Source organism: Rhinolophus sinicus, chromosome 1, assembly GCF_057876585.1.
Source record: "Rhinolophus sinicus isolate RSI-liver-muscle chromosome 1, RSI-T2T, whole genome shotgun sequence".
Lineage (NCBI taxonomy): Eukaryota > Metazoa > Chordata > Mammalia > Chiroptera > Rhinolophidae > Rhinolophus > Rhinolophus sinicus.
Window position 1 is genome coordinate 139897613 of NC_142501.1, and position 121896 is coordinate 140019508.

A 121896-nucleotide genomic window follows, 5' to 3' on the forward strand; every position below is an offset into this window, starting at 1 on the left:
AGGCACTCACCCTGGGCTCCCGTGGAGGGACATGCGGGGCATCAGAGATGTAGGGGAAAGACTGAATTGTGTGGCTTCAGGGCAAGGACTGGAGGGACAGTTGCCTTTTGCCCTGTTTGGAGTCTTCCTCCCATGCAGCCAGCAGGCAGACTCCATCTTTCTGTGTTGAGCCCTCCCCCACACCCATGGGCAAATCTGAATCTGAACTGATCTAGTGAGCTCTGTTCACTAGACCTGGTGACTCACTGAGACCCCACCTCACCGAATTGCCATACCACAGGAGGCTTTTTCAGCTTCTGGGCTATATGAGAGCTGGCAGCAGGCCTTGGAGTGTCCTGGCTTTTTGCAAAGCTGGTACTGATGGCAGCCATCCTCAGTTCACAGTGTGCCTATTGATGGTTGCCAGATGAGAGGGGGGTTGAAGAGGTGGGTGAAAAAGGGGAAGAGATTAAGAAGTACAAATTGGTGTTACAAAGTAATCATGGAGATGTAAAGTAAAGCATAGGAAATATAGTCAATGATATGGTAATAATGATGTATAGTGTTAGATGGATACTAGATTAGTCAGGGGGATCACTACTTTAATTATACAAATGTCTAACCACTATGCTGTACACCTGAAATTAACATAAAATAATATTAAATGTCAACTGTAATTGAAAAATTAAAAAGGGGGGAAAGTGAAGGGCAGTGAGACGTCAAAATTTCCAGGTATAAAACAAGTAAGTCATGAGAATGTAATGTACAACATGGGGAATATAGTCAATAATATTGTGATGGCATAGTATGGTGTTAGATGGTTGCTGGACTTACCATGGTGTTCACTTCTTTAGGTATATAAATGTTGAACTATCTCCTTTTTTCAACATATAAATATTGAAACTGATATAATGTTGTATGTTAGCTATATTTTTTAATAAAAATCTTTTAAAAACTGGAAGTCATCTGATCTTTTTGCTTCCTCCCATTTCTAACCTGTTCCTATTTCTAGGGTTCTTTCTCCACTCAACTAATAAAGCCAGACACTGAGTTTAACAGGGAGTAGATATGCTCATCTATTTTTCATGGGTTTTTTTGTGGTTTTTTTTTTTTTAGAGAGAAGTAGTCATCCACTCTACGTTCCAGGAGGGAGCAATACTGGAGAACTCTTCGACTCAGTCTCTTCACCACCCCCTAGTAGGTATATGGGCAGAAAGAGTTACTTACCTTATTCGTGGGCTTCATTGAACCACCTTTACGGTCCCTTATTTTACATGTCCTGACACTGTACTTTAATCCTCATCTAGTTCTGAGCTCAGTTGACTCATAGAACTGAGAGGGAAGGAAGTAAGAGATTGATAAATCCCCAAACCTAAACTGTCATGTTTCCACTGTATCTTCAGCACATGGAATATGGAAGACATAAATATTTGTTGATTCATTGACCAACTCCACTTATTTGTTATTTGCTAAGATACTGGAATTTCCATGATAGCGCAACTATTTACAGAGAAAATAGTACAGAACTATCATAAAATCTGGGTCATACAGGCTCCTTGCTTTCCTTACCACCAATACTTCTCCATGCCTGACACATACTTAATTTTTCAGGCAAACATGTAAAACATGAGTAAAACATGGCTCACAATATTCTTTCCTCTTCCCCATCTCCTTTTTTCTCTATTCTTGGCTGGTTTTATATGCTTGGGGTGGTTAAGGACACAGTCTGCTCATGTCTTTGTCTCATGTCAGTTTAAATGTTGGTATTTCCATGTTTGTGAAGTTTTCTCAATCTTATTACATCGTGCATTACTCTATTCTAGAATCCCTCTGTTCTTATCCTTTAAGAATTTAAATTAAACTAAAAGCTGACCTTCTGGCATTTTCTTCCTTATTTTAAATTCCCTTCATTCTGGTTCTGTAGGGTCTTGTAGAGCAATAGTTGCATAATTATTTAGTTCAATTATTTATTAAAAAATATGTCATGAGGGTCCACCGGTACCAGGCATTAGGTTAGGTATAAGAAACAAAATGGTGAACAAAACAAATGCAGTGGCTGCTCTGAAAGAATTTACAGCCTAGTTGGGGCAGTAGGCAGGTGAATAAATTTATCACATTAATGAAAGCAAAATTACAAACAGAGATTCGAGCTTTGGAAAAAGAATATGATTCTATGACATCATTTTTAACAAAGTCATCTGACAGTCTGGAAGCCACCAGAGAAGGCTTTCCTTGGAAGACCAAAAGGAGGGAGGACGTACAAATAGAGATGTTGGAGGAAAGGGCAGATGTCCAAAGACTCAGCAGGACAGCCCAAGGCACTGAACACAGGTTAGTTAGTGGCTGAAGCACAGAGAGGTAGGAATGTGGTACAGGGAAGGCTCAGGAGCGATGGAGAGAGGACATGATCAGGTACGTATTTTGAAAAGATTTCTTGGACTTCAACATGAAGAATAGATGGCAAAGTTCTGTGGCTAGTGAATACGAAGAGGCCAAGTTAGCAGGCTAATCCATCTTCCTGGCAAAGATGATGACAAATCGGTCTAAGGCATACGAGTGGAGGAGAGAAGTGATTGATTTGAAAAATACTTGGAAGGCACAATAATCGCCAACCCTTGTATAACACATACCACGTGCCTGGCACTGCTCTAAGCACTCTCCAGTTGCACTGTCCAGTATGGTGGCCACCAGCCACATATGGCTACTAAGCACATGGAATGAGGCTAGTCCAAACTGGAGTGTGCTGTCAGTGTAACATACACTCCAGATACCAAAGACTCAGAACAAAAAATAAAGAATTTAAAATATCTCATTAATAATTTTGTATTAATTACATGTGGGAATGGTATTTTGGATATATCAGATTAAGTAAAATGTATTATTACAATTAACTTCACCTGTTCCCCTCTCTCTCTCTCTCTCTCTCTCTCTCTCTCTCTCTCTCTCTCTCGTTTTTTAATGTGGCTACTAGAAAATTTAAAATTACATATATGGCTTACATACTATTTCAATTTGACAGTGCTGCTGTAGACATACCAACTGTCTCAATTCTGCCAGCAACCCTAAAGGCTAAATACCACTTACTGGAAACTGGCACAGGGGCCCCCAGATAGTAAACGGAATGCTAAGATCTGAACTCACACAATCTGGTTCTAGAATCTATGCGCTTAATCACTATACTTCCACTGCCTCTTGGGAGTATATGATGCTAAACACCTAAAATGTCTAGATTTTGCTACAGTGGCCTAAAAAAACTATTTCTGTAATTGGAACACATTGAATACTAATTATAAAAATTAGCTCAATATCTTTTTAATATGTTATAATGACAAGTGCCTGTGAGGCACTCTTTTGTGTACAAGTACAGATTATCTCTGCACCTATATTTTCTCATTTATAAAATGCTAGTAATAAAAGAACTTATCTCATAGCATTGTTGCAAGGACTAAATAAGATGATACATATCAATTTAGAACAGTGCTTGACATATAGTAAAACTATTATTGTTGGTGGTATTATTATTATAATTATAATTATTATTATTATTAAAGGGAGTTTATGGTATTTGCACTAAATAGTTTGCTTTGTACTTTGTATTTGTTTGATTTTATTCTTTACCTTTTGACTCTTATTTTAGTTCTTATCTTGTGCTCCTTGTTTAATTCAAAGGTAAAGGTAGTTTAGCTATGAATAGTTGGAATGCTTTTCTGAAGTCTATATAAAAATGTCCTAGAATTGCAGTCAAGGCCCAATACACCCCATTGTAAGTATGCCATTATTTAAGGATGGGTTCCTTCCTCCAGGGCACACAAGAATTGCTAAGATGTATCTTTGGACTGGTCCTGCAACTGACCGCCTCCCTTTACATCACCTCAGTCAACAAAAAGGGGAAATTGGGAGTGAGACAGTAGCATTAGGGGAAGTGAAGTGTTTGAGACTGTTCTCTCTGCTCATCCTAACAGGGTCTCAAGAGACTCACTGGTCAAGACAGGGGTGTCTGAAGGAAGAAGAGGCCAGCCTTTCATTCCCCAGTTAGATGACTGCTTTGCTAGGAAAGTTGGTGTCTGTCCCCAGTGCTGGTGGCCTTGTAAAAGAGCGTTATGGAAAGGTGACATGGCAGGGCAGGAGAGGCGGGCCTGAGACAGTCATGGAAGAAGAAGCCAGACCACCACCTTAAGTCCCTGGGGGAGGCACTATGGAAGGTACATCTTACATTGCTGAAGAACTCACTCTGGGTAGCAGAGACTGGGGACCAGCACAGCATGAAGGACAAGGTACAACCATCAGAGAAATGCAGTGGGATGTCCGCAGCCGGGGCTCTGCTAGGAGGAGCAGCTGAATCCCGAAAGGACCTGCTAAAGCTTAGGGAACCACCTGAGAGTGAGCGCCTGCTCAGTGGACAGTGACAAGTGAGCACATCCACGTCACTCCTACATGAACACTGAGCAAGAAGGATGCCCACAGCTAAGGAAGGAGAGGATGCAAACTTGCCCACATGGCAGAGATGTTTGCCTTTCCCTCCCCTTCCCCACAGCACCTTGGAGAAGTGAGTTATTAGAAGGAGGAGATGTGCAAGAGCAAGACCACCTACCCTCCATAAATACACACACACACACCCCTGCACACAATCATGGCTATCACACATACACTCACATGTACACGTATACACATCTACACACTAGCGCACATACTTACACACAGACACACACACACTTACACTCCAAGTCACTACAGCCACAGTGCGAGGCTATGCTGGTGATAGGAGAACACGAGAACTGAATCACATGCAAGTGGAATTTTTTAAATGAAGAGGCCTGGGTCTTGAATAATAGGAATTATTCTAGAATTGAAAGTGGCTGAGAAGTTATGGAATCTGGTGACGTCCTTATAGGAGACACTGCAAGCAGGAAAAGGAGGGTTTCATATATTAATATATAGTTAAGAGCATGCAATAAGTCAAGTCTGGAAAGAACTGAAAGGGACCAAACAATTGAATCCATGGGCACCACAGCTGTGTGGAAACAGACAGGCTCATCCTTTGGTGACATCAGGAGCTATCAATCATCCAACAGATATTTAAGAAGCACCCACTGTTGTAGTGTACAATTCACTGTAGACGCAAAAAGGATCAGGAACTGGTCCTTGTCTTCAAGGAGCCTGAAGGAGACATACAGCTCTTGGCAAGGACTTACGTCACTCCCCAGACCTTACCTGAAATGCGCGGTCCAGCTGTAGCCACTCACTCTCTTAACCACCTTGAATCTTTCCAGAACTCTAAGATCATTTCCTGCTCTAAATTATTTGATGCTACACAGATTCTAGTAACAATAGTTAAGTCAAACAGCTAACTCTATTCTCTGCATTATGAATTGCAGCTTCTTTGCAGCCTGGTAAGGTTTCTAAGAACAATCTGGTTCCTTTTCTTCTCCTCTGCCTTTGTCTTCTTGCTCTGTCTGGTGGAGACAAATGGGGCAGGCATAGAGGATGAGAGAAAAGGAAATAAGAATTGATCTAGAAATACATTTTAAGTTCCACCTTAAAAAAAAGAAAACTGGATTAAGATCTCCACATTACCTGCTAGCAATTTGCAAATAGTCATGCAAATGTGCTAGTGATTCTCTAGAAGAACTGGCCCAAGGGAACCTGCCAATTTTCAGTAAACCAATGACTTTACACTATCAAATTTCAACCATTTTAACCTCACCCAGCCAAAAGACATCCATAATCCTAATTCGAAATTATTAATGGTAGTTTCATGATCCTCACCAGAATCTTGAAAAATTAGCAACTCTAGTGTCAGATTTTGGCTCCTCACTGACCAGTTGATTTATAATGGTATGTCCCATACTCAGTGCATATCACTATATACATAATAGCTTTGCCTTGAAAAGAATGTATAGTAAAGCTATAAAAGGGCTCAATCTTTTTCTAGGTATAAAACCCCCAAACACTGAGTCTGCCCACTGAAGCAACAAAGTAAAGTTGATTCATAAGAATCTAAGATGCTAATAAGAGAGGCTATTGAACTATATGGTAGTTTAAATGAGAATACATCACCTAAAGAAGGAAGAGAATTAACATATATGTTGCTTCTACTGTGTGTCCCCAAAAATAAGACCTAGCCGGACAATCAACTCTAATGCGTCTTTTGGAGCAAAATTTAATGTAAGACCCAGTCTTATTTTACTATAAGACCAAGTCTAATATAATATAATATAATATAATATAATATAATATAATATAATACCGGGTCTTATATTAATTTTTGCTCCAAAAGATGCATTAGAGTTGATTATCCAGTTAGGTCTTATTTTAGGGGAAATGGGGTATATATTAACTCAAATAAAAGCGACACAGCATCAAGTAACTGATTGATATTAGATGTTACCAATTTCTTCTTTAGTCTTGTTATGATTTTTTCTAAACCAAATATTGAAAAAACAAAGGGAAATGTTATCATTATTTTAAACCAAAGTCCTTTAGGATGAGCTGTAAATGTGACATCTGCAGCAGTCGTAATAGCTGAAGGTTACACGCAAGATTGAATTTTTTAAATGAAGACAACAAACCAAAATATTTTATTTTAGTTCTCTATGGAGACTGTTTAACAAACCACGAGGAGGGGTCAAAAGGAGTTGGCCTTATCTGCTACAACAAGTATTCAGGTCAGCACACAGGGAGGAGTGCACTGCAGTGAGTAAAAGTTCAACTGACTTGGGTTCGAATCCAACCTTAACTTTCTATGTGTGCGGCCTTGAGAAAGTCGAAGCTTCAGTGCCCTTGTTCATAAAATGGACTATTATCTAGTCACTGAGGGGATTAAATGAGGTCATGAAAGTGAATACTTAGAGTAATGCTTCTTGCATAGTAGGTGCTCAATAAATGCTAGCTATCACTATAATACAGGTTATTGAGCAAATGATCCCCAAAAGCTGCCTGCCCCACCGACTCCGTTCTCTACTGATAAAGCAATGTTGAGGCAATCCCATTTTTCCAAACCAAATGGAAATCAGACAATTCTAAACTTCTAGAAGCAAAACTGTTTGAAATACAAAACCCCTTCACGATAAACAATAAGCCTTCAAGAAGCAGCTTGTCATCCAAAGGAGGCTCTCTGATCCCCCAGACACTGCTCTGAGAACTGCTCTGTGACACACACATGCTGGGGTGCACTGTAGTAGCCATGGTCAGGGCTGCCCACAGGTAGTGGACAAAAGTGGAAAATTCCCAGACCCTGTGGCAGACACCCTGGAACCCAGACATTCAGCCCGGGAGACGAGGCTTGCGTGTGGCAGAATTACAGCCTTAGTAGGTAGTAGAAGTTATGTCTTGGCATAAAAGACACCAATCCCACAGTTGTTTTTCCTCTGAGTGACCGGGAGTCATCTTCCTCCACACAGGCTGCCAAGGCCCCCAAACTGAAGTGGTCCTCTATGAGAAAAACAAGGGAAGCAGAGAGAGACGGCATTTCTTCCCACTATGCCCTGACCAAGAGTAAATCCTGCAGGCTGCTTTTCAATAGCCTTGGTTAGAAGTCAGTGTAAAAGCAGCCTTGAACTCAGTCCTAGCCATCCTTTTCAGCCCTCCTCACACCTGGTCGGGCTGAGCTCACATATGTGCCATTCTTCCCCCTCCCTCTCCTGGGGCAGAGATTGCTGATGGAGCATAGCACTCAATCCTGCTGAGTCCAAATGTGCCCGTCAGTGCTGTACTTTAGGCGGGTGCTGTCATCCAACCAAAGTCAGCAACTTGCCAGCCCTGACCAAGACTGGATTTTATGCAAAAGACATACTAAACAACTCCAGGTTAAAGGAATTAGGAGACCAAAATCAGTTTGGGGGGGCCACTATTTTTCAAACCAGACAGTAAAGAATATTGCTATGTATTAGCCACCTCACTTTAGATTTTGATTGTTTTCATAGCTTTCCAATCTTTTTAAAGTTTCCTCTCCGTTTCCAAGGTGTTTCTGATGCATCCACTTAAACACAGTGGCCATTCAGTGGCTAGACCTGGCCTCTCCATCTGAGAGCACTTCTCCTCCATTTTAGAGCTTTCAACATTTAAAACCCCCTCAGCAGCCTATCAACAGAGCTGTGAGTGAGCTCAACCTTTCCCTGGAAGTGGTGATTTAATGTGTGAATTATATGGTTATTAGAATGGGTGTCAGGGAAACAGTGTAATATATGTAATGTAGAAGCTGATGGGGCTGGAGGAACTGAAACCGTCTGAATGATTTCTGATGCTTCTTTTAATACTGTCAATTATTCTTATGACCGATCATTCAAAGCTGTCTATTACCTTCTAATAATAATAATAATAATATTTTTCACTTAATGTTGCACCTTTCACCAGGGGATTTCAAAGAGCTTTGCAAACATTCATTAGCACTTTATGAAGTGGGCAGGTGATATATAAATACCGAGTCACATGTCTCTGAATAGCAGCCATTAATAGTTCCCTTGACACCACATTCAGGTTAGGGCAGAAATGAAAAAAAAAAAGACCATATAAATGAAAAGTCAGGCCTCATTATTATGGGCATTTACTGGGCACCCAGAGAATCCTAGCTGAGATGAGCCTCATTTTCTTGTCTCTCAGTTGGCAGGAAAGGCGGTCTGTTTCTGTCCTCTGGCTACCTCTCCTCACTCATACAAACACCTCATCCTGAGACATAGTACAGACCGATGTACAGACAACCCAGAATACTGGATTCTTCCAGCCCCCAAACTCTTAGAATTCCTGTTTAGAGGAGGCATCTTGATGGGGAAAATTCTGGCTGTCCTAAAGAGGATCCTCACACAGAATCCTAAGTACCTTCAGCCCAATCCTCAGAACAAAATGGAATGACTGAAATGCACAGCAGAGGCTAGGAAGGAGAACCGTGCAGACCCTGGGCAAGGGGAGTTAGAACAGAGAGGTGGGGTGTGGTCAATGACTATCTGAAGAGCAAGTACACGAGGTGGCCCTGAGAGCCAAGGTCACAGGTACCCCAGTTGAGTAACTGGTGGCAAAAGGCAAAAGAGAAGAGTCACCCCTGAATCCTTATCCTCTATAGTTGGTATGAATTAGAAGATATAGCTAGAATGAGAACCGATGACCTATTTTGGACTATTAATATTTTCACTTCTCTCTGTGTATCCACCATTGGTATATTAGTCAGGATAGGCTAGGTTAGGCTGTGGTAATAAACATCACCAAATATCTCAGGACACTAACACAACAACAAAAAACACGTGCTTCTTGTTTGCATGAAATCCACTGCAGGTCTAGGCGGCTCTTCAGGACATTTGTCCTCATGCAGTGGCTTGATCTTATCCACCTCCATCTCAACATGCTTCCCGCTTCACCATGGTAGGACGAAGAAGATGGAAAAATAACACACCAGCGTTTAAATGCTTTTCCCAAAAGGAGCAGGTGTCATTTTTATTCCTAGCCTATTGGCTAGAACTAGTCGCATCATTCCACCCAACTAATGGAGGGGCAGGCAGTTTTCCATGTCTGAGGGGAGGAAAATTGGAAATACCTGTGGGTATTAATAATGTCTACCACAACTAGCAAACACATAGTGTTGGTTTAGTTTGGTACCAGGACAGTGGAATCTTCTCTACACCTCAAAGAAAATGTGATCGAGCACAGGACAAGAGTATTATGACGCACGGCTTGGCTTGCTTTGCCTCATGCTTTGTGGACATGGTCAGTCTGAAGGTAAATACATCCTCAACATGATATAGCCCACATATTGCTAGGGGTGGCTTTGTGTTTCTTCCTGCACAAATCCTTCTCACAACAATTATTCCTCTCATGCTCTCTGTCTTATTTTTACCCAATAATGAAAAAAGGTCTTGCGTTAGTATATTCCTGTCTTTCCCCAACCCCAAATTTCCTTTACACAAAGGGTGTTCTCTGAGTGTGAAAACATGGGGAGAATCCTTTGAGCTAATATTTCCATGTTGTCTAAAAAGGTTCTATCTGCTCTCCTTGAAATGTAAGAAGTGACCCTCACACTGACTCCTGCAATATTTACCCTTGCTTACCCACCAGTGCATTATCCAATTTGCTTCCAAATTGTTGATGACATCATCAGGTTAGGAAAATACTTTTTCACTCTAACTCACTATCTCTTCTTTAAAAGGAACAACTTTTCTTGAGGAAGATTTTTCTGAAACCAAAACTGATTTTGTGTTCTCTGTATTAGAAAGAGTGGGAAACACAAATGTACCAACTCCCTTTCTCCCATCCCTTTTGGCTCCATCAGTCCTTCATTCTCACCTGGAAGTTGGGTTGGAGCAGAGTCTACTGCGGCAGAAAAACACCAAGACAGAGAGGAAGCAAAGGGGAACCCTGTGTCATGATTAAGTTCCTAGCAACCTTTCATTCTAATTCTCTCTAGCAGTGGAAAGAATAGATTTGAGAAGTACAAGACCAAAAGACAAAAATTACTTCCTCTATGAGACCTTGGACAACTTAACTCTCTTGGCTAACCTGTTTACTTATCTGTAGGAAGAAAACCATAATTCTGCTGACATTATAAGACTGTCATAGGAATAAATGAAATTATACATGTGAAATGGCTCAAAGAAGGTATTTAAAATTTACCCCACTTCTTGAAAAGGTAGTGCCGTTTACCTCTCTCTCTCTCTCTCTCTCTCTCTCTCTCTCTCTCTCTTTCTCTCTCTCTGCCCCCTCTCCCCCTCTCCCCTCCCCTCTCTCCTCTAACCTTTCACTAGGCAAAGAATGTGAAAGGCACAATGGATCTTTCTTTCCCCAAGGTCTAATCCCACTAGGCCTCTGACCATGACAAAGCTCCATTAGACATTGGCCAGGTAAATTCCTTAAACAAAAGGACAAGTCTTTCATTAAATTTATTACCGTTTCCCTGAAAATAAGACCTAACCAGAAAACAAGCCCTAGCTTGATTTTTCAGGATGACATCCCCTGAACATAAGCCCTAATGCGTCTTTTGCAGCAAAACTTAATATAAGACCCGGTCTTATTTTACTATAAGACTGGGTCTTTTGTAATATAATATAAAGCCGGGTCTTATATTAATTTTTGCTCCAAAAGACTCATTAGAGCTGATGATCCAGCTGAGTTGTTATTTTCGGGGAAACAGGGTAATAACTAGTCTGCATATATTATTTATTGTTCCCTAATACAAGATCCTTAGCATGTGTCCTCTCTTCTGACTTGAAGGGAAAAGATTACGTAACAGAGAGCTAAGGGGTTTCAGGTGCCATACCCGGAGGGTAACATGATAAGTTAAATTCCTCCCAGGGAACCCCTACCTTCAGGTTTGTACATTCCTATTAAAGTTGGTACTTCCTCCTCATGAATCTCAACCCATCTTTTGGGAAACCCCAGTCTCTCCTCTTGGAGATTGGCTCAATCCCCTCCCACACCCCAATCCCAGGTCTATTTCTCCATGTCTGAGCAGGGCTTCAACAGGAGGGTGAAAGAGGTGGGCTGCCAGCTGCCCACCCCTGCACAACACAGGGAGGACACACATCTGCCCAAACCAGTCCATTCATCACCTCCCACTTCCATCAGTAAAACTGAAGGCACATCTATTCTCCTAATATTACAGCTAATAATTGTTGGGCTAAATAGACACATTCTCCAAAGACAAAGAGAGCTTATTCATTCATTCACTCTACAAATATTTATTAGACACCTATGTGTGTCAGGAACTCTCCTTGAGTTTGGGGACAGTTGCTCCTCTCATGAAACTCGCATTCTAGTAGTGTTCTGGATATCTACTGTTTTCCCCACCAGTACCTCTCTCCACGCTTTTCAAGCCACCTCTGTGTCTTGGGAGACTGACCTTTATGGATTGCATCAATTAGCCTTGCCCTCTGGCTTCTGCGTGGGTCAGGCCAACGTGGAGCACTATCAGAAAGAACATAGGGTGGAAGAGGAGAGTGAGGTAAGAGTGTTTGTTCCCCCAACACCCTCTGAGTTGGACCCCAGTCCTTGCCAGACGGCCTCTCCTGTAAACTATAGCTAATCTCTCCAGGTCCGAGTAGCCGTTCCGCCCCTGCCTCAGTCAGGCCTAGGGGAGATAACAGTTCCCTGCCTTTGCTACAAGGAGCATCACCATCCCTGCTGGGTTCCTTCTACTTGCCTAAATCTTTGTAAGTGGTGCTTTATTAACCTCTCTTCAACTATCCCATTTGAGCAGGATGTTTTGTGCTGGGAGCTCACTGATGCAGGGAAATAATTAAAATGATTCCTGGCACTGCTTATAAAACCCAGATTGTAAAAGGTGGCAGACTTGGAATGGGAAGAAAGGGCTCTTTGAGTAGGTAACCTGACTGATGAGCAGAGTTCAGCAATGATGGGGCACAGCATTCCAGACCAAGGGAGGGCCAGTGCAAAAGAGCCGAGGTAGGAATGAGCTCTGTAGATTCAAAGATGGAAAGTGAGGCCAAGGTAGTGAGGAGGTGGTGTGATCCGTGCTGAGAAGCAGGAAGAGCCACAGCAGATGGAGCCCGAGCCACGGTGAGGAGTTCAGAATTCACTGTAAAGGCAATGGAAAGACACTGAAGGGTTTTTACGCAGGACGGTGACGTGATCGGATTCATATCTTTGAAAGAATTCCCTCAGAATAGATTATTGGGCAACGGGAGGAAGCAGGAAGATCAGTTGGAGTCTGTGGCAGCCGTCCAGAGAGGAGACGATGGATCCTGGGAATTAGGGTGATGGTGGTGCAGGTGGACAGTACATTGCCAGGATATATTTTGAAGGAAGAACCCACAAGAGGAGGAGATGTGAGGAGCGAGGGGAAAAGATGTGTCAAGGACCCCTGGGAAGTTTGGGGCTTTCGCCACTATGTATGTGCAGGTGTCACTGACATAGATGGTGAGAACTGGACGTGCAGGTGGAGCTCAGACAAGACATGCAAGCAGAGATGTCAGGCTAAGAAACATAAATGTGGCATCATCAGCACATAGAGAGGGGCTGCATGCAGGGGTCTGGGCGAGCTGGCCGAGGGAGGGAGTGCACTTCCCTCAGCGCCATCTCAAGTGGACGATGAAGAGAAATCATTTCTCACTGCGCAGAAATTGCAAAGTGCTGTTGTCTCAACCGTCAGTGTGTCACATTTCCTTCTTTTCCTACTTCCAAATTGTGTCCCTTAAGGCCAGAAAATAAGAAAGAGGCCCAGCTCTGAGCCATATGCTTTTCGTAGCTGTTCTTCTGGTAATGCAAAGAGAAGGCTTGAACTCATAGGGGTGGTCTGATTATATTGTTTCTAATGGACCCTGTCTGTCCTCAATTTCTGTCTGGAGGAAAGGAATGGATGGCTTTATTCATTCAAGTATTCAATAAACATTGACTCAGTAGCTACTACGGGCCAGTGCCTAGGTGCTGAGGTTACCAGTATATCAGGGAAGAAAACAAAGAAACTCTCTGCCCTTACAGAACTTACTGTCTAGTGAGGGGAGGCAGAAAATAAACAACAAACATAAATTTGAAAACTAAATGATACAATTCTTAGAAACTGGTAAGATCTATGGAAAAACCAGAACAGAATAAGGGGCATTCAGAACATGGAGAGGGAGTCTGAATTTAAGTAGGGTAGTCAGCGTAGGTCTCTCCGGCAGGTGACAGTAAAGCAGTGACTTGGAGGTGAGGCGTTAGCTAAGCAGATTACGGGATAGAGTTCCAGGCAGAGGGAACAGTAAGATCCTAGGTCAGGAACAAACCTGGTATGTTGGAGGAACAGTCACGAGGCCTGTGTGACTTAAAAAGTTGTGCCTAGAATGCACTCCCTTCCCAGCACTCACAGAGCATCACTTGTCCTTCAAAGGCCAGCTCGAATCCTAGCTCCTCTGTGAATCTCTCCCCACATCCCACAGGTCACTCTAGTCTTTTACTTCTCCGGACAACCTCAGTACCCACAATTAAGGTCACACAGCTCAGCAGTTATTTGCAAATGGTTTCACTGATTTTTGCCTCCCCAACTAAACTCTGAAGATTTCTGAATTCAGAGGACCATTCTTTGTACACTTTGTGCCATCCATGGCACACAAGTAAATAATAAATATAAGTAAATAATAATGTGACTGATTTATTAATGAAATGAGCAATTCTTAAATCGTTTATATTTGACTTTGAAACACAGGCAAATAAAGATGTGTAGACGTATGCCTAGAATCTTCCCCCTACCTACTACTGACCCCTCTCCAGGACCTGGCTTTCATATCAAAAGACTGAGATCAAGAATGACAGGAGGGATGGACGGGTGAGGAAGCTTAGGTGATTATGGCCTGTCTGATAGAGCAATGGTTCTGCTCTGGAGAGGGAGGTAGAAGACCTTGCCATATCCTCCAGCTTTACTACTAATAAAATTGATCAGCATTTCGCTCCTTGTGTTCTCAATTGGTTAAGAACCTGTAGAAGTGCAAGGGTGATTAATTAGCACCCTCAGACTTCCAATACAATTTAATTCTGATAACAAGGTATCTTAGAGAAGTCTCTAAGATATGTAAACATTCAAGCACATTAGCACAACAGTGATCAAGACCAGAAAGATGAATTTACAATGTTTCCAAGAAACGGTGGCAAGTCTTGTGGCTTTAATGTTTTGTATAGTAAGACTATCAAGGAGATTCTTCCAAGTAAGACTTCAGAGTCTTCATTTTAACAAATGAGAAGGAAAACGATTAAACATATATATTTTAATGATGCCAATGGAAAATTTCAAACTGGCATTGCATATCCCCTGTGATAAGGCACTGAGAAGCCCACAGCACTTCCATGTTATGCCTGACAAAAATGCGCAACTTAAAACAGCTCAGAAGGAAACAATCAGACAAACTGGGGGGAAGTTTACAAAATAAGGGACCGGTACTCTTCAAAAATGTCAATGTTGAGAATTACAAAGAAAGACCAAGGAACATTGCAGATTGAAAGAGGTTAAAAACAACAACACATAATACTTAAATGCAATATGTGACCCTGGTGTGGGAAAAACAGTTGCTAGAAAGGACACTTTCAGGACAATTGGCAAAATCTGAATATGGACTATTAGGTAATAGCTTTGCATCAATGTGAAACTCCCTCATTTGGATGCCTTCATGATGTCGATGGACCTACATTCTTAGGAAATAGTCATTGCCACCATCATGATCGCTGCAATTTATTCTCAAAGGGTTCAGCAAAATAAATAAATAAATAAATAACACGTCATATATCGCGCACAGATAGAACAAATGTGGGGAAATAGTGACAATAGGTTGACCTAGGTGAAGACACAATTCATTGTATTACACTTGGAACTTTTCAGTAGATATGAAACTTTTCAAATTAAAAGGTAAAGTTTAAAATAAAAAAAAAGATACACCCAACAAGATACCATTATTCTTACGTATTCTTCAAACTTTGAGAGAAGATGAAATAAGTCTTGAGGATGCCATTAGAGCTAGAAAATTATTTTGTAACAAATCCCCCACGTCTAGGTGTGCTGAGTCTGTAATTTAGGTTGCTTCACCCGAGGCTCTCACTGCCTGAGTGACTGCTTTCCATTCTGCATGTCAGAAGCAGACCTACCCATGGTGCCAAGTACAAAGCAGTGGCTCACAGGCTGAGGTTGCTCTGACTGGTTTCATTCTGGGGCCATCGGTCAGCCCTTCTCACTTTCTGTCCCTCCCTGGCCTTGCTCCCTCCATCACCTCCATCCCCATTTCAGTCCATCAGTATGTGAAACACCCAAGTGTGCCTTTATCATGGCATTTTAAAAAATCAAAAACGTATCTAACACTCAGCTACATCACAGATTTTGTTTTTAAAATGTATTCATACTGCCCTCAGGCCTCGGCCATGGAAACAAATATGCATACATCCACTTTACAACAGACCTTTTTATTACAGTTTTTCAAAAATTTCCTTGAAAAGGATTCAAGACAGACACGCCGTATGCCAAACAGTGTTAAGGTAAGGTTTCAGTGTGTAATTATGACCATTTCATATAATTCATTGCTGTCATAAATTTCAGGTAATTTGCAAATTCTGTTTTGGTTGCACGACCACGATGCCTTCATTGCCTCTTCATCAGCACATTCGCAAGGCCAGGCAACATCTGCGGCGCTTCAGTATGTATCGGTCATTATGCTCCATAAAGATTATCTTGTTGCATGTTCACTACATTATTAGGGATATGGTATTATCTCTATTCCAGAGACAAGAAAATTGAGGCTCAATGGTGAAGTCACTTGCCCAAAAACACAGGACTATAGAGTCCAGATCTTAACACTACAGACCCATCGCCCATTGTCTGCAAAGCACCGTCTTGGATTCCATCAGACCGACATGGGGCCAGGGAGAGACTCCAGAATCTTGAGAAAACTCAAGGACACAGTAACGAGAAAAGAACATTTTCTGCCACAGGAAGAATGAAAGACTTCTGTTAAACCTTTACTTTTTTGTCTGAATTCCTTGAACTTCACTCTCATGGACGAAAAAAAGCCAATATATTTTGCCATTTGTTCTCTTCTTGAGATCTTCCTGAACAATGTAGAATGGTCTTTTGAAACGGAATCAAGTTCTTCTGCCACCCATCCAAAGCTTCAAAATGCCAGTTCTGTACAGATTGCACCAAAAGCTTGGACATAACTCACATGTAAAAAGTACAATACTGAATATGAAAATCTGAAATATGTACTGCATACGTAATGGCAGTAAAAAGCCAATGATATTTTAAAGGTATTTTAAAGATTTAGTATTTATCATTGTAACATAGCTTTTATGTTTGATGTTATACAAAGCTATAAGCTCACTTCTGAATCAATGCTATTTTATGGCTTGCTGTTATATTTATGGAATGTTACTGTGAACAAAGCAGAGCAGGCCAAGTCTATTCCCAACATAACCTATAAATAATGTAAATAAATAAACTAAGCAAATCTTCATGAACCAATGCATTATTTACTATTCCTTGTTGCTGAAATACAAGTTTAAGTCTTGGTTACGTATTAATGTACAATCTTAGCCATTGCTAGGTCTCCCTGGGAGTCAAATGCTAAAACTTAACTCAGAATTAATCTTGCATGCCTTCCCAACTCTAACTAAAAGCCATCCTGCTCTTCAGAGGCAGAAACCAGACACTAGACTCTAGAAGCAACATCTCCATCATAGGCCAATGATCTACAATTATCCCAAGAAAGTCTGTTCAGCGCCAGAGTGTAACTAACCCGAGTGAGTGATCTATAGCTTTTGGCCAGTTGGATTTTGCATGACAAAACTACTAGGATTTTATCTCACTGGTTCAGGCTATTTTAACTTTCATATATTATACTCTGAGTGGTAGTCACTCAAGCTTTCTTCATGGTTTAGAGTGTGTTTAATGATCCATTCTTTCATTCAAACAATATTAGTTGAGTCCTACCATGGTGCCAAGTACTGTCCACCTCAGGGTATCATAGTGAACTTGATAGATACGGATGTTTTTACAGAGATCACAGTTGTGGGGAAGTAGTGAATCGGACAGCAAACAAGTAAACAAACGAACAAGATAATTTCAGTAGTAATGAGAAAAACGAAAGAGAGTAATATGACAGAAAATGACGGGGTCACTTGAAAAAGGGAGGTTAGAGAATGTTTCTATAAGGAAGTAACCCTTGAACTGAAGCACCCTAAAGACAAACTAGGATCTTTTACCAGTTTCTCCTCCTTTTTCCTTCTCCTCTTCCTTTTCCCATCCTCCTCCTCCTTCTTTTTGTCTATTGAGTGCCAGCTAAGGGCCACTGACATATGAGGAAGGGGCAGTACAATCCCTGGTAAGAAAACATCCCAAGCTGAGCTGGGGTGGAATCCTCTTGGAGAAAGGAATGAGTATGTTAGATGAGTGCCAACGGGTGGGCAGCTGACCCTTACAGAGAACAGAGACTCAAAATTATGCCTGGGAACATAGTTCAGTTGCAAGAGATGGGTCATTGCAGGGGGTGGGTACCAGGAGATCACAACAGAAGCAGGGATGAAATAACCAAGTTGCAAACAAAACAAAGGTGAGTGCAGCCATGTGTAGCTTGGGTGAACTCAGGAGGAAGGGGCTGGTGCAGGACCTAAAGAGATACTACTGAGCTGAAGGGAAGGCATCCTCACCTGCAGGCCAACCAGATTGCATCACCAGCTTCATCCCCGTGTGATCCCTGCTTGGGAATCACTCAGAGCCCCAAGACGCAGGAGGTCTTACTCTCATGAGAGGATTGTCCTCATCTAACCATGCTTGAAAGATTCTACTGCTTTGCCCTTCATGTGTAGTGGCCCTGATAGACTTCATTCTCTGAAAAAGGCTAGAAAAGATCAACCGAGGTTTCCCAATCAATGTCCCTCCTCTAGACAACATAAATGAACAAACTACGCGGGACAGAGATTAAAGGCTTTGGCAGATGACCAGGCCCTAAGCAAATTTGTGAACAGGGTGTAAGTTGCTTTTCTACTTGCAATTAGAGCATCCTTCACTGTGTGAGGTGACTGGGCCCTATTTTCCTTGTGCCTACAATTTATTTCAACTTGTCTCTACCGTGTTTCCCCGAAAATAAGAACTAGCCAGACAATCAGGTCTAATGCGTCTTTTGGAGCAAAAATTAATATAAGACCCGGTCTTATAGTAAAATCATATAATATAATATAATATAATATAATATAATATAATATAATATAATATAATATAATACTGGGTAATATAATATAATATAACATAAACCGGGTCTTATATTAATTTTGCTCCAAAAGATGCATTGGAGCTGATTGTCCAGCTAGTTCTTATTTTCGGGGGAACATGGTACCTGTTCTTTCTATTAGGTTGCCCACGCAGTAAAATATCAAGTGTAAAAGACTATAATAAATGAACTTATTCTAAGTAGTCAAGGACTCAAAAATGGCTTAATGTTAATAAATTGTAACCCTTATTAAAGATTTACCTGTACAATGGGAGTGGAATGGAGGAAAAAGAACAATTGCCATCTACCAAGGACACTAAACAGGCCAATTAAAGAAAGGGCAGGTAGGAATGGCACAGATTGATTTCTTCTGCTACTTTTTATTGACATATACATAAGAAAAGTATGCTTACCGCAAATATACAGGTCAATGAAATTTTCAAAAAGCTGAACACACTCGTGTACTCAGCACCTAGATCAAGAAATTCAGTACGACCAGCACCCCCTTCAAGCTCCTTCCTGTCATTCCTGCCCAGGGGCTACCACTGTCCTCACTTCTAATACCTCTGTTGAGTTTTGCCTGTTTTGGGACTTTATATGAATGAATCAGCGTACACTCTTTTGTGTCTGACTTCTTGTACTTAATTAACATTATGTTTGTGAGACATTTGTTGATAATGTTGAGGATACTTACAGTATTTGTCCTCATTGCTGTACAGTGTAAGAAGTCATCTTGTAAATGTCAATATTTGACCCTCCAGGACTGACTTCCAAGCATGCTTAAAGAGGAAAAACATAAACGCATCCCCAGAGTAAAAGGAACTCCCTTGGCTGAAACCATTTTTATTTTGTTCATTGAGCACTGAGCTCTTAGACTTTCTTATTTAATTTGAAATTTACATCTGAGCTACTCTGAACGTCAGGATTCAGACAGATGAGTCGAAGTCACAACCCTTTCCCACTACCAAAGGAATGAAGCCAAGCTGTTCTCTTGCTCCAATTTTATTTCTTCTCTCACAAGTAACTACCCTTGAAGATATACCAAGAACAGCTGCCAACGACCTATCCTTTAGAATACTCAACCAGCTCAGTCAGTCAGTCAGTTGTTGGCACGTGTTCACAGGTTGCAAACATTAGAAAGTGCCTGTGATCATCATCGAGGCAATTTAAGCCTCGCAAACACATACACACAAAGGCCTGGGCTACTATGCTTTCTAGTTCCTGAGCAGCTGCTTTGTCTATTTTGCCAGCTTGCGGCTCCCCGCCCCGGCAGACACCTGGGGAACAGCAGCATTGGATCAAGCGGCTCGCATTTCTCACTGGACTGCAAACCATCTCTAGTTTTTGCTGGGATGGAAGTAAAATGTAAAACGAGACAGACAGGTAGAAGTTGGCATCGGTTTGACTGAGGTGTCACTCCAGGTCTAGTAGGGAATGGTTACGGCTGGCCTATGAAAGTTTCTGTTTCCTCAGTACCTTGAAAACTGAAGCGTTCAACACAGACCGCTCACAGGGCTGTACGATACTTCTGATTCGTTACCATCACAAATGAAACCCTCAAGTCTTCAAATTGGTGGGAGAAAAAAAAAACATTTCCGTTTGGAAGAGGTTTGGTGCCCTTTGCCCATATTGAGAGGCAGTGTGGGGCAGTGGAAAGAACCATATTCTAAGGCAGATGTGACAGCACGAGCCTAGCACTGCCGGCTATGAGACCAGAGTCCTTGAAGAACTTCACTGGCCCAAGCCTCTTCCTTCTGGAGGCTAACCTACATCATTTCCCAACCAAAGAAAGGACTTTTAAATCTAACTTTCATAAAGTGTTCTTATTGTCCAATGGAATTGGGGGGCGGGAGAACATTGGTAATTTAAATCTGAAGGGATGTGCTTGGGATTTGAAGATCTGGGCTTTTAGGATTCTGGGAAATTTTACCTCCTGGAGTATATTTGGAAAAATATTATCTAATTAGAGGAGAATTGGTCATTCTCAATAAGCTGATTTTCTATTCTTGGGTAAAAAAATACAAATTAGACAGAGGCAAGAAATAATGTCAGACAAGGTACCTCATGTCCACTATCTCATTTGGTCATTTTAATATTTTTAATGATGTTTTTGAAAGGATAATGTGTTCATTGTTAGAAGTGATGCAAGGTAGCAATGCATAAAGAAAACACTGTGCATCGCACCCTTCAATTCCCTCCATTCTCACCCTCTTCCCAGAGAAAATGAATGTTAACAGCCAGACGTATACTTTCAAACCTTTTTCTATATATATAAAATATATATATACATATATACATATGTGAAAAGTATGATTCTGTATATATATTGTGGGGACAGAGCCAGGAGTGCAGTTTCCAGGCTCTCAGCCTCACGTGGAAAGATGCTCACTCAGGTAGTAAATGGCCATCAACTGTGATTGGATGGCCATCAGCTGTGACTAGTTGGCCGTCAGCTGTAACCAGTGAGCCATTGGCCACTAATATAACTGCTGTGGCTACACTAGCAGAAAAAGTGGGGGCTAGCAAGAAGATGGTGGCTGAGCTAGCAAGTGGGGGAGTGTGGATTGTGGATTGCAGAGAGGCAATTGCAGCTAGCAAGAGTTGTGTCGAGTGGAGTTGGTCGGTTGGCAGAAAATCGGTTGTCGTGTGAATCCAGCCTCTAGTGAGACTATAGTGCTATGACTCCCCTACCTATGGCTCCGTGGGTGTTCCTTTTTGGCCTCACCACATCCTGCGTTCTTATGTGGGGAGCAGGAGCTGAGACCCCGCAGGCTGTACCGCACAACACATATAATATATATAAACATATATATATTATATATATACATACACAGACACACACACAGAATCATACTCTTCACATGCTTTTTTTTTTTTTTTTTAAGATTTTATTGGGGAAGGGGAACAGGACTTTATTGGGGAACAGTGTGTACTTTCAGGCCTTTTTATTCCAAGTTAAGTGGTTGTCCTTTCAATCTTATTTGTGGAGGGTGCTGTTCAGCTTCAAGTTGTTGTCTTAGTTGTGGAGGGCGCAGCTCAGCTCCAGGTCCAGTTGCCGTTTTTCTAGTTGCAGGCGGCACAGCCCACCATTCCTTGCGGGAGTCGAACCGGCAACCTTGTGGTTGAGAGGACGCATTCCAACCAACTGAGCCATCTGGGAGCTCAGCAGCAGCTCGGCAGCAGCTCGGCAGCAGCTCGGCAGCAGCTCGGCAGCAGCTCGGCAGCAGCTCGGCAGCAGCTCGGCAGCAGCTCAGCTCAAGGTGCCGTGTTCAATTTTAGTTGCAGGGCACGCTGCCCACCATCCCTTGAGGGACTCGAGGAGTTCAACTGGCAACCTTGTGGTTGAGAGCCCATTGGCCCATGTGGGAATCGAACCAGCAGCCTTCAGACTTAGGAGCATGGAGCTCTAACCACCTGAACCACCGAGCCAGCCCCCTCCTCACATGCTTTTGAAGCTTGCTCTTCTCCCTTTAATTACATTATGGGTATTCCTCCAACTCAACAAATAGATGTGGAATTCATTCTTTTAAAGGACCAGTGTATGGATCATCTGATTCAATAGTTCTGTTGATGGAAAGTAAGGTTGTTTCCAGTTTTCTTGTTTGTTTGCCAATAAAAGCAATACTGCAATAAATATTGGTATATATGTCCTTATATATTAGTGCTTTATTTCTATTGGCTAGATTCCCAGTCACTTTACAAGGTCAGAGCTTAAGTACATTATTCATCTTAGTAGATACCGACATATTACTGTCTTTAATCTGTCTGGACTTGTTTTTTGTATGACAATTTTGGTTTTTTTCCACATATGTAGCTAATTTTACCCACATCATTTATTAAATAAGCCACCCTTTTAATAGGTTGCAATGCTACTTTTGATATATGGTAAAATCTCATATAAATACCTGGGTCTTTTTCTGGAGTTTCTATTCTGTTTCGCTGATCTATTTATTTGATTTGATGCCAATACCTAATAAATTTAATTAAAGTGGCTCTAAAGTTCATTTTAATACCTACTAAGTATGTCTTATTATTCTTCTTTTGAATAATTTTCTTCACTATTTTAAGATATGTTTTCTTCCATCTGAACTTTATTTTATTCACACACAAAAAATTCCACTACGATTCTAAATGAAATTGCAAATATGTTTATTGATTTTTAAAGAACTAAAAATTTTACAATTTTGTCTTCTGTATAGATGATTTTACATCTCTCCATTTATTCAATAAGATTAAAAATAATTTTTAGTGGGTATAAATCTTATAAAATTATTCCTATGTATTTTAAATTTTTGTTGCTATTATAAAGAAGATGCTTTCTTAAAGTCTATTTCTACCTGACACTAGTAAAACGAAAAGTTACAGATTTTGTGTATTTATCAAATATCCAAACACCTTATCAAAAGCTCTTATCAAATCTAGTACTTTTTTTTAGTCTCCTGAGTTTGCTAAGTATCCAGTCATATCATGTCCAAATACAGCAATTTTATCTCTTTTAATATTTATACCTATTGTTTACTTTTCTCATCTTGTTGTATTAGCTACTACCTCCAAATAAATATAAGTAACTGTGGTCATAGAGGAGAGCCTTAATTTGTTCCTGATTTTAAACAAAATAATTTCATGATTAAACTGCTTACTATATTTGCTAAAAGAATTTTATAGTCTTTTCATGGGCAGGTAAATTTCCCTATATTCCTATTTTGCTTATAGTCCTGTGAAGAATGCTACTTAATTTTATAATATTATATTATAATGTCTAATGATTTAATCCCATGATTTTCTCTACTTTTAGTTTGTTGATGTGAAGAACTGTCACGTAGACTTTCTGATATTAAAACACCTTTACATTACAGAAATAAACCCTATGTAGTCATGGTGTATTATTCATTTTGTACAGGGCTAGATTTGGCCGACTAATGTTTTAGTTGGACATTTTACATCCATAAATAAATTAATATATAATTATCAGATTACATTCTCTTTGTAAAATGAAGTAAAGAACTGTTCATTTCTTTCCTATGGCCTAAAATTATTTAAATAACAGAAATTTCCATTTTACTTTATAATAGAAAGGTATTATATTACTAGATCTTATTAGAGAGGGTATTGTTGTTACACACCTTTTAAGCATGACAAGGAGTAAATGTTAATAAAAGTATATAAGTTGACAAAATTGAAGCAACCAATAAGGGACAAAGCTGGGACTGAAACACCAGGCTTCTGATTCCGGGCCTGGATCTTGGTCTACCATATATCACCTCATCTCTCCAGGCATGAGCCTGAAACACAGACCTAAACAAATGTAAGCAGAAACCCATAGCAGGACCAACAAAAGAAAGCCACCTTTTGGAGAAAACTCAATAGAGCTGTTACAAGGCTTGTAAAGAAGTTATGAACTGCTGGGAGCCACAACCATAGAATGATCTTCTTGGTATTTGTTCCTTTGAAATGGGATTGCCCATAAGGAGTAAATGGACCACTAACAGTAATTCAAGATGGTGGATTCACAAGGGGAAACTGTGTAGGGTTGTATATAGTTGTGTAAAGTAATGATAATTCACATACACATACTCCTTTATAATCTGCAAAGAGTAAGTTTACAGAGGTAATAAATTTGTCAAAATTATATTCTAGTGAAGCTGAAGATGGTAAAAGGGGTCAAATATATGGTGATGGAAGGAGACTAAACCGTGGGTGATGAGCACACAATGCAATATACAGATAATGTATTATAGAAACGTACACTTAAAACTTATACAATCTTATTAACGAATGTCACCTGAATAAATTTAATTACCAAAAAGATTATACTGACCCCCATCAGAGTCCAGTCAAGATGGTGGAGTAGGTAAACACTGTGCTTACCTCCTCCCATTACCACATTAAAATTACAACTAAATTATAAAACAGTCACCCTGCAGAATGATCTGAGCACTAGCTGAACACAAGTCCTATAACTAAGAATATAAAGAAGCAGCAAGGTAGAGACTGGTATGAGAGGCAGAGACGTGAAACAGCCTGGCCCCACACCCATGTGTGGTGATTGAGAATGGGGCAGGACATCTCAGCTGCAGAGATGCCCCCTGAGGAGCGAGGGGTCCCAGCCTTACATTGGGCTCCCCAGCCCGGAGCACCCGTGTTGGGAAGAGAAGCCCCTACAACATCTGGCTGTGAAAATCAGCGGAGATTCTGTCTGTCTGAATGAGATAAAAGGCTCCTGGAAACCCAGGTGTCCTTTCAAAGGGATCACGCACAACATGATTTGCTCCCAAGCTCTTTTCCTTGGCTCCAGCAGAGGAAAAGTGGCTCAATAGGGGCCAGAAACATACAGGGAGACACTGAGTTGTGTAGGGGCAGTGCAAGTGCTGTAGAAATAGTTGCTATTGTACTTCTGTTGAGCCCTCTTCTTGTGCAGCCTATGGAAGGGCACCATATTTCCTGTGTCGAGCCCTCCCCCACAGGGCCAAATCTGAATTTGTATTGACCTAGTGGAATCTTCTTTCTCCACACAGTGAGTTCCTCGGACTCTGTCCCACCCAACTCGAGCACCAAAGGCACTTTCGTTGGCAGACAGCCAGCCCCTGCCCACCCTGCAATCTTTCTTGGAAAACTCTCAGGAAACACAGGCCCCAGGCGGGTGGCAGCTGGGCCTTGGTGTGCTCTGAGACTTTGGCTGAGTGACCCCAGGCTTAGGAATGGTGCCAAACATGAATTTGCATTAACCTGGTGAATATCATTTGCCCCACCCTGGTGACTCCCCAAGAGCCCACGTCACCAAACTCCAATTCCACCCAAGGGTCTTTCAGCAGCTGAGCCTTATGGGCACCTGGAAGGAGGCAGCAGGCCTCGAAGTGCTATGGACAATTTCCTGAGCTGCGTAGGCTGGGTACTGGGGGCAGCTGGACTTGGTACACAGCATGGCTCCTCCATGTGCCTCCAGGTCCAGCACAAGTTGACCAACATCAGATCACTTTGTAGCTCCTACCAGGTAGTCCCAGGCTAGTCACAGGCAGTGGCTGACCATGGCCTGCACAAGAGCACCTCCCAAGAAGAAGAACCAAAAACAACACACCTGCAGGCTGGCTTCAGACCACAACAGGGCATCACACGATTAGCCCCACAAGTAGCACTGTTGGGCATGAAGAGCCCACTGGGGCAAATCCGCTCCCTGGGGTCAACCCCTATACAACAGTTCATATGCTGTGGGTGTAGCAAATCCTCACAGCCAGTCAGCCCGATGGTCAATCTCACCCACTGGTGAGCCAACAGAAATCAATGCTTAATGCAACAAGAGGGCACACATAACCAACATACAGGACATACCTGGAGCACCTGGCTCAAGTGACAGGGAAGACCGCACCACTTGACCCACAGGACACCTGCTACATTGGCCACTCTACTAAGACTGGGAGACAGAGCAGCACAACCTAATGCATAGAAACAAACACAGGGAGGCAGCCAAAATGGGGAGACAAAGAAACATGTCCCAAATGAAAGAACAAAACAAAACTCCAGAAAAAGAACTAAACAAAATGGAGACAAGCAATCTACCAGATGCAGAGTTCAAAACTCTAGTTATAAGGATGCTCAATGATCTCAGGGAGAACTTCAATAAAGAGATTAGAAACATAAAAATGGAGATAGAAAGCATTAAAAAGAAACAGTCGGAAATGAAGAATATAATAACTAAAATGAAGAATACATGAGAGGAAATCTCATGTAGGTTAGATGAAGCAGAGTGCTGAATCAGCAATTTGAAAGATAAGGTAGCAGATAACACCCAATCAGAACATCAATAAAAGAAAAAAGAATAAAAAAAAAAAAATGAGGATACCTTCAAGGGCCTCTGAGATAACATCAAGTGTACCAATATTCACATGATAGGGGTACCAGAAGTTGAAAAGAGTGAGCAAGGGACTGAGAACTTATTTGAAGAAATAAGGATAAAAAACTTCCCTAACTTGGCAAAGGAAATAGACATATAAGCACAGAGAGTCCCAAACAAGATGAACCCAAAGAGGCCCACACCAAGATACATCATAATTAAAATGCCAAAGGTTAAAGACAAAGAGAGAATCTTAAAAGCAGCAAGAGAAAAGCTGTTAATTATCTACAAGAGAGCTTCCACAAGACTGTAGGCTGATTCTCAACAGGAACTTTGCAGGCTAGATTGGCATGAAATATTCAGAGATTAAAAGCAAGGACGTACAATCAAGATTACTTTACCCAGCAAAGCTATCATTTAGAATCAAAGGACACATAAAGAGCTTCCCACACAAGAAAAAGTTAAAGGAGTTCATCACCACCAAACCAGTATTACAAGGAATGTTAAAGGGACTTCTTTAAGAAGAAGGAGGAGGAGGAGGAGGAGGAGGAGGAATAAAAAATATGAATAATAAGACAGAAATAACTATGTATTTATCAATAATTACTTTAAATTTAAATAGATTAAATCAGAGGTGTCCAAACTACGGCCCGCGGGCCAACTGCGGCCCATGATCCATTGTTAATTGGCCCATAGCAAATTCCAAAAATATATTTAGTTTACTTAAATAAACCAGGTGAGGCAATACGTACTTCACCTCGAGTGAGTGGCCTGGCTGTTTGTGTATTTTACTGCATATGGCCCTTGGTGAAAAACGTTGAAAAAAGTTTGGACACCCCTGGATTAAATGTTCTAATCAAAAAACATATGGTGGTTGAATGGATAAAGAGACAAGACCCAAAAAAAAAGAGACAAGACCCTTCCATATACTGCCTACAAGAGACTCACTTCAGATCAAGACATACACAGACTGAAAGTAAAGGGAAGGAAAAGACATTTCAGGAAAACGGAAACAAACAAACAAAAGCTGGGGTAGCAATACTTAACATCAGACAAAATAGATGTTTTTAAAAAAGGCCATAACAAGAGACAAAGAAGGACCCAGTAATCCCACTTCTGCGTATTTATTTGAAGAAACCCCAAACACTAATTCAATAAGACACATGCACCCACGTGTTCATTGCAGCATTATTAACAATAGCCAATAGATATGGAAGCAATCTAACTGTCCATCAATAGATGAATAGATGGAGAAGAAGTGGTACATATACAGAGGGTGCAAAAAAAATGTATGCACATTTTAAGAAAGGAAAAAACAGTATTAAAATTGTTATACTCAATATAAACCAATAACAAAAGATAAATACAAGTCATGTTTGACTTCTCAATTACAAGAGGTGCTTAAAGTGGTTACCATCAGCATAATTTTAACACAGTTTTTTCCTTTCTTAAAATGTGTATACATCTTTTTGGCACCCTCTATATACGGTGGAATGTTACTCAGCCATAGAATGGAATGAAATCTTGCCATCTCCAAAAACATAGATGGACATAGAGGCTATTGTGCTAGGTGAAGTGAGTCAGAGAGAGAAAGACAAATATCACATGATTTCACTTATATGTGGAATCTAAAGACTAAGTGAATAAGCAAAACAGAAATAAACTCAGAGATACAGAGAACATTTTGATGGTTACCAGATAGAAGAGGGGTCAGGGGGGATGGGTGAGAAGCGGGAAAGGATTAAGAAGTACAAATTACAATTTGGTAGTTACAAAATAGTCATGGAGATATAAAGTATAGCATAAGAATATAGTCAATAATATTGTAATAACTATGTATGGTGTTAGATGAGTACTAGATTTATCGGGTGATCACTTCATAAGTTATATAAATGTCTAATCACTATGTTGTACTCCTGAAACTAATATAATATTATGTACAACCTTAGTTGAAAAATAAAAAATTATTTTAAAAAAGATATTGAAAAAAGAAATTAAAGAAGATACAAATAAATGGAAGCATATACTGTGCTCATGGATAGGAAGAATTAGCATTATTAAAATGTCCATACTACCCAAAGGAATCTATAGATTCAATGCACTCCCTATAAAAATACCAATGGCATTTTTCAGAACTAGAACAAATAATCCTAAAATTTATATGGAACCACAAAAGACCCCGAATAGCCACGGCAATCTTGAGAAAGAATAAACTTGGAGGTATGACAATACCTGATGTCAAACTAATTACTGTAAGACTATAGTAATCAAAACGGCATGGTACTGGCATAAAAATGAACACATAGATCAATGAAACAGAATAGAGAGCCCAGAAATGAACCCACACTTACACTGTCAATTAATCTATGACAAAGGAAGCAAGAATATACAAGTAAAGACAGTCTATTCAATATATGGTGTTGGGAAAACTGGACAGATATATGCAAAAGAAAAATGAAACTGGACCACCTTTTTCACACCATACACAAGAATACATTCAAAATGGATTAAAGACTTAAATGTCCCAAAACCATAAAATTTCTAGAAGAAAACATAGGCAGTAAACTCTCTGACACTGCTCTTAGTAATATTTTTTCTGATATATCTCCTCAGGCAAGAGAAACAAAAGAAAAAATAAACAAATGGGACTACATTAAACTAAAAAGATTTTGCACAGCAAAGGAAACTATCAACATAATGGAAAGACATCCTACTGAATGGGAGAAAATATTTGCCAATGATATGTTTGATAAGGGGTTAATATCCAAAATTTATAAAGAACTCATACAACTCAACACTAAAAGAACAAACAATCCAATTAAAAAATGGACAGAGAACCTTATAGATATTTCTCCAAAGAGGACATACACATGGCCAATAGACATGTGAAAAGATGCTCAATGTCACTAATCATCAGAGAAATACAAATTAAAACCACAGTAATGGGATTGCAAATTGGTGCAGCCACTATGAAAAACACTATGGAGGTTCCTCAAAAAATTAAAAATAGAACTACCTCATGACCAGCAATTCCACTCCTGGGTGTTTATTCAAAAACATCTAAAACACTAATTTGAAAAAATAATATGCACCTCTATATTTATTGCAGTACTAGTCACAATAGCCAAGATATAGAAACAACCGAAATGCCCATCAATAGACAACTGGACAAAAAAATTGTGGTACATTTATACAATGAAGTATTACTCTGCCATAAAAAAGAATGAAACCTTACAATTGCAAAAATATAGATTGGCTTAGAGGATATTATGTTAAGTGAAATAAGTCAGACTGAGAAAGACAAATACCATATGATCTCACTTATATGTGGAATATAAAGAACATAATAAGTGAACAAACAAAACAGAAATAGACTCGTAGATACAGAGAACGAACTGATGGTTGCTAGATGGGAGGGGGGTTGCAGGATGACTGAGAAAGGTAAAGGGATTAGGAAGTACAAATTGGTAGTCAGAGAATAGTCATGGGGATGTGAAATACAGTATGGGGAATACAGTCAACAATGTAAAAACTATGTATGGTGTCAGATGGATACTAGACTTATCAGGGGATCACTTCATAAATGATACAAATGCCTAACCACTGCGATGTACACCTGAAACTAATATAAAATAATATTGAATGTCAATTATAACTTAAAAATATAGTCATGGGATGTAAAGTGTAGCATAGGGAATATAATCATTGGTATTGTAATAGCTATGTAGTGTGTCAGATGGATAGCAGGCTTGCTGGGGTTACCACATTGTAAGGTATGTAAATGTCGAATCATTATGTTGTTTTGTACATCTGAAACTAATAATAATTTTTAAAAACCCACAATGAGTTATCACCTCACAGCTGTCAGAATAGCTATCACCAATAAATCAACAAACAAGTGCTAGCAATGATATGGAGAAAAGAGAACACTCATGCACTGTTGGTGGGATTGCAAATTGGTGTAGCCACTATGGAAAACAGTATGGAGGTTTCTCAAAAAATTAAAAATAGAACGTATGACCCAGCAATTCAACTTCTGAGTCTTTATCTGAAGTAAGCCTACACAGTAATTTGAAAGACATATGCACCCCTGTGTTCACTGCGGTGCTATTTACAATAGCCAAGGAATGGAAGCAACCTAAGGGCCCATGAACAGACGATTGGCTAAAGAAGAGGTGGTACATATATACAATGGAATATTACTCGGCCATAAAAATGAATGAAATCTTACCATTTGCCACACCATGGGTGGATTTAGAGGGTATTATGCTAGGTGAAATACATCAGATAGAGAAAGACAAATACCATATGATCTCACTTATATGTAGAATCTAAAGAACAAAATAAACCAACCAACAAAATAGGTACAGACTCATAGATACAGAAAACAAACTGATGGGGCATTGGGCAGCTGGGAGAAAGAGGTGAAGGAAGTAAGAAGTACAAGTTGGTGGTTGCAGAATAGTCAAGGGGATGTAAAGTACAGCATAAGGAATGTAGTCAATAATACTGTAATGATTATGTATGGTGCCAGGTGGGTGCTAAACTAATGAGAGGGATCATTTCATAAATTATATAAATGTTTAACCACTATGCTGTACACCTGAAACTAATATAAATAATATTGAATGTCAACTGTAATTGAAAAATAAAAATAAAATAACACCCCCAGTAAAAAAAGAGATTATACTCTATATCTGAAAGGTGATAGACCACCCCATAACTCCATAAATCATAGTCCCTGTGTGTTGCCTTCATAGCATTTAGCACTCTTATTGCAATTATTTTATTTATTTGTGTTACTTGTTCTTTGCATATCTATTCCGCTCTCCAACTACAATGGAAGTAACATAAGAGCAGAGGCCACACTGTGTTACTGTTTTATCCACAGGCCTGAACACAGTGAAAAGACATTCAAAACATATTCATTATGTGATTAAAAAAATAAATACCATCCACCGCTTACACCTAAAGTGATCCCTGCTTGAATCCTATACAGAAAAGACACCAGCTTTCCCTCCAGATATGGTGGTCCCACTACATACAAGTTTAGGAAACACTCTTTGCTGCTGCCTCTCTACATACAAATGTGCTATACATCCAAGCCAGAGCTTTCCATATCAATCTTATATAATTACCTTATTTGACAGTGACATTCTTTTTAAAGGCAAATCACTGTGAACTCTCAATATCCCAAATTAGATCAAGCACACAAGTTCAAATGAATTGGCCATTAATTACTCATCACCACTGGCCTAAGTTTGAAACCACTAGATTTAATTCCTCACTGGGCTGACATACTGAAAGGCACTATTTGTCAGGAAACCGCCCTTGTATTTTTTTCTTATTCCTCCATTGTTTCACTGACTTAACCAAAGCAATATTAAATAGGTTGCTAAATACAGATATTAGCTCATTTGCAGCTAATTATTATAGGTAAATGGTGCAGTAAATGAAGCACCCTACACCCTCCCCTGGTCTTTCTTCCTTTTTTTCTTTCTTTTTTTTTTTTTTTTTTTGAAGCTTTTGTGATGTTCTCCAGGTAAATCCCATGCATAATGTAAGAGTGGCAATGTTGTTTGCATAATAAGCTATTTTCTACCACAGAAGCAGAAACATTTTATCGCTATAGAGAAAGCTCAAATTATGAATACATTTTCATATAAGTTGATTTATGTGAAAATTACAAATAAATGCAGAGCCAAGCTGCAAGTGAATTGTTTGTTCCCAGTTCAAGGAGTGGTGTTATTTGAAATTAAAAAAGAAAACAACCCCACCACATCCTGTTAGAGAAATATTTTTAATGTTATTCAGACTGAGGCACATACCATATGATCCAAGAAGAAAAGCATTACCTGGTCTGGCAGTGGGACCTAACGTTGCAAAAGCTAAGATAAATTTGTCCACTGATTTCTGAAGCCAACATATCATGGATAATATATATAATATTATAAGATATTATTATATATTACCCATGATATATGGATTTTTACTTGCACTTGGGCTGCAAACATTCTCAGCAAACTCGAACTACTTCTTTCAATAGTCAAAGGAATGTGAAAGAATAAATGGAGGCTTATGATCTCTGCACAGGTAGAAGCTAAATGTGTACTGAAGACATAAAAATGATTTTGTGTAAGACCCAAAGCTTCTCAGATGCCTGTAGGGCTCTCAAAGTGGGATGCACATTTCCAATTCCAGGCAGAATCATTGGGGGTAGAGAATTTATCTTGCCAGCAGCCCCTCCTAATGATTATACCAGTACATTGTTTGGCACCCGGGTGATTGATCTGTAACAGGAATATGAAGCTGGCAACAAAGTTTTGCCTAATGTCTAAGATGTGGAAAAAGCAGGATTTAGGGAAAGGAGATAGCAACACGGACAAGTCTATACAGTAAAAAAAAAAAAAAGAAATGACCTGTTTAGCAATTTGGGTAATATATCTCTGTACTTTTTCTAGCCCTTTAAACTTGCCTAGATTGTCCTCATTATGGGCCATGGTCACAGGAAGCACCCCACAGTGGCTGTTGCCCCAGACCTGGGCCCACTTATGCTTTAACTGCTGTTTGATACTCCCTTACCATTCAAGTTCTTAGTTCCGATAATCCAACATTTTGCTCCCTTGCAGACCTCCTAGATTCCTTATTGGACTTTGGTGACTTATTCAGCTCTTAGCTCTGTGCGCTCCCCAGAATGCGATGACGCTCAAAGCCTCCAGGGAGAATCCTATTTCCAGCCCCAGCTTAGGGAACTGAGCCACCACCAAGCATCTCTCCCGCTTCGGGAGGCCAATTTGAGTCATGTAGGCAGCTAATCTAAACATGGGTCTCATCTTTACTGGCTATTTGTTGTCAATTCATTGCCCTGTTAAGAGATGTTGTATATGTAGATATGTTTTTTGCAAGCCCTCTAAAACATCAAGATTTTTTTTATTATTATTCTTTTTTTTTTTTTTGGTAAATATCTTCAAGTCAAAGCATAAACAGGAATCACGTAATTTAGCCAGCCTTGTTAGACCAAAGAGACCAGAGCCAGTCCCTTTACAGTGCCCCAGATTCGGCATTAAATGGCCACCCAAGAATCTCTTCCATATTCATTTTGTTTTTGTTTCTTATTTGCATTTCTTCATTTGATTCTGTGCTTTCCCTCCAATATTATGCTGTAAGTCTGTGTAAAATGTGAAAATAAGGAAGGTTGGGGAAACACTATCTTAATTACATTGCCTTGGATTTTCACATTCAATACGTTGACAGACTGGGAGAAAATACTTGGTCCACCCTTCTCACACCACTTGAACTTTTAGTCTAGCAACAAACTGTACTCGAGGCTTAAAAGTCAGGAACCTGAAGCAGACGATCTCTCTCTCTCTCTCTCTCTCTCTCTCTCTCTCTCTCTCTCTCTCTCTCCCCTTATTATTCTCTGATTCTATCAATATAAATAGTCCAAAAATAAGCATATTTCTCTTTAAATTAGGTGGAAAAGGCTCATTCTAACAAACACTATCACAAAGTTTGTGTTTCTTGCTAATTCAAAAGGATAAAAGCAAAAGCGTCTTCAAAGGACAAACAGTGCATAAGCCCACTTATATGAGGTACCTGGAGTAGTCAAATCCATAAATACAGAAAGTACAGTGATGGATACCAGAAACTGGGAGGAGGAAACAAATGGGAAGTTACTGTTTAATGGGTATAGAGTTTCCGTTTGGGAAGATGAAAAGAGTTCTGTGGATAAACGATGTTGATGACAGCAGAACAATGTAAATGTACTTAGTGCCACTGAACTGTACACCGAAAATGATTGAGATGATAAATTTTATGTTATGTATATGTTACCACAAAAACATGATAATAACAATGACATTAATGGGGCCACATTTTTTTTAAAATCACAGATTTTCAAATTTTAATAGAACAACTATTGAGTCATACTCTACTAGGTCCTGAGGATATTTATTACAAGAGACATATGCTCTACCTCCATGGAGGCGAGAGCAAGTGGGGAGAGCTAGAAATAAAAAAAATTACAATTTGATGAGGACTTTGAAAAAAAGCGAAAGCTATAAAGGACCATTTAGTAGACATCATCCTCCTACCCTGGCCTGCAGGATCAGAAAAGGCTTCCCTGAGAAAGAGGTATTTCAGCTGAAACTTGAGAAATGGAGAGTTCACTAGGAAAAAAGCTGAGCAATGCTTACTCCCACATTACTCAATGGACCATCTCCCAACTAAGGACTCTTGGATTCTCTGTATGACTGTAATGCTTGTCACCCAGTAGTTTTCTGGAGGCCATATTCACGTCAAAAACAAATTATCTTTGTCTTAGTTCAGCCTCAAATACCAAAATAGAGTGTGACCTAGACACTAGGCGGAGGTCAGTGATAAAGGAGATGGCATTTTAATCTCCTCCATCGCTTTTTTTCCCCAAAACTCTCACCAGCATACACTGAATAATAGAATTCTTTAAGGACCAATAAGGTTCTTTCAAAGGTTGGAAGAAATTCTAAAAAGGCAAAATGGTTGGCTAAAGGTTGTCATTAATAGCTGGATGAAGGTTTCCGGTCAAGATAGAGGAACAGGTAAATGCTGGGCTTGCCTCATCTCGAGACCACACCAAAATTACAACTAAACTACAGAACAGCCACCACTGAGAATCACCTGAAGTCTAGCTGAACTGAAGCCCTACAACTAAGCACAAACAGGCTCCCAGATGCTCCCCAGGCTCCTTCTGTCTGCAGACCACACTTTGAGTAGCAAGGGTTTAAAGCGCTGTGCAAAATATTGGGTATTCTCACTCCGAGGGCCATACCATTATGACAATAATGTGCTCCATGCAACGATTTCCACCAAGTACTGTGATTTTTCTCTCAATGTCTTTTAAATGCCATAAAATCATACTTTGACCTGATAATGATCATGATAAACACATCTGAATAAAGACCCCCAAGCTCCTGCTAGGCAGTATTTCTAAGCTTAGTGCCATATTGTTTGTAGTTGCCTTAGCTTTTCTCCTGTTTAATCTGCCGTCAAGTCAGCGAACCAGAGTCACATCAAAGTCAATTTGAATTCATTTTGTACAATTTCAACAGATACTATTTCAAAGGGCTCTGCTAACTTCAAAAAATAATATTCATTACCTGGTCGTTGAAGGAAACTGCTCTCAGGATATTGTACACTGCCATCTCCTAATTTGGTAATTCTATCAGGAAAAGCAATTAAGTTTGTCTGACATGACTTGTTTTTATAAATCCATGATGCTTACTGCTCTTAATTTAATTCTCCTCTTACCACTTATAATTTCATTCTCATCTGACAGTTCATATTTTCTCTCTGAATGATTTTCCCCCCTTTATATTGCTAATCACAGGAAACCCAGTGAATAACATCAGCGTTTGGGTAGGAAGGATGCGGGGAAATGACAGGCAGTGCACAGACATCCGTCGGGGAGGGCAGGACTTTTGCTCCTTATGATTCCCGAAGCCCTTAGAGAAGCGCTTGGCACACAGATGGTGCTCAGTAAATACTTACTATCAGGCACCATGCCACACACTGAGAAGGCGAAGAAGACTCTGACCCAGGAGTTCCACGTGACTCAAGAGGCAGACATTCAAAAAAAAAATTACAAAACAATCTGGGACAAAAAAATGGTACTGTGACAGGATTTCCAGTGAAGACTGGATCTTACAAGTTTACTTTATTTCCAATGCTAGGAAAACATCCAGCTAAAATACGGTTGCAGTTTCTGTCTTATTGATTGGAGACCTAAGTTGCATGTAATAATGTACAAGTGACAGTAGCACAAATGAGAGGATGGTCAACCATCCTGAAAAACCTGAGGGCAGGGAAGATAACAGGTAGGAGAAGTCATTTGATGAGTCCAAGGATGAGCTGTGGTTGGAGGACAAAGAGGTAAGAACACGTTTTTGCACACACGTAGGGAGGAGTGTGTGCAAAGCCATAAACCTGTGCAACTGTATGTTGCACAGTGGAGAAGCAGCCAAAGGTGGATTCGACTTTAGCCAGAAACCAGATCCCAGAGGACCTTGTGTAGCAAGCCTAGAGACTTAACCAATGGGCAATAGGGAGCCACTAAAGGGTTTTTGAGCAAGGGAGTAAGATGATACGATATGTGCTATGAGAAAAACTAATAATGATTGAAAGAATTTAAGGGATGCATTTCATGGGAACAAGACTGGATGCAGGAGAATAGGAGACAATTGTAACAGTCTAGGTGAATAGTAGCAAGAGTTTGAAGCAACTACTACTAATAGAATCAGCTATCGTGCATGCCAGGCACGGAGCCAACACTTTGCAAGCATTATCTTACTGAATTCAGAGATGAAGGGCAGGAGAAGAGGGTGGAATTGAAAGGCATGTAGGCGGCAGAATCAAGAGTGACCTTTAGTGTGTGGAGAATGAAGGTAGAGAGAGGAACATAGGATGAGACCCCTGTTTTGTGACTTGTAGAGGTCAGTGTCTTTCATCAAAACAGGGAAGATTTAAGGAAGAGTATTATTTGGGGAAAATATCATGAGTTCAATTTCAGACATGTTGAGGTCGAGGTGCTCAGGGAACCTCCAGGTAGAATGGACAGCTGGATAATTGAATCTGGAGTTCAGAGATTTTAGAGAGGAGAAAGATTTGGGAATTCCTCATATTGAATGAAGATAAAAATGGTGGGTGTGGGAGAAAGACGGTGCAGATGAAAAGAGCACTAAATCAGAAATGCAAAACACCAATATTTAACAGTTGGGCAAAGAACAAGGAAAGGGGAAAGAGACTTAGAAGGAATGTTAAAGACGTAAGATGAGAACCAAAGAGCCTGGTGTCAAGACAGACAAAGGAGAAGAAAGGTTCAAAAACAATGGGGTGGTAAACATTGTCAAGGGTTGCTCAAAATACATCCATTAAATTTATTTTGAGAAGAAAAGCATCATTTGTTCATTCAACACGTAGGGCTACCATTCACACTGCTGTAATCCCTACCGAAAGCTTTCTTGCCCATCAGTATATGGCAATTAGATATAAAAGCACCCTCTGAAACTGAAGGTAAAAAAATAAACATCTGTCACCTGAGACTAGTCATAGCTCACAAGTAACTCATGGTAAGATGGTCCAGCAAAGCACTGACTAGGAGGATATTAAAGTACCATGAAAATATAAAGGACACCACCACCTGCTATATTGTATTGTGACTTGCCGAGCATGAATACGTGGGGTGTTAGAGTTGTGTGGGAGCACTGTGCTTTTCATAAATAATAAAAAATGGATATTGGAGAACAAATGGCCAATAAGCATATGAAAAGATGTTCAACATCACTAACCATTAGGGAAATTCAAGTCAAAACCACATGAGATACCACTTCACACCCATTAAGATGGCTGTTATTAGAAAACAAAACAGAAACTGAAAAATGCTGGCAGGGATGTGAAGAAATTAGTAACTCTTGTACATTGCTGGTGGGAATGCAAAATGGTGTAGCCACTGTTGAAAACAGTATGGTAGTTCCCCCAAAAAGTAAACATAGAATTAATATGATTCAGCAATTCCACTTCTGGGTATATAACAAAATAATTGAAATCAGGCAATCAAATAGATATTTGTATTCACATGTTCTTAGCAGCATTATTCACCACAACCAAAAAGGTGGAAGCAACTGATTGACAGATGAATGGATAAAGAACTGCAGGATATAATACAATGGAATATTATTCAGCCTTAAAAGAAAAGGAAATTCTGGCACAGGCTACAACATAGATAGATGAACCTTGAAAACATTATGCTAAGTGAAATAAGCCAATCACAAAAGGACAAATATTGTATGATTCCACTTAGATGAGGCTCCTAGAGTAGTCAAATTCATAGGAAGAAAGCAGAATGGTGGTTGCCAGGGGCTGCGTGCAAGGGGAAATGGGGCCTTATGGGCAAATGGGCACAGAATTTCTGATTGAGAAGGTGAAAAGGTTCTGGAGATGGATGGTGATAGTTGCATAACTAAGTGAATGTATTGCATGCCAAAGAACTATAGACTTAAAAATGGTTAAAGTGGTAAATTGTATGTTATGCAGAGAAAAAGGAGTCTGTTTTCTCTTAAGGTTGCCCAGGAGACAAAAGGTTCTGATTGTAGAGGGCTGGAGATGAACAGTTCTTCAAAAAAGAAATATCCCTAGAAAGAGTAGACTCTTCACGGTGCCATAGCTAATAATACCAATACCAGTACTACTACTATTACTATCATTTATTGAGTATTTATTATTTTTCAAGTATGCTAAGTATTTTATATACATATTTTCATTTTCAAAAATTTTATAAAAGTGAAAATGACTATCCCTAATTTACACATAAGGAAACTGGGTCTCAGAGAAGTTATGCAAATTGCCAGAATCCCAAAGAATAAGAGGCAGGGCAAGAATTCAAATCCATGGTGTCTGTCTCCAGAGCCCATATTCTCGCCATTCCACCATGGGTTAGGATTCTGCACACAATTATCATGTAAGGCTTCCACGTGGAATATGTTTGGACTTATCCAGAGAACTATTAACATAGGAAATTGTCCTGTCCCTGAAGGTGGGAATAATCCCCAGTGAAAACTAATCAACATTTCTGTCCTATGCATCTCTTGGTCAGAACAGCATAGAGCAATAGTTATAATATGGACTATGCAGCCAGACTGCCTGGGTTCCCATCCTGGTTTTGCCCTTCAAGTAGGGAAACTTTAAATAAGTTACTTAACCTGATGGAGTTTTAATTTAAAAATCTGAGAATTGGGATGATAATACCTTATAAGATTGTGCTTCTTATCCTGAGAAAAAAGAACGAGGCTGGAGATAACACACTTTCTGACTTCAAATTATACTACAAGGTGACAATAATAAAAACAGCATGGTATTTGCAGAAAAACAGACACACAGACCAATGGAACAGAATTAGAAACCCAGAAATAAACCTACATATACATGGGCAGGTAATTTTCGACAAAGGAGCCAAAAACATACAATGGAGAAAAGAAAGCCTCTTCAATAAATGGTACTGGGAAAATTGGAAAGCCACATGCAAAAGAATGAAACTAGACTGCTATCTGTCACCTTATATCAAAATTAACTCAAAATGGATCAAAGATCTTAACATAAGACCTGAAACAATAAACTGCATAAGAAAACATAGGTACTAAAATTATGGACCTTGGGTTCAGAGAGGATTTTATGAATTTGACCTTAAAGGCAAGGGAAGTAAAAGCAAAAATAAATGAATGAGACTATATCAAACTAAAAAGCTTCCACACAGCAAAAGAAACCATGAACAAAACAGAGGCAACCAACCGAATGGGAGAAGATATTTGCAAACAACACCTCCAATAAAAGGCTAATATCCAAAATATATAAAGAACTCTCGTATAAGTCAACAACAACAACAAAAAAATGCAATTAAAAATGGGCAGAGGACCTGAACGACACTTCTCCTAAGAAGACATACAAACAGCCAACAGATATATGAAAAAATGTTCAACTCCACTAGCTATTAGGGAAATGCAAATCAAAACCACAATGAGATATTACCTCACATCTGTTAGAATGGCTATCATCAACAAGACAAATAACAAGTGTTGGAGAGGCTGTGGAGAAAAAGGAACCCTCATACACTGTTAGTGGGAATGTAAATTGGTACAGTCACTATGGAAAACAGTATGAAGATTCCTCAAAAAAATTAAGAATAAAATTACCATATGACCCAGCAAGCCCCCTTCTGGATATCTACCAAAAAAAATCTGAAAACATTTATTCATAAAGATATATGTACCCCTGTGTTTATAGCAGCATTATTCATGGTGGTCAAGTGTGGAAACAATCGAAGTGTCCTTCGATAGATGATTAGATAAAGAAGATGTAGTATATACACAATGGAATACTACTCTGTCATAAGAAAAGATGAAATACTGCCATTTGTGACAACATAGATGGCTCTTGAGATTATTATGCTAAACGAAATAAGTCAGACAGAAAAAGTCGAGAACCACACGATTTCACTGATATGTGGTATATAAAACTGAAAGCAACAAAGGAACAAGACAAACAAGCAAAAACTCATGGACATGGACAACAGTATAGTGGTTACCAGAGAGTAAGGGCGGAGGGAGGATGGTAAAAGAGGGTAACGGGGGTCAAATATATGGTGATGGAAGGAGAACTGACTCTGCGTGGTGAGCACACAATGTGATATATAGATGATGTAATACAGAAATGTACACTTAAAACTTATGTAATTTTGTTAACCACTGTCACCCCAATAAATTTAATTTTTAAAAAAAAGAAAAGAAAAAAGAAACTGCTTCACAATTCAGACTCAATTTTGAGTCTTTGGTTTTGTTTTGTTTTTCTCTTGAATGGATATGGTTTCACATTTGGAATTAATAGTAAGGAAAGCACCTTTAAAAATAGAAATTCGAAGACATTATTTCACATAGGACAACTTCAGGATATGAATCGTGCCAGAATATCTCTGCCAGTGGATTAAGAAGGAAGCTCAACTACTTGCCTTTGTGCCCAGAAAGAAAATGCCCAGGCTCTCCTCCAGGGTAGATCAGTTCCAAATGGCAACAAAGCATAATAATCCCTTAAAATCATAAATATGGGCCACTGACATGTACACAAATGCACTTAGCAGCATTATTCATGAGAGCCAAATACTGGAAGCAACCCAAATATCCATATAACAATAGAATGATAACTGAAATATGGGACAGTCATACAAAGAAATACTAAAGAGTGATAAAAAAGAACAAACTGTGGCCACACTGAACAACATAAGTGAAGCTCACAGCTATATTGTTGAACAATAGAGCCAGACACAGAAGAATATATATCCCATGAGTCCACTTAGAAAGTTCAAAACAGGCCAAATTAATCTGTGTATTAGAAGTTAGCCCAGTGGTTAGCCTGGACAGGAGGAGCAGGGAGTGGTTTGGAAGGGGAAGTAAGGTCTTCTGGGTTCCCAGTAATGTTCCATTTCTTGACTTGTGTGTTTATTTTGTAATAATTCATTTAGGTATACATTTATGATTGCTGCACTTTTCTTTATACATATTCTAATATAAACGGTTTATTTAAAAAGAGGAACAGAAATTGCAAGAAAAAAACTAACCCAAGGCAAAATAAAAGTGCACAATTGGATTAGGCTGCTTGCCTTCTCAAACACTTATAACAGCCCCCATCGCCTATAGAAAAACATTCAGTCTCCTTAGCACAGAGTATCAGAGGTTAAGTTCACAAAGAGTAACATGCCTTCTCTTCATTTAATTAGCATTTGTTCTCACCCTCCTTCACCAAGGCAAGGAGACAGATGTCACTGTCCATGTGGCAGAGTTTTGTCACCTCAGAGGCAGCTGGTCTCCCTGTATTCGACCAAGGTTTTGCCTTTGATTCACACAAAAATCAACGGTCTGAATGTTTGTGGCCAGGGGAGGAGTCTCCTTTTGCAGGTAAGTTTAGTCACTTAAAGGCTAAAATATTCAAGAAGTTTAATACAAGCCAACTATATGACGGAGACACCAAAAATATCATCTTGGAAGTACATTTTCTATGTGTAGAGAAGTGAAGGTCCCTACGTGTCTCCTTTGCTGATTAGATTGGACCTGGGGTTCAGGTGTGGGCATCACGCTGCGAAAAGGATAGAAATGAATCAGACATGACCACCAGAGAGAGACTGATGATGAAAGAACTTGAATCCACATCACGGAAGCTATGGCCAAAAGCAGATCTTCCCAATCTGTGTGCCTTGGCATTCTAGTATGCTCCGACTAGTGTAGACCCGTGCTGCAGCTGGAGCATAGGACCTGGGACAGCTGAAGAACCGGTGCCAACCAGCTCTGGCCCAGGGAGCACTGGTAGGAGCTCTGCAGAACACTGTCCAAGCACGGTGGGGTCTGAGTCTGAGGATGCTTTTCATGGTCCCCCAGGGGGAAAGCACCAAAAGTGGACTTGACACTCACTGCTCAGCCTGGTGTAATGAGCAGAGACAAGAAGATGCTTGCTCTGCATCTATCTACCTTCACAGCCAGAGGCAGAGCGCCCTGCTGGCCATCCTGGAAAGTGGAGCAGAGGAGCTGCTGCTGAATTAGGTAGTATTCCAGGTGCCCAAAGAGCAAGGCGTTACCCTCCGTGCTGCTGTGGAGGTGGGGATGGGGGAAGGGTCCTGGCAGATGCTTCAGTGGATGTGACACTGCTGTCCTTGACCCTTTTTCTTCACATATAACAACTACCTCCCTCTGCAGGTAGCTGATGTACCCTTCCAGGAGGCATCTGTCCTTGTGGGTGCTACTCTAACAACGCACTTGCATCCTACAAAATAGAATTTCAGCATATTTTGAAATACTTAATATGAAAAAGTTCAATTGGATTAGAAATCTTTTCTCACCAACATTAGAAATTTCAACATTGTATTATTTGTCCATGAAAGAGAGAGCTATCAAATTCTTTAACTATAATTTCACCTAGTATACATTTTTGAAAGGTTGTCAAAAATGGTACTAAATTTTTAATCACAGCTTCTGTGATTAAATCACAGCTTCACGACTATCAAGAATTTAAAGAACTCATCATTAACTAGTCTTGGTCAGGAATTACATGTTGCCACTTCAAACATAAAACCTGATATTAAAGGTTATGTTCATGGAATCAAGCTAAGTTTGACTTTCAAACCTTGGAAAAGATTTCATTTGGAAGCTTCATACAAATTTGATACGTTCCCTACTATTTTGTATGTTATTTTCTTATCATAATTATATACTCTAAAGAAAAACATGTAACAAATTTTTCACCAATCCCCAGCGAGACATCCCCAATTTTCCTCGGGTTCACCTCATGGTGCCATGCAAATATTATCACTTTCAAATCTGCCTTGGAGTTCAAAAGGCTGGGGAAACACTGGTGTAAAAGAAATCAATTGTTAAAGGAGAAACATCGTGGAAAACCAAATCGGAAGAACTACCATGGGGGCTAGAAATTCAGTTGTTCTGAGTGTCCCCACAGGGGTGCCCTTGGACCGCAAGTGAAGGCTTCAGGAGACGGATTTCAGTCAAATCTTCAGTGTAAGCTCTGGCTGGGCACAGGGAGAGGCCAGGAATGTTCCGACAGTATGGCTGACCACTTGTCAGAATGATGTAGATGGAGATTCAAATTTCAGAGCATGACTGGCCCAGGGAACCCGTAAAACCACTTCTGAGTTAGCCAGTTTAGAGAGCCTTCCAGCCTCTCCCTCCCTGATATTTCTTAAATTCTTGGTAGGGAAAGCAAGAAGTCATCAAGAAATGGAAATAAAAAGTGAATGCCAGGCCATGCCTGGCGGGAAAATGTTGGAAAATGATTTATGTGATGCAGATCGGAGCATCTCTATGTCTACTGTCTATACTCTTGAGAAGGACGTGGGGAGACAGACATTGACCGTGGTTCAGAATTCTAGTCTTTACTAAACCACCCACTAACTACTAAATACTGGGAAGGTCGATTCCCTTCTAATTTAATTGTCTTATCAATAAAAACAGTGGAGATGAAGTGAGGAGGCTTAGTTGATTTCTAAGGGTCTTCTCAGCCTTAAATTTTTAACTAAGATTGTAGATATAACTTCTCTTGGTTTAATTGTTCCTCATAGGTATATACTATGAATATACAAGGGTCTCTCTCACCCAGGGCAGTTCCATTCATTTTGACATAAACTAAATAAACATATACTATGTCAGGCTCTGTGCTGGACACAAATACATCAAACTTTAATAGAAAGGATAGACTACAAAAAGGTAGGCTGAAGGTCAGCGTACCCAAAAAGGACCTGAAAGACCTAAGGGCACTGAAATAACTCTCAGGTTATGTGAAAAAGGAGGATATATAAAAAAAGAAAACCAAGACAGTGACCACTGGGAAATGAAATAAATTCTCCCACCCAATCCCGTCCCCACTGTGTGTGCCCAGAACAACAATCAGGCTGGACAGGCAATAGTTACTTCATAACCCCTAGGAGGACAGGAGATAAAAGACCAGAAGGAGATTGAACACAACTAAGCATGAGTGGCACTAACAGGAGATGTACTACCTTGTTCGCCTGAAACAAACTGAGAGGAATTCCTGCAAACTTACTGATGGAGTTCCAGGACGCCAGCAGGTTCACTAAAGATGCACACATGCTCACCAAGACCTCGTTAGTCTACTTGGGAGAGAGAACGTAGTGACAGTGGCTGTGGGTGAGTTCTGCAGCCTGAAGTTGTCCAAGAATTCCGTGTGCAAATGCAACCCACCTGTGTTAATGCACACGGCATCGGCGGTGCATTTATCAACTTAATGTCGTGATATAATTTTGCTATAATAACATTTGTTCTACATGCCAGATAATCTCAGAAATGCTGGGAAAGGGGGATTTTTCCCCACCTGGCAGTGTCCTTTGAAACAAATTACCTAGGAGAATTCATGAACAATTAAATGGAAAAGGAGCAGGAGCCTCAGAAAATAAGTACGACCAGTTCCTGCAGTCACGCAGTTCAAAAGCTAACTGGGTGCAGACATGTACTCGACTACCAGTGTGCAACTTTGTGAGGACAGAACAGGGTAACAAATGTTAAGGGTTTATAAACGCTGTGTCACAATACATATCACATATAAGGTATATTAGTATTAGCAGCAGCAGTCGTGGCCTTGGCACAGAGCAGTTCCTGACTTAGACTAACTTCTGTTCAATGAAAGGGCATAATCTTTCTGAACATTAGAGTGATCTAAACAGTGTCTGTTTCGAAAAATCATTATTCTAGGCAAGGGTGTGCTTGTCACTCAGCTGTGCTGTGTCATTTTAACCAAGCGTCCTAACAACACTTCAGTCCATTATATAAGCCCCCGTTTTCCCCCATTTTGAATGTCTCTTTGTTGTTTATTGCTCTGCTCTCACACAGAACTTGCCTGAAAGGTCTGGGTGCTTTCAATCAGGCCTTATCAGAGATCATGGTTATTGGAACTCTCTGTATTTTACAGCTTCCATCTCATTAATGCCAGCACTAATTTGTGGTCCAATCCAATACCACCCCCATAAGATCTGCATGAATACACACTGGATTTCAATCTGCCATTCAACAAGCATGAAGTCCTTTATGTTCATTATTAGCCAATCAAACAGCCCTAGTGCCTTTTCTCTGCATTTTTTTTTCCCCATAGTGAAATCATTTTGTTATTATCCCAGAGCAGTTACTTGGTAGGATATGTCAGAAAACACAATGACAACAATAACACTCCTTCCTCCTCCTCCTTTTCTCCAGCAAATGCAACTGTTTGACCTGGAAACTCCAGTTCAAACTGAGTCACCAATTTGTTTGGTAAAATCTCCCTTTCCTAACATAGCTCTTTCCCTGAGATATCTTCTGGTAAACTATAAAATGGGCCTATGTTTTACCCTCAAAGAAGCACAAGGACTGTTGAAAGGAAAACTAAGTCACGTTCTGGCAGACAATTGAACCAGGTTCCAAACCCAAGTGGACTGATGGATCTAATGTTACATGTGCCAGGGTGACCTCATTCCAACGCCCACCATTTTCTCTTCCTGAAAACTGAGACCTGAGGTCATTGCCGTGGAATTCTCCTTTGCTCATTTACGTGGTTAAATGACTTCTCATTCACATCATTGCAACCCCATGCATCATTACCAAAAGGACTCCAGTCTGTAATAACGTTCTGCCTTTCCTGTTCCAAAAAAGACCTTATCCCTCACGTTCCTCATGTAATTTTCTGTTCTGTAACTAATTTCAATTGCCAAATGGGTTCAAGTAGGCTTGGCTATTCATATTTTGAGACAGATGAAAACTAGGATGAAAGTTAGTAAATAAATGGAAACAATAAATGGCTGAGTGTCTAGTTCAGCGAAAAGACCTGGCAAATTTCAAAAGGGTTTTTTTTTTTCTTTCCTTTTTAATAATCAACAACAGAAAATCTCTAAAGTGAGTATTTTCTCCCACAGCAAGGACCTCACACAGTAAGGACCTGAGCACTATTGTTTTTCCACCTCCCACTGAGACCTGCTTTCACAGGTGTACTCCCCAGGAAGCAGACCTGAAGATGATTTAGGTGCAGAGGTGTATTGGGGCAGTTGGGGAGGGTGGGAGGGTGAGGGGGATTGTTCAATATCTGTGGAAGAAAGGGAAGAAAGTGGGATTGGGCAAAGAGACAAAATGGGCGGAGGGGCCGGCACAAGGTCTCAGCCAACCCCACAGGATAGTCTGGAGTAAGACTGGCCCTCAAAGTTGTCCCCAATCAGGAGAAGGGGATGGGGATTTTATGTTTCAGCATCGTGGGATGCAGGCTGCACCCAAAGGGGGTGTGACCTTGAAGAAGGCTCTCATTCCACCTGATGGCCATTCCCAGAGAGACACCAGCCAACAACCTTCCCAGTAGATAAGGGACTAAGTCCTTCAGTCCTGAAGGGGACGTCTGGACAATGAAGCACATCACCCAAAGCACAAGGTGACCCCCTGTAATAAGGAATATCTGACTAACCACTTGAAGCTGAAACAGGTTCCATGAGAATACATTTTGCCAAAGCTATTTAATTCTGTTTTGGTGGTTGGCACCAACCACTGCTAAACAGTTTAACCTTCAAAACTGTATATTCACCCCATGAAATGTGAAGCACTTTTACTCGCGGTGCATAAGAAAGTGAAGTAGTGGGTTTATATCTCAGGCCAGGTACATCTGTGCCTTAAAGTGACGCGAAAGCTTTCTAAAACTCTGCTTCTTCAGTGTAAAACAAGGATGACAGTATTTACCACATCTTCCTCATAGGGTTACTGTAAGAGGTAATGAATGTGAAAACACTTGATAAATAAAATGCTACACAGTTAGAGTTCGTAATATTTGGCACAGAGTAAGTGCTCAACAGATGTATGTTGAATGGATAAGGGAATATGATTCGAATTCCCCCACATTCCTCCAAGAGCCTGTGGCCCTGGTTTCCTCCAGCAGCGTGCCAGGCTAGCAGCTTGGTTAAGGAATGAGTAGGACTCAGTGTGAAGTGGAGGCACATCCTCTGCCGTGATAAACAGCATGGCAAAAAGAAGGCACCTGTGAGTGAGTCACCCAACCTGTGAGTCACCCAACTTCCTACCCCGAGGTCATGGCTTTAGGCTGGGGAACCAGGAGAGTCTCCAGCAGGAACTGAAAGCAATGCTTGGTTGAGTCTAAAAAATAGATGTTTATCAATTAATGCCTAAACAAAAACTGTTTTATGATAGACATGCTCCAATGTTCAAGTGGAAAATATTAAGCAAGCTCAGCCAGCTAGCCAACTTGTTTTCCGGTATCTTGAAAACATTATCAAATGTTTTTGCAGGTCTGCAGTCCCTTATCCACAATTCCAAATCCAAAAAGCTCTGCAAAACCAAGTATTTTTCCCTAACCCACTGCCATGGGTGGCAAAACCTGATCTGCACCAATATGAGGTTGTTTATGGCCTTTACTGACGCCTCTCAGCGCCATTCCCTGAAGAACTCTGACTGCAGTTGCTCACTGGGTGCTGCCCAGGCCCTGCTAGTGGTGTCACAGCGTCTGCTCTGTAGGCCTCAAGTATGGGACTACAGTGGGCCTGTAATAACTGCCTAAACTTACCGAGGAGTTGCTATGTAGCAGAAACTATTCTAAATGCATCTATTATCTCAGTTAATCCCCACATAACCTTATGAGGTACAAGCAAACATCTGTCTCCTTTTACAAAGGAGGAAATTGAGGCACACAGAAAGTATGTAAATTGCCCACGTCACACAGCAAGTAAGGGGTACAGTTAGGGGCTGGAACTGGGCAGTCTGACTCCAGAGTCTATCTCCTTCCTTTGCAGCAAATTCATCTTGGTGAATCTTTACAGGAGTTGGCAACAAACAAAATTAGTTGCCCCTTAGGAGACATAGTAAAAATCAGTAGTCACTGAGGTATGTTCAGGAATTTTTCCTTGTATTAATTAGGGTTCTCTCGAGAAACAGAACCAATAGGATGTTTGTGTGTATACGTGTGTGTGTAGATAGATAGATAGATAGATAGATAGATAGATAGATAGATAGATAGATAGATAGATAGATAGATAGATGATAGATAGATAGATAATTTTTTTTAAGGAATTGGTTCATGCAATTGTGGGAGCTGGGAAATCCAAAATCCCCACATCTGCAAGGCAGACCAGCAGGCTGGAGACCTAAGGAAGATGTGATGTCACAGCTTGAATCCAAAGGTGGTCTGAAGGTGGAATTCCCTCTTCCTGTATGTAGCCTTTTTCTCTGAAGGCCTTCAACTGATTGCACAAGGCCCACCCACATTAAGGAGGGCAATCTGCTTTACTCAAAGTCTACTGATTTAAATGTTAATCACATCTGAAAAATACCTTCACAGCAACATCTAAACTGGTATTTGACCAAGTGTTTGGGTCCTGTGGCCTAGCCAAGTTGACACATAAAATTAACCATCAGAATTATCCCGTCTAAACTGGGTCTGTTTATGCTTCACATCATAGTTTTATGGGATCACAAACTGAGAAAAAGGTGCTCCTGGTCATAGGGCCCCTATGGCCCACCTGTGTGCCAAAAGGGTCGAGGAGTTAAGATGCAAGTCAGGCCCCTCATTTTCACTGGAGAAGGCTGCCTCCTGCATCTGTGGCGTTGCATTTGTGAGGACTGTCTGGCTCACACGTGACAGACATACAACTTGAACCAGATTAATCAAATAGGGGGGTTATTACTAGGATACTGGGACCAATGAAGATAGACAGACTCTCCCCCTTCAATGTTTAAAGTCAAGTAATTTGCAGAAATTTCACCAATAGCAACCAAACAAGGGGAGAGACAGCTAAGGAATGAAGCCAAAGTTTCCAGCCTAGCATAGCTCCTGAGTATGATCTTTGGCCCCCATCCCATCCAGCCATATACTACAAACCAGCCCTAGGCCACCAGATGCAGTAGCAGGGAATAAAAAAAAAAAAATCCTAAACGGCAACCACTTCATTTCCAGTCCGGAGAGAAGTAAATTGAAGGTATGCATTACTATTTCCCGTCTTCTGGGAGAGAATAGAAATTAATGGCTCCTAAGAAGGGATGAATAAAACAGGAGACACCCATGGCCCCATTTTCTCTGCCAAAATGAAGGCTTCCTGGCCCTTCAGTGAATGTAGGGCCTTGGGGTGGGAATGGGGTGGAGGCAGCATAATTGGGAGCCCAGGGACCCCAGCACATAGGAGTATGAGCTACCCCAACTAGCTGGGGTGAATTCTCATTGAGAACATTTGACAAAATCCGAATACAGAACAGAGCATGACTGGATCTTCTGGTGAAGAGTTCTCACAGCTTCAGCCACATTTTGCCCATTCCCAAGGGGGTGGGGGGGAAGGAAAGAAAAAATATCCAGTCTTCAAACAACTTATAGGGAGAAATGATTAAGATTTCAGATACAGTGGAAGGATCCAGGGGATTCATCCACACCACACGAGAGCAGACACAGACTGGAGAAGATTCTTACAGTAAGCGTAAGCAACATACAATCAGATGACAAAAAATCCATCCAAACACACTACAGCAAAGGAGATGGAAGAGGTGCAAGAGAAGAAGGGAGAAAGGGAGGAAGGAAGAAGGAAGGAAAGAAGGATTCACTGGGGGGTCCTGGGATGTATCATAACCAGACACTCACATGGCAGGACCTTGGCTATGTTTTCCCATTGTTCACTCTCCCTTGCTTCCTGCCCAAGTTTTGAGCAGGATTCCCTAGCCTCCCCACCTGTGAGTCACTTAACGTCCTTCTGATCAATTCCTATCAGCTTCAATTAACCAAAGTTGATTTTTTTTTTAAAGATTTTATTGGGGAAGGGGAACAGAACTTTATTGGGGAACAGTGTGTACTTCCAGGCCTTTTTTTCCAAGTCAAGTTGCTGTCCTTTCAATCTTAGTTGTGGAGGGTGCTGTTCAGCTTCAAGTTGTTGTCTTTTCAGTCTTAGGTTGTGGAGGGTGCAGCTCAGCTCCAGGTCCAGTTGCCGTTTCTAGTTGCACGGGGCACAGCCTACCATCCCTTATGGGAGTCGAACCGGCAACCTTGTGGTTGAGAGGACGCACTTCAACCAACTGAGCCATCTGGGAGCTCAGCGGCAGCTCAGCTCAAGATGCCGTGTTCAATCTTAGTTGCAGGGGGCAGAGCCCACCATCCCTTGCAGGACTCGAGGAGTTGAACCGGCAACCTTGTGGTTGAGAGCCCACTGGCCCATGTGGGAATCGAACCGGCAGCCTTCGGAGTTAGGAGCACGGAGCTCTAACCACCTGAGTCACCGGGCCGGCCCCCAAAGTTGATTTTTGTTGTTTGAAATCACCAACCTAAATTGATACGGATGGTAAGCAATTAATTCATTTAAATGGAAAACTAAGATTAAGTAACTGAGGGAATTAGAGATAGAAAACAGGAGTAAATGTTATAAACTTTGCCAATACATAATAAAATAACTGGCAAAACCAGGAAGTGGGGGAAGAAAGTGAAAGGAAGTGGGCATGTTAATTTCCTCATCTTTCCTAGCAGGGAATTAATAGATACCAATTAAAATGAAAACATGTGGTTTTAAAAATATAACAACTCATAATGTTTCTCATAATCATTTTATAAATCTAAAAACTTTAGGGAACACAGGTGAGGACTCTTAAATTCAGTAATGATAACAGACTTAACAAAAATCTAACAGTTGGTTCATTCAATCAAAAATTCAACAAATGTGCCTACTAGGTGCCAAGCATTATGCTAAGTGTTGGGCTTACAATGGAGGACAACTCACCATGGCTCCTGCTTTCATGGGGCTGACAATCTAGTGGGAGAGTCAGACACAAAAACAAGTCAACAAAGAAATAAATATAAAACTCCAGTTGTGACTTCAAAGTTGGGAAGGAAACAGCCTTACAAAGACTGAAGGGAAGATAATACCAGACAGAGGCAACAGCAAAACTACAAGGAAGGCGCCTCAGTCAGTTGGAGATACCTATAACAAAACAGCATTGAATGGGTGGCTTATAAGTAACAGAAATTTATTTCTCACAGTTCTGGAGGCTGGGCAGTCCAAGATCAAGGTGCAGGCATCTTCAGTGTCAGGTAAGAGCCTGATTCCCGGTTCAGGAGGAAAGGAGCTGGCAGGCTGGAGAAAACTAAGAGATAATGTGAATAAGTGAATGTGGTGAAATGAGGTTGATCAAGATGGCGGGAGCTAAATCACACAGGGAAGGCTTGTGTGGACATGGAATAGAGGTCAGCTTTTTCTAAGAGCAATGGAAAGTCTCTGAATAGCCTTCATCAGGGGGATGGCATGATGAAATCCACATTGTGTAACCACCACCATGGCTGCTGGGTGGAAAGTGCAAGAATAGCAATGGGAACACAGGTTAGGAGCAGTGTTCAAGGAGAAAAATGGTGTTGGTTGAACCTGACTGATGGCTGTAGAAACGAAGAGAAGTGGATTAACTGGACAGGTGTTTTGGAAGTAAAGTCCAAAATCTTGGTAATGGGTTAGATGTGGGGTTAAGGGAGAGAAAAAAATCAGGAATGACTCCCAGATTTCTGGCTTGGACTATAGGGTGATACCATTTATTAAATAGTAAAGGCTTTGAGATAAACATTTTGAGGAGTGGCTATAAAGAATTTTAGACATTTCATGACTAAGATATTTGTAAAACATCCAAGTGGAGCTGTCAAGGAAGCCGTTAGATGTGTAGCTCAGGAGAGAAGTTGAGGCTGGAATCATCATCACACAGGTGGTATTTTAAACATGGGAACAGAGAGGATGACCAGAAAGAGCGCATAGCAAATAAAGAGGGTCTATGGCCAATTCCTGAGGAAATCAGATATTCGGAGGTAGAACAGATCTAGGAGAGGAGATCCAGGGAAGTAGACATTAAACTAGGAGAGGGCGCTGCCCCAGAAGCCAAAAGAAGGACGTGTTAAAGAGGAGAGGGTTTCAACTTTCTTCACTGCTGCTACTGCCAAATAAAATGAGGACTGAAGAGGGTCCATGTCATGCAGGGAGTCATGCGGGGTGGCATGCGGGGCCTCTGGTCCCGCTCCCTGCATAAGGACACAGGATATGGTGAGGCCAAAAAGGAACACCCACGGAGCCATAAGTAGGGGAGTCACACCACTATAGTCTCACTGGAGGCTGGATTCACACGACGTGCAACCTGCTGTCTGCTTTTCTGCCAACCGACCGACTCTCCTCGACTCCCCTCGACTCCACTCCCCAATGTAGCTGCGGCAGTTATGTTAGTGGCCAATGGCTCAATGGTTACAGCTGACGGCCATCTATTACTCGAGCCAGCACCTTTCCACGTGAGGCCGAGAGCCTGGAAACTGCTCTCTGGGGCTCTGTCCCCATAGTCCATCATATTGGGCAATGAAAATGACAAAGTATTTCTTGTGGAAATGTAGGAAACAGAAGACAAACAGCTCTTTTGAGAAGTGTGACAATGATGAGAAGCAGAGAAATGGAGCAATTACTAAAAACGACTGGGTCAAGGGAGGCATTTGAGGACGCTCTCATGATCCAGTAAGAGAGAGGAAACAGCAAGATAAGGAGAGAGAAGGCATAAAGACGACATGTGCAGCGAGGGTGAGATAGAAGAGCACGGGGATGGATGCAGACACAGGAAGGTCTGCAGCTATGGTGATGGAGAGAGAAAGGTGCTCCAGTCTAATGGCTTTTCTCAAAGAAGGTAATTTCATCAGCTGAAAACTAGTTGAGAAAAATTAAGGAAAGGGTGGAGGTCTGAGGCGTCAAGTAAGTCATAAAATGGTCGCTGAGAGAGTGGAAAAGCAAGCATATCTCACGTTTGACGTGGGACTGCCACACAGCACAGCATGGCATGACCAGGACCTCAGGCGCAGGTTCAGAGAAGTCACATGCATGGGTTCATCCAAGGTCAGAATTTTGCCAGGTAAATGTGACAAAAGATGAAAGGATTAGGGGAATTCTGGATACCTATACAACACTGATTACAAGGATCTGTCATGGAATCTAAGTTGGATAATGAGGGAAGGAAAGGGAAGGAGGGAGCTGTAAGATACAATAAAAAAGAGTTTGATCCGTGGACCAGAGATCTCAATGACACAAAAGAATTCTTACAGCAAGAAATTGAGCAAGACAACTGAAAGGACAGGAGGTTTCAACTGAAGAGTGGGATGAATGGAGCAATAATTTTGGAAATGGTGCGATACTTGATGATGACAACTGTTTAAAAGGAATGGAATGGAGACGAAAGTCATTGGGTCAGGTGCTGGATGGCTTAACTCTTAGAAGTCATCGATGATGACAGGCATTTGGTGTGAGTAGAAAGACTGCAGGCCAAGTCTTTCTCCTCTTGATTTCCTCAAGTTTCCTGCTCCAAATTGACTTGAAGAGATGAGGAAGTAGTGGGAGAAAGAGAAACATTGGGTGGACATGTCAGCCCTGACTCTAGGTCTGTGTGGGGCTGGAATAATCAAGTTACTGATGGGGCACAGTGCTGACAACCTTTGCTCCCCGTGGAGACTCCTCATCATGGATTGTGGCAACTCCATTCAGGATGAAGACCTGCAAGCTGGCGAGATCTACTAATACGAGTGCCCTGCTTGGGAGCAAGAATGGAAGACAGAGACCGGAGGAAATATACATTAAATTAGCACCTGTGATGTGCCAGACCTGTGTAAGACTCTGTAAGCTGCACACAGCACAAAGACACCACATTCAAAGTGCAGATGCCACAGATTTGCCTATTTATTCTGACAATTTTCTGGCAGATGGAGTGTTGTGGAGGGAATTGTGTCCTCCCCACCAAATACATATGTCGAAGCCCTAACCCCCAATGTGACTGGATTTGGAGACAGGGCCTTTAAGGAGGTAATTAAAGTTAAATGAGATCATAAGGGTGGAGCCCTAAGCCAATAGGACTGTGGCCTTATAAGAAGAGGGCGAGAGAGACCAATAACATGAACACACAGAGAAAAGGCCGTATGTGAGGACACCGTGAGACGGCAGCCATCCACAAGCCAAGGAGAGAGGCCTAAGGAGAAACCAACCCTGCCAGCACCTTGCTCTTGACCTTCCAGGATCCAGAACTGTGAAAAATAAATTTTTGTTGCTTAAGCCACTCAGTCTGTAGTATGTTCTTATGTCAGCTCTAGCAAACTAATATAAGCATTAAAGTATTTTTTGTTCAGTATATTAGGAAATTTTTCTAAAGGTAGAAGTAAAATCATTTGAGGAAGGGGTTGATTTCTTTTTTTTTCTTTCTTGTAATTTACATAAAGATGCCAGCAGTGACCCTGATAGTTACAATGCCAAATGCTTTATTTTACGTTACCCCATTTAATCACATACAACTTCACAAAATAAGAGTTTTAAGATGGGAAAAAAAAAAAAAAAAAAAGTGAGGCTCAGAGAAGTTCAGTAACTTGGTCAGACTCCACCACACGCTGGTAAGAAGCTGAGCTGAAATTTGTATCCCGATCAGCCTATCCCCAAATTTATAGGTTTCCACTCTACCTCGCCACCTCCCAGTACAAATCCTAGTATAAAAGAGACGCCACTAACATCAATTTTTCTTACTCAGCCTCAGACACGTTGCTTGATGCTTTTACATACAATGGCAAAGTCGGTCTTATTAACTCTCGTTAGAGATGACAAAACTGAACCCAGAGAGGTTGTGACTTGCCCAAGGCCACACAGCTTAGCAAGTTGTAACCTGTCTGATTAATGCCTCTTTCTCCCCCTCCTCACCTATTAATTGAATGTTCCCTCTTCTCACATGCAGCTGTTTCTAGGCAATCTGCAAACACAAAATAGTCTTTCTCCTGTTTAACATATTATTTATATCCCTTTTATCATAATCAACATTATCAAGTCATTTACAAAATAAATCAGGTAGCAATTGTCTGATAATGTATTTGCTCCCAAAAAATAAATAAATGAAGATCAAGTTTCAGATAAGCAACAGTTGTATTTCATCGAATAAATTTCTAGCTCTTCTCGATACATATAGTTTTTATTTGGTTGACTTATGAATTTCACCCTAAAGATTAATTTGCCCCTCTATAAAGACCATAAGAATTAATATTCAGCCAAGATATGAATCTTTTTTCATTTTCATTTTAATGGAAATCAATTTAAAATATTGTTAAGTGCAATTTGTTACTTATTCACTCCCACTTTTCTACTCAAGTTGAGGCATTTGAAAATATCTATATAAACACTTTTTGTCAATACTAGCAAGATTTATATTGCCAAGTTACTGTAACTGTTATCTCTGAGAGCACTATGAATTACGCCATGTGATGTTAGATTTTATTGAACTTATGTAATAGAGAAGTGGTCAATTTAAAAAAATTCAGTGATTTTTGTCTGCAGCAGGCAGTATGTAGAATTCAGTTCTAGATTGAAGAAATACAACCAAAACACTGGATGTAGCCATCTTCATGTTACCTAGCCTGGTTTGGAGGCTTTTACATGTATTCTTCAATCCATTTTCTATGGAATGCTGTATTAACAATACCACTTAGTCAGATTCTTAGAAACTCTTTCTTTCTCTCTCTCTTTCTCTCTCTCTCTCTTCCTCCCCGCACCCAGAATTCCATAACAAAGTACCACAAACTGAGTAGCTTAAACAACAGAAATGTATTATCTCACAGTTCTGGAAGCTAGAAGTTAGAATTTAAGTTGTTGCCAGGACCACGCCTCCTCTGAAAGTGCTAGGGAAGAATCCATTCCAGGCCCCTCTCCTAGCTTTGGTGTTTTACTGGCAATCTTTGGCGTTCCTTGGCTTGTAGACACATCACACCAAGTTCTGCCTTTATGTGCATATGGCATTCTCCCTGTTTGCGTATGAGTGTCTGTGTCCAAATTTTCCTTTTTTTATAAGGACACCAGTCATACTGGATTAGGGGCCCACCCTACAATCCAGTATGACCTCGTCTGATTAATTACAGCTGCAAAGACCCTATTTCCAAATACATCTCATTCTGAGGTACTAGGGGTTAGGACGTCAGTATATGAATTTTGAGTGACACAATTCAACCTGTAACATTGTCTCAATATATAAACATGCTTTATTATCTCCCTTCTAATAAATAAAACTAAAAATAACATTTATTATTGTTTTAATTTTCTCTTCCTTTTCACAGCCGCTTCTCAAAAACAGTAATCTCTTTCTTTATTTCTCCATCCACTGATTCCAAATGCACTTTCATCGGGCCCGGCACCATATGTCCTCAGCACGGTCACCAACCACCACCTAATTTTCTAATCGTCTTACTTTTTCATCCTGACCCTGCTAAACCTCTCTGGCTTTTGAAACCATGAATCCCGTCCCCCTTCAGGGACTGCATTCTTTCTTGACATGTTCCTCTTTCCTACTCTCAGGTGCCCTCTGCCTCATCCTCTGCAAGTATTCTGCGAATTCTGTTCTCCCACCACCTCTGTTTTCACCGCTCTTCTTGCCACTCACCTTCGCTTCCATCACCATCCACCTCCTGTCCCGATGTCTCAAGCCCACGAATCTAGCACATCTCCCCTCTGAGTTCTAGGACATAACCAATGACTATACTTGCCACCTCTTTCTGTGTGCCCCAAGTCACCTAAAATTCAACATAATAGAAATCTTCCTCCTCCTGTGACCTCTACAGTAAAGAATGGCACCACTGCTGAACCAGGTGTCCCGGTCAGAAATCTAGGAGTCGTCCTGCCTCTTGTTAACCAGTCTTACTCCCCAAGGAAATTCACATAGAATCTAGCACTGCCTTCCCGTCAGGGGCCTTGGTTGTGAAATGCACAATTCAGAGCAGGGCTGACAGAGGACCCCCTGGCAGCCTGAAATTTAGATTGTGCTCAAAAAGACAAACAAAACATGTTGAGCTGCCATAGGCCACTCAGTGCAGTGGACAGCACTGCCCCACCCTACCTCTTAGGATCCCACTCCTCCATGGGGCACCCACCCCAATGCCGGGCTCCTGCACCCCTGAGCCTCCCACCTGGGCCCAGGCCGCACTCCTCCACTGGGCAGTTAGCACAACGCCTAGTGCCATGGTCCTTTTAGGAGCCTACAAATGTGTTTCAATTTCTTTTAAAGTCAGAAAACAAGAAACCACGCCCACGCTGGATTCTATTTATGTATATACTAATGCAATCACAAAATACGATTTTGTGTACTTTTTAAGGAAGAAGGGATCCACAAAAGCAAAAGTGCTGAGGGCATAAAGCGTCGTCCTGCCTTGGTCTGCCTTCCTTCTCCGGCCGCCTCGCCAAGGGTTCTTCTCTTAGCCACAAAGGAAAAGATACAGAAATGAATTGACACTGCAGCACCAAAGATTGGTAATTTAACTACACAGCCATCCAAGGAAGATTGGCTTCAAATTCGTCTGAAGCCAAAGAGAAGGAACTTTTAAAAAATATTTAATCCTCCTTTTAAGTATAAAGGAAATACATGAGCATTATAGAAATTTCAGAGAACTCACAAATGTTTAAAGACAGAAATAAAAACTACTTATAATGCCAGAGATAATCACTATTAATAATTTGATATATTTTCTTCCAGTATCCATGTGTGTGTATGCATAATATATATGTTTTTTACTTGTAATTTTGCCATGAGCAATTTCCTATAGCATTAAGTATTTGTGATTTTTAATGCCACAATTATTTTTCTACAAAAATTGTTATCCACATTTTTAATTATTTCCTTAGCATAAATACTTTAAGTGAAATCACTGGGTTAAAAGCTATAGACATCTTTAAAATTTCTGATGCACACTGACCAATTTTACCAGAAATGTTATATAACCCTCTCATTCATGGTGCCAATTTCCCTCTACCCCAGGCAGGACAAGACGTTATGCTTTGTAATCTATGAGAGTGAGAAATTTTAAAAAATGAATTTCTTTGTTTCACTATACACATATTTGTTTACTCATGACATTAAAAGTATTTTTTTAAACACTTACTAAACAGTTGTTTCTTCAGTGAAATTTCTGTTCACGAACTTAAATTATGATATTGGGGTGGTGATCTTTTCCATTTATGGGACTCTACATATAATAAACACATTAACTTTTATATGATTGCACATTTTGGCCCAAGTTTATATGCCTTTCAATTGGGTATTATATTTTTAATCATATAGAAGTTCTTAAATATTTAATAAAATCGATTAACTTCTTTTTTTCTGCTTTAAAGTTATGCTTTAGAAACCCTTTACCATCCTAAGATATTCATTTTCTTTCTAATATTTTATGGCCTTTTGCTTTTACATTAAAATCTTTTCCAAATGGAATTTATTCTGATGTAAGCCATGAGAAAATACTTTGTTATTCTTTTTTCTAAGGAATTAGAAAATTATACAAAAATTATTATTTGAATAATCCATTCAGTCACTCAGTGATTCTGTTTTCCTTTACTAAACTGAAAATGAGTCTGTTTCTTGACTTTCTAGTCTGATTCATTACCTGCTGCCTAATTCCTGGCCAAGCACTATTTCAATATTTGTAAACTTACAGTGTGTTTTAAAATCTACTGGACTAGGACCCCTTTTTTCGTCCTACCTTTTTGAAATTTTGTTGGTCAGTGTAGTCCTTTTTTTTTATTTCAGATGAAGGGAAGGCAGCAGAGAGATAGAGACAGAGAGAGAAAGAGAAGGTAGAGAAAAGACACTGAAGATGAAATGATTCTAAGAACTATTTTAGCTCCTCCTAAGCCTGATTTACTCTAGCTGTAGAAATCCAGATCCCATCAACATGTAATGAATACATTGCGACCAAAGCACATTCATATAAATTATGGCAGTTCCTTCCACGTTAGTGTCAATATCTAACTTTTCATCAATTCCATTTTTCTTTTACATTTTAAGGCCGAGAGAATATAAACAAGGCAGAAGCCTATGTTTTCAGGACTATGGAATAAACATATTAGAGCAATGAACATTCTAAGTACCGATACTCCTATATTTCTCAATTTCTTGAGGAGAAAGACTTGGACCAACCTATCTAAGTATCAGTGATTCATATCCAGGGACACCATTTGCTAACAAGCATTATTAATATTATTTTAGGGATATCAAAGTTCTGAGACTTTATTATGTAATGTTTAAAAAACCGTTTTCAAACAGTAAATATCCATCCCCAAAAGAATACAAAAATGCTGGTAAGTTAAAATTCCATTAACTTAGAGAATTAGGAAGAGTTCTTATGTGGTCACGGGAAGATGGGCCTTCTGTGAAGGCACAGAGGATGTGACATTTCTCTTCTGCAACCTAGATCTAGGCCCCATCTAGAGCATTCCAGATAAACCACCTTTCCCACCCTGGGAGATGGCCGCAGCACAAGGGCCACCTCACATTCCATCTTATGACGCAGGGTCAATCCCTTTACTTTCTGTGATTCGGTTTCCTTATCTATGACATGGATAAAAGAGTTTTTAGGGGGAGGGTTGTGAGGATTAAAAGGGTTAATGCATACAGAGCCTAGCAGGAAGCAGGCTTCCTATAAATAACATACTTCCACCAGGGTTTTGCGTTTTAAAGGATTTATGTCTTTTTAAATCAATCACATTAAAAACGCAGGCCCTAGCACATTGTTGTCACTCAATAAATGTCAGGTAACAATTTAATAAGGCAATACCTCTCCAGGATAATGAATTTAAAAATTCATGAAAACCTCACAACATCAATTTTTAAAAATTCAAACATTACATATTTTTTTTCCATTCACCAAGGTAATGAAGAGGGAAAGAAGCATAAATAACAAGTTTTACTAAAAGTGATGTTAATTTACAGCATACGTTTTTAAACCTCAGTGTTGGGTTGTACAGACATCCCTGACTTGACTACACGTGTTTCCCGTTTTGAACCTACTTCCTTCTATTCTCCCAACTAAAAAGTATTATAAATTCCCTATATCATCCTCACCGTTAATTTTGACCCTTTCCTTTGTACTTAACACAAAGGAACAGGCCTAAAATTGGATGATCAGGCTGAGGTGAAGACTGACGACCCCCTCGCCTTCATAGTGGTTTCTATCTTTGTCTTAATGGAATAAAATTTATGAGATATTCATTTCCTATCAATTTAATTTACCACTTGCCACTCGTTTTTTTAAATACCATAGGCGATACAAAACAATAATTTTCAGAAGTTTTTAAAACAATAAGAACCTTTCTTTAAACAACAACAAAGAAAAATCTATCCAGAAGCTAAATATGGAGACAGATCAAGGTGAGGCTGCCCTGGCTGAAAGGAGGGGGACGGTGTGAAGCCCTTCTAGGAACAGCCACTCCCAGCCCAGCACCCAAGGTCTCTGCCACCCCCGAGATCTCCTGAATGAAACATAAGTGAGGTCATGTCATAGATGATGCTGAAGGCCCTCGAACAACTGCCCCTCACATAGAGATTAAACCCTGAGGTCCACAGCTGGCCCGACTTGTTCTGGTCTCTGACACCTCAGTCCTTTATGTCCTAGTGCAGTTCCGTCCCACCCACCACCATCCCACTCCTACCACCAGCTGGATGCCCACTCTACTGCTGCTACTGTCCTCACTATTCCTTGAACAAGCTAAACATACTTGGCCCTCAGCTCCTTCACATTTACTGCTCCCTCTGTTCGAAATGCTCTTCCCCCACAAAATCACATGGTTTCTTCCCTTATTTCTTCCAGGTCTATGCTAAAATGTTACCTCCTCAGAGAAGTCTTCTTGGCTGCCCAAACGAAGCAGTTTTCTCCAGCTCATCACTCTCTAACCTGTCATTTTTCTTAACACTTACATATTACTGACATATTTTTCCATTGATGTATATACTTATTTATTGCCTGCATCTCTCAATTAAATGTGAGTTCATTAGGATAGAAAATTTGTTTTATTCACTACCAGTTCATAAAATAGCACCTGACACATAGTAGGTGCTCAGTAAATATGTGCTGATTGAATGAATGAGATACCTATGCATGGTTCACTAAGTAGATTTAAACTTCTGTGATATGTAAGTCAGTATTATTCTATACGCTAATATGGGAACTGTCAAAAATGGCATAAAAAGAGACATGTAAGGTGCCACAAACATAACACCCAAAAGTACAAGTGGTTTAGACATCCAAATTTTGTGTCTTAAGCTTAGATTTAGGAGAAACAGAGGTCGGTGATGGTGGAAATGAATCTCATGAACGCAGAATATTTTTAATCGCAAGCTTCATGGAATATCAAAAAGGATTTGAGAATGACAGTGACAAAGGCCCTTGCTGTTTGTGTCTTCCTGGCGTCCCCCAGGGTTGTGGTCCACCAGCTCCAAAGGTCTCCACATAAAGGGGGGTTCCTAACTTCTTGCTTCTCACCACCCACTTCCAGAAAAATCATGTCAGTTCCCAGAAACAGTTTATATCCATGTACAGGATATTAGCAGTGCTTATCATCAAGCCACATCACCCAGGCCTGATGTCCAAAGTCTCATACTGAAATTCTTGCTGCACCTTTGTACTCCAATGTCTCTTTTTACTTCATCTGCACCTCAGGATCCAGGGATTTCCCTTATATGTACACTCAGGGGCTTTCCATCTGCGGACCCAGCCTATCAAAGCACAAAGCCGACGACCACTTTGAAGACAGACCTAGAGAACACAAAATCCCATGGCAAAAGCAAAACACTGGATTCTGGAACTGATTTAAATAAACAAAACTGCACCCTTAAAAAGTGCTCGACCAAAGAGTCCTGGCATTCTCATTAATATTCATTTAACACAGGTTTTATCCGAGCAGGAAGCAGGTGCAGAGTGATATGGCCCAGGTCACTGGGAATAAGGTGGGTTATTTTGGACATTACTACAATCTATGTTTAAATTGAAGTTAACATGCTGCAGTCAGCCATTTTGTTATTGATAAATTAATGCTTTACATATTTCATAGAACCCGGAAACACTGATCTTCAGAAACTTTGTTGCTTCTTTTTGTCTGCCTAGAACATTCTTCTCTTTACTCCTAGATAACTCCTACCCAGGTGTCAGCTTCCCTTTCTATCAGTCCCACAGAGAGGCCGTCTCTGACTCCTTTTCTCCACACCAGGAGGCTGTCCCACTGCCCTTCCCACGCAGTCTCAGAAAATCTAGACTTTTCCTTTAATGCTCTTAACTTATCTGTAACCAGTGTGCAGCACTTCCATTTACTATTTGTCTCCTTCACTAGACACAGGAGAGCTCCAGGTGGGCAGGAGGGAGCCATGTTTGTATTGCTCACTGCTGTAACCCCAACATCTAGCACAGAGTAAGTGCTCAGTCGATCTGGTGAATAAACGAATGGATGGGACACAGCCTGAACTATGCGCTGACATTACCATGGATACTTGAAACAGCCTCACTTTACTAGGGTAATAGGTTCCCCTACACAAGAAAAAGCAGTGATCCTCGGAGGAGGATGTGGGTTATTTTCTCATGACTCCCATTCCCAAACCTCCCTAATGGGATAATTCAAATCCTTGCAGGTGAACCTACAGGGTCAGGAAGCTCATGGAATCTTGGGCTTGAATTCTGATCAAAACTTAACCTTAAAATTTTTGAAACATTAGTAGGAATGGTAGAAGTCAGGTCAACCATCATTCCAAAGCTTCAGACAGACAATAAACAAACAGCAGCCAAAAAGAAAAACCCAACAAGTACTCTTCAATGCCAAATGAGGCAATACCCCTGGTATTGGGTCCTTCCTCCAGTTCAGAGGCAAGAACTCCCCGCGCAGCCGGAGAGCTAGCAGGCTTGGGAACATCAGGGAGCAGCAGCTCCCAGTGGATGCACCACTGATGTTGGTGAGAGTCCCCGAGGGGTGTCTTTGGCACTGGGTGTCAACTCCAAGAGCCAAAGCAAGAGAAAAAGAACATGGCGGACACCACATGGTGTCCATATCTGACATCCAAGTTGTGGGGCTCCGCTTTGAGGATGCCAAGAAGTATCTGTTAGGTGAAATGTTTTCAGGGCAAGAGACTGCAGTGCAAGTGAGGGTAAGAACAGGAAATCTAAAGTGATGCTGTTGGGACTTCACTTGTATCTGTAAGGTTGTGTGCTTGGCAACCTTTGGATAATACCATGACACATTAGGTATACAGAGAAGGAAAAGAGAAAAAAGTTCAGAATATTATGACTAGAGAGTGAGGGGATCCTAGCATTAAAAAAAAAAAAAAAAAAAAAAAAATCCTTCCTTGGAGAGAGAGAAAGACAGCATTAGAACCACCACTCTGGGCTGTCAATGTTACAAAGGAGCAGGAACTGATGAGTGAATGCCAGAGCAGCAAGCAGCATAGCCTGGCAATGATGCCTGCCATGCCAAAGGCTTGGAAGTTTTCCTAATCCTTGTTTAATCTCCTGGGAGATTTCTTTTTCCCCATAGAAATGCATCTGTAATTTTGTAATGAAAATCAAGAGGCAAATAGATCTGATTTACAGCCAACTTCCAAAAAGATATCTAGTCCTCAGAGTGGACGTCTGTATTTATAAAAAGAAGGGGTTCTCGGCGATGATCATCTAGCCTCTGAGGACTGCCTTCGGTTCATTCGACAAGTACTTATTGAGCTAGGTACAAGTACTTATTGCGCTAGGTACTTACTGTTCTCGGTGTTGGGGATACTGCAGTGAACAAAACTCTCTGCCTCCAGAGTTTACACCCTAGTGAGGAGAGGTAGACCATAAGCAAAGGAAGAAAGCAGAAAGAGTACCAGATACACAGTCGTCGGCGAGGAAGCAGGGAGGTCAGTGAGTATGTGGGCAGGCCAGGTCTCAGTGAGAAGGTAAGATTTTGCTCTCACTCAGGGACGTGCTTACTCACACTGAAATTTTCATCAAAGACTTAAAGAAGCTGAAGGGGCAAGTTGTGTGCATCTAGGGGGAAGACAGTTCCAGGCAGAGGGAACAGCAAGCAGAAAGACCCTGAAATGGGCTGCTCCTCACGTGTCCCAGAAACAGCTAGGCTGGTGTGGATGGAGTATTGAGGGGCGGGGGGTGAGATCAGAGAGGGGTACAAGAGGGGCAGATAATAATGGCCTTTGCAAGTTTTATGTGAGCTTTGACCTGAGTGACGGGGAAACACTGTGCATCTGAGCAGAGAAGTGACATGACCCGACTTAACTTTAGAAAGCATCACTCTGGCAGCAGCAATACAGACACAGAATATAGCTGACCTGAAACCCTCCCAAAAATTATGACTTAAATTTCCAGAGTTCCTATCCATCCACCAATTCAACTTCACTATTCCCACTGAGATTTTCAAAACAGGCTGAGGGGTCATTTTGCAAAAATGGAGAAAACAGCAATTCTATCATTTTAAACATACTATGGAGACACACAAGGTATGGTGTTTCCCTGAAAATAAGACCTAGCCAGACCATCAGCTCTAATGCGTCTTTTGGAGCAAAAATTAATATAAGACCCGGTCTTATTTTACAATAATATAAGACCAGATCTAATATAACATAATATAACATTAATATAATTTAATACCGGGTATAATATAGTAAAATATTATACCAGGTCTTATATAATGTATATAAGACCCGGTCTTATATGAATTTCTGCTCCAAAAGACACCATTAGAGCTGATGGTCTGGCTAGGTCTTATTTTTGGGGAAACACGGTACTACAGGATAGAATGTCACGCGACAATAAATCAGTTTATACATGTGCCCAAGTCTATGGCTTCTGGACCACACTGAGAACTCAGTTTTGGTCCAGTCAGATATTTGGGGGAACAGTGGCCAAGGAGAACATGAGGGGGAAAGAAAGGAAAAACCGAAAGGACTGTATCTGACCCCAATCCTAAAATTAAGTCTTGATGAAACAAGCACAGATTGCCGCCCCCTGACTGAAGTATGCCCTATCTGCCAGGCACTCACTCTGTTTGATGGTGACCCTGGGTCCTAGAGATACCTGGACAGTCATGATTTCATATATTATATCCCACTGGCCCCACAATTCATTGACATACCCCTGAGGAACTTCCCACAAAGCTGCAAACAGAAAACATCAGGGGTCTCTGTCACAGAGAGAAGAAACAGGAGAGAAGGCTGGAAGAAGAGATGATACCACGGGGAGCTACCTCACAGGAGTGATGAGGCAGCGGGTCGCGGAGGTTAAGGTAGTGCACGGTGGTTGCGTCCTGGACTGGGACCACTATTCATTCTTACATACCTGGGTTCATAATCCTAATTCAATGGCACAATGTGCATACACCCTGGCACTCAGAAAGCCCAGTTCTCTTCCCACTTCTCTGAGTCATCCTATCATGTTTTAGGAAGGCAGGAAGAGAAAAGCGGGCTTTACACAAGTATGATATAATTCCATTTTTGCTAAACACACACAAACACACAAGTCCATGCTGCAAAGGGATGTCAGTCAAGTGTCTACGGTCACTATGTCTGGATAGTGGGATCATGGGTAATGCTTTTGTTGTTGTTCATCTGTATCTCTTCCTTGTCCACAATAAACATGGATTACTCGTAATTTTTTAGAGACAGAGAAGTATGTATTACATTGTAGAAAGGTTTCCAATACAAGTAGCTCACATGAAAAAGCAAGTCCCTGAAACGCTAATGCTTCGTCATCTAAACTTACATGGAAGTATAACGGTGACCCTGTATCTTCTATTTTGAGATTTAAACCTTTGGTATAATTTGATTTGACTGTGGTTTAGTTTGGGACTTTTTGAAAGTTCTTTTTTCTTTTCTTTGCTTCCCTCCCCTCCCACCAAAGATTAATGATTCTGTTTGCTAAGCATTTACTATGCATATCAGTTTCAATGGTTCTGTTTGCTTTGGGCCTGAGGGCAGGCCTGGCTCTGGGATTTGGGAGAGGGTTTTGCATCTGGGTGGGATCTACTCCTGTCCCTGAGGCAGGCCAGCCTCTGGGAAGTGTTTTTTTGGGGTTTTTTCCCCCTGGAGTTGCCTGGCCAACTTTTCCTTCCTTTGCTCTGCCTCCTTGCATGCCTATAAAACCTTCTGGTGGTATTAGGAGCGGGAAGGCAGTCTTTGTGACTGGGAGTCCACTGTCTTCCCTTAATGCTGGCATTTTGGAATAAACCTGCTTTTCATCCCACCAACCTCACCTCTCAAGTTTTGGGTTTCGTGCAGCGAGCAGCCGGACTTTCGCACGGTAACCGAAGTAGTTCCTGAATCACTGGTCAGTGAAGCCCAATTTTGCGTTCTGGAATATATGGCCAGTACATCTTCTAACCCATAAACAGAGAGGTTTGAAGATGGCATGCACGTTAGAGATCAGAGTACATCTTCAACGTCTCTTCAAGGAAGTGTGCTATACCCGTTCTATTGTTTAATCATGAGTTTGCCAATCAAAACGCCTCAAATCAAGTGATGGGATTTGTCTTGGGGTTTCACAGCTGGGAACAGGACTCACACTATCCCTGTCTAGCAGGATACGGAAGAGGCTGAAGACCAGTGATTGCTACACTTTGCTTTCCATTTTCCCTTTTTCTGTAACTGGAGTAATTTTTTACCTCCATTATTATATATATATTTTTTGGGTATTTGGGGGATTGTTAGTTATAGGTTGCCAGACTATAAAGAGGCATAGGTGAACTTGACCTAGAGGAAAGGGCATTGCCCAGAAATGTACCCTCGGAGTGAGCTGTAATAACTGGATGTGACATTTGGTTGATTTTCTCATGGGGAGTACGTGATTATGTTTTGTTTGAACATGGGACAGTTATGATAAATAAATGCATTCTTGTGATTGTGTGATATGTATGTCAGGCAGCCAAGGGATGGAGTGTCCTGGAGTCCAGTGACAACTGTCTCATCCCTCTTCTCCTGGGAACATACTCTCTGTCCCTGGCTACAGTGGTAAGCATCAGACCCAGGTCAACCAATCGTAATACCCAACCTTTGGCATCGGAGATTGATTGGTCCACGGGGGTGGGCATAGGTCCCAAAGTAAAGTGAATCAGTGTCCTTGCATGGGATTTATAAGCAAGCACTGGGTAAATAAGCTCTTTCCTGGGCACTACACTGAGACTGAGGGTAGCTGTTCTGGCTTGTAGACAGGGGATCTGCAAGAGAACAGAATGGGGACGACTTGCAAAGAGAAACGCAGACAAGCAGGGAAGAGGGGTGAGTGGAGAGGAAAGAAGTCCCTCCAGCACCTAGGCCTTCATTCCAGTTGCTATATCCTTGATGGCTGTGGTGAACCTGGTACCCCTGCAACCTTCCCAGCTACGTCAGTCCATACAGCCCTTTGCTCCTTCAGCTGCCCTGAGTTTACTGATGACACTTCAACCCAAGGATTTAGCCACAATAACCATTATCAAAGATGCACTGGATCCAAACCCTTGTTTCTTTGGCATAAAAGTAGCCTGACTAGTTTATTTTTCATTCAAATCCATGCTGATCTTCCAGTTTCCTGTTCTTAGTTTACCTTCAATTGGTGTTAAAAGGCCCCAGGATTACAATGAGACATCAAATAAAGAATGTAAACATTTGTCATGGCCACCCATTTCAATATTTCTCATAGCAACAATGTTGTTAAGATAGACTTACCTTTCCTCTGTGGAATTCCCTGGCAACTGAACATAAATAAAGAAATCAGCCTCGGGAAGGGGAAGGGGGCCCTCGGCATCACAGGGCAGCTGGGGTGGGGAGGGATGGAGCTCAAGGCTCTGATAAGAACGTGGTTAATGCGTTACCTCAAATACCTGGCACCTAACAGGAGTGCAACCTTGACAAATATGCAGAGTGTAGTCTCTCACCATAGGAATTACCAAAGAAGCTAAAAACAGAAACATGTGCTGCATAATCTCTAACCTCAGGGGACAACAAAAACAGAGCATTGCTGTGTCAATCTCATTTCCTCATTAGGCACGTTATCATAAATGCGGGCCTTTCGTCCTGACCACCACACTTCACTAACGTTTACCCCACTCTGGTTTCTGAAATATTAAGTTCCATAGTAATTTTATTTTTTGCTTTTGATCTTTACTGTTTTGCTCATTTGTCCATAAACATGAGCTACTGAACTGAGTTTAAATTAAACAGCTAAGGTTAAAACCTGAAGCCATCAGGACTAAACCAGTGGCCCAAGAAGGGAACTCACTGTTGAAGTGAGTAATAACAATAAATTTAAAGTTTTATCTTTGGATACCTCCATGTAAAATTGTTTGATGACCATCCATGTCTTGATTCACCTTTATGCTCTGGTTTAAGAAGGGAAGAGATTTATATGACAGATTTTCTTGGGTGTGGATGGTAAGAGGAGTTCTCATAATGTGAATTTTATAAATCCTCCCCTTTCGTCAAAATACTCTGTTATATGATGGTTCTGTGAACAGGAATTGCTAGAACCACTCTGCAAAGCAGTACTTTGTATCACTTGACTAATTTTAAAAGTAGCTCATTCAATCAATTTTGGCAACGGAATTATTTTCTGAAATCCAGAACAGCAAAAACTTGAGAGCAAGACAGGGACAAAATGGGAGACTGTTAAAAACAAGTCATAATGCATTTTTAGGGTGTCTTTCATTTGCTGAAACATTCCCAGTGGGGTGTAAGGAGAGACTGAAGTGTATCTGAGCCAGTGGCCACCCACAGATGCTGAGACGCAGGCCGGGGGCAGCTGGCAAACGCAGTCTCCCTGACCTGCCCACCCAGCAGAAGAGTGAATTCAGTGATTATCCCGTTTCACAATTGAGGAAAATGGGGTACAGAGGCGTGCCTAATCTGCCCAGAGTCACACAACTTGCCCACCATGTTGGAGCCAATAAGTGATGGAGCCTAAATTTGGGTCCAGGACTCCTGGCTCCAAGGTCTGTGCTCTTCACACGGCTTAATGTGAGGCCAGCAGAGGAGCCTAAGCTACAAAGATCCCTCTCATGGGCAGTTGCTCATTTGGAATTAAGATATACACAAAGGACTTCACTTGATTCTGTCTAATGATGAAGATAATGATATGAGCTAAGCTTCATCTAGTGTTTTCTGTGTACCAAGATCTGTTTATGTGCCATATATTAATGCCTTTCATCCGCAGAACAATGCTGCCAACTGGGTACTATTATTATCCCCATTTTATAGATAGGGAAACCAAGGTACTGAGAGTTAAGTTGTGCAAGGACACACAGCTGCTAAGTGGAAGAACCAACATACCACCCAAGCGACTGGCTCCAGAGCTCATACTCCTAACTTCCACACTCCCCTGCTTCTCAGACACATGGATGATGGCTAGTTAGCACAGCCTACAGCTCTGTAATTCTACATAGTCCCACTCAGACTTTTATTCAGATCAACCATTCTACTAGTAAAAATGAGACACTTGGGACACGGAGCAGCTTACACATTTTAAAGGAAAAAATAGGATCTCCGGCTATTGGGTTGGTGCAAAAGTAATTGTGGTTTAAAGGTTAAAAAATAATTGCAAAACCACAATAACTTTTGCACCAACCTAATACTTTACTCCATAGAAAAATAAATCTATACTTGAAAGCATATCTATGTTCTTGGAAATCCAAAACACCTACAATAGTTTCAACAGGTTGAAACCACATGCCCTCACAGGTTCAAGATGGGTGCTCCCCAAAGCAGGGTTCACACCGATGGGTCTCTTCTTACCTTCTGAATTCATGGATGACCTTTCTTTTGAAGCCTGTAGTCCCACTTGGAGAAAACAAAACAAAACAAAACCACTAGACTCTTTCATTAAAGTAACGCTAGAAACAGCTGTTGTCATGCATATTACAGAAAATACAGTACTTGCTTTCCAGAGTAGAGTGTGTTGAGCGCACATTGTTTGCACGGGTATATCTGTTTGTGAACAAACAAGTCCAGATCGATCCTCTTAAATTTCACCAACTAGAAAAGAGAGATAGCAAAGCATAAAAGCATCTGACTCTTGCTTTTGACATTTAAGATTGTCTTCCTTTGCCATCTCATTTTTCTTTTACAATTCCAAAGACTTTCCCCTTGATTTAGGGAACATTTTTATCCCACAGAAATGGCTTTTATTCAAGGTTGAAAGAGACACTATTAGTTCATTCTCAAAGATACAGCCGAGAACAGCTGCTTTTGTCTGCCCAGCACCCTTTACTTAGGAAACCACTCCCCAATGTGCGGTTTCCATGGGTGGCCCAGTGACCCAGGCCTAACCCATAACAGAACCCTCTTTTCCAAGCAATAAAGACAGGCCCAGGGATGGCATGTGAACAACTGTCGTTCTGCTGTGGATTTTAAGCTAGAATGATGACACATTACGTCTGCTGGAGGCCGTCTTTCCTGCAACGTGAAGAGATAAGAGACGGAGAGAGAATATCCTGGAATCAGGGAGCCTCTTTTTCTCTAATTTCTGCAGTCTTTTCTTCTTTCCTATGAGATACCTTAGCATCTTCTGAATTGAATAAGCCAATAAATTTCCCTTTACGCTTAATCTGGTTTGAGTTGTATTTCTGTCTCTTGCAACCAAGAGTCATAATATAAAAGACTAAAAGTTTAAATCACTGCCTTGACCTTTCACAGAAGGTGCCTGCCTGAACTGAAGGTATTTCCCTCTCTTACAAAGGACTGAGTTTCTTTTATACCCAACAAACTTGTCATCTCGCTCGTCTCCATCGTCTTCGGCACTCAATCCATTTCATTCTTTTTCACTCCCCACTTAGCCCGGACTTCAGGTCGAGGTAATTGCTCTCTAACTGTAGTAACTTAGTCTGTCTTTGGGGAGACAGTGAGATACCTGTTTGCTCATGCACAGCAAAATGCTCAGGCATCCCAATGTGGACTGCGTCTAAGCAGTCCTTGATACCATGCGGCATTTATTCCAATCACACTGCCATTGCTTTAAGCAGTGGTTCTCAATATGGCTGCTATGTTCAAATCACCTGAAGAGATTTTAAAGTCACCACTGCCACAATCTCACCCCCGAGATATACTGTTTTAATTTGTCTAGGGAAGGGCATGGACATCAGCATTTTTCAAAATTCTCCCAGCCAAGGTTAAGTCAGCCAAGGTTAAGATTGGCTGACTAAAATGTATATTTATATAATTTTTCAATAATTTTTATGTTTGATTCCACTAGAATAATGTTCTCTGAACAAGCTTTTGGGGGTGGGGTTGGAAAAGGCACGGAGGTGTTAGCCCTGTGTAACTCTCCTTCAGCATTTCCGGGAATGTGCTTGAACTTATTAGAGCATACTGGGCATCCCCAGAGGTGTTATGGGAATGATTAAAGGTCCCTGTTCTTAACATCACTTACATATTAGCCCTGAGGTCTGTGGCCTCGTGGGAAACCACTGTTTGTGCCCAAGTGTGCACATCTGTTGTGCCCATTTAAGTCTTCTGTCCATATATATCAAATCATACAATTCTGGTAGACTTGCTTTAAAGCAATCAAATACTTGAGCTTTCTGACATAACTCACCTTGAATAGAGATTATCATACAACCTACCTATATGGTCCTATATGGTATGCACATATATTCGTTTGCTAGGGCTGTGGTAAGAAAAGTATCACAAACAGAAGTTTGGACACAAAGACAGGCACACAGGGAGAACACCAAGTGAAGGTGAAGGCAGAGACTGGGGTGATTCTTCTACAAGGCAAGGAACACCAGAGGCTGTCAGCAAAGCAACCACCAGCCGCCAGGGGAGAGTCATGAAACAGATTCTGCCTCACAGCCCTCAGTAGGAACCAATCTGGCTGACACCTTGATCTCAGAATTCCAACCTCCAGAACTGTGAGACAGTCCATTTCTGTGGTTTAAGCCATCCAGTTTGGCGCATACTTTGTTACGACAGCCCTAGGAAACTTTTAAAATAGTTCCGTACAGAAAAGAAAAGTCTATGATTCTGTCTTTGATGCTGTCTGAAGTTGGGGGGGAGATTAAAAACAGTAAGTTAAAGGGTAATTGTTAATCTTCATGAAACACATGAATTTTATTACCTGCAGCTTTTTGAAGACAAAAGAAGAGAGAGAAAAATGAAACTTTCCTCTTTCCTAGCCTAGAATACAGATCCAAAAAGCCTGACTGCCTGGACATTATATAGAAGTCAGTTAGAAAATTATCACAGTTTTTGTAGCAAAACTATATTTCTATTGGTTTTTTAAAAACGGGTACTTAGAGAAGCTTTGTACCACTTGCCCGTCTTTCAGCAACCTGAGCAAATCAAGCGTGTTCCCACGTATGGCTCCTGCACCTGCCATCTTTCATGCTGGACTGTTCTTCTCATGCGTGGCTCTTTCTCATGAGTAAATTCTCATCTCAATTGTTCCACCTCAGTGAGGTCTTCTCAAACTACTCTCTCCAAAGTAACATCCCCCCCCAAAAAAAAGAGTAACATCCCCACCCTATTTTTTTCACCAGCTATTTCTATCTAAAATAATAATAATATTATATACTTTATATAATATATATACATATATTATATACATAATATATATAATATATGAGCAAACCATGAAATACTACAGCAACCAGGAAAACAGACAAATCCAATTGCTTGTTTGGTTGAGCACACATGGCATGGATTAATTCTTGAATAAAAAACAATAAGCATATAATGTGTGATGTTACAAAACCTCAAGTTGCCAATATTTAAGATTGTATTTTACTGACTCAATTCAGAACCTTCTCCATGGAAGTTGGTCCTTCTGTGGTATCATGGATTAAAATGTTGGCTTAAACACTAATTCACATTACAAACTGATCATTTCCTGTTGCAATAGAATACTCGTATAGAAAAATTAGGAAAGGACACATGGAAACCTTGCTGGTGGAGACTGCCAACTCTTCTTAGAAACTGAATACCCACACTTTGACTCATTACTATAGCTCCTCAACTTTCTCCTAATGACTTTTCCCCTCAAACTTAATATCCAACTTTATTCTCATAAATATCTGAAGCTTATACATCCATCCAGGGTGCTTTCAGGTCTGTGGGAAAAATACTCTTTAGAAATTGTAGGACAGTGAAGAATAGAGAACAAAAGATTCAATTTACTAAGCTTGACAAGAAATATTTGCTAATTTGATTAAACAGAAGAATCTTGACTTGAGTTAAATTCTTTAATGGTTTGCTTTGTGACTTTGGGAAATTTCTTCAATTCCTTGTTCTTTAGTTATCTTTGCTTCAAGGGAAACAGCCCCGAAATCATCATATGGGAAGGGTCAATGAGCAAATAAACTAATCCATTATCAAGACCCAATTAGACAATGATGGTGAATTCTGGTCCTTTTGCTAGAGCCAATGGGAAAGACGGGCTCCCCTTCCACATAGGTAACAACTGCTGGTGGCCAGATGAGCACCACAAAGGAATAGCCTGCCAAAGAATGAATCAACACAAACAAAAATGGAGGCGAGACAGGGAGAGAGGGAGATTCCTAATAACATCATATAAGCAACCATACCTGCTCTACACCAGACGTAGCTCTAGTCTTCAGGGTTATGTGAGCCATAAGCATCTCAATGCTTAATCCATTTGCGATGGGTTTCTGTCACTTGTTACTAAGAGAGTCCTAATGAATATAGAATCCTATTAGTGAGAAAAATAGTAATTAGATCAAAGATGACTTTCCTTTGCTACTCTTTAAAAGGGTGTATCACTTCCAAAAAGATCCTAGAAACCATCACAGGAAGGAAAGAAAAAAGTGTTGTAATTTTATTCTAAAGAGAGATTGGGGAGGGGTTTAAACTTTCTCTGAATAGCCCCAATGGCCCACAGTTGGAAGAAGCAAAGAAGCAAACTGGAGTTCAACACAAGGAAAAACTTCCTGCTGTTCAGACTTTATAAAATGGAATGGACCACCTCTTGAATATGTTCTACCTGTGTCTACTTTCTTCCATTGTCACTATTGTTACACTGATCCAAGCAGTCTAAACTCTCATGTGAACTACTGTCCATAATAAGTTAAAGGGTCATTGCCAGAGCCTCCTACAATCATTCATGCATTTAACAAACGTTTATTGAGTCTCTACTCTGCGCTACGTGCTATTCTAGATGCTGAGGACTCAGTAGGAAACAGAACAGACAAAAATCCCTGTCCTCGAGGAGTTTGCATTCTAGTCAGGAAAACAAACAATACACAAATACACTATGTAGCATGACAGATAGTGATAGGTGCTAGACAGGAAAAAAGATGGGGAGTACAGTAAGTCTTTACTTATGTCATGGATAGGTTCATAGAAACTGCCACTTTAGGCGAAATGGCATATAACGTAACCAATGTTACCATAGGCTATTTGATATAAGTAAGAGTTAAATTCTTACAGAATATTTCTTGTCACAAAAACATCACCAAACTTCTAAAGAAAGACCCAAAACATTTCTAATATTAAACACTGAAATAAATGTAGGCTATCCATACATTTAAGAAAGATTAGTTAAAAACAAGTAAAACCATTATTTTTCAAACTGCTTATTCCAGTTCAGGGTGACAGGTGGTTGGAGCCTCTCCCTGGGCAGGAACAAGGCACAATCACACTCACACCTATACCCACACTCACTCCTCCTGGGACAATGTACATGCAAAAATTCATCTCACATGCACATCTTTGCGACATGGGAGGAAATGGAGAACCTGGAGAAAACCCACGCCGACATGGGGAGAACATGCAGACTCCACACACAGACAGTAGCCTCGCCTAGAATCAATTTGTTTTTCTTTATCAACATTATAACTAAAGGAGGTTGAATGAAAAGACGTTATTTGAGGGCCTGCTGGAGGCTAGAGGGAACTGGACTGCAATTGTAAATACAGTAACCAAGTGAAGTCCTCACTGAAAAAGAGATACTAGAGCTAAGACTGGAAGGAGATAAGGTAGGAAGTGACACAGACATCTGGGGAAAGAACATTTTAAGCAGAAGGACTATTAAGAGTAAGAATCCTGAAGCAGGACATTTGGGGCCTATTCAAGACCAGTGAGGCTGGAGTGGAGTGAGGGAGGGAGAGGGTAGAAGGAACAAGGTCCAAAAGGCAAGGGATGGTAACATCATGCGGTGCCATGAGCAGACAAATGTGTGGACTCTGGATTCTAGCCTACCGCGAAGGAAGACAATACAAGGCAGTGGAGACACATGATTATATTTTAAAGGGGTCACTCAGTCGCTGTTTGGGAAATAAATTGTCTCCCTGCTACCAACCTGATCCTCTGTAGTCCACTGTCCACAAAGCAGAATGAATCTTTTAAAACACTGTAGAACAACTCAGCAACACACTCCTGGACATTTACTCCCAGAGAAATAAAACTTACATCCACACAAATACCTGTACGTAACTGCTCAGAGCAGCTTTATTTGTAATAGTGCCGAACTGAAAACAACCAAAATGTCCTGCAATAGGTGAATGGCTGAACAAGCTGGGATATCCACAGCATGAACTACTACTCAGCAATAAGAAGGAACAAACTATTGATACACACAACAACTAGGATGGATCTCAAGGGCATTAAACTAACTGGAAAATCTCAAAAGATCACATACTGCATGATTCCATGTACATAATTATAGTTATAAAAAAATGTACCCACTGGAGGAAATGGATAAAGGGTACTGGGGACCTCTCTATATTATCTTAGCAACTTCCTGTGACTCTAATAATTTCGAAAGAAAAGGTTTTTTTTAAAGAAAGCGTTGTAGAAAATACATTTTTTATTTACTTATAAAAAATATGCATTGTCTACATATAGCACCCCCCCCCAGCTATCTGATTCTACACTTTTGTTGTCTTTGAACTATTTTTACAACTTTGAAAGGTTAGATAACTGACAGACATGCCCACTGTCCTGTCTGGTAGAGGTTCCCTTCCCCCCCACACCCCATAATCCTCACTGAAAAAAAAAAAAAAAACAGATTATACATTAAAAAAAAAATTTATGCATTCAACTGAACATTCCTTTATTCCATATCAATTTGTGCTTTTTTTGACTTTTCCTTTGAATACTATGAGGGAATGGAGCAAGTTAAATAAAATCTTTAACATCTGTTCACTTTTATGTCTGTTTGAGTCATGATTTTACCTTTTCTGAAAATTATCTTTTAAGAACATAAATCTAGTCGTGTCACTCCCCAGCGTTACCACCTCCAAGCGTCCCCTTGCATTTAGAATAAATCCCCTGCACAGCCTGGGCCCAGCCGGCCTCTAGGGCCTCCTGTCCTCTCTCTGCCCCATGCCAGGACAATCCAACCACTTGCCCCTCTTTCAGCAACCTGAGAACATCAAGCATGTTGCCACTTATTGCTCCTGCACCTGCCATCTCTCAGCCTGGACTGCTTTTCTCATGCATGGCTTTTTTTTTTTTTTAATTTTTATTGGGGAATATTGGGGAACAATATATTCTTCCAGGACCCATCAGCTCCATGTCAAGTCACCCTTCCCAATGTAGTTGTGGGGGGCACAGCTCAGCTCCAGGTCAAGTCACTGTCTTCAATCCAGCTGTGTGTGTGGTGCGGGGGGTCGGGGGGAACACAGCTCATTGGCCCATGTGGGAATCAAACCTGCAACCCTGGCCTTATGAGCACTGCGCTCCAACCACCGAACAAACCGGCTGCTCTGTATGGCTCTTTTCATGAGTAAACTCTCAGCTCAATGGTTCCACCTCAATGAGGTCTTCTCAAACTACTGTATCCAAAGTAACAACCTCACCCTATTTTTTTCATCAGTTATTTCTATCTAAAGTAATATAATAATAATAATAGTATTCTGTAGTATATACTTTATATTTTATTATATAATACATATTTCTGATAAATTACATAAACATATTTATTACATATTATATTAATATTGTTCAGTTAGTTACCACTTTATCATCTCTTCACCCCAATTTCATAATAGTAGGAATTTGGAATCTGATTCTATTATATCCCCCAGTGCTTAGAAAGGTAACTAAATATAGCAGGCACTGAACAAATATTTGTTGAATAAATCCCTGGGTGAATGATGCGTCTAGAAGTAGCGAGGTTCCCAACACTGAGACAACCACCTGACAGGGTCATAGAAAAGTTATAGGCATAGGCGCAGTCACAAGAATAAAAGACTGTCAAGGTCCCTTCTATAACGATCAGTCTATGATTCTGTGGCCACCACACCCTTTCTGCTATGCAAAGGGAAACGCGAAGGAATATTCCTCAGTCACTTTCCACCAAATGATAATATGCACACCCCTGTTCCTACCGCAATATCATCACAGCATTAAAATGTTGAAGCTAATCAGACATTTAATTTCAAAGTGGAAGGTCATTATCTTGTCACAAAATTTTATTCCAATTACTCTTTTTCCCTATTATACGAAATGAATTAAAAGTAGCACAAAACATTGGGAGATCAAACAGTCAATCAGAAGCTCATTAAATATCATTGAAATTGGTGCAAGAAAAAGCATTTCCCATGGCTGACATTATTTAAAAATTGTATTCTGGATGGTTCAAGAAATTGACATGCTGCCAATCAAAAAATCACCCTGTCCATAAATAGCTGCTTGACTTTTAAAAGTTCACTATCTATTTTTTTTGAGATAAAGAGTAAATATCTAAAGAGATTTAAAGCATGAGTGTAATTACCATCCTATCAGCCCCGGTAAGACCCTAAAGAGAAGATAACAGCAAAGCCACCATCTGATGGACTATAACTTACAGAAAGAAGCTTACAAAGTGCTACCAGGGATTTTATAAACACTTCAATACATACATTTATGTACAATACTCGCCTAAGTACAATCTCAGGCAGGAGTCAGGGGGTCAGTTACAAATTTTAAATTGAGTTCAATTCCACAGTTGGAATAAATGCCCATTTTATTTTTTAAAGAGTGTTATTAAGCACTTCATTTTTCTATGAATCCAGAAATAGGTGACTGCTAGCATGAGGACCTGAAAGCTGATCATTTTTAAATTTATAATATTTCCCTCTAGGAGCCCTCTCTCCCCCGCCCCCACCCCCTTTTTTGTTAAAGCTAAACCACTAATTTTGGCCTTTGGTTTTACAGAAGCAACCAGTTTTTGACGTACAGGATGGCAGGTCCTTTCTGTTGGTAAAATATAACAACAGAAGTATTGTTCTCAGTCTCTTAAGATGTTTTAAGTGGGGAGGATGATACAAATTAAAAATACATAAGCAAAAGAGAAAGCTCCCAGGTATAGGAAATTACTTCTTTAGTAGAAAGACTCAAGAATTTCTCTCCCTTCCCCACCCCCCAACACACACACACACACACACACACACACACACACACACACACACATTGCCACTACCCCAGCTTCTTTTCAAAAGCCAGGACTTATTGGCAAATTATCTGGGAGTTAAGTGGGAGGGACACATTTCAATGCAAAATTCAAAACTGCTTTATAGAAAGAAAAGTGTGGGGAGGTTTGCTATCATTTATTTCTTCCAATATATCATTCAATTTCAGCTGTCTCACATCTCAGAAGGAGCTCCACCATTTCTCACTTATGTGCCTAAGAAACATCTCCCTGGCATCTCATTCTCTCTCCCTGTCTTTCACCAGCATTTCATTATTTCTTAACTGTCCCTCTCATGCTTGTCTCCCTTTTTCCTAGTGATCCACGTGTCCTCATTTAGCAGTTTTCAGAAGCCAGGGAGAAACGTTGCAAGTAATGTTAAATATGATTAATATCTTGAATTCCTTGAAATATGACATGCATGAGTTACAATGAAACCTCTTTTATTTCCCCATGAAATGCTTTTGCATAATGAGAAAGAAAATGTCCTCTATGCCCTAATCAGCCCTGACAGTTCCTGGACTCCCAAATACTTTTATTTATGGCATTATTTATTTCATCTCTAATAAATGGAGGTTGGGGAGGAACCACAGCACAATCTGAGGAGGCTGCAGGAGAGAGGGAGACTATCTAGGATAGTGGAACACAGAAGCTGAACCAGGAAAAAGAGAGGAGGCTTCCAAAGGAAGGGAGATGTGGGGAATGAAAAGCCAAGGACCTGAACTCCCAGGAAAAGAAAATGGATCACTTTCCCAAGACTAAAAGGACAGCTCTGAAAAGGAATGTAACTTCAGAGTGGCGAGATGAGGGTCATACATCAAGGAAGAGATAAACCCAGAATTCTAACCTGGAGAATGAAGATAGAAGGTTGGAAACCAAACCTGGGAGGGGAAGTGCTGGTATTGGAGTTGGCTTAGAGAAGGGGTGATTTGCTCTAAAAAGTGGATGGGAGAGGCCAGGACACTCCTCTAGATTTGAGACATCTCTACCCCCAAAGGAATCCTCCTCCAAACCACAGAGGAGTTTCTCTCATTCAAATCACTAGTGAAATTGTGTGTCCTCCAGAAACCCTGGCCTGGTGGCCCCAGATACAGAGAGAAACTGGCCAGGCAATGCAGAGAGAGACCTCTCCGGCCACGTTGGTCCTACAAGTATATACTATATAATGACATTGTTTAAAGTGTCTAATCACCATCCCAAAGGGAGGTATCGGGTCATATTTCCCCCTCAATAGCACAGAGTCTATCTGCTATGAGAAGTGAGGATTTGAATTCAAATGACCTGGATACATCTGTGCAGCTCTGCCATACACTCCCGAGTGTGTGGCTTTGGGCTATTTCCTCGAGAAGCCTCGGTTGTCTCATCTGTAGAATGGGGGGAAATAAGATTCTGTTATGCATTCTTAGAGTTCCTATAGGGAACAAATGAAACATTGTGGGAGTCCAACTCCCCGTGCGCTCTTATGATCAGCATGAGTCAAGACCTTCAACATCTTCCTTTCGACGGTTGGGGGAGCAATTCCCAATCTTCAGAACTGGCTGTAATACCTGCCCTAGGCACGCACGCACGCACTCTAGCCACCCCGCCCCGTCCGTCCTGACTACCACCAGCCACGCAGTGCAAGGCTGAGAGTTTGGGGTCGAGTAGGGGGCGCTAGGAGCTCGTCTCAAAAGCTGGACGCCGCCAATAGCAGAAGCCTCGAGTCCACGCCTGGGACCCCGAAGTCTCGCCCTGGAAAGAACCTCGCCCTCCTACCAGGTCGCCCTCTTTCCCCTTTCTTCCTTCCCTCTCCCCGTCGAAGGCGCACGCCCCGTGGGCCCCACCCCGCGGGCGGCAGCAGCCCCAGGCCCCGCCCCCGCCCCCATTATCATTAGCAGATATTACCCTAAACACTTGCTCTTGACTTCCCTTCTCCCTCCAGGCATTGGCGAGGCGGCCTGTCAATCAGCTCTCGGGCGGCAGCCCCCCGCGCGGGGGCTCAGCGATGCCAGGCTTAGCGACAGGCGGCAGTGACGGCGGCGGCGGCCACGGCACAGACACACACCCTCCCACTCGCGCGCACACGGGCAGAGCCGGCGGGCGGGCGGCGGAGGCATCCTCAGAGCCCGGCGCCCCGCTGGGAGGGGACGTGCGGCCGGGGACCGGCCCCGAGGCGCAGCATGGAGGAGGAAATGCAGCCGGCGGAGGAGGGGCCCAGCGTCCCCAAAATCTACAAGCAGCGCAGCCCCTACAGCGTCCTCAAGACGTTCCCCGGCAAGAGACCGGCGCTGGCCAAGCGCTACGAGAGACCCACCCTGGTGGAGCTGCCGCACGTCCGGCCGCCCCCGCCGCCCTTCGCGCCGCACGCCGCGGTCTCCATCAGCAGCAGCGAGCCGCCGCCGCCGCCGCAGCAGCAGTTCCAGGCGCAGAGCACCTACCCTTCCGGGCCCGGCCGGGCGGCCGCCACCGCCTCATCGTCGTCTCCGTCCGCCGCGTCCCAGGGCCACCTGAGGACATCCGCGCCGCCGCCCGCGGCCCCCGCCGCCTCCTCGTCCTCGTCTTTCGCCGCCGTCGTCAGGTACGGCTCGGGCCCGGCGGCCGCCGCGGGCAGCAGCAGCGCGGGCAGTGACGGCGCCAGCCTGGAGCTCAGCGCAGGTACCAACTCTTGGGCTCAACTTTCCTTCTCGCTCCGGCCGGAGGGAGGGGTGAAGACCCGGGAAGGGGAAGCTGGGGACCGAGGACACCCTCCCGCGCAATGGGCCTGGCCGGAGGGGCGTGAGAGGAGGGGGGCGCATACCTGGCGGAGGGAGAGTCGGGGCGTCCGAGCACATCCCGGAGGCCTCCCCGCCCGGGGAGCAACTTCTGGAGGATTCCGTGGCGCAGCCGCCGTATCCCGGGCTTCCGACGGCGCGCGCGCCTCCTAACAGGTGGCTCAGCCACCTGGATTCGGTTTGGCGCCCTCAAAGCGCTGAGGTGGGCAGTCGGCGGCAGGGATCGTTCGGGCGGGGACCGGGGAGGCAACCCTGACCCCGAGGCCGCGCGCGGCCCAGGATTGGGGCCGGACACCCTAGGGTGAGAGTCGCGGCCGCCCCAGGAGAAGCTGGAACTGCTCCTGCGGCTCCCGAGGACGCCCTCCACTTAGCCTCCGCTGCTTCACTTTTTTCCTTCCACTTCCCTTTAACTCCCTCTTCATTTGTTTTTCCTTCTTTCCAACGTTGCCTACTGTTCCCTCTTTTTCTTCCCCTCTGATGCACTCTCTGTCGCCGTGTACTCGGTTGGCTGTCGTGCGCGCGCCTTGCCTGTTCCTCTCTCTAGGCTCCTCTTTGCCCACCCACCCCAGAGTTCCAGCCTGGGGGTGTAAGACTCCTGGCTCCTCTGCACCCGCCACGCGATGGAACTGGCGCTCGCCCCTGCGGCAGACTTCGGGGAAGCAGACATCCCACCCCTCCCCCCAGCCCCGAGAACCCGGGTGCTTCGGGCCCTCCGCCCACAACACCCCCTGCTGTATGGCGGGGTCCAGCGCCCCTGAGCGTCTGGGCCCGGGGCCTGCGGAAATGCCTCGTGGGGCGCCTCCACCCAGGGTATGAGATTCTTCTCCTATACCAGGAGCCTGCAGGAGGGCCCCTGGGAAAGGGCCAGCTCTCCTGCTCGGCTGCAAGAAGGGAGCTGGGCTGGTGGAAAGGCCAGAGCCTGGGGCCTGCGCTCAAGGGCGCGCTCTGCTCCCGGAGGACGCCCAGCCACGTTCATCCCGCTCTTCGCAACTTAAAGTTCCTGCTCAGGCCTATTATGGCACTTTCAAACCCCCCCCCCCCCCAATTCTGCATATCAATGAATTCAAGACTATTTCAAATGAAAATATGAGCATTGTCAGTAAAAGTTATAGATACCTAAGCTAATGTTCTGTTGTTTGTCAATGTTTTGACACATGAAGAATTGGTTTTGAGAAACAAAATCTAATTACAGGTTATAGTGAAGACGTGTTCTGTCACATCCCTCACAGATTTGGAGATGTTTGACGGCTTTGAGTGGGGTTCTTATGTGGGTGTCCTTATTGTTTATGGGTGTGTTTTCTTTTTCAGTCGCTCTTGGCCCAATACTCTATTGTGTTTTTATATTCATCCTTAGGTTACTCGCCTGCTTCCATTTTCCTCTTTATTTTTCTTCTGTTTGTCTCCTCTTAAGAGGTTTGTATTCTTTCGGGGTTTGTGGTCTTCTTTTCTTCTATACTACTTGTTCGTGCCCATTTTTATTCCCAGCTCTGCTTTAACTTTCTATATTTTAAACTTGCTGTTTCAGAAATTTGGATCCTTTTCCCATTTTCTATATTTTGCTTACTCCTTTGCATAACCTTATTTCTGCCATGTTCATTGGAGTTTTTCCCTCTCTTCTGCCCAGTTCAGTCTTTTATCTCACCTTGCTTTCTCTCTTCAGTCTTTGCTGACTTTCAGTCTTTTACTTCCCTTTATACACTATAAATCTGCCCCCCTCTCATTTCCATGTCTATACATAGTTTTAACCTTGCTTTTACCTTCTTTTCTCTGCACCAGTCACTTGCTGTCCTGTCCATGGTCCTTCCTACTCTGGAAGTTTCCCTATTGGTCATTATAAGTAGTTTGGGTTGTTTTTTTCCCCTTCTCACCTTGTTCTGAATGTTTCTTTAAGTGTTTCTTTTAATGTCCTGTTTAGTTTACTTTGTCTTCTGTCCCCAAGTGGAAATCACATCACTGAATCTAAAGGAGTGAAATGGGCTTGTTGATGCCCCTCAAATTGCCTATATTTCTTATTTCTGTTTTCTGTCAGGCTTTTTTGTTTTTTTAAGAGAGATAAACTTGATAGCACCAAGGGCAGGATGCCACATGCTTGTTGGAAAGGTGTGAATTAAATGGTAGGTGTCTTCCATGCGGTGATGAAAATGGTCTGGGGCAAAAAAAAGCTCATAGTACTAGACATCATGAATTGTGGCCATAATCATTGATGGACAAAGCCATCTCTTAACAGACAGTCATGTGAGTGGCCATCAGAGGGACAGTCACCTGAAGAGCTGATTGGTTCTTTGAGGAACTAGTGGTTCCACTTTGAGCCAATGAACACGTGTGCTTGGAGGGATGGCCACTTCAGCATACTGGGTGAGGGTAGGGTGGTGATTTGCTTGTTACACTCATAGAAGTGTCTTTGCAATGTCTCAGGCCACCTAGTAAACCGAGAATAGTCAGAACATTGATGTAATTAAATGAGTCAAGGATAGAAGAAGAGAGATAACTGAGTGTCCAGAGTAAATGCAGTGAAAAGATGAAAGGGTTGAAGTGAATCTTATTTGCCATTAAGGGCCATAAACCATTGAGAAGAGAAATACGTGATTAAGAATAGATTTTTTTTCAACATTCTTATAAAATCTCATCAAGAGTATAATTTCCTTAAAAGAGGTAGTATACCATGGTTTTAAAAGCATATTTTTCCTCTGTGGGAGGCTTAGAGTTAAAACCCACGTAGATCTTGATATGCAGCCTAAATTTGGCATCAGGAAATGGGAAATTGCATCTTTAAGCAGAGTACAATCAAAAATGAATTACAATAAATCCTATATAATTGCATAGGTCATTCTCTTTAATGAGATTTTATTAACCTGACTGTCAAGCTTTTGAGTCAGGCAGATATTTTATCTTCTTCAACTGATAAAAGTGTCAGCTATAAACCACCATATAAATATTCATAAATCTACACATCTGTGGCAGCCTATCAGCATCATTCTTTTGGACATTAAAAGCATTCTAATTACTTTCTGTCTAGCAGAGCTGAAATGCTGCCTGTTATAGTATGTGCTTGGCAGGCATGATTGCTTTTGTTTGCCATCACAAATAGCAGCATCCTATTTTATATACCGATGGTCCAGAAAATATTCAGGGATTGACTGAGCAGGATAAGTATTAGGAAGCACCATCTGGTTTTGATAGCACCAAGTATATTAACTCATCTGTTAATTTTTGACACATCATTGATTTATTTATTTAGAAAAATTGCATCCTGTTTTGCTGTGTTGATGTTTGCCATTATGAAAAAAATGGGATGGCGTTTTTTTAAAAAAGATAACATAGTTCATTGCTTTAAGACAAGAATGATGCTTCCAAAGAGGCTTTCATTTTCTAACTTCTATTTTTTATGTCGTGAAATCTTTTCTTTAAAAGAAGTTATGTTAATGTCTTAAGGAAATTACCTATTTTGAACTAGCTGGAAATCCTTTGGGTACATATAATATATGGATACATGATAGTAGGTCACAAAAATTTTTTCTGCTCTGCATTTTTAATATTAATATATTTCACCCTTCGCTGGGCTAAAATCAAAAGGTTACCACTAATCTCAACTACTGTGATCGCCTTCATAGAAACAGAGTACTCTTGGGGATATGCTGTGCTGGGCAAATTCCATTCAAGGCTTTACTTACAAAGAAGGACGTTTAAGTAGGGAGCTTGTGTTTGATTGCTGAGTTCCATCCCTCTTCTTATTCATTTATCAGATTTAGGATGGATTAAACCACTTAAATTCAGAAGAATTTCTAGAAATGAATTTTTTTAATTAAAAAAAATCATGGATTCAGATTTTAGAATCAGACTAGGCACAATTTGAAACATGATTTTATCTCCTCACAAACTGCACAGTAAGACAAAATAAATCAGAACTGGTCATTTTAGAGTGCTTTGTGATTGTGATTTATTAACATTTCATGGTGTTTAATTTTAGTGAAGTTAGGGATAAAGTAAGTAGTTTTAAAGCCCCTTTATAAAATGTTGACTTTGTTCTTCCCTACCATGCTCTGAATAGAGCAAGTCTGTGACTCGGGGGGGAAAACAGTTAAAAATTTTCAAAATACATATTCACACTTTGCTCAATTAAGAATCATGGATCAGTGGCCATTCAATTGTGTTCATATGAAAACAGAACTTTTCTCCATCTCTTAGCAATAATGGGCATCGCACAGTACTTGCATTTCTAATTATATTCTGTCTGGAAAGCTAAAGTATTGCTGGCTGCAATATGTATTAAGTGGAAAGATTCATTGTTTTCTATCAAGTGTAGTAGTAATATTTTTCATCACACTCTTCAATGTATTGATGTGAAAATACTATTCAAATATTTTAAGATACTGAAAAGAGGAGAAATTCAATTTTAAGGGTTATAGTTGTTGTTTTTGCATATATCCATTCTGAGAAGCATTTTTTAAAAACTACAGGCAAGAACTGCTTTATGATTTAGCTATTCTCTGATATTCTGAGTGCACTTCAATACATTATCTTCATAATGTAAGGTATTACATAATGATTTTTTCTCAGCATCTTATCAGCTTATCCTTCAATTAAGAAAACAAATCATACTTGTCCCTAAGTCAGATTTTTTTCCCTTAAAATCTATACCCTAATGTGATTTATCAACATGATTAAAACTACTGTGTGTTCTCTAGGACACTGAACAAATATATTGAGCAATTCTTTCTAGACAATTCTGTTTTAGCCTTTCTTTTCATATTTTGTTCCTTTCATCAAGGTTATGTTAACAGTGTATAGGCTGGAAATCAATTGGGACTATGCTGATTAAAATGCAAACAGTAAATACAACTTCAGGTCTAGAATGGGATTATAGGATTAAAATGAATGAAAACTGCTAGTGTGCTAGAATTGAAAATTCCCAATCAATATCATCCTTTGATTTTACTAATGAAAAGAAAAACCCCGAAGTATAGAAATGAGATTGCAACATCTTAAACCTCTCCACTTATATGACTCAACTGTGTACTGTCTTGTTTATTTGGTTTTGGTCATTGTAAAGAAATGGTACCCCAGTATTTGAGGCTTTTCCCCCATTAACTTCTCCAGATTTAAATCATGAGTTCAGTTCTTCATTCTACCTAGCAGGGGGCAAAAGTGTCATCAATTCCAGTGTTGGGTGGGTGTGCAAAGGACACTTCCCATATCCACATCCCTTTTTCTCCAAGGAAGTAAACGGACTTTATGTCGGCAGCTTCTTCAGCCACGTTCTCAGCCCATCAATCAATTCTAGCCTGAAACTATAGCTGGCATCTGGTTCCTTGGTGAGCACTTGAAGTAGCTGTAATATAACAGGCCTTTGCCTAATATTGGTGGGATTCAGGACAAGAGTACAAATGTAGACAGAGGCATGAGTCACCTGACAAACTGTTACAATACTTTCTGTCCATCTACCCTGACAGCCAGCCCATGGTCTTTTCTTCCCGCCCCCAGCTTCCTCTTCCTCTAGGAGGGACCTCATACATACATATATGGGTACCCCAGTTCAAACTTCCAAGCTCTAGCACCATGATCTGTCTTTGGGAGGATGGCTCAGGGAAGAGACCAGCACAGGCCCTCAAAGCAGTTTGAATTCCTGGGTCTTGGGTACCTCACCATGGGGAACGGGAGGGCTGGAGGGGGAGGTCTGGGCGGGGGCCCTCCTGCCTCTGTCCAGGGCAGTACCACTCCCAAGAGTGAGGAAGTGCTCTGCTTAGAAGAAAATCCTGTGGCCTCTCAGCCTGCCTAGACCCAGCCAGGAAGACCTCAAAATGCTAGAAACTAAGATCCTCTGTTGACAAGAGTCCCTCCAGATATTCAGTAAATATGTCTTGAGGGTCTATGCTGACCCTGAAACCCCAGTGCACTGGCCTCATGGAATGTCTGTCTCTATTCCTTTCCTGAACTGACGAGCACTGGCTTCTGTGTTCTGACTGGTCTTGTTTTTTGTTTGTTTGTTTTGGGTATTTTTTCCGGAGGGATTTAGGAATGGTAGCATTTTATAGATTTGGGATATGTGAACGGTGCTTCATATATGCCAGGCGCGGCGCTCTGGGCTTTATGTATATATTCTTATTAAATAGTTGAAAAAGGAGACTTGGACCCCCATCCCCCTTAAGTACCTTAAGTAACTAAGTGCCTTAGTTACTTCAGTTAAGAATACTAAGAGAAAAGAACAAAATGGAGCATGTAGTACTCCGTGGAGGTTTCTGAAGTGTGGTTTCATTGGTCCTACAACCTGGGTTTTCTGGAGAAACCAATTTCTAATCACAACTGTTCTGGTTCATTGTTCCCATAAAAACCCTTGAGGATCTCACCATTTTTCATTTTAAAAGTTGTGGTTTGTTTGTTTGTTTTCAGGGGGGGAAAAAAAGCATTTTCAGAGACAGCAAGTAGCTAGTTACATTTCTACCATATGTCAACCATAGTTATTGGCATCAAAAATCTACGATATGTTGTTAGTTGACTTTATTCTGGGAGAGGGGAGGAAACGAGAGGCACCCTCAAAGCAGTCTAAGTCCTAAAAAGTGTCTCTCTCTGTATTTATAAATGATCCATTCCGGGTGGTGGTCAGGAAAGAAGAGAGTTCACCTTGTGACATTTACATTTGGGGTGAATTTTCAAACCCCTCAGACTGCCAACATTAAATCACATTTTCACAATTAGGGGTTTGTTTTCTTTCTTTGTTTTTGCAGTGAATTGATTGCTTTCTGTTTGCTTTTTGCTTTTCGCTGATTAACAGTTAATATGCTTTAGAATTCGTGTATGTGAAGTAACTGGCATGCTATAGTACATGCCATTTTAGGAGAGATCTAACGCGAGAGGCTTTAAGAAGAGGCACTGCTGCTTTTCAGCTGATACTGATACAGATCAGCCTAAACATTGGCTTTGACAAGAAATCCAGCTTGGCAGGTAAATTAAAAGAATAGTGAACACAGGTACTGGATGACACATACAGGTTTCCTTTTGGGCTTGTCATCATCTGCCTTATAGGCCCACTCTTTTTTTTTTTTACCTTAGATGTTTAGTGAGCTCTTCAAAAAGACTTATCTGTCTTCTCTCGTTTGCATCTGGGAGCAACGTACTCTTGGCAGGGATTGTATCAGCTGATTAATAGCAAGGGCACACGGGCACTCCAGAAATAGAAGTAATGATTGCTCTAAGCCCTCCTGTCAGTGAGGAATTGAGTCTGCAGTGGCTGGCTGGCTTCATTAGGGGAAAGGTATTAATGAAACCAGAGGTGTGGGTGCAGACCTGTACAGGCCAGGTAAGGCCATAAAGAGGGAAATCTCTATGTGGTGCCCAAAGCCACAGTCCAGCCATTTCCCAGTGTCAGGGACTGGGGGTAACTCATCAGGCACCCCACCAGTCACAGAACAACAAGAAGCTATGCATCCTATTAAAAGTGGGTTCACCATGTCACCTCGATTTGTGGCAGAGTAGAAATACATGTTTCTAACATTTGTGAATGTCAAAATTGAGGACCTTACTTCTCCCGTCTCGTTGGCTTTGGGTCTCTGACGTGTCTTCTTCTGTGTTTCAGAGAGTCGTATGATCTTGGATGCCTTTGCCCAGCAGTGCAGTCGAGTTCTTAGCCTCTTAAATTGCGGAGGAAAACTTCTGGACTCCAACCATTCTCAGTCCATGATTTCTTACGTAAAGCAGGAAGGCTCAAGTTACACTGAAAGACAGGAGCAGTGTCACATTGGGAAAGGGGTCCACAGCCAGACCTCAGACAATGTAGACGTGGAGATGCAATATATGCAAAGGAAACAACAGACTTCTGCCTTTTTGAGAGTTTTCACTGACTCCCTACAAAACTACCTGCTCTCGGGGAGCTTTCCAACGCCGAACACCTCCTCGGTCAGTGAGTATGGCCACCTGGCCGACATGGATCCTCTGTCAACCTCCCCCGTGCATACCCTAGGTGGCTGGACCTCCCCGGCAACGTCCGAATCCCACGGTCACCCGTCCTCTTCCACGCTGCCAGAGGAGGAAGAAGAAGAGGAGGACGAAGGCTACTGTCCTAGGTGCCAAGAGCTGGAGCAGGAGGTTATTTCACTGCAGCAAGAAAATGAAGAGCTCAGAAGAAAATTAGAGAACATCCCAGGTATGCTGCCGTGTTATTTACACGCCAACTGCGGCTCCTTTCTGTCGTCTCGTGTATGTATGTGTGCGTGCATGTATATATTTTTGGGGGGTTTTGGCCAGCCATGTAGAAAAGGTGGGAAAACTGGCATACACGGGGAGCCTTAGCTTGCTAGTACCAAACAAATTTCAAGATGAGCCACTAGCCTTGTCCTGGCTATGTTTAAGCCAGAGTCTTCTTGGGTATAGGCCTGAAGACCTATTTAATAGTTCTGTTAAAAGATGTCTCTATCTGCATCTGAAGGGTGTTTCCCTTCCTATCCTGCCAGTCATCCACCAGCCCAGCCAAATGTTTTAATCTAGTATTTTCTACCTTTACATTTACCAACGTCGATAATGGAAAAGCAACTGCAAAGGGAAGCTGAACTGAAATTGTTCTTTGTCTGTTAAACTTTACTTCAGTCATAGCATCCAATGCCTTTCGTTATAATTGTTTACTTACTTGCAATTTGTTGAATTTGCTTCCCTATTATACCTTAAGTTCTGGTGCTGTTTACCCATTATCTACCATAGTGATTGTTACAAAGTAGGTGCTGAATAATAATTTATTAAATGAATGAATTCTCTCTCCCAATCCTGGTTCCCATTTTCATTAGCAAAATTAACCAGTCAAGGAGTTTGCTATACGAGTCAATCTCAGAAAATACAGTCCACCGATGCTAAGCAAAGATTGGTCTCTAGACTGTGAATCCATTCCCACTGTCACCCACACTACAGACGTTTCCACAATGACAAATTGGTGATACTCGAGTAAAATATTAAAATAAGTTATGTTGAATCAAAAAAAAGATGTTTCTATCAGTAGGAAAGCAATTCCTGTATGTGGTGCAGTGAGCTTGAAATAGGCCAAGTGCTGTGCTCCTGAGCTTCCCTCAAAAAATGCCCATTCATTTAAAATGGCTTTTGTATTTTTAAAGACTTTGATATATGTGTTTTATTAATCAGTGCTAGATATTAAAATAAAATGACACCTTCAGTGACAGACCCTACTAGTGCTGAACAAATGGTCTCTTCTAGTCCATTGATTTCTCACTTTTCTTGACAAGTTTCAACATGTGTCGTCTATTGTTACTATGCAAATGCCCCCTTAAAGTTAATAAGCAACTGTAAACTAAAAGGAATAGATGAAAAACAGACCAGTAATTAGGCTGATCCCAAACTATTTGTGCCCCTGGCTAAATAAGAGTCATTTCCTGACTCTTAGAAACACTAGATTTGCAAAGTAGAAAAGTCATCATTATGGCAAGATACTCTCTGGGTTGCAAAGCCGTTTTTTCACTATTTGGAAAGGTACTGATTTTGCTTATATCTTTGAATTCATTACTACATGACTGTGGCTTACAAAAGATAGTAAGATCATTAGCTAGAACAATATCTTCAAACCTTTTTAATCATGCAGCCAATTGATAAAAAATTTTGAGCATGCATCCACCAATATACACATTTATTGGTTAATTACACACGGTTCACTATGAGAATATATTATATTCAAAACAAAGCATACGTAGTAAATATAAATTTTTTAAGGCTGATACATCAATACAAATGGAATTTACATTCTTTTCCTAACTCGGTGTCTTTGCACCATCTAGTTTGGCACCTGATCTGGAAAGAAGGAAATGTTGAAGGAAGGTGCCCACTTGTTTGTTATTAGTACACATAGAAAGCAAAAACAAGCCTTAAGAATTGCCAGATCAGAAATGTGTTTTCGTTTCATCCTTTGATTTAAAAGAATTCGCCAGAGAGAATTTACACTGGCTTTCTACCTCCCTGCATAGACTTTTCTTGAAAAGTCAGAAAGTATTAAAAAATAAAATCATCCACAACCCCTTTACCACTATAAAATAAATAAATAAATAAAAGAGTTCCCCAAATAGACCTAAGGTTTGCTTCAGAATATTTTGGAATTAGATTTAGTGCAGTTGTCTTGTAGGGGAGAAGCAAGAGGTAAAAGCAAATCCATTCTCTTCTTTTGCGTTTGAGCCCTGGGGCTAGATGTGGAGTCACTGTGTCTTCCTTCCCAAGCCAGGCCAGCACTGACTGCTGGAGAGAGAGTGGGTAGAACCCAGAAAAATGCAACAGAACCAGAGTGCTTGGTTTCTCCAAGTCAGAGCGATGTGGGTGCAGCTAAGATGTGGGTGCAGCTAACACCGTGTGGGGTTTACCCCCCTCCAGGGGGTATTTTCTATTGTATTCCCCATTCTTCCTTTCATTGGGAGGGAAAATAGTGCCCTGCACACTGTTTTCAACCAACTACAGATACGTACTTACATCAGCTATTCAGAACTGTGGATGGAGTTTTATTCGCGTGCAAGGACAGGTGTGACAAATGTCAAGGAGTATTGCTGACTTCCTAATCCTAACTATTTGGCAAACCAGCTGTCCTTAGTAAGTCCTACGCACGTTTGGGGTTCAGTCCAGCTTCCTGAATCCGTACCAGATGAAGTGTCTGTGTTAGGGATAACTTATCACTGGCCTGCCACTACTCGCTATCTTTCTCTACTTCCCAGAAAGATGAAAATGCTGCAATTTCTTGAGTCCTCTTGATGGTCAGATATGAAATGACACAGGCTAATTACTATTAGTGTAAACATTTCAGCCCTGTTGATAATCTCCATGAACTTGAACCACTAGCCATTATTGCTTTAATGGTCCATACTGAAACCCAATTATATAGATGAAAATCAGTTTTTCGATTATGAATAGGAAAAAAAATCAGTTTGAAATGCAGGAAATAACAGTTGATTTGGGATTACTTAACACATGTACTCACTACCTAGGGACACCTTAGAACTAACTAAGCATCAAGTTAAAAGTGTCACTTAGAAATGAAAACTTGAATCAAAAAGAGAAATCACTGCCCTCCTGCCTTCACCTCCCAACCTCCATCTTTGGCTAAACAACAAATCGGAGTCTAGGTAATCACCCAGGAACCCACTTTTCACTCTATTAGCTATGCATTTTGAGGAGGAAAATCTGTTATTTTTAGATACCCCTTTAAAGAAAAATACAGCAAGTAATACTCTGGTTTTGCATGTAATAAAACTATTTTGCAAGCAGTAACTCCAGTATAATTTGGGATCGATTTTCTCTAAGTAGTGTCACCGCTTCCCATTGGCCCCAGCAGGCCTGTGCTGTACTGGGGCATTCTGTTTCTACGAAAGGAGCTGGCGCTTTCTCCTGGTACAATCTACCTTTATGATGTGGGATCACTTTTTTTTTTACAGCCAAGCAGGATGGATGAGTACAAAGCAGATAGTAGCACCCAGCAGTTAGCAGAAGAAATAAGGTTCACATGGAGATGGGGTCACCTGCCGCAGGTCAGAGCGAGACATTGTTCTGCAGTCACTTCTCTACCTCTCCAGAGTCATCTGTTGAGCAACTCTGCACTTGGGAACGCTGGAGGGCACTCAGCTCTACATTTGGAGTACATTTTAAACATCAAAATCACCAACGATAAGCACAAAAATGTGCAAAATGTGGCACTAAATAGACCATGAAAAGGACACTTGTTTATAATATGAGAGCTGAAATAAGGCAGAGCATTACCTTGTTCACCCTCAGCTGGGAATGTGTGCATCAGGCTGCTCACATTTTTCAGTGATCTGCAAAAGTCTGCAAAAGACGGCAAGAGCCCCACGAAGCTGGATTTGATTGTTACAAACATATTTTAGAGAGTTGTCAAATTTGCACGTTCGGAATCTGTGAGTAATGAAGATCGACTATACGAACTCAACAGGCTACAAATTAGAGAACTAACTTTGGATAATGCAGTTCTGAACCTATTAGTCCACAGTTGTCATTTTTTTAAATAAGATTTTTTTAAAAAGAGAAATCAATAGTGTCAGTTTTTGGATAGTAGTAATTTTGCCAGAACAAAAAGCCCTTGGAGTAAATGCAGTATAAATTTGCTGATACCCTCCAGTGTTCTCAACCGCCTCCCAACTCACGCCCAGAAGTGCCTGTGGGAAAATGCTCAGATTAACTTCTGGTCCTGAGAAACATACTGATCATATTTTAGGTGGGGTGTGTAAGGACAGTGAAGAGATGTAAATATGTTCTGAATAGAAACTTAGAGCAAATGATAGGAACAGAGAGGAATAAAGAACTGAGTTCCTTTACATAGAATCTGGTAAAAGTCATCACAACTCTTGCGATAGCTGTTGGCGAGGTGGAGGGAGATGGAACAACGTGACGTGAAGAGAATGGATTTGGAGTCAAACCTGGGTTTGGATTTCTGCCCCTACTTGCTAGCTGTGATTTTTGGCAAATCACTTAACCATTCGGAGCCTCAGTTTCCCCTTTCTGTGAACTGAAGTTAATAATACTACAGGAATGTTGGAATTAAGTAGCAACTGAGTGCCTACGAGGTCTTCTGGTAGGTACTCAATAAATGGGGACTTTAAGAAACAGAGAGGGAGACTGTTCTGTGCCTAGTAATACAGGAATTGTAAGTAGTTTTCATAGATTATAAGTGGCGTTCTTACCTTGTAAAGAGGTCACCATTCAGTTAGTTACCCAGGCTAAGAATCTCAGATCTATCCATAAAGCATGTCTTTCCCTTACTTCCAATCATTCTCTTCTCCTGTGGATTCTACCTCATACATATCCACCAGTTTGGAGTCCACCTTTTCCCCACTGCTTTCATCTGGGCTTATCTCACAGCATGGGCTACTGCGGTAGCCACTCTTCCAGACACCTGGCTCTCCCCACTGAAAAGGCCCTGGTCACCCCCTGCCAAAAAAACCTCTGACTGCTTTACATGGTTTATGAAATAAATAAATCCCAGCACCCTCGGTCTTTCACTGCGTGGATCTTTGCCTGCCCATTTTTGTAGACTTGACCCTTGGTTCCCACCGTACGCCAAGTTTTCCAACCCACTGGATAGTTTGTGATTTCTGAGCAGCCATACACTTTTGTGCCTCTGGTCTTCCCTCACTCACTCCTGCTATTCCTTTCAATCCAAGGTCATATTCTCCTCTCCACTTGAGAAACTCCTACTCACCCTTCAGGACCTAGTTCAGGTGATACTCTCTTCTGTAACAAACCTTTCTGCCGATTCCCAGGCAAAGTAACCACGTTCCATATTATATCAAGCATATTTCTCTTGAAGTTGGTATCGGGAAGGTTTTACTTTTTGTGGATCTGTCTCTCCTCATGGCCTGATACAAGGAGAGACAGTCCAGGTAGGGCCCTTGAGGGCAGAGTCTAAATCAAAGTCATCTTTGTAGCCCAGTTCCTAGCCCAGTGTCAGGTATGTGGCATTTACACGTCAGTTAAATTAAGCAGAGACAGAACCTTGTCTTTATCAAAAGCATAACCGTGCATCTGCAGGCTGAGTGATACTTAAAGCCCATCATTCATTTCTAGATATTTACAGCTCAGGAGCTTATACTTCACAGAAACGATGCGACTAGGACACTTAAAGATGATATCAGCACACAGATGGCATGGTCATCTGAGGACAAATATTAGGTTGGTGCAAAAGTAATCGCGGTTTTTGCAATTATTTTCAACCTTTTAAACCACAGTTTCTTTTGCACCAACTTAGTAATTTCAGTCTCCCTATAAAATTGTATGTGTTTGAGATAAATGGTTTGAGTTTTAAAAACAGTTATATAGCAAGGTAAATGAAACTTGAGGAATGAGAAGAGAAACTCTGACCAGGACTTTCAAGCAGTGATCAGCAGTGAAAATGAGACCCTCTGAATATGGGCAAAAACAATTGGAACAGTTCCCTTGGAAGAACCTTAACAGTCACTCAGACAATACAACATGCAAGTCAGCAAGTCCATTAAGTGGCCTCTCCAAGGATTCACGAGGCTCCTAGTCCTAAAATAACAATAGCTTACATTAGATATTTACTGGGTGCCTTCTGCTTTACATGTATTATTTCAGTTAATCCGCACAATAACTGTGTGGTAGGTAATACTCCTATTTCACAGGTGCGCTAACAGAGGCTAAGTAACTTGCCCAGGATCACACTGTTCATAAGTGCCAGAGTCGATACATTAAGAAAAAAAATAGTTCCCAGGAATGACCCAAGGACCAATCCCCCGTCTTTTGTCAGTGCACTCAGGTACTAGTATTATCTTAGAATGTCTTAAAGCCCCTGTCTGTGTGGATGTAACTAACTTACGCTGACGGAAACAAGCCATCCAGGCCAGAGGGCATCTTTGTTTGTGAGAGCAGCACATTCCTGTAGACCACTTAGGTACCAGGTGGAGTATTTGCAACCCGTTCCTCTCAATTTTTACTTTGTTGGTCTTCCTACTGTGCTGTTTTTCCTCGCAGGTGTTTTATACTCTTTCCAGGATTGTCTGATACACATTGTAAAATGTTACTACATAGAGGAGGGAAAAATGATAAATATCAATATCAGGATAGGTGCTAAGGACATTTGGGTACCATTCTATCCTCCCTTCCCTTTAATAAGAAGTAACTACAGTTTGGGGTCCCTCATTTATTTTCTCATTAAACTTACTAGATACATCTGACTTCCTTTGGCAGAATGTGTAAGTGAATAAATGAAACCTGCCCAGTAGGTCTGAGGTGGTAGCTTCTCCATCAGCAAGAGTGACGCTTAAAATTCATAATTTGCACGAGGAGACATTAGATATAAAGTCCTTTGGGGCATAATCAGCTCCTTGAGAACCAACCCTGTAGATCTTTTTGCTGCCACAAGCCCTGACCTCACTCTCTTTCCTTGGAGGCCAAAAGAGCAATGTCTGGCCTGGACTGCGCAAAACTCAGAGGGCCCAGGGCCGTGACTCTTTCAGTTTTTTAACAATTGGCTAAGTACTGTGTTTCTCCGAAAATAAGACCTACCCGGACCATCAGCTCTAATGCATCTTTTGGAGCAAAAATTAATATAAGACCCGATCTTATTTTAATATAAGAACAGGTATATAATATAAGGTGTAATATATAATATATACCAGGTCTTCTATTAATTTTTGCTCCAAAGACACATTAAAGCTGATGGTCCGGCTAGGTCTTATTTTCGGGGAAATACGGTATGAACCTTTTCTTCAGTCTTCTTGGCCTTCAGCCTTAAGCCCAGATATCAACCTGTGCAACCCATTTGCCTTAAATAGCGCCCCCTGCAGGCAGTAAATACGCCGGAAATGCCATTTTCTCCTCACACGTTTGAGTCAGCGGGCCTTGCTGCTGGCTGTGCACTGCCGCCTAAGTGTTGGGGGTGTAGAGAATGGCAGCGTCGGCCTCTGAGCCATTCTCCTGAAGGGAGCGTACAGCAAAGGAAGGGGAGACAGCAGTTGTATAGACATTCTTCAGACAACTTTTAAATTATTACAATACATGCCCACTACAGACATCTTTTAAAACTGGTTTTTACAAGGATGGTAAAGGATAAAGGTAATAATTACCTTAATTCTGCTACTAAAATATCATGATTAGTTATTATTAACACTTCAGCTTATTTCTTTCCACTCTCTTCTCTATGTACGTAATTATTTTTGACATGATTCAAGTCCTACCAAATACTGAGTTTTGTAAGCATTTTTGTGCTTCATTTAAACATTCTTTTCATAAATATCTTAATAACTAAAATATGGGTAAAGGATCAAAAGAAGTTTCATTCAAATCCTAATCAATCAATGAGTGTTGACAAATTTTACCAAAACTTCCAAACTAAATCCAAAGTAATGCCTTGCACGTGTTCATTTGGCAAAGCAGTGACGTATGTACAGTTGTGTTTGATTCTAACCACAAACTATGAGGACAAAGTCCTGCTGTTGGGATCTCACTAACTGTGGCCTCTGGGACCCCATTTAACTTCTGTGTCTAAGTCTCCTGTAGAGGCAATGTGATATTGCCTAAAAAAACCTCTCCTGTAGAGAGGAGACTTAGACACAGAAGTTAAATGGGGTCCCAGAGGCCACAGGTAGTGAAAACCAGAACTCAGATACAAACCTCTTTCCTGTCTCCACTAGCTTCTCAGGTCTTCTGCTTTTTTCCTGTAATTGGTGCCCATCGCCAGAAGATTCATTCTCATTTACTATGGAATCAGTAAAGTGGGTTAGACTTTGAATAGACTGGTGGAATTAGAGGTACTTACTTGACAGGTTTTATTAATCTTTGGTTTAATAAACATTTTTAAACTTTGGTTTAACAAAAGGCCTACTTCAGAGTGATACAGGTATGCCTTCTTTTTGTTGATTTTTGTGGTTGTTGAGCAGAGCCTTCTCCAATTTGAAGAATATATTTAAATGACTATTCAAGAGTGGCCTGTGACACAGGACTGCAAGACACATGTCTGTAAGGATGGTTATTTAAGAAGATACTTTTTTGGCAAGAAGAAAAATTCCCTAACCTACTCCTACTTCCCATCATTCAGATTCTTCAAAAAGATGTTGATACAGTTTTTGATTTGTTGTCACAATGTGATATTGCCTAAAAAAACCAAAGCTGTTAGCAGTGGATAAAGATGATAATTTCTGTTTGCCATCTTTGAAAAAAAGTTATGGGAAAAAGTGAAGAAAGCTCACTGGTGATACTTTAAAATAGGGGCTCAGGTTAAATATTATTTTCTTTAATTGACAAAAACATCTTAAGAAAACACATAGCTAAGACGAGAGTGGCATCAATTTGTATAAATTAGGTTACTAACTAAGCTACCAAGACATTTAAAAATAATTAGTTAATACTCCTGAAAGGGCTCTAATATGAATCTTTTCAAGATGTAGGAATTATTTATGCAATGGCACAAAAAGTGTCAGGCTCTGTTGAATGACTAGCTGTTCAGTTTTGTTGTAATTATTCATGATTTTATAAGACTAAGCCTCAAAAAAATAGTGCCACAATTAATGAAATGCATAATAACCAACTCTGAATTGGACCAAATAAATTGAGTTTCTTAAAAGGAGAGAGAATGGGACACTTCCAGTAAGAACCGTGTGGTCAAGTATATTCCTTTTGGGAAACAGGACTAAATTGCAGGGCATTCTGGCTTCCTAAAGAACTAAACATAAATCTGTCATTAAAAATGAGTATTTATTATTGATTAAAAACTAGTCAAACATTAGTTTTCAGTGCTTTCATTTTAAAACCCATCATTGGTGACTAATGTTACCGCGTGAGTCAGGGAAAATAAGCCGTGTCTCTTCTGTGAGTCTGTGAGTTGTTCATTGATCACTATCGTTGACCCAGATCCATCCTAGAGTAAGTTTGACTTGAAAGTTCTCCCCAAAACATAGCATCTGTTTTGTATTGGCAAACTGAAATAACTGTGGATGTCAAATGCAAGAAGACTATTTCCTTTAGCAAGTAAGTCTTGTTTTTAGAAATGACAGCAAAAAATCTTTAGACTTGAAAGTGTTTTTTCTTCTTGTGACAGAAGAGCTCACGTGTAATCATTGCAATGTCTTCCCCCCAGTGCCCTGCCAGACCGTTTTAGATTACTTGAAGACAGTGCTGCAGCATCACAACCAACTCATGACCCCACAGCCAGCTGACCAGCCAACCGAGGTAGGTCTCTACTATAAAAAGATAGACGTTCCATGTGGGATTTCCTTCAGATGAAGCATCTTAATGGCTTACCCGTATATACCGGAATAGATTGGCTAGCAAAATAACATTTTGGACTCTGTGAGGTTTTGGGGTCTATTACCTGAGTAGACAGACTGTGCCAAAAGATGGTGCATGTATTTAACTCACAAAGATTCAACTGTGTACTCTGAGGGGAATAAAAGAGAAATGGCAGTGAAAATAGTGTGGGCAATTTTTCCACCATTCTTTTGGCACAGAGGGGTCTTTAAATGGGAGCCACCAACCTGCCCTTCACTCAGGCAGAGCCAGTGTTCCAGAATGCCTTTCTCTGGGGCATCTCCCACGCTGAGTGAGATTCTCAAGTGTTTAGATAGGTGTTTTCCATGCATTAGGGCCCCTGAAGACGAGCATTTTCTTCCTCTGGCCCTCAATGGAAGAAACCTTACACCTGTCTCTTCCAACAGGTAGACGTGGTCTGTTTTGATGGTAATGGTATATCTGTTAAAACATGGTACGGTTTTACAGGATTTTCAAGGCTCAGTTTTGAGTGTATGTTATTTTCATGTTACCGTGTTTCCCCAAAAATAAGACCTAACTGGAAAAGAAGCTCTAACATGATTTTTCAGGATGCTTGTAATATAAAAAAACCTCTTTTTTAAAAAACCATATTTTATACTTTTTTTCTTTTATTGGGGAATATTGGGAACAGTGTGTTTTTCCAGGGTCCATCAGCTCCAAGTCATCGTCCTTCAATCTAGTTGTGGAGGGCACAGCTCACTGGCCCATGTGGGAATCCAACTGGCAACGCTGTTGCTGAGAGCTCGCGCTCTAACTAAGTGAGCCATCCGGCCTCCCCGAGGATGCTCGTAATAGAAAATAAGCCCTACCGTATTTCCTTGAAAATAAGACCGGGTCTTGTATTAATTTTTGCTCCAAAAGACACATTAGGGCTTATTTTATTTTACGAGCATCCTGAAAAATCATGCTAGTGCTTATTTGCCGGTTAGGTCTTATTTTCAGGGAAACACAGTAGGGACTTTAGAACCTAAATCCAGTGGAAGAAGCAACTGCACTGTACCTTACTGGGGTTATAAATGTCTAGGATTGATAATAATAGATAACGCTTTATTTAAGTAGTTAAATTTTCTTTATTTAAACAGGTGACTTATGCTAGTAATGGTAGGAAATGGACCCTCTGTCATCTTGTGGTCATATATCCATTGGCATTCCCTGTGTCTAGTTAAAATCATCAAAGTTCCATCCCTGTGCTTACCATTTGGTAGATCCAAATACACACTTGTTCCCACCTGACCCCATGCCTGTCTCCTGAAGAAATACAAAAACACACAACTTTCTAGTTCCCTGCACATAAAAAAGGTGGAGGCAATCCACTGCAGATTCAGACTCTCTCATCTTCGGGGGGGCCTGAGACTTATTTGGAAGCTGCCCCCTTTCCCTGTAATTTAGAGTAGGGATTTCAGCATCTGCCCCTTTCCTCCATCCCTAGCCTATCCCAAAGCCCTACCAGCCTCCCTCTCTCGAATTCAGCAAAAAAGTTAGAGATACCACATTGAATTCAATCTGCTGAGTTCCGCCACACTATTTCAGCCTTTGCATACCCTACAGCCCCATGGGAAGCAGTGCCACTCCCCCTTGGCCAGTGCCAGCTAGTCCATAGCTGTCCTTTCACCCAGCACTGCCCTTCCCCTTCTAGGACTTTGGGTATCAGTTATTTCTCATCTTGTGCACTGATTTCTCTCCTGTTAATGGGTCATTTCTCCTGAGTGCCAAATATACTCAAGTCTTCCCATCCTGAAAGTAAGCCTCCCTTTGATTCTCCCTCGTTCCCTCTCTCAATTATTATCTTTTCTTTCTCCTTCTATTACCCAAAGCATCCTCTGTCAGCACATTTCCTGCTACACCACAGTACATCACGCTGCTTGAAGGTTAGGCCCAGGTCTCATCCCCATTGGCATCCCCAGTGCCTGTCACTGAAGGCACTTGCCGAATGGTGACCCCGTTTTTTTTAAGTGATTAAACACTTGAAAGACTAGTCTGTCTGTTTTCTCCACCCTCTTAGTTTCCGTTTGCTCCTCCACCCCTGTAATCCGGCTCCACCTCCCCTACTTGTCAGAATGCTCTGTAAGCGGACTCTGCTGGCTTTCCCAGCTGTCAGCCCAGGGGCCGCTTTGCCAGCCCTCACCCTCCTCCATGGTCTACCTTTCTCTTGCCCTTAGTGTCAGGACTCTCCGCTGTGTCAGGACTCTGCTGCTTCCCTATCCTTTTCTTACCAGGATGCTTTAAGAAGTTTTCCACCTACTGTTCTCCACAATTTTATCCTTCATCCCCTTCTCTTGCTTTCCACTGCCTTTCTCTGGTCAGTTCCATTCTTTCTGAACGTCAAGTACATGTAGGTTAACAAGCCCCCAAACTAGAGCTAGACCACCAGTCCCCAGGGTTCAATGCTAGTGTGTCCAACTGCCTGGCCAGCTGTGGAATGTCCATGTGCTCGTGAACTCACGACACGTCCTCTTAATACCCATTCGTACTCCTCTCTTCTGCAGTAAAAGCAGCACCAAGCCCAGGCAGAAACTTCTGAGGCATCATGGACTCTTTCCTCTTCCTCATTTCTGACATCCACTTAATTTTAAAGGCCTGTTGAATAGCTTCTCTCTCTAGTTCACTCTCTTTTCACCTGGACGATTGCACCAGATTCTGTCTTCTCCATTCTCCCCACTGAAATTATTTTTCTAAAATACAGATCCAAAATAAACGTCACATGATTCAAATCCTTTGCTCCTTAGAATAGGGTCTACAATTTCTTAACTTCACTTTTCTATTGTGCAGAAAGCACACTTCTTCCAAGAAGCTCTCCCTGATTGTCATACCCACTCTCTGCTCACAGAGCATGTTGTTCATAAGATTCAGAACTTACTTAAAAATCAATGTATACCTGTATCTTCCATTTGGTTCTGAGTATGTGAAGGCATAAAAAGAACACTGTTCATCTTAGTTTTCTCAAAATTGACTTAATAGTAAGTCAGAGTTTAATAACCTGTTGGTGGCTAATTGAAGATCAGAATTCTATAAAAACATAAAACTAGGGGAAGTACCTCCATTTCCTCTGGATAGGGTTATTACCCTGTAATTACCCATCATCTTCATTATTGCTATATTAGTTTATTGTCATATCAGGCATATGAGCATTTTCTCATTAGTATTAATCACATTTTATTTCTATTAACTATATATGATAAATCTCATCCTCAACAGAACATTTTGAGTTATTTTGAGCTGTAAATTACTTTCTTTTTTTCTTTTTTTGGGGGAAAAAATACCTCCAAATGGTATTTCCACATTGTATGAGGGCTACATTTTATGGAGAACTATGTTTTAGAAAATCCTGTAGAGCTCTTTTGTCTGAGTAGCGTGTTTTTTTTTTAAGGGTTTGAGAAAGCTCCTTGGATCGTCAGTTCCCTCATCTGAGTTATCTCTTGAAATAGACTGAACTCTGGTTTGAGGGGTGAACTCTTGAATCTGGGGACAGGGTTCCCAGCTCTGCCTTTTGACTTGTGAGAACTTGGGAAAGGATTTAAAACTTGTACAGCACTAAATACATAAAAGAATTGAAAACTAGCTGCACAGTCTCCTTTTCTAAGGCTGACAAGTGTACATACAGGGGCCATAACTGGGAGGATGATTTTAAATCAAGGATGGTGGAAGTCCCCTGTCTTCAGTAGCCCTTTTTAATAGCCCCTTGTCTTTAATGCTCTCCTTAAAGTTCTTTAAATTTGCCAATTTATATGATTGAGAAGCTCTTCAAATGTCCCAGTGCCACAGCGGTTTAAAAAAAAACACACAGAAAAATAACTCTTCATTGTAGCACCATTGTTGAGTGTCTGCTTTGTGCCAGCCACGTAGTGTTTACAGCATCTGTCAGTCATTTGACAGATGTGTATGCACCTACTATGTGTCAGGCACTGTTTTCAGCCCTGGGAGTAGGACATTGAATAAAGCAGATGATGATCCCAGTCCTCATGGGACTATGTTCAGGTGGGGAGATTGCTGGACTCCTCACCGCAGACCTACAAACTGGAACTAGTAAGGTTCTTCCACAGAAATATTTTGACAGTTCACCATCTGAGGCAACCAGCCCTGGATCCCACCGTGCCCCAGGCCCCACCGGCCGCCCTGAGGGCCGAGGAGTCAACTAATGAGAACCCGTGGAACCCCTTCCCACCCTGTGCAAGGCAATCAGTGGAATTCTCTCCCTTGCTCTCTGCCTCATCCTCCTCCCAGCCACACCCTCTGTTCCTTATCTTTGCGAAGGGCGCCACCATTTCACCTGGGAATCATCTTGACTCCTCAGTCTCCCACAAACACCCCGACTCACTGAATTGGTTGCCTGACCCCTTGATTCCATGTCTCACGCTCGCTTCTCCATCTGCTTGGCCACACACGCGAGTCCTCCCTCCATTGCCTGCGTTGAGGGACCCTGTCGGACGTCTGGGCTCCTGCTGACCATGTGATTATCTATAATACACAGAGCCCGAGGTGGTTTGTGCTCCCAAATACTTGTGTCTTAAACCCTTGATAATTTAGTTCTTTCCATTTACAAACAGGGAACTTGAGTCCAACAAGTTGAAGTAATAACTTGCTCAAGAAACACAATAAATGTGGAATGTAAAGAACTGAATAAATGAGCAAACTAAACAAATAGTCTGAGAGATACAGAGAAAAAGTGAGGGTTGCTCGATGGGAGGAGGATGGGATGAGGGAGAAGGTGAGGGGATTAGAAAGCACAGTCGGTAACCACAGGATGGCCACTGGGGAATGTAATCAATAATGTAAAGATTTTGTAGGGTGTCAGATAGACATTTGTCTTGTTAGGGAGACCACCTCAGGGATGATGTAGATGCCTGATCACTGCACTGTACACCTGAAGCTGAAGCTGAACAATAATGAATGTCAACTATAATTTTATATATATAGTCACAGGATATGAAGCACATTGTAGGGAATAGAGTCAATGGAATTGTCACAGCTATATACGATGTCAGAGGGGTAATCTATTGGGGGAGGGAGGTTATCACTGTGAGGGGTGAAATGTCTATTACATTGTTTTGTACACCTGAAACTAATTTAAAAAGAAAGAAAGAAACACAACAAATAAGACTCAGAACCAAGATTCAGTTCAAACCCAAGCTGACTCTAAATTCAGTCACAAGCCATACACCGTTAAAAGGCCTTTCTTAAAGGGTATAATTCGGTGACAGAGTCAGAGCCAAATCTAGCTGCCTCCTTCCTGTTGGCTCCTGTGCCATTTACCCTTCTCAGTGTTTAACTGAACAGAACACTTTTTGAAATAAAACCCTATCAGACCCAAATTTATAACCTGTAGTAAATTTGCAGACTTGTAAAAACTGAATGTGTTTTCCTTTATTTTGTACACCTTAATTACTGGGAAAGGAGTACATTAAAACAGAGATCATGGGTTAATTAATTTGTCCTGGACTGTAGAATTTTATGGACAACCAGAACTAAAGTAATGGTTGTACAGGTGCAATTGACTAAACACAACTTATAAATGTTACAGAAATTCCCATAATTAGTCCCACTGCAGCTATTGAGCCAGGGAATTTTATAGCAGACATAAATTATGAAGGTGAAAAGGTAAGAAAAATTTTCAGTTGACATAGTGGCATTTGAAGAAGCTATAATTTGAAGAAACCTGTTTTGCATTATCATTAATGATTTCTTTTGAGTTTTCGCAATTCTCCCTTTTTTAAATTTACTTTTTAATGTTGTTTCCACTGTAATGTGATCAATGGCTATCAGATGTTAGGTGCGTAAACACAAATTATACCTTAAGGAAAACAGACCACCAGCGTCGTTTCTCAGAGTACTTAACTGCCAAGCAAAGGGTGCAGAGACCTTTTGATCACACTCTTCAAAGTCATTTCTACATATTTTAATAGATTGAAAAAGAAAGTTCCGGGTTATACTTAAATATTGTTCCCTGTCATTGGATCTTGACACCTTTTAACCTACCTGTTAAAATGCAAGTTATAAATAGCTCCTCTTTCAAAGGTGTTCATTATACCTCATTGGCTCTTGTTACAGAAAATGCAAATGTAATTTGAACCGGGCCCATTCTGAGTGTGAGCAATTACTTGTGCTCTTCAATACTTGGTTTATTGTCAGCATCAGCCACTTGGTTAGAAAGCATGCTAGCCTTTGAAATGGAGATGGCCTCTGCGGCTGGCTGGCTGGCTGGCTGGCTGGCTAAGTAGGTAATGAGAAAATATTTCACTTTTCCAGGGAAGCAAGCAGCTGTTGAACAACTATCCTGTCTACATAACGAGCAAACAGTGGGACGAGGCTGTAAACTCTTCAAAGAAAGATGGGCGACGGCTCCTTCGATACCTCATCAGATTTGTTTTCACAACTGATGAGCTTAAGTACTCATGCGGCCTTGGGAAAAGGAAAAGGTCAGTGCAGTCAGGAGAGACAGGTCCTGAAAGACGCCCTCTGGATCCAGTTAAAGTAACATGCCTCCGAGGTACTGCATCCTTCCGCTCAGTGTCACCATCTGTGATCTCATTTCACCGCATTGGCTGTGGCTCCCCCGTGCAAGTGTTCAGCCTTTACTGTATTTGGGGTTTTTGTCCACTGAGACCGTGTAGGGTTCAGGTGGCCCATCTATTTGGGATCATGAAGTTCTTTAGAAAAATCTCCCTTTGCTTTTTAGCCTTGGTGTTGTCACTGAATGGCACACATAAGCATTGCATAGCATCTCATGTTTCACGCTTCAAATCCAGTTTTTCTTTGCTGCCAGGGAAGGCCACCTCCAGCAAAACTGGAGCGTTGGGAAATGCACAGAGGAAGGAAAGATGTTGTATGTTTTTTAAATTAGTAAAATGATACAGCCCATTTCCATGTGCAGCCTGTGGCCCACCCCCTCCCCCATTTCACCTAGCTGCCTTCTGAGGAGTACTGGCCCCTAATTCCTTAAATTTCTTTAGAGTTAATTTTCCTTAGTATCTGGAGTATTCTTTGCCCCCTCAACCTTCCTTCAATATTTATTTTTAAAAAAGGGCTTTTGTATTAAAAATACTGCTTAGATAATACCATTCCATCAGTATTAACAGCTGACTGTGTTGCAGCTGATCCACACTTGGTATACTAGGCAGAGGGTGAGGGGGAAGAATCAAGAGGTCCGCAGTTAATTGAACAGGTGCAAGTAAACACAGACATAAACAAGTAGAAACATTACAGTGCCAACAAACACCGCTCACACCTGAAAAATTCATGTCAAAAAGCTCAAATATTAACCTATATAATTCGGTAGTAATTTTATTGTTTGGAAAGACCTAGTAATGATTTGCTCTGGACAGGGATGAAAATATTTCCCGGCAAGGAAGTCACAGTGAGAAACATGATCACCGATCAGGCCTTGGTTATCGGACGGGACACTCACTCCTGCACTCCCCCTGGGCTACCGAAGGCACATGCGTAGTATTTGTTAGCAGCCGAGACTCCCAGGCCCACCCTGAGCTTCTGATTCAGCAGGTCTGGGGCAGGGACGGGGAGACATGCATTGCTGCACCTCACAACCACCCAGGTGACCCTGACGCAGGTGGCCCATATGTCGGAAAACCACCTGGAACAAAACACCAGTACTAACTAGTCCCAGGGGCTCCAGAGCCCCCCCTGTTGGCCAGTCCGAAAATTTTCACTTACTCAGAGTGACTGGGTGTGATGGAAAATTCCAAGATCTGTCTGAGTCACCTAGTGATAGGGTTCCTTATTTTCCATCATCATCAGAGCTGACAGAGTTATTCACCAAGAGTGACAAGAGGCAGTGGTGAGTTTGGGGAATCCCCTGAAAGGACTCTCAGGGTGCCCTGGAAGTTGCCCTCAGGCTTCTAAGGGGATCAGGATGATGGGCCTCAGTGGTATCCCTTTCCAGAAATTTTTACTAAACATTTTACATGTTACGTAGCAAGTCGGTAAAACTGAGGGGTTAACATGCGTCCCAGAGGAGCAGTGCTGCCGCCCTGAGAATGCTGCCAGAGCCCCTGCCACTGATGCAATCCAGGCGCCTCACCAGGATCTGCGTTCTCCAGCTCATGCCTCTTTGGGTTCCACCCAACCCTGGGTGAAGACTACATAGGCGAGAAATGGGGATTGGCTGTGTCCAGGGGAGCTGGCTAGAGCGTTTGCAGGTCTGTCCCAAAGGCTGAAATCCTGGGGCCTTCCTGGGACCTACATGGGATTCCCTCCCTAAAGGTTTAGGCCTGGCGACTCCTGGGTTAGACGTTCTCATTGTGCTGAGCAAGATTACAGCGGCCAGGGAAGCGTCAGACCGTGGGACACTTTAGTGGTGGAAAGCAGGGGCTTCTGGGAAGGAAATCAAATCTGAAGGTGGTTTAACCTTAGAGGGAAGAAGGCCTGTGAAGATGCTTCATATTTGTGTAACAGAATGAGCTCTGCTTTGGGCTTTTAATAGTCTGCCACGGTGTTAGGGACCTTCCTGTCACTGCACTGGGCACTGCTGAGGCGGTGGGGGTGGGAGGTGTCACAGAGCCGCACATTCTCAGAGTGGCAGGGTTGCAGCGTCCTCATCCATTAGCTTTTATTTCCTCTCGCTGATCCCATGAGTCTTTCCTCTCCTTGTGTTCATATGAGAGTTGGGGATCTGAACAGAGATAGGGGAACTTCTTAAACAGTCACTGAATACTTAGTGAATACAGTAGGAACTGGAAGAGGACAGAAGAGGAATAGAAAACAGAATCCCTGGCTTCTGTAGCTGACAGTCTGGCTGGAGATAATTGGAGGACAACCGAATAGCTGCAACCACAGGGAGAATAACAGAAAGTGGACTCAATATTTGAGCCATTGAGGTCTCGGAATATGTCTCTTCTCTCTGCCCAGCATGGTAATGACCGTGACCAAGGTCTGAGGATTATCCTCCCGTGTGTCCCAGGCCTGCACCCCAGAATAAGCCGTCTGGTTCCTGGCAGTTTTGCAGGTTGAGGAGGTGACGAGCACAATTCTTTCCCCCAAGGAAGGCCACTAGCGCGGGGACTGAGGTGAGGCGAGTGAGTCTCTCACGACAGGCACAAAATGGAAAGGGGTGCCTACTGACTCCGTGCTTCTCTGCTGAGCTAAATTCTCCTGCGATGGGGACATTTCAGTTCCTGAGATTTTTCTGGTCCAGGGACTTAAAAGCATTAGCTTCTCGTAAGGGTAGGTAGAGCCAGAATTTTACAAGAAGTTTCAGACAAATCCAGTCCTGTCATCAGCACTATTAATGATTGTGTCAGACAGAGAGCGCTGCTAGAGAGGAAATGGTGTGTAAATGGCAGTCATTCTGAACTTGCTATCAGCTGTGCACAAAAAACGCGGTTTGACTTAGAACGTTTCCCAAAACGCTCACTTCATTTTACAACTCTTCATATGAAAATAGCTACATAACAATTATGTATGTGCCCTAACCCCCTAAGAAAACAGAGAAAGGGGAAATACGGGCTCAATCCAAAGGAGGCGCAGTTTGTTTCATTGGAGTCTTAGTTACTTTTTGTATATTCACTCTTCCAGGTATGCTAATTGCTTTCTGGTGAAATTAAATATGTACAGGAAATCTCATTTTAAAAATATTTGTCAGTGCATGTATAGACACCAGAAATAGAGATACAAGTGTAGCCTAGCATATAACATTTTAAGAATGTGGAAATCTCTTCTGAACTAAACTTTAGGAAGTTTCTTACTCATTGAGAGTTTATTTTATTGCCCTTCACCTACCAGCCAGTAGCTGGTTGAGGAATACCATGCAAATGACACTTTCTCTGCTTCCGGAGACCGTTAATGTTCTAAAAATGGGAGGCGGTAACAACAGGGGTTTTGAAATGTACTCTGTAACTTTCACCAAGCATGGCGCCTACCATGTCTTACAAATCAAGTGTACCTTTCGTTTCAGTAGCAAATGTTGCTCTCACTTGCGTGACTTTTACTTTTGCACGTGAGTAGAAAATGTATATGGAGTAAGTTGGGTCTAATGAGTGACATCATCATGGCATTGCATTGGATTTCCCATAAAGCTTTTCTTACAGAGCTTCTGTTCAAGTTTAAGCAGCCTCTCCTATCCCCTGCTGCAAAAACCAGCTGTTTTTTCTCTCTTTCTTTTTTTATTGTTGTATGTATTCCCACAGAATTCATTAGGATGCACTGTACCTCCAACCCCGACTGGTGGATGCCCTCAGAGGAACAAATCAACAAAGTGTTCAGCGATGCCGTGGGACATGCCCGGCAGGGGCGAGCGGTGGGAACTTTCCTGCACAATGGCGGCTCGTTTTATGAAGGGATCGATCACCAGGCTTCCCAGGATGAAGTCTTCAGTAAGAATTCCCAGGATGGGTCTGGGGAGTAGTGGACAGAATCTTTCCACTATAGCAGCCGGTCCTCTCAAGAGTTCCAATTGTGAATGTCCTGTTACCATCACTTTAGAGTCCAAAGCATGTCATTCTGTCAGACTTTACACATCGGAAACCTTAACCTACTGCCACAGTTCCCAAATAGAAATCCATTTCAGGGCTGTTTGGGGCATCTGTGAAGCCTACAACAGATTTTCAGAATATTATAAAAAGAAGAAACTACATTGACTTTAAATGATTACTAGCTAGACAGTGAGGGTGAAAAAAATATATAGGTGAGCTGGTCACCTGTCTGAAATCTTCAGGTAAGCTAGTCTGCTTCCTGAGCAGAGCTGGTCCCCACAGAAGATGGGGTTAGTGTTCCTGGCCATGGCAAAGGTGGAGACGTGGAATTATTTAAAGGGACAAGGAACAAGCGTTCTCTTAATTCAAATAAGTTGTCTTTATGTTTTCCAAAGACTTGAATTCATACTTCTCAGCAAAGACATAGGATAGGTGATGTCATACGAGTATGCTGTGTATCCGTTGACAGAGCCTATTATTAAATAGAAACTAGGGAATAGAGGCCACCTCTAGACAGTAATTAATTAGAAGTCACCTGTTTTTCTCAGTTATTTTTTACCAAAAAAAAAAAAAATCCTACCTTATTGATCAGGAAGGCACACTATGTGATCTGTGGAGTTTACAAACAGTAATAGTTTTCTTTATGTCAGTCAAGAAACATCCAAAGATCCAAAACCATTTTCAAATGCTTGCTTTTCTAGATTCTTAGATCCACAATTCCCACAACCTTCAATCAGACTTGTTGACACAGTGCCAAAGTGATGGGTTGAACAATGAGAATTTCAGTTAGTTTTTTGGTGCACTGAAGACCAAACAAGCAGTGTGACTGATGGCATTCACTGAATTGGCCAGATGTTCTGGAAGTGTGTACACATAGCTTCAAGGCCATTTTGACAACTATGCAATGGGCTTGTCTGTTTCTCTGAAATTTCTCTGAAATTTGAGGGCCTTCCTGTGCTGAGTTGATCTTTAGAATTTGCATAAACCGTATGTTTCTCGTTGTCACTGATGAAAATGTTTCATCCCAACTGTTGTGTGCCTCCTTCCCCCTACGCTCCCCTGAACTGCAAGCTCTGGCTAAGTTCACACTGGATCACTCCTACCCACTTTCCCCGCTTTAATGTGAGTTCCATATGTGAAATTAGTAGTGTCTTTGGAAACAGTTCTTATCAACAAATGCTGTAGCGATGGTAGAATCTACTTCTGAGGGCTTCGGGTTTGGATGTCAGGAGAAGCGTCATTTATGAGACCAGTCCAGATTACTGCATTCTTTGGAAGCAAAGGGCTCCATGGGAAGCATTTATTGAAGGCTATAATGTCATCTGTACACGTAACTAAGGATTTTGGAAATTGGTTGGAAATTCATTTAAAGTTTATGAGCATCCATTTATAAGCAGGGTTTTTTCTGCCATTTTTAATTACCCTTTACATTCAATAATTAGCAGCAATTATATGTACACCCCTAGAAATAGGTCCTTCTTTCGTTTTTGTAATGATTATTAGTTCAACCATTGAAAAATTTAATGTTTATAGAGATGGTCATTTGTCAGATCTGTTAATTGGTGTGGGGAGAACAAATATTTCAATCCCGTTTTGGGCAAGTTATCTAAAATTTGGAGGTAAAAGAAATAAAGGCAAATGTTGTTTATGGGATATTGCTTACAGGTATGTGATATTGCGCATGGGAACCGGGCAACTAATCTTTGGCTAGCCGAGGAAGAGAAAAGCTACTTCTTGAAGACTTTAGAGGTCTAGGAAGTCAATATCTAACAAGGTTCTTGGTGACGTTAAATCTTGGCCAGAAGGAAAATACCATAATCTCATCTATCATCTTTTTTTTTTTTTTTTTTTTTTTGCATTGGACTTCAGTTATCCTTACTGCTGACTGAGCACGTGTCCTTTTTTGATCAGTAGCAGCAGTATTTGACCACTGCTTTAAAAAGCAAAAAACTTGCAACTCAAAACATTTTCCTGGAAGCTTGAGAATACCACACATCTTCACATGTAAGCGTCACCGGGTCTGCTTCGTCTTGTTGTGCCCAGACCACGTGGTTGCATACTAACGTTCTCCAAAGGCACACCTGGTCGCCTCTCACATTCCCCTCCCCACCACTTTCCGGGTGAAGTATTTCTCTACCAGCTGTTTTCCAGTATTTCACAAATTGCAATACGCTGGAACTGCTTACTACACGTTGGCCCATAAAGATGAGTGACTTAGTGTCACACAGCCAGTTCCAATGCCTCTCCTAGATCTAGGACGTACGACCCCCTGACCCCGGTCCAGTGTTCGTGAACTCTTCACTGTGTAGCCATGTTCCTTTAGCCGAGCCCACCGCCCGACGCAGGCGCTTTGCACAGGATCTGCTTAGGTTTTCTGCTGTCTGCTCTCCGCAGTTCGTGTCCCATGCCGCCATAGGGGCTTCACCTGTAAGGCTGGGTGTTACCTGGTTCGTGGTGGGTGCCTGCACAGTCACCTGAGTTTTTAAATCAGGGCTTACAAAGATTGTTCACTGATTTTTTGATTTTTTTATTATTATTATTTTTTTTTTTTTTTTGGTAAAACTACATAGTACAGCCTTTGTGTAGCAAGGTTAAAAGCTCACAACTAAGGAGATTGAATGTTGTCACTCCTCTGTCAGCCTTTCAGTTGATCTCTTTGGAGACCTGAAGAGGTAGCTTATTTTCTTGATTTAAGTTTCTCCATCTTTTTCTGCAATTGGACAAATTGCTGTCATGACAAAAAACTTAGACTCGTGTCAGCTCTTAGGATCTTCCTTTAGCCATTTGAGCATTAGTGTAAGATAGATTGAATTAAAACAGCTCAGGATGCAGTTGTGCTCCACTTCATTGGTGAAAGGAGGAGGTCGCAGGTCTGGCCTGACACCAAAGACTAAACCTGACTTTTTTGTCAGTGACTGGGTGTGGCCAGCATCCCAGCTCCCAGAAGAGCCCATGCCTACAGCAGTGAGGTGCCTGATGGATCCCAAATTAGAATCTCACCACAGAGAGCAGACCTGCTTTCACAGTGAACTGAAGCTCCAACCACAGTCCCACGGGGCTCAGGATAACCCTTCAGTGATCTGTACTGTGGAGGGGAGCTCTGTCCTGCGAGTGGGTACTGAAATCACATTCAGAATCTATGGTTAACCTCAGTGTCAAGTACTCTGGGGAAAAAACTAAACATTACGGTTTGTACCATCCGGTTTTACTTGAAAATATTTCATCCAACCCTTAACCCAGGCATTACTCTTGTTCCTCATTTTCATCATAGCGTTTAGGTTCTTGTCACCATTTGTATTTCATAAGGCTTCACAAGGAATGTAGAGGATATTAGAGCATCTGCAGAAAATTGTTACCATCTCTTTGGTAGGGGAATTGAGAGATGTGTGTAGCTACTTCATAGCGATAGAGCGGGTGGATGATTTTATATTCTGGATCTTTCTTAGCCCTTCATTAGTCATAAACACATTGAGCTAAGAGACAGCTTCATTAGGATTACAGGGAGATAAAATTTATTACACTCTGTTATTTGATCTAGCTACTCCCTGTGTCAGAGAATGGTTTTTCCAGTTCACTGATTATTCTTGTAATATCAGATGTTTTTCCAAGTCTAGACAATGATCCAGACTTGGGGATCTTCAGCATCATGATTTCTACATTTTCCTGCCACCTTCAATGGCTTTTCCTCCCTTCTGTTGCTGTCAGAAAAACGGATGGAGCATCATAGAAGGTTAAACATGCACTGTTTTCAGAAAACCACACATGACATTGCCCTCATCTGGAGTCTGTCATTCATTTTGTACTCTAGAACCTTAACCTAATACCCGCTGACTACCTCCTTAGTTTTTTCTTAGATTTCAGTTATTTTTAAAAATCTCTTAGATAACTTCAGTTTTTAGAAAAGATTTAAGTCTAACTTCTCTCATTCGGTGCTATGTTATTTCACAGTACAGAGCTGTGTAATTTTTGACAGCTCTTATATACAAATTTTTAGAAATGTAATAGAAAACGATTTTGCACATATGGTGCAAGTCTTGCTGATGTGTGTGGCGACATTACCAAACCTGCTTGGCAAAACATGTCACACAGAACGCTTGAGTCAGAGCTCAAACATAAATGTGTCTAAACAGCAGTATGTCTCATTATGATATATTTTTGTAAACATAGTGATGGCTTCTTTCACTGGTGTAAGTACTGGATAAAAATAACCACTTCACTTGGAATGATACAGGAAAATGTCACCCAGTTGATGGCCCTCTGTAAATTTACTTGCATTTCCAGCCAATGGCATTGCTTCTTCTGTTTGTGTTGCTTTTTAGATGAGAGTGAAGAATTGATACCAGACAACATGGAGTGCAAAAATAATAACCCATTAGTATTTGCCTCCTAATATGTAAAATTCAAAACTGGAACTGATACATTTACACATTGGAGACGACTTCACCCTCCACAGTATATTCAATTGCAAGAAACATTGAGAGGACTGTACTTTGCTCATCTAATGACCAGCTTAGCTTGGCTATTGAAAGCACTAAATTACCAAATTTTGTGGTAAAATTGACCAGATTGATTTTCCTCATGACCATCCATAGCTGACTAGGTGTTCATTGAATCAAAATTCCCCAGGTTGTAATAAAAGTACATCTGCTAATGAGACTCATTCAAGAACCACTTCATTCTCAATAATGGCACCAATACCAGTAGGCACATGGGCCTTAGCCATGTTGGAAAACTAGGCCCATCCAAAACCACTAACAGCAACAAGAGTAGTAACTATAGCTAATACTCATTGAGTTCTTGTCTGCCAGGTACTTTGCTAAGCACTTTACAACCACCCTCTGAGGCTGTTACTATTGTTATTCCCATTTTATAGATAAGACTGCTGCCCAAGGTCCGCAGCTAATGAAAGGATCGATTTGGGCTCAGCAGGCAGAATGACTAGTTGAGTTTTCCCCAGTAGTCAAAGCAAAGTTCTCAAAGCCCGTCAACACTTTGGAATGGATTTGTTTTCTTTATGCCTTTAAGAGAAAGTTGCTATTTGTGTTACTAAAAACCACCTTTAAAGTATGTTGACACTTAAGTAGGAGCATATAAATCATATCCTCTGGGAACTGCCAAGGTTTCTGCATAAGATTTGACTTATGTAAGATCCCATGATGAAGAGTAGAAAAAAATTTTAAAAGCAGTGAATATATTAAAATCACATATTCAGATTTTTTCCCAGTACAAACACACAGGGATATAAAAGCAAAAATTAGAACTGAGTGAATTGATATATTTTTGGAACTCCTAGATATCAGAAGTGGCACTGGGCATCAGTTAGCCAATGTTCCATTCACTTTTAACATTCGTTGTACTTGTAGCCTTAGAATTGATGAGTCAGATGTGGAAGAGAGGGTTTTACTTTATGATGTCACTGTGAGAACTGTTGTGAAGATTTTGTAGGAAAATACAGTAATCTGTTGATTCTTCCCTGTAGTGGCTTTAACACCTCTGGCTGTGTTTAAGTTCAAGAACATGCCGCGTCCTTGAGGGCCTAGCTTGTGCTTCTTGGGAACAGGGCATGCCAGACCTAGAGATGGGTCCTGAAACTTTCAAGGTCACTGGTCCAGCCTGACCCTGCCCAATTTAAGCATTGCCTTTATGTCTCTTCTCTCTGGAACTTCATGTAGCAGCCTAACACTGGGGCCAACTTGCCTTTACTCTATTTTCTATGATGAACACTTGTGGAGAAACTGTGACAAATCCATTGATCCTAATATTTTTATTGTTGGAGTCTTGTTGATTCTCTATGAATAATTTCTATTTGATTGTACTGTGTAGAGTTAATACCCACTAGGGATATGTTAATAAAACTATAAATGCATAGTGTAATATAGAATAGCAAGATTTTTTTGTGAACAATTTATATAGAAGAGTAAGTTGTTTTTTAAGTGTTAGGCACATTTCTTTTAGGAACTTAAAATGTTATAAGAGTTTTTTAAACATTCAATATTTTTAATTATAAGAAACATTTGTTACTAGAGCCAATTATTTCAGGTGTTCTAATTGGAGTATTGATTTTATTACCTCATATACCTCTAGAATGCCACATGTTCTGTTGGAGATAAAAATTGCACAATAAATGTCAAGTCTCTGTTAAGTGTTTTAACTTTTTGCATCTTTCTCCAATTCTTTGAAGGTGATTTTCTGGGTTTGTTTGGGGTTTTTTTACATTTTTCTCCCTGATACTAAGGCTTTTTTCTGCTGGTCTCTGAATGCCAAGAAAATGTTACATGCTTAATACCCAAATGAAAGATAGTTATGTCAGGGAACTGGCCAAAAATCGTCGAAAAAATTCATTTGATTTAGTGAATGAAAGGGACAACCAGTGCTAATCCAGGAGTGACATGTAATCCAAGATTTCCATCCAGAATTTTGTACATTCACACTTTAAACACACATGCTTCCTACTCACAGTAGCGTTCTAATATGGAGGGGGGAGACCCTACAGCTGCTACTCATGACCTTTAACAATAAACAAATGTTGGTTGTTTATGGGTTTTCAGCAGTGATCTGAGTACAAAAGCAAAGTAGCTATGGCTGAATAAGGGAGTGTGGTTGTGGCTTCTCACTTTCAGTTATTGCATAAAATGTAAGTGACATATCAACTCCTATTGAACAGCGAAATTGAAAAAAGTATTTCATAAATCAGACTAAGTAAAAACTAAGGTAAAACACATAGTTTCATCTTAGGAAAAATATAAAGATGTTTTATTTTTGCACTAGAAGATGCAATGTTTTAACTGGTAGTTTTGGATGAAAGAGCAAGAATTTAGTCCAAATAATATGGCTTCGAATTGGGATCTCAATTAAAGTTAAATTAAAATTATTTTGTTATTCTTAAACAGTAAAAGGGGATTATTAAGTGACTTGGCTCTTTTAATATTTTGTAGCAGGACACACAAGGTAAAACTGCAAGTCAAAAAAGTATTAGGAACAAATTCTGCAAGGTTGCAGGATACAGGATCAATATACAGAAATCAATTGTATTTCTGTACACTAGCAATAAACAATCTGAAAATGAAACTAAAACAATTTCATTTTCAATAATATCAGAAAGAATAAAATACTCAGGGATAAATTTAACAAAATAAGTGCCAGACTTATGCACTGTGAAAACTGCAACACATCATTGGAAGTATTTTCAAAAGATCTAAAAATAATGGCAGGACCTCCCATGATAATGGAATGGGAGAATTAATATTGTCAAGGTGGTAATACTCCCCAACTTGATCTACAGGTTTATTGCAGTTCCTATCCAAATCTCAGCTGACTTCTCTGTAGAAATTGGCAAGTTGATCCTAAAATGGGGGTGGCCAGTTAGGTCAGTTGGTTAGAACGTAGTGCTCCTAACAACAAGGTTACCAGCTGGATCCCCACATAGGCCAGTGTGAGCTGTGCCCTCCACAACTAGATTGGAACAACATTCAAATTTTAAAAAGCTTTAAAGAAAATTCATATGGAAATGCAAGGAACTCAGATGGTCGACAAAAATAAATCCTTAACATTTGTGGTCAGTTGATTTTTAACAAGGGTGCCAAGACAACTCAATGGACAAAGAATAGTCTTTTCACCAAATGTTACTGGGACAACAGACCAAAAGAATGAAGGTGGTCCCCTACCTCACACCATATGCAAAAAATAACTCAAAATAGACCCTAAATGGTAGAGCTAAAATTATAAAACTCCTAGAAAAAGACATGAGAATACATCATGATCTTGCCGTAGACAATGATTTCTTCACGAAGATACCTAAAAGCACAAGCAACAAAAGAAAACAATAGGTAAATTAGACTTCAAAATGAAAAACTTATGTGCTTCAAAGAACACCATGAAGAACAAAAAACAGAATGGGAGAAAATACTTGGAAATCATATCTGATGAGAGACTTAAAGCCAGCATATAGAGATCTCTTAAAGTTGACAATAAAAACAAATAGTCCAATTAAAAGTGGGTAAGGGGTCTGAATATACGTTCTCCAAAGAAGATCCAAAAATGGCCAATAAGCACAGAAAATATGCTCAACATCACTAGGCATTAGGGAAATGCAAATCAAACTACAATAAGACACCACTTCACTAGGATGGCTAAAATGAAAAAGACACTACCAAATGTTGGCTAGAACCTGGAGAGATTGAAACCTTCATACATTGCTGGTAGGAATGTAAAATAGTGCAGTCACTTTGAAAAACAATTTGGCAGTTCCTTGCAATGCTAAATATAGAGTTATCATTTGACCCAGCAATTCCACTCGTAAGTATAGACCCAAGAAAATTGAAAACATGTCTACACAAAAATGTGCACAAATGTTTATAGGAACATTATTTATAATACTCAAAAAAGTGGAACTAATCCAGATGTCCATTAGTTGATGAACAGATAAAATGTATATCCACACAACGGAATATTATTCAGCCATAAAAAAGAATGAAATACTGATACATACTACATTGAGGGACCTTGAAACGTGCTAAACGAAAGAAGCCAGAAAAAACAAGGCCACATATTTCATGTTTCCATTTATATGAAATGTCCAGAATAGTCAAAATAGGCAAATTTTAGAAAACATTGCTCAGTACACAGTTTACATAATTAAGGAACCAAATGTATTATGATATAATCCCTATAAAGTTAATTATACAGTCATGCAATATATTTACTGAAAGCCTGATGTGCTTAGCACTGTATGTGCATACCATGTCCTGAGAATCAAAGTAATACAACCAATCGCTTGGTACTTATATGAAGAAAAATAACAAAGACCTATTATAAATTGTGAGAAAACCCCAACTTCCACTGAGCAACTTGTTCCCCCAAATAAAGTTGTATTCAAAAAGCTCAATGAGGGGGCCGGCCCGGTGGCTCAGGCGGTTAGAGCTCCATGCTTCTAACTCCAAAGGCTGCTGGTTCGATTCCCACATGGGCCAGTGGGCTCTCAACCACAAGGTTGCCAGTTCAATTCCTCGAGTCCCGCAAGGGATGGTAGGCTCTGCCCCCTGCAACTAAGATTGAACACGGCACCTTGAGCTGAGCTGCCACTGAGCTCCCAGATGGCTCGGTTGGAGCATGTCCTCTCAACCACAAGGTTGCCAGTTTGATTCCTCGACTGGGGAATGGTGGGCTGCGCCCCCTGCAACTAGCAATGGCAACTGGATTTGGAGCTGAGCTGCGCCCTCAACAACTAAGACTGAAAGGACAACAACTTGAAGCTGAACGGCACCCTCCACAACCAAGATTGAAAGGACAACAACTTGACTTGGAAAAAAGTCCTGGAAGTACACACTGTTCCCGAATAAAGTCCTGTTCTCCTTCCCCAATAAAAAAAAATCTTAAAAAAAAAAAAAAAAAAAAAAAAACTGAATAAGGCATAAAATGAGAGGAAGTAAGTACCACTGAGTCTCTATCATACCAAGGCAATTCAATTTGAGCATCTCAGCCGAAGCGTTACGTTACCTGAGAGTGGAGCCCTTCTCGGCGCGATGCCCAGGCTGGTTTCCACACCAGGGGTCAAACCGGGCAGAGTCTGGGCTAGCTTCCCGGGTTGTACCCCGGCCTCGGGGAGAAGAAGTGGGAATTCTAACTGCTACGTTGCCAGGGCTAGGGCCCTCCACACGGTGTCCAAGCATCTCAAGCAAAGAATTGAATGAGACACAGGTAAAGTGGTGAAAAAGAAGTTGATTAGAAGAGAGAGTATACTCCACAGAATTAGGAGCAGGCCGAGCACAAAGAAAAGCGGCTCAAGGCATTATTAGGGGGAAAAGTACACTCCAAAGGGTTTGGAGTGGACCCAAGCAAAAGCAAGGGTCAAGAGGCTCAAGGGCTCGAAGTGGCATTATTATTGATACGGCCAAACAAGTTTCTTAGCTCCCTAGTTCCTGATCTTAATCAGCTTTTTAATCTTAAACAGAAGACTGATCCTAGCCTGAATCATAGGAAGTCCCCTACCCCTGCTCCAGGCCATTCCAGGCCCAGCTCCTGGGTGAACACCGGCACCTGAATGACCAGATTAACCAGAGGAAAAGACCACAGGCTCCACGAAGCTAAAAAGAATTTCTATCACACAGCCACCCTGTTTCAATGGCTTTGGGTCCTGCTTCTTGGGCCAATACTTTTAATTCTGTTTAACCAAAATCTATTTTTCCTTATTCAAGGGCCTTATTCCTTATACAAATGATACCCCAGCAAGATTACCAGTCCCAACCAAAGAAGCCAGCGTGGTCTTCCAGGCGGATCTCGAGACCCCTTCCTTGCATCTAAGATCAGACAGGGCTAGAGTTCCATGAATCCCCCAATCGGTAGTTTCCCTGAAAATAAGACCTAGCCGGACAATCAGTTCTAATATGTCTTTTGGAGCAAAAATTAATTTAAGATCTGGTCTTATTTTACTAAACTATAAGACCGGGTCTTTAATATAACATATAACATAATATAAAATAATATATACCAGGTCTTCTATTAATTTTTACTCCAAAGACATTTAGAGCTGATTGTCTGGCTAGGTCTTATTTTCGGGGACACACGGTAGGGACAGCTGTACGCCCCTGCCCAGCAGGAAGCAGATACAGAAGAAGACCTCCTGTCCCTCAACTTCCCATAGAGATTTTATGGGCATCTCGTCTCTCAAGGAGAAAGCAGTTAGAGATAGGCATCGGGCCCTGCATTCCTGCATGTCCAACACAACCCACAGTATGCAACCACCCAAAAGACCTCCCCTCTCCACCCAAATCTTCCCCTTTTCACTGTAATTATCTACCCTTAAGGGAAAACAAATGGGTACAAAATACCCAACTAGATTAAACCGGTTACTCACACCTGCACAGTCAAGGCCACAACTACCTTCATTTCACCTGGGCCTCATTATACTATCACTATAATATGCATATGCCCAGAAGTTCATTAATATCGTAACAGACTGAACTCTGGGAAGGAACATGCACAGTCTGAAGAGATGAGGTAATAGTCTCTTGTCAATCACAGGTGTCAATCAAGTGGTCCCAAGACTGGAAAGGAACAGCCCATTCTAGAGAAAAAAAGGGATAAAAACTCCAAGTTCTCGCCAGTCAGTGCCTTTGAACCTTTGAGCCTTTTGAGCCTGTTCTGCTCAGGCCCACTCCAATCCCTGTGGAGTGTACTTTCCCTTCTAATAATGGCCTTGAGCCACTGTTTTCTGCTTGGGCTCACTTCTACCTCTTTGAAGTGTACTTTTTCTTCTAATAAACTGCTTTTTCACTACTTTACTTCGGTATCTCGTTCAATTCTTTGCTCGAGACACCAAGAACCTGGACATCGCGCTGAGAAGGGCCCACTCTCCGGTAACATTATTAGAAGAGAGAGTACACTCCAAAGAGTTTGGAGCAGGCCCTGAGCAAAAGCAAGGCTCAAAAGGGCCAAAGGGCTCAATGGCTCAAGGTGGCATTATCAGGAGAAAAAGTACATTCCAAAGGGTTTGGGATGGACCCAAGCAAAGGCAAGGCTCAAAAAGCAGTGGCTGCAGGAGCCTGGGGGGTTATTTTGATTTCTCTGGGATGGGCTGTTGCCCTCTGGGTGTGGGATGCTTGATTGACACCTGTGATTGATAAGGGGCTATTACCTCACAGTCTTAGACTGCTCATGTCCCTTCCCAGAGTTCAGTCTGTTATAATGATATTAATGAACTACCGGGCATATGTATGATATTGTAATGATGGTGTAATGAGGCTAGGGTGAGATGGAGGTCATGGTGGCCTCTACCAGTGGCTAATGCTTAGGCCAGATAAAGAAAAATTCAGGAGGTCTCCAGGAGGTGCTTCCCATAGATTGTGTTGGACATGCAGGAATGCAGAGACCCCATTACCTGTATCTATCTGCCTGCCGTAGTTTTCCCTGAGAAACGTGATCCCCATAAATCTCTGTGGGGAGTTGAGGGACAGGAGGTCTCTTCTGTATCTGCTTCAAGCTGAGAAAGGGAGCGGTCCCTACCTATTGGGGATTCATGGAACTCTCACCCTATCTGATCTTAAATAAGGAAAAAGGGGGTCTCTTTTTCCTTGGTCGAAACAGATGTAAGTTAATAAATTAAAAGCGCTGGCCCCAGGAGTAGGACTCAAGCCCAATTATCTTGATTTCACCCAGGGGTTAGGTATGGACTGGCCTGAAGGAGTGTTAAAAACTCATTTGGTTTGTTTATCTGAGCATTAGGTCCAGAATGGCTGGGGGAGTGTTGGGCTACAATGATTACAGTTAACAAGCTTCAGTCA

At 41.3% G+C, this 121896-nt stretch overlaps 1 protein-coding gene and 1 long non-coding RNA gene across 4 annotated transcripts; one reads left to right on the plus strand and one right to left on the minus strand.

Moving 5' to 3' along the window:
- Positions 1-50324: 50324 nt before the first annotated feature.
- LOC141569979 (uncharacterized) lies at positions 50325-81222 on the minus strand. The gene is made up of 3 exons (XR_012493735.2): positions 81102-81222; positions 79966-80048; positions 50325-51635 (listed from the first exon to the last, which is right to left on the minus strand). It is a non-coding gene; the product is annotated as an uncharacterized LOC141569979 (long non-coding RNA).
- On the plus strand, positions 80250-115769 carry BEND4 (BEN domain containing 4). Of its 3 annotated transcripts, none has more exons than XM_019754158.3 (6): positions 80256-80442; positions 80606-81318; positions 89005-89571; positions 99007-99098; positions 105441-105681; positions 109334-115769. In XM_019754158.3, exons 2-6 carry the CDS (start codon positions 80844-80846, stop codon positions 109549-109551), a joined length of 1593 nt encoding a protein of 530 aa, XP_019609717.2. In that variant the 5' UTR covers positions 80256-80442; positions 80606-80843; the 3' UTR covers positions 109552-115769. The 3 variants fall into 3 exon arrangements, with proteins under 3 accessions (XP_088646069.1, XP_019609717.2, XP_019609718.2); XM_019754159.3 differs by having other exon boundaries at positions 80258-80442; positions 105441-105610; XM_088789943.1 differs by lacking the exon at positions 109334-115769 and having other exon boundaries at positions 80250-80442; positions 105441-109326.
- The last annotated feature ends 6127 nt before the right edge of the window (positions 115770-121896 follow it).

What these genes read in the sequence shown, in the direction of transcription:
- BEND4 (XM_088789943.1), top strand. Translation starts at nt 80,844, where the DNA reads ATGGAGGAGGAAATGCAGCCGGCGGAGGAGGGGCCCAGCGTCCCCAAA. An exon ending in AAAATTAGAGAACATCCCAG is followed by an intron (nt 89,572 to 99,006) that starts GTATGCTGCCGT and finishes TCTTCCCCCCAG; the next exon opens with TGCCCTGCCAGACCGTTTTA. An exon ending in CAGCTGACCAGCCAACCGAG is followed by an intron (nt 99,099 to 105,440) that starts GTAGGTCTCTAC and finishes TCACTTTTCCAG; the next exon opens with GGAAGCAAGCAGCTGTTGAA.